We start from the raw sequence: 141629 nt of genomic DNA, 5'->3' as shown, positions 1-141629 counted from the left end.
GAAGGAATCAAACTCTTCTGCAATCAACATCCGATTGAAGTTGCTGCATATCCTATTGGGTTATTTCCTACCATAGACCCGAGTAATTCGGACTGGGATGTTCGGACAGACCATTTTGGTCATTTGTTAGGAGATGTAGCTGAAGAAACCGTCCGTATTGTTACCAGGTTTATGGATGTGCAATACCGTTACCAAAAGCTACTGCGTCATGGGGTAAATCAGATAACCGGTGTGGCTCAAGGCCACTATCGGAATGCTGATCACCGAATGACCCAAATAGAAGAGTTACAAGCTTTGGTAACCCAGAAGGATGAAGTTATTGCAGCAAGAGATGAGACAATCCTCCATCGTGAAGATCAGATCAATGAGAGTGATCATACTATCACTCAGCGTGACACTGTTATTGAGTTTCTACAGGCACAAATTCATGATCTGATACTTGTGGCTGATGATGCCCAAGCTCACATTGAGGAATTGCAGCAGCAACCGATACTTCCCGCTATACCCATAGTACCTGAAGAGGAGGAAGAAGAAGACCCAGAGGAAATTGAGGGTATTTCAGAGATTGATTCTGAGCATGGGGATCCTGTTCTTAGTCCCCATCACTCCCTATCTGGTAGTCAGTCTTCTGTAGGAAATTTCGACGATTTTTAGTAAATCGTCAACTTTCAAAATGTAATCTAAGGGAATGTAATAGTTTAAGTAGTCAAACCCCGCGCCATTTGATGTAACATAGATGGCCTATGTAGTGAACTTCCATGCGAAGTGGAAACTATCTGAGTCAGCAATGTAGTATAATTTCCGGTTTTATCATCTTGTTCATTATCTTTAATTCTGAGATGAGATGATTGTGCGGAATATATGCATTGTTTATGTCTTCTGAAATTGGGAGTAAGGATATATGGTTAATAATGGACATCTCCTTTATTTCAGATGGTCGGTGCTACACGAGGAAACCCGGAGGGTTTTAGGGCTGACCAGGCCAGTGGTTCTCAGCAACCACCACCACCTCCTCCCAACCTTGCCGAAGTCATGGCTCGGCAAACAGAATTGCTTAATTTGCTGGTTCAAGCACAGCAGAATCAGCAGCATCAATTCCGAGGAGGCCGGGATGATCGTAATCCTCCTGTGGCTAGTTACCAGGATTTCCTCAGTACCCAACCGCCTTTCTTCAGTAAGGCCGAGGAACCATTGGATGCTGATGCCTGGCTCCACATCATTGAATCGAAGTTCGCTCTCCTGACCATACCATGTGCAGATTCTAGCAAGGCTTCTTTTGCTGCTCAACAACTTCGTGGTGCTGCTAGAATCTGGTGGGACAATTTTTATGCCATGCAACCTGCAGGGCATGTCATCACATGGGATGAATTCCGGGTCGCTTTCAGAGCGCACTATATTCCCGCAGGATTGTTGGAGCGAAAGCTTAATGAGTTCCTGGCTCTTACCCAAGGTGCCAATACAGTTCTGCAGTACGCACAGAATTTCAATCATCTGTGCCAGTATGCAGGGTATCACGCAGATAATGATACCAAGAAACAAGACCGTTTTCGCCGAGGCCTGAACACCAAACTCAAGGAACGCCTGAACCTTGTGAGGCCTACTACTTTCAGTGAGTTGGTTAACATGGCCTTAACTCAAGAAGACTGCATTGTGGCGCATTCTGCCGAGAAGAAGCGGAAGAACCCTGCTGGGACCTCGAGTGCACAACCACCGAGGTATCGGGTTGTTCCCAATACGCCGCCCAGAGCACCACAACGCAATGCCCCTACGGGAAGATTGGTTTTTAGGACGACTCAGCAGCAAGGAAGGTTCAGACCTCCTATGCCCCCGCAACAAGCACAACAATCTGGCCCACGGCCAAATATTCAGCAAGTGCCACAGAAAGGCAGCAACTATCGCTGCTACAATTGCGGAAGTGCGGACCATTTCATCCGAGATTGCCCGCGGCCTAAGAAACCTAATCAAGGGCAGAGCTCCACCCAGGGAAATCAGAACAAGGGCAAGAAGCCGGTGATGCAGGTCCGACAAGGACGAATTAACTTCACCACTCTTGCGGAACTTCCAGATGGAGCTCCTGTAATGTCGGGTACATTTTCTATTCACCACCAACCAGTTGTTACTTTATTTGACTCTGGAGCAACACATAGTTTTATTAGTAACAACTGTGGAACCCGACTAGGATTTGAATCTTGTCCTACCCAGGGGTCATATATGATTTCTACCCCTGGAGGAAAAATCACCTCCAATGAAATAATTAAAAGTGTACCAATTCAGTTAGGAAGCATTGAAATTAAAACTGATTTGGTTTTAGTACAATTGGAGGGTATTGATATTATACTTGGGACCGACTGGATGACTAAGCATCAAGTCCGGTTAGATATCTGTTTCCGAGTGGTTGAAATCAATTCACCATACTATGGGATTACCACTCTTTATCTGCCCCAGCCAGAGTATCTGCACCCCTGCACATATGCTATCACAGATATCAAAATTAAGGATATTCCGATAGTATGTGAATTTTTAGATGTCTTTCCAGACGATTTGCCTGGAATGCCACCAGATAGAGACATCGAGTTCATTATTGAACTTCAACCTGGCACTGCCCCAATTTCAAAAAGGGCGTATCGTATGCCTCCAAACGAATTGGCAGAACTGAAAATTCAGTTGCAAGATCTTCTTGATAAAGGTTATATCCGCCCCAGTGCTTCACCTTGGGGTTGTTCTGCTCTCTTTGTCAAGAAGAAAGACGATAGTCTAAGGCTATGTGTCGACTACCGTCCACTCAATGCGGTTACTATCAAAAATAAGTATCCTCTTCCCCGCATTGATATCTTGTTTGATCAACTAGCTGGAGCAAGAGTCTTTTCTAAGATTGATTTACGCTCTGGTTATCATCAAATCAAGATCAGGCCTTGTGATATTCCAAAAACGGCTTTCTCAACCAGATATGGACTTTATGAATATCTGGTTATGTCATTTGGACTTACTAATGCACCGGCATATTTCATGTATCTTATGAATTCCGTATTTATGCCGGAGCTCGATAAATTTGTTGTGGTCTTCATCGATGATATTCTGATCTACTCCAGAACCAAAGAAGACCATGCTAATCATTTACGTGTCGTTCTTCAACGATTACGGGATCATCGCCTTTATGCCAAATTTTCCAAATGTGAATTCTGGCTAGATAGTGTGAAATTTTTGGGACATACTATTTCTAGTCAAGGCATATCGGTTGATCCAACCAAAGTTCAAGAAGTTATGGACTGGAACCCTCCCACTTCAGTCCATCAAATACGGAGTTTTCTTGGATTGGCAGGATATTATCGCCGATTCATTCCAGATTTCTCCAAGATAGCTAAACCCATGACCGAGCTACTCAAGAAAGAAGTTAAATTCCATTGGGATGCTAGGTGTGAGGAAGCATTTCACGCCTTGAGAAAACTTCTGACGACTGCTCCAGTACTAGCTCAGCCAGATAGTAATCAGCCTTTTGATGTCTACTGCGACGCTTCCGGAATTGGCCTTGGTTGTGTTCTTATGCAAAACAACCGGGTTATTGCTTATGCATCCCGAGCGCTTCGGACTCATGAGCAAAATTATCCAACACATGATCTTGAATTGGCAGCAGTCATTCATGCTCTCAAGATCTGGAGACATCATCTTATGGGCGCTAAGTGTAACATTTACACTGACCATAAGAGCCTCAAGTATATTTTCACTCAGACGGATTTAAATATGAGGCAAAGGCGTTGGCTAGAGTTAATCAAGGATTATGACCTTGAAGTACACTATCATCCAGGCAAAGCTAATGTGGTTGCGGATGCACTTAGCCGCAAGTCACATTGTCACTGTTTAACCATATCCACCTTTGATGACACTCTTTGCCATCAAATGCGGAGCCTCAATCTTGAGATCATTCCCCAAGGTAGTTTAAACTTGATCTCCGTTGAGTCTACTTTGCGGGATGAAATCGTCATGTCGCAGCTACATGATGAGGGTGTCAAAATAATTAAATCCAAGCTATCCCAGGGAGAAGTTAAGTATCGGTGTTTTCACACTGATCGTCAAGAAGTTCTATGGTTCAACAATCGACTTGTTGTGCCTAAGGATCATCAACTTCGTAAGCAAATCCTCGACGAAGCACATTTGTCCAAATTCTCTATTCATCCTGGTAGCACCAAGATGTATCACGATCTTCGGCAACATTTTTGGTGGACCAGAATGAAGAGAGAAATTGCCAAATATGTGTCTGAGTGCGATACATGCCAGAGAGTCAAAGCCAGTCATCTCAAGGCTTCTGGTACACTTCAGCCATTACCCATTCCGTCATGGAAATGGGAAGACATTAGCATGGATTTCATTGTTGGTCTTCCCAACACATCCCAAAAACATGACTCCATATGGGTAATCATCGATAGACTCACAAAAACAGCTCATTTTCTTCCGGTACATACCACTTACTCTGCTAAGAAGTATGCTGAAGTCTATCTGGAACAAATCGTTCGATTGCATGGGGTTCCGAAAACTATCATATCTGATCGTGGACCCCAATTTATTGCACGGTTCTGGGAGCAGCTACAATCAGCTCTAGGAACCAAATTGATTCGAAGCTCTGCATATCACCCCCAGACTGATGGGCAAACTGAGCGAGTTAACCAGATTCTTGAAGACATGCTTCGAGCTTGTATTATTCATTATGGTACAAGTTGGGACAAGTGTCTTGGTCTAGCTGAATTTGCTTACAACAACAGTTACCAAGCTAGTCTTCAAATGGCTCCTTTCGAAGCGTTATACGGTCGCAGATGCCGAACTCCTTTAAGTTGGTCTGAGACCGGTGAACGCAAAATCTTTGGACCAGACCTAGTTGTTGAAGCCGAAGATAAGGTTAAGGTTATTCAATCTAATCTTAAAACCGCTCAGTCTAGACAAAAGAGTTATGCAGATAAGAGAAGAAAACCTCTGCAATTCCAGATAGGAGATTTTGTCTATCTCCGAGTATCACCTACCAAAGGCGTCCAACGCTTTGGCATAAAGGGGAAGTTAGCACCTCGGTATGTCGGACCCTTTGAAATTCTTGATGTTTGTGGCCCAGTGGCTTACAAACTTCGTCTTCCATCTCAATGGGCAGCTATTCACGATGTCTTTCACATCTCTCAACTTAAGAAGTGTGTCAAAGTACCCACAGAAATCGTTGAGACAAGTACCCTTGAGATAGAACCTGATTTGTCGTACATTGAACAACCTCTTCGAATTCTGGATACTAAGGAAAGGTTCACCAGAAGAAGGGCAGTTAAGATGTACAAGATCTTGTGGGATCATCACACCGAAGAAGAAGCGACTTGGGAGACTGAGTCTTATCTTCAACGGAATTTTCCAGACTTCCTTCAAGCCAATCCCCAAATCTAATCATTCAATTCTGTTCAGCTTCGGAATCTCGGGACGAGATTCTTTTTAAGCGGGGAAGGCTGTGATATCCAGGTAGTTAGACAACTAGATACTAAATTTGGGTATATTATATGTAAGTAGAATAATGTATACAAGTTGTACAAAGCATAAGAGTATATTTGTAAATTATAAGTTTTATAAAGTCTCATGTGCAAGTATGTGAAAATGTTCTTAAATGTCAAATTTCAGATGGTTATAGTAAAGAAAAGAGCAAAGGTTAAATAAAAACAAAGGGAAATAGGCTTTATATAAAATTAAGGACCTTTATGTAATTAATACAAACATATAAGGACTTACATGTGAAATGGTAAAAAGATAAAAGTAAAACTTAGTTTTACCTAAGGACTAAAGTGTAAGAAGAGCTAGTAATGATGACTGCAGGAAAACTTGCAAAAAGACCCTAAGCATTAAAGCAAATTGTTTGAATTACAAGACAAAGTGTATAATTTGAATGGTGCTCTAAAGTTTAAAATGAAACTTTATTCTTTGAGATTTTGAACTTGAACCTTAAAGCAATCTTGTAGGGTTTAAAATTCTCTACAACTTTCATGTAGAGCACTTTTTCATTTGACCTTTGTGGCAGTGGGAAAACTTTAGTTTACAGAGGGGTCCCTGAATTTTTAGAAATTATGAACAGGTCCTCCTGACATCTCTCTGCTTCTTCCTCCTCTGGCCGCGCCGCTTCCCCCTTCTGCGCCGCTCCTGCCACCGCCGCTCGCCGTCGATCCCGCGCCCCGAGCGCCACCTCCAGCTGCAGAACTCATCCACGCGTCCTCCCCTCCCGGTCTCGACTTCTTTCCTCTCCCCTGGTGGCTTCTCCCACGCGCGCCACGACGTGCCCGAGCCATCTCCGGCCGCCACCTCCTCGCCGTCGTGGACAGCTCGCTGCAGTGCCTTAACTCCCTCTCTCTCGCGCGCAGCAGCACCACACCCACACTCATTTGCTGTTTTGCTAACCCCAGCGCCCAATTCCCAGTGACCGAGCTGCATTCCGTCGCCGTCGTCCTCTTCTTCTCCGGCCGTGCACCACCCGCCCGTGGACAGCCCACACCGGACCACCTCCGCCCCAGCCAGCACTTGCACAAGTTTACCCGTAGTCCATTGGTGCTCCCCGACCACTCGTGGTCCTCCAATTTCTGTTGAAACCTCGTCGCCGACGATCGCCATCCGCCGCCGCCCTCGGCCTCACCGTGGGTAGCTCGTTGCAGGTACTCCCGAGCCACCACATCACCCTTAACAGAACCACATCATCCCCCTGAAGCTATCCGACCCATCCCTTGACCCTCTGGTGCACCACAGCGCCTCCCCGACGCTCGCCGGCGTTCATCCTCGCCGCCGCCGCCTCGGTCTCCGTCGAACTCCCTCGATCCAGCATGAATTCATCCAATTGATGACACGTGCACGTTCCCCACGACTCACTGGTTCTCGTGCGCAGGTTGTTGGCCGACGTTCATCGCCGGAGCACCCTCGTCGCCGTTGGCCCCTCCGCCGTCACCTCGGGCTCAAGTCGAACTTCACTGTTCCGGCCGTCCTCGTCCACGACACGTAGCTCAACACGACCGCAGTAAGCCCCTGACCCGATTCCTGCCCTTGGACCTCGCCGCCGGCGACCACCGTCGCCGGAACACGGCCGTCACTGCTCTGCTCTGCTCGGTTCCCAGCCCAGGGACCTCGGGTTAGAAGGAAAAGAAACCCAGGGGGTTTCTTGCAAAGCCCTAGACTCAGTGGAATAGTAGCCAAGGACCTCCTTATGTAATTTTTGCTGTTAACTTAGAAATACCATATCTCTTTAAGGAAAAATCATAAAATGGTAAACTAAATTTTGTTGGAATCTTTAGACAAAGATCTGTAACTTTGTTTTAAGGGTCTACTTCAGTTTTTGAATAATTAATGACTTAATTTAAATATCAAAGTTGATTGCTTGTAGACTTAAGAATTACATAGTAATTCATAGAAAAATGATAAATTAGTAAAACCAGTGCCAATAATTTTCTCTTAACATGTAGAAATGAAGAAAAATAATTAATCTTGTACTCCAGTAATATTTTCTTATTGTATAGATTTTGGTAGAAATAATGTGTAGTTTACATAATATAATCAATAAACACACTTTCATATATTCAAAAATCATGAAAAATATATTAATATTCTGTTTTGTATTAATGCAACATATTATTAAATTTTCAACTAAGAATTAGATGTTAACTCATAAAGATAATATGTTTGGTTTATAAGGTAATGGTAGCTTAAAATTCAAATAAATTGTGAAATCAATATATAAAGCTCTTTAGTATAAGTGTAAATAGGAACTACACCACCTGTTGCCCCATGGTACTAATTGAATACTTAATCTAGCTAAATTTGTTGTTTAATGAATCTAAGTAAACTTATTAATGCTCAATAAATGACTGCCCAGTACAGGGTAATTAGGAAATACATCAAAATAAAATGTTATTTATATTGGATTGCAACTTTATCGGGAAGTAAAGTAAAAGTAAAGGCATTCCATAACTTGTAATTTGCATCTCATGTAGACTCGACCACTCTCGCTGACGGGGATTATCAGCTGATCCCAGAACAAGAAGAAGTTTGTTTGGAAGACCCCGGAACTCTTGTTACGGATTTCTCTGAAGCCCCGAACCAAGGATCGGAAGAAAATATTTTGACTAACCCCAACCCCACCAGCGAAGGCAAGCCCCGGACATAACCCCTATCTTATTACACTGCAACCTATATTATTTATATATATCTCTTTATGCATTAGGTTCTTAGGAGTTGTTTGAAAACTTAGTTGCATCACTCTAGGAACCAATGTAATGAATACTAGAACTGGAGTCCGACTAGCTGCTCTGCTTATAGGACCGGTAGAAGTCGAGTGATTTCCTGTCACTCGCGCGATATAGGAATTGTAATGTTTACATTCCTGCTATCACTATAAGGATGCCGGACGGGAGTTTTATGAGGTATCATAGTTGAGATGATACCCCGTCTGTGTTGTGGAATTGATAAGGTCGCAGTGTGTGGTAGCGGTGGCTAAGCGTTTGAAAGTACTAGCCACATGCCGTGAAATATGGTAAGCGGTAAGCCTAGTAACCAATCGGCCCGAGGAGTGGACATACCCCCCACCACTCGTATTTTGGTTTTTCCTGTTACTCGATTCGACGTGTAGGCATACGTGTTGCTGGGCAACCAGGAGTACGGGGATTGTAGTCGCGCTACAGACGTACGTCCTGCACTTTTGATGTGCGTATGACCTGCAGTCGCTTGTGGTGGATCTGATCCACGAGTCGGAATGAAAGGCAAACGGTTGCTTCGGAATTACCCTGTGGTGTTCCAAGCGTGTGTGTTAGGTTTACCTTGCAAGGGTTGAATCTCGATTCAGAATCGTCCGCCTCTCACGATGTATGAGACTGCTTATCCCCTTTATCACATAGAGTAACAAGAGTAATCATGTGATTATTAAAGATGATGTTTGAGAAAAGATTCTACCATGTTTGGATAGTTATAGGTACTTACTTAGAATGGTTAATTCAACTAGAACCTGAAAGCTAAAAATTGAAAATAAGGATCTACTCTTTGTTGCTTTTCAGCTGAAAACCCTACCCAAAGCTAAAAGCCAGCATGAGTCTAGTTATGGGCTAAGATATACCCAATTCCGGGTAAGTCTTGCTGAGTATTAGTATACTCAGCCTTGCTTTCATTTATTTACTCCAGGTAATCCTTCTGAGGAGCCCGCGTTCATTACCCCGTGGCCTTACCCTTTGCCTGATGGTTGGTCCGTGGAATGGGATCCGTCCCCGGCCAACACAGACCCCGCCGAGTGATATTATGCCAGGGCTAGCATAATATCTGTAATGACGCCATGTATAATAACTCCGCTTTTCAAATTCCGCTGCTTTAATCAGAAACTCGAACTTGTGATGTAATAAACTCTCTTCTGTAAGAACAAATGTTATTTTGTATATTTTTGTAATATAACTGCCTGTGGTGTAAATTATTTTGGGCATTGTATCTCTGGACTCACCTTCGTGTGAGGTACCTTGTTAGATCCTGCGTTCGGTGGTTCATCGGGACGTTACCCGACAGACCAATAGTTTTATACCGTTTGAAGTGCGAGGTAGCCCTGCATTAAGGACTCGCGCACTTGAGTCGGTATAATTCAGGTTGGTTCTGCCACAATAAATTTATGTAAACGGAACCATGTAAAAACTTTTGGAAACACAAATTCGGCCAGAAAAATTAGGCTCAAAGAATTTGGAAGCCCAATTTTTTAATAAAATTTCAAGAACCAAACTTATCCATAAAATTTATGAACATGCACGAACAAGTTTTTGAAACAAAATACGAGAAAAGAAAACTAAATACAAAATTCGAAGCACAAGAATTGGAAAAGCAAAAGTAAGTGGGAAAAAAGAAAACGTTATTTCTCGGAGAGAACACGAGGAGGGGGGAACGTGAAAGAGAACGGAATCTGGGGAGGGCGTGTAAGGGGCGCGGAGCACTGTTTGGTGGGGCCCGCATACATGTGTGTCGCGAATAGGTACTATTCTGAAACATACCCAGAAATACCTTGCTGCTTCTAAATGCATTGAGGGTTGGGATATGCATTTTTTTTATTAACAAGCCATGAGATGGAAATAAACGGATCAATTCAGAAAAATTCACTCCAGAAAGAACGGGTCACAAAAGCTCGGTAGCATCCCTTGCCTGCTGACATCAATTTACCCTTCTGATAGCTATATGCTGAGAATATTCAAGGGCATAGTAGATTTTTTCGAGATCTATCAAAAAACAAAATGCAAGGCGCCTCTCCGAGAGTAGGTTGCGGCGATACACATCCTTCAATAGCTTTTTCTTTTCTTTTTCCTCACTAGCAAAGTGTACGTACGGCATGCACGTGCCAAAAAGATTTAACGATCTAAAAACATTATAACTATGATACTCTCGAACGAATCGGCGTGGCACGGGTCCATTCGTCGATGGCCTCGCCGGCAGCGACGGGGAGCCAGGCGGGCCAACCAGCGACAACTTGCTCCCCTCACGTCCTGTTCGTGAAGCTCCGCCAGAGTCGGCGCGCGACGAGCGGGAGTGCCTCTCCGGCCACGCCGGCTTTTCCACGGGTGCCGCCGGCTACTCCGGCTTCCCGGCAGCGGCGGCCTCCTGCGGTGGTCCAGGCATTTCGTGCTGGGCGCGGAGGGGTGGCCATGGATGCAATCCAGACGCGGGGCGGCGAGGATGGTCCGATGGGCAGGAGCTGGCGGCAGCGGCTTTCTAATTAGCGTGCGCGCGTCAGGATCCTTCCCAACAATCAATTTCAGACATAAGCCCACTTTCATTTAAGGATTTTTTTTTCTGCCCTTTCCCTTTTTAGGAAACACGTTGTTTTCCCCCGATCCGCCATTCGCCTAACCAGCCCAATGCTTTACGCGTGAGATAGACCGGATTTCATTCCCTTTCTGGATTTTGAATTTATTTGGGAATGAAATTATATAAACAAACTTTTGAAGCAGAAAATTCGTAGAAAAAACTTGTTTAACAAAATTTTGAAGCAAAAGTTTGTGAAGAAAAAAATGTGTAACAAATATTTTGAAGCAAAAGTTTGTACAGAAAAAATATGTCACAAATATTTTGAAGCAAAAATTTCTATAAAATAGTTTGTGTAACAAAATTTATATACAACAAGTTTGTGCAACAAAAATTTGAAAAAACGAGCCATTCCCGAACAAAATTTAAGAGACTGAAATGCAACATTTTTGTAGAACAATGTTTTTTGTAAAAAAGTTTCTATGTAATAAATTAGAGACTAAATGTATCAAATTTGTACGGCAAAACTTGGATAACAAATTTGTACGCAATTAAGTTGTACAACAAAAAATTGACACGAAACAAAATGAAAAATAAAGCCACCACTCACGATGGGTCTCCATGCGACAACTGTTGCATAGGATGTGTTTGGTTATTCAACTAAAGTCTAGCCTGGTTAGGATCGTAGGCCTGGCTAGACTTAGCCTGAATTCACATATAAGCATCTCCGATATCTTTAAGAAACTCTTTATATGTTTAGAAATAGAGATTTTGATTAAAAATTGAGCTCTAACAGTCTCTTCAATTGGATATCTAATATAGACTTTCTCTATTTCGGATTTCTCACTGGCTAAAGATGGAGAGCAAGAATTACTCTCTAGACTATGCACAAAATATAGAAAAACTATTGGAGAGTATAAAGATATAGAAACCGATTTTTACTTAAATGATTCTTTAAATGATGATTTGAAGAGTAGATTTTAAAAAGATTTTTGGAGATGCTCTAAACAGCCTATATTTGGTTGTTTGACTTATATAAGCCTAGCTGATATAGTACTGTGTTTGGTTTAAGGACTGGCATTCTATACGGTTACCTCTCCTACACTGGTGATTTTACCTCACCTCCGCCTCTCCTAACCCCTTTCTTTCCTCTCTACCTCCGGGAGGTACCTAGCCTGCCGACGGCCGTCAGGGTCGCCATGTGCGGCGATAAGAGGTTCCAAGGCTGTTAGAAGAGAACTCTTTATCACCTCTCATATCCTTCTCTATTTCCTCTCTCTATTGGCAAGTGACACTATTAAAAAAAGATTTATAGCAACGTCCTGACTTTTTCAAGGGCATATCAAAATAGAATCTATTGCTACAAATAAAGCGGGGTTACTGTAGTAACCGACCCACTCCTAAAAATACTATTTGTAGGGCAGGTCACCCCCTCACCGCCCCTAAAAGATAGGTCTATTTTCAGGGATGGGTGAGAGCGTGACCCGCCCCTACGACAAATGGCATTTGTAGGGGCGGGTGACCCACCCCTACAAATGATTTTTAAATTTATTTTAGAAATTCTTTTAATTCAGAAAAATAGCAAAACGTATCAAAAATTGAAATTTGTACCATAAGCCTATTGTGATCTATAGAACTAGAAAAAAATTTAAAAAGCATATTTCATGATTATGAGTGTGGAAACCATAAAGAGAGCCTTGATTTGTATGAGATAGTAGTGAGGGTGAGTTATACATTATGGTTTCACACTCTTAACCATTATATACGCTGAAATATGGTTTTGATATTTTTTTAAGTTCTACATGTTATAATAGGCTTATGGTAAAAATTTCACTTTTTTATATGTTTTGCTATATGTTTTCATTTAAACAAATTTCAGAAAAAAAAATTATTCGTAGGGGCGGGTAGGGGCGTCATCCGCTCCTAGAAATCCATTTGTAAGGGCGGGTGGGGACGTCACCCGCCCCTAAAAATAAAATTTGTAGGAGCCTTGAAAATGGAGGCTTGGACGGTGTCCTCTCAAGCAGGAGGTGGTGATCCGCGTGCTGGGCAAAGTTGCGAGGCCATTGGGCAAGTCAGGCGAGGATCACCGGGCCCAACACCGCCATGCCCGCCGCTTCCATCTCCTCCCCATCTTTCTCTGTTCCTTATCTCTTCCTTGGCCCCCATCTTCTCCCTGCCTCTCTCTCTCTTTCTTATCTCTGCCGCCTCCTGCCCGCTCTGCCGCGCCACCATCCCCTGCTGCTTCTCCGCCCGCCCCTGCTTGCCGCGCGCGACGGCCTGCCTAGCCGCCGTCAGGTCCCGCGCCTTGCGCACGCTAGCTCCACCGCTTCGCCATCCAGGGATGGCTCCAGGACACGTAGGCGCAGGCGGCTCAGGAGAAGGCGCCAGGGGTGAGGCCGATGCACAGCTTGAGGAGGCCACAGCGGAGAGGGCGTGGTCTCCGACGCTGCTTCGGGTGAAGGAGGCAGAGAGGGCGCGGGGGAGCAGTAGTGGCCGGCATGTGGCGCGGCAGCGGCACGTGCACCACCGCGGGGAGCAGTAGCGGCTCGGAGTAGCAACGGCCGGCACGGGGCTGCGGCAGGGCAACGCGGTGCGGCGACGGCACGTGTATCGCGCTCGCCTCTAAAAATACGTTTTTACCCTGAAAACTGTTTTCGTAGTAGTGCGTGAAACACCGTGTACTCAAATCATCTCTCAATTTTGTTTCCCCAAACTGGAGCACCCCTTGCCGTCTCATCACCACCACACGGCAAAACCGCAAAAGCTAACCGTGTTGACACGAAAGGAAAGAAAAAAATAAAAGAAGAAGAGGATTGATTCCTTCACGCTCCTCTCGATCTTTTCCTGGTTCAATTCCAGCTCAGATTTTTTTTTCGTGGGAGCTCGATTTGAAGCGGAAAGGACCAGCTAGCGGGGAAGAATGGCAGCACCACTCACCGCGGTCCGTGCCTTCTCGCTTGGCGTGCTCGGCGCTGATGAGATTTGGACAAGGATACGCAGGTCGATTTCTTCCTCCCTGCTCCCTGTGATTATCTCTTCTCCGAGCAGGTCCGCGCGTGGGTCCCTCCCAGACGCCGCTTATTAGCTACCTGACTGTCCGCCCCACATGGCATTCTTGCACAGGCTCCTCAAGTACCGGCGCAATGGCGCCGCCACCGTCGCGAGCGCGTCTTCCTGGTGCTCGTCTTCTCCGTCCTCCTGGCCGCCACGCAGCACGACGATTCTCCCGCGATCACGGCGCCTTCCTTGCTGGGCGAAGAGGAGCCGGGGGCGAGCTGCAAGATGGCGCTGCGGCCGCTGCCGGACCACGACGCGCGGTGCCGGTACCTGTCGTCGCCGCGGCACCCGGCGTGTTCGCCGGCCGGTTACGTCGACTACCTGCGCCTGTTCTACATTCTACTGCGGCTTCGGGCGTGCGCCGTGGATGGGCGGCGCGGCGCTGGCGCTGTGGCTGCTCGTGGTCTTCTACCTCCTGGGCGACACGGCGTCGCAGTACTTCTGTGCGTCGCTGGAGGGGCTCTCGGAGGCGCTGCGGCTGCCGCCGGCCATCGCGGGCGTCACGCTCCTGTCGGCTGTCGCTCGGCAACGGCACGCCCGACGTTCTCTCCAGCGTCGTCGCGTTCGCGTTCGGCGGCGGCGGCGCCGAGGGCGACGCCAGGGACGTCGTGCTCCGCAGCGTGCTCGGCGGCGTGCTGTTCTTGTCCACGGTCGTGGCCGGCGTGGTCGCCATCGTCGCCGCGGCGTGCGCAGCGGCGGTTCTGCGACAAAAAAAATGAAAGAACGGGAACGGGATCGTGGGGAGACGAGAGGAGGAAAAGAAAAAATAGTTACCGCGGGTACGGCCGGCGGGTACAACCGCAGACGGTGCGAAAAAAAAAGTTTTGGGCAGAAACACTCTCCCACACGCGATTTTTATGGATCTACTCTTCAACCCACCTGTCTCGATCCTGATAGGTCCAGCATGAGGAGTACAAAGAATCAAATATGGATGAAAAACATTTTCAATTATTTTTAATTTTTATAGTATAGATTAGTTTACCTTGGCTTGCGTCCTCCATCGAAGTCCAGTTCTGGCCTTCGCTGGTCGCTGAATTCGGGAGTCCTCTCGTCGCCTGGTCTTTTGCTTGCTAACTGAGGCATAAAGGCTCATGTCTGCTCCACCTTCACAGTTTGTCCTGCCGACTCTGGTCCTCGTACTCAGCTTCCTGCGCTCTACGTCATGGTAAGAGCCCCATCACGAAAAAAAGAGGGGATAGTGTCTTAGTGATTGTCGTTTCTCCAAAATGATCTGGCTTGTCCATCATCACCATCTCCCCTTCCGTTAAGATTGGGGGATGGGTAGCTTTATTCTGAATTTGAAGGGTGGCTCCCTATCCTTCCGTTAAATTTCTTTTAGAAGAGTCTTCTCATATTACAATGTATTGGCGCATATCTGGTAGTTAGGATGTTGTAATCATTTACTACCTTATCCATCATCATCAAGCTACATTTCCCAAGTTACAGTACTATATTTATGCTGCCCAAGAGGCTCAATGCTACACATGGGCCACACTAAACTAATTCTTTTTTTCTACAATTTGATCCCAGAGCAAAAGAAAAAGCAAAATAAGTTCAAAGTTTCTAGGATGTGACCGAGGTTTTGAATTAGCGCATTTGCAGTTATCTAATTATTCAGTTATTTATTTCATAGTGACTTACCAGTTTTGTAGGTCCATCATGTTCATATGATTTGTTTGAACAAAGAAAGGTGATAGATTATTATCTGATTCATGTATCCAATATGGAACAGAACTTCTACTCCTCTAGCTCATGGACAATGTTGAAATAGGCAACTACTACGTAGAGCTTTTACATTTGAATCTTATTTATTAAAAAATAATATGCATAATTGTAAACATAAAAATACTAAAAATAGAAATAACTTGGATCAAAATAACTAACAAGTAGAGTACCAATAGATATGTTTTATTTTTAGAAAAATATTGGTACCAGTTTCATATTTTTATAATTTATAAATTTTATAAATTAAATTTGTTTTTTAATTTTTATAAAATAGAAAACCATCTTTGAAACTACCTAAGGTGCTAAATTTGCCCAGTTTCAGCAGTTAGATGGCTACCATTATCAGGCTTTGTAGTTGAAGGATGAAAAATAGAGTTTTGTGAAAGTTGAAGGCTGTAAACTAGATTTCTTTTTATTTTATTAATTCAACCCTTTCGAGCATAGGTAGGTGCAGGGGCAAAGCAAGAGGACGGTCCCTGTGGGCCATGGCCCATCCTAGAAATCCAATCAAGGCCCACTAATGACATTTTGATTTTAGAATTTTATATCAGTATTGAAGTGGTAGATTGAAATATTGCATAATTTTCTTACAAAGAGTAGAGGTATTAAATTATCAAAAAATTTAAGTTAAGTTGGACCGCCCTAGTCTAAAATCCTAGCTCCGCCACTAGGTACGTGGGTAGGTAGCATACAATTTAACAGTTTAGCTTGAAGACCCTCACCTGTCCCTAGCTAGGACACATTTCTTCTCTCGGTACGGATTTCACTGCCCTTGTGGCAAGATGGTAAACGTACATGCAACAACCAAAGTGGCTAGATTTTCCAGCAAACATGCTTAGGCAAAAAATTACGCAAGAACGTCCAGTTAGTTTAGTTGGCTAGGTGACGTTTCTCAGCTCGGTAGTTTTTTATGCCACTTGCTCGTCAAGATGCAACAAAAGGTTTTATTCTTGATTCCTCTCTCATATTTAGCCCAACGAACTAGATACAATGTTGCATGGATTTTTTTATACCTCAACCCAACCAGGACAAAACAACATTCTTTCCTCAAAAATTAGCTTTCACCTTTCTGAGCTTCCCATGTAGTCCTTCCTCCAGGATGGCTGAATTTATTTTACTGCCGTGGTTGCATAGTCATGACGCAATGGACATGCATCTATAAGAATTGATGCTATCCCGCGAGTTATAAATTGTACAGAAAGATATACTTTAACTCAATCACTACATCTTTTATCGTATAAAAACACTGATGTATATAATATATGCATGAAGGTAATACGTCAGTAACTATTGTTATTTATCCGTCAATTGGGACCGCAACTCTTATGTGTAAACTCAGCACAGAGAATATTTGAAACTCAGCAGCACTATTCAGATTAAGAACTTAAACCACACTATATTTTCAGTTCATCACACAAACTACTGATCTTCATTTAGTCATCAACCCCGTTGCCTAGGGCACAAGTGAATTCTTTTCTTTCGAAAACGTGTCTGAGCACGTATTTTATTAAGAAGAAGAGAATTACAATGAAGCAACTTCAAGAGATCCCAAGTTACAAGAGTCACGGAGAGACCACACATGGTGGAGAGTGACTCAAACACAAGAGCAGCATAGAAGAGATCCACATCACCACCACACACCAAAATAACCTAAAATGACTAGAAACCTGCAAGGACAGAGAAAAACACTATGGAAACCCATACAAATTGCCTAACTAATGAAACCAGCGAGACAAAAGATGTGGAGATCCTGCAAAACGATGCCTTGAAGAAGAACGTGGCGCCAAGGATGCCACCATCGTTCGTCCATCCTCAGAGGAGTATACCGAATCTTCACCTGGCAAGAAACAACTGGGTTTGGCGGCCACAACAAAACAACGCCCCCAGCAAGGTGAGCTACATCCACGGACGCAGCCGTTGTCGGCGCCGGCGAATGCCAGGCAAAGCTTTCACCCATGACCCCAAAGCCCAACACCACACAATCTACCGCGAAGGTCCAGAAGTGAGGCAACACCATGGCGGGCACTCCACAACGACGATAAGGCACACCTGCAGGCCGCAAACGAGCAGAAGAAGACCCTCCCTGGAGAGATGACGAGCAGTAACCGTGGAGATGACTTGCTGGCAAGGATGAGCGACTTTGGGGAGAGCTAGAGCACGACTAGGGTGGTGTGGGGTGAGAGGAGCAAGGAAAGGGGGGGGGGGAGGGGGGCGACCAAGGCTGCTGTGGCAGAACCAATCTGAATTACACCGGCTGAAGTGCGCGAGTCCACTCTTGAGGGCTCCAACGTACTTCAAACGGTATAATCCCTTGGCCTGTCGGGTAACGTCCCGATAAACCACCGATGCAGGATCAAACAAGGTACCTCGCACGAAGGCGAGTCCAGAGATACAATCACCGTCATATTTTACATCACAGGCATTTTGTAAGCATCTAGGCCCTTAAGGTATGTTTCGGTGATTAATGACAACCATTATTGTGACTAATGAGTTTGTGCAGCTTTATAGATCATTATTGCTCATTTGGTTATATGTCAAAAGAGGCCCCTAATTTTCATTATTCAAAAAGGCGATCTCGGCATTCAACTCTATAATGTGTCAAGACTAAGGATCTTTCTAGTCCTAAGTGTCATAAGGTTGAGAAGGACACTTAGGTTAGTATAGGGTTTATAGTTTTGTAGTGATCGCACTATTAAGAGGGGTTTAGGCTTAGTAACTTGAGCATGGACATGGTCATTTGAAAATGGATGCACACAATGGTCACTCAGGTTTCTAGAAGCTCAAATAAGTGGTTCTCAACTTATATCTCAAGAATATTTGGATTTCATTCAAGACTCAAGTCAGAAACGGCAAAATCAGAAAAATCCTATTCACCGGTTTAACCGACGCGTCAAGTTTTATATACGTCGGTTAAACGAGGTCAGCAGGACTGGACAAGTCAATACACCGGTTAAACCGGCGTTATTTGAATTTTGACGTCGGTACAGTTGTCCAGAGACTCGGTTTTCAGTTGATCAGTGGACAACTACACTCACCGGTTAAACCGACGCTATTTGAAATTGGACGTCGGTGCAGTTGTCCAGTGACTTGGTATTTCTGTTGATCAATGGATGATTACACTCACCGGTTAAACCGATGCAACGACGGTTAATCTGCCCAAGCTGTAACGGCTAGTTTTCAGAAGTGGCAGTTTACATTCACCGGTTAAACCGACGATGGCTATTGGAGGGACGTCGGATTAACCGGCGCTACGCAGTTTTCTGGCAGCTTTTTCTTCAACGGCTCTATTCGTGTGAGCTGCCCATATATACCCCTCCAATGGGTCATTCTACCACTCTTGGCACCAGGCAACATCCAAACACACATACTTTAGCCAAGAGCCACTTTGAGCTTCAACATTTCATACACTTGTTCATTCAATCATTCAAGAAGCAAGATTAAGGACTTGAGTAGAGAGAAGCTTGTGTGCATTCATTCTTTGTGATTGGTTCTTGCTCAAGTGAAGGCCTTAGCTTGTTACTCTTGGTGATTGGCATCACCTAGGCGATCTTGGTGATCGAGGTGATTCTCGCGTGCTTGCCAAGGATTGTGGAAGCCCGGAGAAGAGACTTGTACGTGGCTTGATCTCCACCACACCGGGATGGTGAACGGAGACTCTTAGTGAGCGCCCTCGTCTTGGTGACTTGGGAGGTGACAATACTCTTTGTGAGTGTCACAACGTGGATTAGGGGTGTGTGCCAACACATCGATACCACGGGAAAAATCCGGTTGTCCCTTGTCCACTTTACTTTTTCAAGCATTATCTTTCATGCAATTCATTCATGTGCTTGATTTAGGGATCACTAGTTAGCTCTACCTTGCTAGGCTTTATCTCTTTTCATCTTAACTAGCTTGTGTAGGTTGTTTAGTTATCCGGTTGGTGAATTGGAGCCTTTCTAGTTTTTGCATAGGTTAAGGTTGTTTTATCTTGTTTTAGAAATTGAAAAAGGCCCAATTCACCCCCCCTCTTGGTCCATCGATCCTTTCAATTGGTATCAGAGCCTCGTTGCTCATTTGGATCATTAGGCTTCACCGCCTAGAGCTATGGCCAAGATGGGTGGTTCGCCGCCTCACTTCGAGGGCAAGAACTTTGCCTATTGGAAAGTTCGCATGGCCGCATACCTTGATGCGATTGCCCCCGAAGTATGGTTGGCAACTAAAGTCGGATTCACCGGAGAACCCACCCCCGACCAATTAAAATGGAATGCTAGAGCTAGAAATGCAATTTTCGAAGCTATTAGTGAGGAGGTCTTTGCTAGAGTTAATGGCATGGACCTAGCAAGTGATATTTGGAAGGAGCTCATTGAAATACATGAAGGTTCCACCAAAGTTCGTGAACAAAAATATCACTTGTTTAGAGCTAAGTATGATTCCTTCAAAATGCTAGCTCATGAAAATTGCAATGATATGTATTCTCGCTTGAATGTCATTGTCAAGGACATTAATGCACTTGAAATATCCAAAATTGACAGTGCATCCATCAACTGCAAGATCCTCATGCTCCTCCCGAAGCCCAAGTATAACATTATCAATGCTATGCTTCAAAAGGAGGATCTCGCCACAATGGAAGTAGGAGAACTTGTGGGGGAAATTCGCGCTCATGAAATGAGCATTCTTGGTATGACCGAAGAGCCAACTTCAAGCAAGTCAATTGCTCTAAAGACCAAGACAAACAAATCCCGCAAGCTCAAGATGGTCAAACAAGACTCAAGTTCAAGCAATGAAGAAGATGATCATCATGAGAGCTCATCCGATGTTGAAGATGATGGAGAGCTTGCTCTCATGATGAGAAAGTTCACACGCTTGAATGAGAAGATCAATAAGAAGGGCTTCAACTTTGACTCCAAGAAGGGAATGTTCCGGCCAATGGATGTCAAGAACAAGATTTGCTACAATTGTGGCGAAAAAGGACACATCCGTCCAAATTGCCCCAAGCCGGACAAAAGAAGCAAGGACAACAAGAGTAAGCATCGCCATGATTCAAGCGATGAGGAAGAAGAGGAGAGGAAGAACAAAAACAAGAGATTTGGGAAGAAGAAGACCCATGACAAGAAGACCAAGCTCTTCCCAAAGAAGAAAGGGCACACCAAGAAAAGTTTCTTGGTGGAGAAACAAGAATGGGTGACCGATGTCTCATCAAGCGAAGACTCAAGTGATGAAGAAGACATTGTCACCATCGCCCTCACCAACGAAGAACCATCTCTACCTCCGGCTCCTATGTGCCTCATGGCAAAAGGTAACACCAAGGTATGTGAGGTAGATAGTGAAGATGATAGTGATGAAGAGCTTGATCCAAATGAATTTACTAACCTCATCAATGAGTATACATCCGTCATCAAGAGGGAAAAGGGCAAAGTTAAAGTTCTTGAGAGCACTCATGCCAAGTTAGAGCTTGCCCACTCCGACTTACTTAGTAAGTACAATGACTTGCTCAAAAAGCACAATGAGTCACTTGTACTTGCTAAGCAAGTTGAAGAGAGCCACAAAAAGCTCAAACAAGAGCATAGGGAGTTGGCTCACAAGTATCAAGAACTTGAATTTGCTTATGAAGTAATTGACCCAAGTCTTGAGAAAGTTGTTCTTGAAAAGGTCAATGCTTCTACTTCATGTGATGACCTACTCATTGATGCATATGTCACTAATGTTGTGCCCAAGCTTGCCTCTTCTAGGGAAAAGGAATTGATGGATCAAGTGGCAAGCCTCAAGAGTAGTGTGGAGAAACTCTCAAAGGGAGAATACATCCACAAGGAGATTCTCTTTAACAATGCCCGTGACTATGGTAAGAGAGGTCTTGGTTCATTTCCGGAGCCAAACATGGCTACAATTCCTTCTCCGGAGATCAAGACAAGCTTCATCAAGAAAGTTGGGTCATATTGTCAACATTGCCAAGTCACCGGGCACCACACTAGAGAGTGCACTTTACCATCACGTCCTCTTCCTAAATTACCCAAGAATTACTCATCAATGTTTCAAAATAATCATTTTCTCTTGAGTAAAGTGAAGGGCAAGGTGAAGGCCAAGTTCATTGGCAAAATTGCTAAGGAGTCGAAGAAGAAGCTCCCCAAGCAACTTTGGGTCCCAAAAGCTCTTGTCACACATGTGCAAGGCCCAAAGCTTGTTTGGGTTCCGAAAACTCAAAAATAAATTCTCATGTGTGTAGGTGAACTACAAAGCCGGTGGAAAACATTGGGTACTTGATAGCGGTTGCTCTCAACATATGACCGGCAATGATAGCATGTTCACCTCACTTGAAGACCCCGGCGATCATGAACATGTCACCTATGGTGATAACTCAAAGGGGAAAGTCTTAGGTTTGGGTAGAATTGCAATCTCAAAAGATTTATCCATTTCAAATGTTTTGTTTGTAGAAGCACTTAGTTTTAACCTCATTTCTATTGCACAATTGTGTGATCTTGGACTAACGTGTGCCTTTGACAAGAATGGTGTTGTAGTGACTTATGAAAAAGACAAGTCATTGGTATTCACGGGGTTTAGGCATGGCAATATCTATTTGGTGGATTTCTCTTCAAAGCAAACAAGCACCATGACTTGCCTCTTCACCAAGTCGTCTCTTGGGTGGCTATGGCATAGAAGAATTGCTCATATTGGCATGAGCAATCTCAAGAAAGCCCACAAGAGAGGGATGATCACCGGCATAAAGGACGTCACTTTTGACAAGAACAAGCTATGCAAAGCATGTCAAGCCGGGAAGCAAGTTGCAACTCATCATCCTATCAAGACGATGTTGTCTACCTCCAAGCCGCTCGAGCTACTACACATGGATCTCTTTGGTCCAACTTCATACAAGAGCATTGGCGGTAACCTCTATTGCCTAGTAATTGTTGATGATTTTTCACGTTACACTTGGGTCATGTTTCTAGGCGATAAGGGTGAAACTCCGGAAATCTTCAAGTCATTTGCAAGAAAAGCTCAAAGGGAATACAATTCCCCAATTGTGAAGATCCGGAGTGACAACGGCACCGAGTTCAAAAATATGAAGATTGAAGAATGGTGCGATGAAGAAGGAGTCAAACATGAGTTTTCCGCCACCTACACGCCTCAACAAAATGGTGTGGTGGAAAGAAAGAACAAGACACTCATCACCCTAGCAAGAGCAATGTTGGATGATTATGGCACGTCCGAGAAGTTTTGGGCGGAAGCAATCAACACGGCGTGTCATGCATCCAACCGTGTGTATCCTCACCGACTCCTCAAGAAAACTCCATATGAGCTTATCACCGGGAAGAAACCAAATATATCATACTTTCGAGTCTTTGGTTGCAAATGCTTCATTTATAAGAAGAAAAGGCTCGGTAAGTTTGAAAGTAGATGTGATGAAGGTTTCTTTCTTGGTTATGCATCAAACTCCAAAGCATATAGAGTATTCAATCAAACCTCCGGGTTAGTTGAAGAAACATGTGATGTGGAGTTTGATGAATCTAATGGCTCCCAAGAGGAGGTTGTTGGCTATGAAAATGTAGGGGATGAAGAGATTGAAGAAGCCTTAAAGAAGATGTCCATTGGGGATATCAAGCCGGAGGAGGTGCATGAAGACAATGATCAAGGGGGAGGAACTTCCTCATCTTACCAAACACCTCCACAGCACCCCAAGTGAATGAAGACCAAGATAAAGTTAATCCACTACCCAAGAAAGTGTGTCAATGCCAACACCCCAAGTCCAAGAACAAGAAGAGCAAAATGTTCCACCACAAGCACAAGTCACTCATGATCCACCCCAACAAGCATCCACGCAAATACCGCTAGTGAAGCATGGTCGCATCTCCAAGGATCATCCAATTGGTCAAATCATTGGTAGTCCTTCCAAAGGAGTAAGAACTCGTTCTAAGCATGCTTCATTTTGCGAACATCACTCGTTTGTTTCTTGTATTGAACCCACTAGCATAGAGGAAGCACTTGAGGACTCGGATTGGGTGATGGCCATGCAAGAAGAGTTGAATAATTTCACCCGCAATGAAGTATGGGTCCTCGAAGCTCCTCCGAAAGACAAGAACATCATCGGCACAAAGTGGGTCTTTCGAAACAAGCAAGATGAACATGGGGTGGTGGTACGCAACAAAGCAAGACTTGTGGCAAAAGGGTTTTCTCAAGTCGAAGGTTTGGATTTTGGTGAAACTTTTGCTCCGGTCGCAAGACTTGAAGCTATCCGCATCCTTCTTGCTTACTCTTCACATCATAATATTAAGTTATATCAAATGGATGTGAAAAGTGCGTTCTTAAATGGCTTTATTAACGAACTGTTTATGTTGAGCAACCTCCCGGGTTTGAAGATCCGAGGAATCCTAATCATGTTTATAGGTTGCACAAGGCACTCTATGGGCTCAAACAAGCTCCAAGGGCTTGGTATGAGAGGCTTCGTGACTTCCTAATCATGCAAGGCTTCAAGATCGGGAGGGTGGACACCACCTTGTTCACAAAAGACGTCAACGGGGATCTTTTCATTTGTCAAATTTATGTTGACGATATTATCTTTGGCTCAACTAATGATTTACTAAGCCATGAGTTTGCTACCATGATGTCTAGGGAATTCGAGATGTCCATGATTGGCGAATTGACCTTCTTCCTTGGTTTTCAAGTCAAACAAATGAAGGAAGGGACATTCATTTATCAAGAAAAATATACTAAAGATATCTTGAAGAAGTTCAAGATGGATGAATGTAAGCCAATCAAGACACCCATGGCAACCAATGGGCATCTCGACTTGGATGTGGACGGTAAACCGGTTGACCAATCCCTCTATCGCTCCATGATAGGGTCTTTGCTTTACCTTACCGCATCTAGGCCCGATATAATGTTTAGCGTGTGCTTGTGTGCCCGTTTTCAAGCTAACCCTAAGGAATCACATCTTTCTGCTGTGAATAGGATCTTCGGTATCTCAAGCACACTCCTAGCATAGGCTTGTGGTACCCCAAAGGCGCTAGCTTAGATCTCTTGGGATACTCGGATTCGGATTTTGCCGGAAGCCGTGTCGATCGCAAGAGTACCTCCGGGGGTTGCCACTTGCTTGGGCGTTCTCTAGTTTCTTGGTCGAGTAAGAAGCAAAATTCCGTGGCTTTGTCCACCGCGGAAGCGGAATATATAGCTGCCGGTGCATGTTGTGCCCAAATCCTATATATGAAGCAAACCCTTTTGGACTTTGGTGTGAAACTAGGAAGAATCCACTCCTTTGTGACAATGAAAGTGCCGTAAAAATTGCCAAGAATCCGGTTCAACACTCTCGCACAAAGCACATTGATATTCGCCATCACTTCTTGCGTGATCACGAAGCCAAGGGGGACATTTCCCTTCAAGGTGTGAGATCCGAGGAGCAATTGGCGGATATTTTCACAAAACCTTTAGACGAGAGTACCTTTGTTAGGCTAAGAAATGAGCTAAATGTGTTAGATGCGGCAAACGTCATGTAAGTTGCCATGTCATATAGAAAAATGCATACATATAGGACACTTGTCTAACCGTGGCAAGATAGTGATGAGTAAGGGTTTAGCTAGAGGTGGTGGTCCACTTGTTTTCCTCTAGGCTTGTAGAAAGGCTCATCATGATGAAGCTTTCCGTGGGATCAAACTTGACAAGTAGATCTTAAATTCTCGCTATGCATTTCTTGTCATGTAGCTGTGCATCCATGTTTACCTTTCTTTCGCATGTGTTTGTAATTTGCATTATCATTGCATGCGTAAAAGTCACAAAGGAGATCACTTGATGAAGATGAGACTTGTTTTACATGCAAGATCTTAATTCATGAGAAGTGAAGAAGTAAAGTGTTAGGTGCGTTATTGCCTAGTGAGCAATGTCATTGTGAGTTTGAAGCTTTCCTCTTCAATATTCCTATGACATGGCTCATACATTTTAAATTGGCGCTTTGTCTCTCTTGCGACTTATCCTTGATTTTGAAAAGAAAAACTATTTAAGTTATTAAGCTATCCTATTTTGAGGGGTAAAGTCGCCTATGCAAGTCCATTAACTTGAGTTTAGTTGAATCTTATAAGTTCATTGGACTTAGCATAGAAAAGTGAGCTGAGAGAGGGTTTTTGGGTTCACCGGTTAAACCGACGTTCAATGGATCTATACCCATCGGTTTAACCGGCGTTACTAAGTGTCAGCCACAGCTCAGTCATTTCAGGCGTTCAACCGGCGTATATAAATTTGCAGCATCGGATCAACCGATGAACAGAACACAATTTGACCTGAAAATCAACTGTCATTTGCATCATTCAACCGACGAGTTCACTTTTCAGATCATCGGTTCAACCGGCGTACAGATACAGATTTGGCAGGGTTTCTGGTAAACTACACCGACGCAATCAACCGGGTGCAAAACCTAAGCGTCGGATCAACCGGCGATAAGAAAAATTGCGGGGTCCACATGTCATATTTCTCTCTTGACCCGCCTCGACCCCTCACTCGCTTTCGTTTCCCGCTCGACCCCTCGCCTTCGCCCTCGCACCTGTCACCGCCGCCGCCGTCCGCCGCCTTGCGCCACCCGCACGCACCGCCGTCCGCCGCCTTGCGCCACCCGCACGCGCCGCCGTACGCCGCCCGCGCCGCCTCGCTCCACCGCTCGTTGCGCCGCCGCCCGTGCATTCCCTCGCACCGCCGTCACACCGCCGCCCTCGCGCCGCCGCCGCTTCCACCGCGCCCCAGCCGCGCCCGTGCCCACCAGCACTGCCTCCGCGCCGACACACCGCCGCCGCCCACGCGCACCAGTCCACGCTGCGCCCGAGCGCCGCCCACGCCGGTCACCACCACTGCCGCTTTCCACGCTGTGCCACCCGCGCATCACCGCGTCGCCCGCTTGCCACCGCATCGTCGCGTCCGTGTTACTCACTGTGTCGAGATGGGTCGTGACAAAAGGAAGGGTAAGGAGATCGTGGTTGAGGAGCCCGCTCGCAAGCGGACTCGCGCAGCCAGGGAGGCCGAGAGGGCCGAGATGGTGGCTAAGGCCGCCGAGGAGCAGGCGTCTGGCCGTGCTCGTCCGTTCGCGATCAGAGATCCGGCAGCTAGAGGCAGAGGCAGAGGCAGAGGGATGGGCCGAGTCAGAGGTGCCAGGGCCACCAGAGCCACAGCCGCAGCAGCAGCAGAGTCAGGGCAGTCACTTCAGCGGCAGAGTCCGATTCAGATACAGAGACAGCGCAGTCCGAGCAGTCTCAGGGGCAGGACACTCAGTCACCAGCTCTACGACGTTCTGGCCGCACCCGGCAGACGTCCCCCGCAGAGCAGACTTCACCAGCGACCGAGCGTCGCACTGGACCGAGGACGCGAGGAGGTCACCAGCCACAGGAGCCTCGCAGGTCCACCGCAGCAGCAGCAGCAGCTCGTCGAGCCGAGGCCCTAGCGGCCGAGCGCGCAGTGTTCCGCATGGACACTGTCGTGCGTCTGGAGCCAGGTGTACTGCTCCAGAACTTGACCAAGGCCAATGCGGCGAAGGTCAAGAGGCTCAGGTGGAGTGTACAGGAGGAGGAGTGGTTTCCCGTGACACGAGACAGCAGGGTCGATCGTAGGCTCTGGACGCTTCTTCAGGCCAGTTTCTACGAGACCTACCAGAGGCGGGGCCACAGGATTTTCCCTCACAGAGTTCTCGACTGGGTTTCACTGAGGACAGCTGCAGGGGGAGCAGATGTCAGGGAGCATTTTGATCACTTCAGAGGTCTGCCCAGGTTGCTCTCGATTGAGAGGAACAGATACATTGAGGACTGGGTCAGAGTTTTCTATGCCACTGCTTGGATAGCCCCAGAGCGCAGAGCAGTTCACTTCATGTTTGGGGGGCAGGTGTTTGGTTTGTCCAGAGCGACACTCGCAGGGATTCTTGGAGTTGACCTAGTTGACGTCTCTTTGCACGAGATGGTATATGGTGATGCAGATCCACCGCGCAGAGCCATGATTGGCGGAATAGCACCTTCTCACGAGGCGATCTCTCAGTGCTTCCGCCAGCCCTTCCCGGCCTCCTACGCCAGAGTTCCGAGCTTGCTGACCCCAGAGGCCTACGCTGTCCACATGGCACTCCGGAGGACGTTGCTCCCGAGGAGTGCCTACCCTGAGGGGTTCACTGGTCTGCAGCAGCTGCTACTACTTCACATACTCACTCATGAGCCATTTGACATAGTTGACTTTATCTGACTGAGATTGAGGATGTCATCACTGATGGGATGGGGGTCGTGCGTCAGTTTCCTTATGCTCACTGGATTAGTTTCATTTGCTCTATGATAGTGCCAGCTGAGTCACCCATCAGTGCAGTCTTCAGACAGGATGAGACTCCCTGGTTCCCAGTTTACCGTCCTACAGCTCCTTCGGACCGGAGGAGAGGCAGGCAGGCTGATAGAGCTGCCATGGCACGATTGTCACCGGAGGTACAGGCCCGAGTGGCCCAGGAGGATGAGGCACTGCTCGCCGCTGAGGCACAGCTTCCCGGGGGAGATGATGAGATTCATTGGTCAGACCTAGAGTCAGACTCCTCCGAGGACGAGGAATACTTCCCTGCACCTGCTCCAGCGAGTCATGATCACGAGGCAGGGGGTTCAGGAGAGCCAGCTCCAGTGACAGCTGCTGCTACTACAGTTTCAGAGTCTCAGGTGTCTCAGCCGTCTGAGCTCACCGCACTTCTACAGCAGCTGGTCACACAGCAGAGAGAGGATCGCCGTGCTCAGGAGGAGGCCAGGAGAGCCCATGAGGCCCAGCTTGCACAGATTCAGAGGGAGGCCGCCCGAGAGCGAGCTGCCACAGAGGAGCGTTTCGTCGGCCTTATTGACAGAGTCTCTCAGAGGACGGACGCTCAGTTTCAGCAGATGCAGCAGGGCATGATGGCGATGTTCGGGATGATTTCACAGTTATATTCTTACACCGGACTCGCCCCTCAGCAGCCAGGACAGTCAGGCCTTCAGGGCACCGGAGCACCACCACTTGCAGTTACACCTGCTCCGGCCTCCACTGCTCCAGCTTCTTCTGCGACCCCGGAGATCATGTTCTCACTGTCAGCATTACTTGGGTCTGCGAGTCGTCCCCTCTTCTCTCCACTGCCTACGACCTCACTCTTCCAGGAGTCACTTTCAGCAGTGCAGTCCGTTGGCCTCCCCGTCGTACCACAGCCATTACCTTCAGGGGGAGGCGGAGAGGTGTCCCTACTTCAGCAGTCGTCACAGCCGGCAGCATCAGCACTCACTACTTCAGATGTTGACACATCTTCTGCTGAGCCGGCTACTACTTCCACGGACCCTCTCCCAGGCAGTGCTAGCACCAGGGCCTCGACGACAGCCTCGACGACAGCTACACCTCCGGTCAGCTCAGCACCTACCGGCACTTCAGATCAGCAGCTTCCGTCTGTCACCGAGGATCCACCGTCTGACGATGATGATGATGATGACCCGGATCGCTTCCTCGCCGTCCCGCGGCACCCGGATCAGTAGCTAGCCTTTTTGTGCTTTGATGCCAAAGGGGGAGAGGGAGTCAGGGGGAGGGTAGCACTAGAGAGAGCTCGATCAGGACTTTGTTGTTTCTTATTGTATTATACATTGTCTTATATTTGGTTTTAGTTCATGGATATGTACATTTGTCATTTGAGCATGCTGAGCTTTTGAGACATATCTATGGATTTCGTTTGAGCCTTTGAGCTCTTTGGTTCCCTTCTTTCGAGTTTGCCTGTGTTTATTCTTGCCATATCTTTCTCGCTCTCTCGTTATTTATGTCTGTGTTGTCATCAATCACCAAAAAGAGGGAGATTGTAAGCATCTAGGCCCTTAAGGTATGTTTCGGTGATTAATGACAACCATTATTGTGACTAATGAGTTTGTGCAGCTTTATAGATCATTATTGCTCATTTGGTTATATGTCAAAAGAGGCCCCTAATTTTCATTATTCAAAAAGGCGATCTCGGCATTCAACTCTATAATGTGTCAAGACTAAGGATCTTTCTAGTCCTAAGTGTCATAAGGTTGAGAAGGACACTTAGGTTAGTATAGGTTTTATAGTTTTGAAGTGATCGCACTATTAAGAGGGGTTTAGGCTTAGTAACTTGAGCATGGACATGGTCATTTGAAAATGGATGCACACAATGGTCACTCAGGTTTCTACAAGCTCAAATAAGTGGTTCTCAACTTATATCTCAAGAATATTTGGATTTCATTCAAGACTCAAGTCAGAAAAGGCAAATTAAGAAAAATCCTTATCACCGGATTAACCGACGTCTAAAGTTTTCTATACGTCGGTTAAACGAGGTCAGCAGGACTGGACGAGTCAATACACCGGTTAAACCGACGTTATTTGAAATTTGACGTCGGTGCAGTTGTCCAGAGACTCGGTTTTCAGTTGATCAGTGGACAACTACACTCACCGGTTAAACCGACGCTATTTGAAATTGGACGTCGGTGCAGTTGTCCAGTGACTTGGTATTTCTGTTGATCAATGGATGATTACACTCACCGGTTAAACCGATGCGACGACGGTTAATCTGCCCAAGCTGTAACGGCTAGTTTTCAGAAGTGGCAGTTTAGATTCACCGGTTAAACCGACGATGAATATTGGAGCGACGTCGGATTAACCGGCGCTACGCAGTTTTCTGGCAGCTTTTTCTCCAACGGCTCTATTCGTGTGAGCTGCCTATATATACCCCTCCAATGGGTCATTCTACTACTCTTGACACCAGGCAACATCCAAACACACATACTATAGTCAAGAGCCACCTTGAGCTTCAACATTTCATACACTTGTTCATTCAATCATTCAAGAAGCAAGATTAAGGACTTGAGTAGAGAGAAGCTTGTGTGCATCCATTCTTTGTGATTGGTTCTTGCTCAAGTGAAGGCCTTAGCTTGTTACTCTTGGTGATTGGCATCACCTAGGCGATCTTGGTGATCGAGGTGATTCTCGCGGAGCTTGCCAAGGATTGTGGAAGCCCGGAGAAGAGATTTGTACGTGGCTTGATCTCCACCACACCGGGATGGTGAACGGAGACTCTTAGTGAGCGCCCTCGTCTTGGTGACTTGGGAGGTGACAATACTCTTTGTGAGTGTCACAACGTGGATTAGGGGTGTGTGCCAACACATCGATACCACGGGAAAAAATCCGGTTGTCCCTTGTCCACTTTACTTTTTCAAGCATTATCTTTCATGCAATTCATTCATGTGCTTGATTTAGGAATCACTAGTTAGCTCTACCTTGCTAGGCTTTATCTCTTTTCATCTTATCTAGCTTGTGTAGGTAGTCTAGTTATCCGGTTGGTGAATTGGAGCCTTTCTAGTTCTTGCATAGGTTAAGCTTGTTTTATCTTGTTTTAGAAATTGAAAAAGGCCCAATTCACCCCTCCTCTTAGTCCATCGATCCTTTCAGCTTGTCACCTGCTGTTGATGTCTGTCGGAGGAAATCTCTAGCCGGGTGGCGGTAAGCACCCGCCTAATTCTAGTTAAGGATGGGTTTGGAGGAGACTTAGGAGCGCTCGATCGATGTGCGGATGACCACAGGAAGGACGCAAGGAATTAGAGTGGTTCGGGCCGCCGGAGCGTAATACCCTACGTCCACTTTAGTGTTGTACTGACTATGCAAGTCTGAACGGAGAGCATCGTGAACGCGTGTGTGTAAGAACCTGTCCTCTAACGAGTGCACACTCCCTTTTATAGTTCAAGGGAGGTGCTTACACTGTGCGGGACCCCGACAGATGGGCCCGGCCAACAGAGGCCTACTCTATGTGATATGGAGATCTCCTTCTCCAGCCCCTTGTCGCTGCCTTCACGGTTGGGAAGATAACGTGCGTATCTACAACCCGGATGCGGTCGTGAGCTGTCCTGTAGGCACAGTGACCGCTGTCAGTGTTACCCAACAGTGGTGCTGTGCTGCCACTGTTGGGTGCGATTCTGACAGGCGCGGGGGCAGAGCTGACCCGCCGCGTCGTTGCCTCCGCGCGCACTGTAGTAGCGCACGCCTGGGCTCTCTTGTTACAGCCCATCATTACGCCGCGCGCGGCGCCGTGACGGGACTGCACGCCGCCGGTGCACAGTACACGGTGACACGACGCGCCGCCTTGGAAACAGGCGGGCTTACCGTGGTGTCAGCCTACCTGCCCCGTGTGTTAGTGGAAGATCATTCTTTTTGACTTGGGGGCGTCCGGCTCAGCTACCGCATTAAATGCTGGTTGGTGGGCTGGAGACCCGCGAAGGGCCTCTTGCCACACGCACGTAGCAGGGCCAGCCCCGCTCCCTCCGCAGGGGCGGCACGTGGCGTCACCGGACCCCTCACCGGGGGGAGGGGGTCCGGGCCCCCAAGGCCGGTTGGAGCGGTCAGACCCGTGATGGTCCGGCCATCACACGCGGCGGCCCCGGACCTCCCTGGGGAGTCCGGATGCGCGGGAGCTACCCGAGAGCTCCCCTGCCTTCCGTGGCATGCGAAGGTCCCGGACCTCAGGGACATCGGGGAGGGTCCGGAGACCTCGGTCCCAGCTGTCAGGCCGGGGCCGTACGCCACGTCACCCAGAAGGCAAGGGGGAGATCACGTATGGTGATACGCTAAGGGTTTGGACACCCTAGCAGGAGGTACCACTGTCTGTATGTACCGACAATGTCCTTTATACAGAAAAATTATAAACCATAAGCTATAGATTTTCCCTCCAAAAGCCCCCCTCCTACCGGTGCCGTCGAAGTGAATCTAAACCTAATGGTGGCTTTGAAGTCACAGAATTCCGAACCGTAAGTTCCCGGTTAGAGTATCCAATGTAAATATAGGCATGATAGGAGAAGATTTGATAAGGAAGATGTATTTTTTTGTTGAGGTGGACGTCATGGAAGCTCTATAGAATATATTTTATTCATAAGCATATCCTTCAGGAGTCGATGTAGAGCAAGCCACTGGCTTCAAAACACCCCAAGCCGACCCGCTTAGTTTGGACTATCCGATTGGCTTGGGTTGGATGAAGGCCCCAAGACCCAATTTCTTTGTCCATCCTCTTTCATCCTCCATGACTCCATAAGTCCAATACTCTTTGACCATCCTCTTTCATCCTCCATAACTCCATAAGTTCATACCTGAGAGAGGAACGAAAACTTTCATGCAGGTTCTATTCAGAGAAACGTATTTGCTCCGGTACTTGATGCAATTCCAGCGTAGTGAGGATCAAAATAAAATTATGATGCAAGTATGCCGGTCACCGGAGATGTTGGCTCTTCACTTCCTCACCTCCCATGCATAGATGGCCTTTTAGTTCACGGAATGATTTTAATAATTTTGTTGCTTCCTTAAAATTTAGTTTTGTGACCGTGTGGCATTTGGTTATTACGTGTAATAATCGTCTAGACTGATTCGCCCTCGATGAGGTAGTTGAAGCTGGATACTATTTCCATTATAAAAAAAACTCTGAGAGAGTACCTTTTCAAGAGTAGTCTTTTTATGGCATATTTTCGGTAGTTTAATAATATGCCAAAGTTAGTACATCTATTTTTACATGTCACATTTGGTTTGCTTTAAGTTAAACTTGTCTAACTTTGATCAAATTCATAGAAAAATAAAACAACATCAATACTACCAAATATATAAACTATCAACATATATTCCATGGTGTATTAAATGGAAGAAATTTGGTATTGTGGATGTTGTTATATTTTTCTATAAATTTGATCAAAGTTGAACAAATTTAACTAAGAGCAAAATAAATGTGACCTGTAAAAAAAATATTGGGAGTAATATATAACTATGATCAAAATTGCTACTAGAACAGATAGTAAATGTGTGCATAGCGTGAGCACTGACCCCTGCTCATCAAGTAGATATACCAGTGCACTCTGGTCTAACCATTCTTTTTTCCTTGAGAAATGAGGTATAGATAATTAAGACGCTCACGCACACATGCCGTGCGATGCCACAATTGAATAATATTTCAATTGAGCGCTAATCTTAAAGCCATTCAGGTGGCAATGCTACTGAAACCTAGTTTAGTCATTTTATTCACGAGAGATACCCTTATTGTTTGCTGTTTTCCTTTTAGTTTTTTGTACGATGCTATTTTCTTTCTTGCAAGTAGGAGTGTATCATATGTACTTTGTTTCTCTACACTCTTCCTACCCTTATTTCAGAACGCAAGCCGCATGCTTCACTTGCTCCGTTTTCATCACTCGCATATATATCTATCTACCAACACATGCCACCAACGAACAATGATAGTAATCTTGCTCTTTCTTCCATCTTTGCGTGTGCCACAACTGTGAACTCGATCACAAGAAAACATCGAGCAGCTAGTAAATCTGCCCCAATATGCACGAGGCCGGAGCGTCGTTGGCCAGCTAGCTTGAATAGGTTTCAACGCAAGAAACCCAAGCCGACCGGCGCGCTTAAACAAACACTCCACGCTCTCCCCCCGCGCGCCACGCCCTTGGCGCGCCACCCCTACCCGTCCGCGTCATCGGCCACCCGTCGCCGCCGTGTCCAGCGCCGCCTATATATACTTGCACCGAGCACCCCCCGTCTCCGGAAGCAACTGATTGCACACACGCACAAGTCAAACGTGCAGCTAGATAACCGAGCGATCGTGCTGGTACCTGAGGTGTGCGTGTGTCCAAAGCTAGTAGCAGTAGTCGCGAGCTAGCTAGCCGGCCGGCGGCGACGATGGGTTCACCGGCATCGACGGCCGTCGCCGCGGTGGTGGTGGTCCTGCTGTGCGGCGCGTCCGCGCGCGCGCAGGACATGGACAAGGAGTGGGCGCGGCCGCCGTACCGCGGGTTCTTCGGCGCCCCCGGCTCGATGCTGCCGCAGTCGGACGTGGACCTGCTGGAGTTCCCGCTGAACCTCGAGTACCTGGAGACGGAGTTCTTCTGCTGGTCCGCGCTGGGGTACGGCCTCGACGCCATCGACGCCAACCTCACCGGCGGCGGGCCGCCCTCCATAGGCGGCCAGTCCGCCTCCCTCACCCCCTTCGTCCGCGACGTCGCCACCCAGTTCTGCTACCAGGAAGTCGGGCACCTCAGGTAAATTACTTTTGATCGCTGAGCTCCTGAACAATCTCTCGTGTGGCACGCAGAAGCAGTCAGCAGAGAATTGATGAGTAGCGATCCATCAACTAACCCGGCGCGTGTGAACTGAATTGAAGGGCGATCAAGCAGACGGTGCGGGGCTTCCCGCGGCCGCTGCTGGACATCAGCGCCGCCAACTTCGGCAAGATCATCGAGCAGGCGCTGAACGCGACGCTGGACCCGCCCTTCAACCCCTACGAGAACAGCGTCAACTTCCTCATCGCCTCCTACATCATCCCCTACGTCGGCCTCACCGGCTACGTCGGCGCCAACCCCAAGCTCCTCACCCCTCAGGCCAGGAAGGTGCGTGCATGCATATCGCGTGACCACTCTCCTCCTCATCACCTTGCAACAGCCATCGACATCGATGGCACGGCACCGCACGGCACGCGTGCGCCATGCTTAAGCCACCATGTTCAGGTGCCCGGATGACGTGTTGATTGATCTAAATGGATGTGCAGCTGCTGGCGGGGCTGCTGGGGGTGGAGTCGGCGCAGGACGCGGTGATCCGGACGCTGCTGTACGAGCGCGGGATGACGCGCATGGCGAGCTACGGCGTCGGGGTGGCGGAGGTCACGGCGCACATCTCGGACCTGCGGAACGCGCTGGGGCGGAGGGGCGTCAAGGACGAGGGGCTGGTGGTGGCGCCGGGGCAGGGGCCGGAGGGGGTCACCGTGGGGAACGTCATCGCCGGCGACCACCTCTCGCTCGCCTACGACCGCACGCCAGAGGAGATCCTCGGCATCGTGTACGGCACCGGCAACCCCACCCAGCACGGCGGGTTCTTCCCCCAGGGCGCCGACGGCCGCATCGCCAGGGGGTTCCTCGTGTAGCGCGCGGGCGAGCGGTGACGGGGAGCACAAGGGTGGGACGTGTATCTGCGTGTGAAAGGTCAAAGATGAGCCTGCAAGCTGTAGACTACACATGTTTGTGTGTTGGCATCATGTAGTTGTTGTGTGATCTTGTGGTGCGTGGGCAAACTGGATATATGTACACATCTGGATGGAAATAAACTGAATAAAAGGATGCAGTACATTATTGTGCGCAAAGACGACATATGTATTTGTTGGTTCGCAACTTATTTTTCAAGAAATGGTAAGAAAATTGCTAAAAAATTTATTAGAAGAGAAAGCAACTAAAGTTCCTTCAAGGATTCCTAACACAGAGAAAGTTTAGGCTCCGTGGTAGAATAGCTACTGCGCGGATTCCCACGACCCTAATAACCAGAGGGAGCAACCATATGAAACCATCATAACTCAATAATCCCTGAGTAGCCGGATTAATGCTGAGATCATCTACACAACTGTAAGGCTTATGTTGTACATCCCGAAAAGAAGGTCATGGTGCTCATTCCTACTGGCTTCATTTTTCTCCCCGCTGATGTGAACGTAGGATTTGTTCCCGATCTTTCGATGAGAGGTATAGGATAACTCGATTTGAGGATGGAGACGACGTTCACGGCCCGACTACGGCCTTCCAAGGATGCTGCGCCTTAGCAACCGATACACCACATCCAATGGCTGCCACGATCTTGTGGAGCGCAATATCCGGCCACTATGGCACTCGTCCTGCAAGCAATCGAAGAACAACCGAAAACAAGTAGAACAAGCAACTCAATTGCAAATATGGAGATAACATCCAATCTGAAATCACAAAGGTGGGTTTCTGAATCGAGCAGAACGGATGGTATAGCCGACACACGCGTCTACAAGCAAGTAGCAATGGCTAAACTTTCAACAAAACAAAACCCAATCTATTTATGGTGGCTATGGAGGTATATAAGAGAGTAGAGCACGGCCAGGACGTGATGAAGGTCATCCCTATACCCTACGACCCTGTTGGGCTCCACTTGATACACACCCCATCGGACCAAAATCAGGTGACGCAGCACTATGGACAGAAAAGGTCTTTGTAGTAAATCAACGATTGCGGCCGCCTCGGAGAAGATATGTATATGAGTCTGGATCCATATGAAAGTACACTTTATAAGCTTTCCGTGAAGTTCAAGAATCCTCTAATCGGAGTCCGTATGAAGTCATGGCAGCTGTTAGAACTTGGTTCTGTCCTGCAGTCCGAATTCAACATCCAAAATATGTTGGATTTGGACTATTTCTTTCCTTGCACCAAAAGTGACGTGATGGCCTGGTGGAGAACATTGAAAAGATTTGGGCTTGGTCCCCAATTAATTTCTTTGGTCCTCCATATTTTCCATATAATTTTTACACACGGTTTTATCCAGTCAAGTAATTCTGAAAATGAGAATGCACAGAAATTATAGTGCAGCATTAATTGTTCAAATATATCGAATTTAATCTTGATACAGGGTCGATTCACCTTTGGGAAAGAAGGCATTAATATGGTCGAATCCATGCCAGTGATGTTCTCATCAGTCTAGACCAGGATTAGCACACTATCACCGTTGAACGATTACTTAGCTTTAGCTTTCTTTTGTGCCTAATGTGGTGCTAGGATTTTCTTGTGCTTATTTTTTTTAGCCGACCTACAGCTCCACATATCCGACCATGGCTTGATAAGTGTTGTTGCTGCAGCACCGATACACTTCTTTCCAGATAATTGACTTGTTGGTCGCCGACCCGTCCTATTTTGGCATGATAAGAACTTGATGTGAACCCACTAAAGTTTGTTCCCGATCTTTCGGTGAGAGGGGATGAATAACTTGATTAGCGGATGAAGACAACATTCACGGCCCGACTACAGCATTCCAAGGATGCTGCGCCTTAGCAACCGATACACCACCTTCAATGGCTGCCGCAATCTTGTGGAGCGCAACACCCGACCACTAGGGCACTCGTCCTGCAAGCAATTGAAGAACAAGCAACTCGGTTTGGCGTTATGAGTGTTGTTCAGTAATGGAGTCTTTTCAAGTTCTTTCAAATATAATCCTGAAACTCCCAATAAAATACAAGGCAGCAAGATTTGCTCCCCTTTTATAAAATTGGCCTGCAACATCTCGATATGGTATAATTAGTTTCAATGCAACTCATTTGCTGATCGCTTTAAGACACTCTTAAATAAGGTTTCAAATCTGAATAAATATATACCCGACGCACCATGTACTCTCCACGAGTGTTATATTTTCCAATTTTATAAAACCAACAATGATCAAAATATGGTGAAATGCAATTCTGAAATAATTTCTTCTCTAAATAATTTAGATTGCAAAGAATATCAAACTCAGTGTACCCTAAAGTATTCAAAGATGATATGAGTTTCTCCTCTTCGTTCTCATTATTAACCCAACGAACATGAGGAAAAGCAACATATTCATCATTCAAATCAGATTGCACCTATCCATGTAATAATTGTGCGGTAGATTTGAGTGAAGTAGGATCACACAACTCCTATTTATCACAAGAATCAACAAGTAAATCACGGTAATAATTTCCACTATTTGTTACTCTCTAGTAGCATGATAAGTAGACAATTGCGTTTGATCTTGATGGCACTCACCTCGAGTATCTGAAGCATTCCATATGTTATCTACATGAGCCTCCTTAGGGAAGGTTGGCAGAAGAAGCTTGTCTTATGATTATCCATCGATGCACATAGCAGCTTATCTTCCGAGTTGGAGATGGGCCCAATTTCCTGTGAATTATTAGAACCATACACAGGAACAGAAGCAATCTCCTCTGCTAAAAGAACTTCTTATGCAAGGCTAAGAAAATCTCATTTTCAGCAGTGCTAACTAGTTTTAACAATTGAGGCAAGAAAGTATACGTTTTATGAACTAGAATATCATAGATTTCTTTGTTGAGCCCTCTTAAAAAATTCTTTGTTTTCAATTGCATCTTCTTATTCTGTCAAAGCATATTGCAACATAAGAATCTGGAGATCTAGGCAGTATGTTTCAACGGTGTTATTACCTTGTTTCAAACTTTGTAGCTTAGCAAGCAAATGATCAACATAACATTCAGGAACAAAGTACTCTCTCAAAACAGTTTTCAACGCATTCCATATTTTAGGTACATTATTATATCTACACAAGCGATTCCAAAAAGCCAAAGTATAAACAATAAGAACTCCAGCAGCAGCTAGAATTTTTTGCTCTTCTGATGAATTATGTTTGCAAAATTCTAAATATACTGCTAATTCCTATTTAATATATCCTTTAGGATCAAACTTAATATCATACAACGGCAAGTGTTGAATGACATCTTGAATCTGAAGGTATAGTTTCATTAGCTCAAAAATCTCCGTATTACCTGCCATAATTAGTAGAAAATAAGAAACATAAAAATAGTATGTATTCTCCTTGTTTAAAATAAGCTCTTACCAAGGCAAAACAGGACGGGTCGGCAACCAACAAGACAAGCACCTGGGAAGAAGTATATCAGTGCTGCAGCAACAACACCTACGAAGCCGTAGTCAGATATGTGGAGCTGTAAGTGGGCTAAAAAAGAAGCATAAGAAAATACAAGCAGCACATTAGTCATAAAAGCAAACTGAGTAATCATTCAACAGTGGTAGTGTGCTGGTTCTAGCCTAGACCGTGCTAGAGGCGCGAGTCTGGACACAAAGGAAATCGCAAAACACCACCAGAATAGAAACACAAAGAACAACCCCTTTCTTTTTTTCTGTTCTCTTCTTCTTTTTTTCTTTTCTTTTCTTTTTTTCTTTTGTTTTTTTCTCTTCACTTTTCCAGGAACTAAAATCTTTTGTTTGACAACCAAAATAAAAGGATTACTTCATACAACCTCTGCCAACTCAGAATGATAAATTTTGTTTCAGACAGCCAGACGCACAAATCTTCAAGTCAATTCTGGAGTGCTCAGATGGAGTTTGTGACCACGGTTAGATCCGTTCGAAAGAATCACGAGTTAAGATTTCTAAATTATCTTAAAACCTCCCAATCGGAGACCGAACACAGAAACTACAGCAAATTTCTTCCCGGGCTGAATTGAAACTTCGAAACAAAATTTGATGACAAGAACTCGAAACTCTAAAGGACTAAGCTAAGACCAGCAACTCAACGCAACCGATGCAACCGAAGACTCAACAAGCCCTAACTAAGCAGTAAAAGGCTCAAAAGGTCTATACGATTGCAGGCAAACTAATCTACTAAAATTCTTTTTAGCTTTTCTGGACAATAGAAAATTAAAAACAACGAAGGATTGGAAGTCTCTCACCGAACAATGTTGCTCTGATTACCAACTGATGTGAACCCGCTAGATTTTGTTCCCGATCTTTCGGTGAGAGGGAATGGATAACTCGATCGGTGGATGGAGACGACGTTCACGGTCCGACTACAGCCTTCAACGATTGCGGCCGTCTCGGAGAAGATATAGATATGAGTCCGGATCCATATGAAAGTAGACTTTATAAGCTTTCTGTGAAGTCCAAGAACCCCCCAATCGAAGTCCGTATGAAGTCGTGGCAGCTGTTACAACTTGATTCTATCCTGCAGTCCGAATCCAACATCCAAAATGTGTTGGATTTGGACTCTTTCTTTGCTTGCACCAAAAGTGACGTGGTAGCCTGTTAGAGAACATTGGGAAGACTTGGGCTTGGTCCCCAATCAATTTCTTTAGTCCTCCATGTTTTTCATGTAATTTCACACACGACTTTATCCAGTCAAGTAATTCTAAAAACGAGAATGCACAGAAATCATAGTGCAGCATTAATTGTTCAAATGTATCGAATTTAATATTGATATAGGGTTGATTCTCCTTTGGGCAAGAAGGCACTAATATGGTCCTATCCATGCTAGTGATATCCTCGTCACCTCCGTCCTGAAATATGAGGTATTAGAGGGTTCAAAATTTGCATTCTAAAATATTTTAAAAATTAATTAATCCTATTCGACCATGAAATCAGCAAAATGACAACCAAACAAGATATTAAATAGCAGTACATGCGTTATTTTCTCATCTTCTTAATCTATCATGAAAATGTTAGGATGCTATACATTATAGGATGGAGGGAGTATATGATATTGTTGTATACATATCTTTTACTCTTCTTTAATTAGGAAGGCTCTTTTTTTAGAAAATTTTTTTAGAAACAGGAGGATACTCCGCTACTAATTATATTATTAAAAAGAAAGAAAATGATTATCCGGGTTCAAGTACAAGACTCACGAAACAAAGAACAACAAGAAAAATAAATAAAAAGTTATAATAGGGTTTCTAGTCATTCAGACATTCCAGATTGCTTCAACAAATTCAAGGACTCAATCTTATGTGTTACTGAACTCCTCGATAACACAAATATATATACTACTAGCCCATAGTCCATTTACATAGAGACTAGCAAAATGCCTGTGCATTGCCACGGGGGTTGAAATTTTTTGGCAAAATAGCCAATTTGATCTCTTAATTTTTACCTCAGGCTCAAAATCTTCTCTTAACTATAAAATTGATCAATTTCATTCACAAACTTTCTATTTGAGCTTAATTTCATCCCGATCCTATGTGGCATGCCATGTTGGAATGCCTAGTCAACAATGGATGACGTAAAAATGAGTCAATAGGTATAAATAGACTATTTTACCTTTGTTTTTTCCTCTCATTCGATATCTTGTAAAAAATATGGTTCAACAAACAATGAGAATGTACGAATAGATAAAAGTGTAAACTTTTTTATTCATAGATACAAGTTCATCAATAACTTATTTTAGCTATGTTAGTGAATTTATGGGTTAGTATACCACTTGAATTGATAGTGTTGTTGAACTTGGTAACACGTCCAGAACTTTACATACACTGGTATTACTTGGCATGCCACGTAAGCATGCCACATCACTCTAGAGATTAAATTAAGCCTAAATAAAAAGTCTGAGAACTAAATTGGTCCATTTAATAGTTTAAGGATAAATTTGAGCATTGGAAGGAAGTTGAGGGATAAAACTAGCTATTTTGCCAAAAAATTTCAAACACAATATACGGAGCATGAAAAAAGTATGGTTTTAATTTGGACGACATTGAGATTTACATTTCACAAGTACTAATTCAGCCATAGTGATTTAGCATTCATCTACTCATCAATTCAGCACCACCTAACACTTTAACCCAGGAGCACATGTATGCACAACACATGAGGAGTAGCCCTAGATCATGCAAGAACAGTCGAACGTACTACCACACGAAATCTCTACTATTTGGATTTTCGGAATACTACCGTTCTATTAGTAATGTACCCTTTCTCAGTACATGCATTGAAGCACATAACAAAGAAGACAAAAATAATCATAATTAACGTGTCTTTTATTGATAAAAAATGACACGTACATGATTAAGAGACGCATGCAAGATTCACAGACCACATACTTAGGGTTAGAGACACAGTCAAACATACTACCATACTGTTAGTAATGTGCCCTTCCCAAAAAATATGCTTTGCAGTTCATATCATATAAAGAAAAAAAAAGTATGTTGACTTATTTTAACTATTCCACTTGACATCGCATTACATTCAGACTATTATATTTGATATTAAAAAAATTGGCATCATATTACATTTAGAGACACACATATGATTAGAGGCTATAAGAAATCTTTCCCTATTTCTAAAAAGCGGATCGATTCTGCGGTAGTTTGACTTTGGTACGTCATTAGTCACTGATAGGTGAACCCCATCATTCCGCCACGCAAACAACCACGCGCCGAGACCCCGCGCGCGACCCTGGGCCTCGCACGGCTTAGTTCCCCCTCCCGTCCTCGTGCTCACACGCGCAGATCCCTCGGCCTCTCGCGGCTTCGTTCCCTCTCCTCCCATCCTCCTGCTTGTAAGCGCAGATCGCCGCCTGCCGGCCTCGTGCGTCTTCTGCGGCATTGGCAATCAGCTGCGACGGCCATGGTTTCGGCTTCCCCTTCCTACCGGCGGCGGCAGCAGGTGCAGCCCCTGCTCGTCCTCCCAGCGCCTCCCCTCACCCTTACATCTTGTGCGGCGGCAGCAAGTAGCGTTGGCGGTGCTACATGGTCTCCTATTAAATTGGAAGCGAATTGCTAGTGTGTCGGGATCAAAATTCCGTTTACCTTAAAAGTAATGAAATCTTTCTTTTCGTTGCTGCAATGCGTGGTGGCTGTACTCGCCAGTGACTAATAATGACGTACTAAAGTTAAAGTCAAAGTACCGTAGATCGGTCCGATTTTTGAAAATAGGATTCCTAAAAACTGTTTATCCGGTATTACAACAGTCGATCAGACAGCTTTCTCCATGCAAATTATTTTAGTGGTAGTCGTTGACAACGAAACACCTATAGATACAACACAGCAACTTCTGCTGAGATGATCCATTTCAAGCACCTCAGAGTCTGACGGTTTGGGAGGGGTTTGCTCTATTTTTTCTTTTGCCGGAATCAGCTCAACATCGTTACCAAAAGGGCCAAAATGCGTAGATGAGCGTCTCTTTTTGGAAAAAGAGAGAAGAAATTCTCGCTCCCCTACCTTCCCCGGTTCCCCCACCAGACCACGCCGCCGTTCCCTTCGAGGCGCCGCGCCGCCGTCCCCCGCAACCAAATCTACTCTCCACGCCGCGCTGTCGTCCTCTCGCCACCTCCTCGATCGCCCTCGGTTTCTCCGCGAGCAAACCCCCAAAATGGCGGCGGCACCTCAGCGTCCAAGGATGAGCACCGTGGCCGGCCTTCTGGCGTAACACACCGACGCTGTTTACCACCATGGACACGAGTAAGGACCGTGGCTTGGACTTATTCAAGTTCATTAGCACAAGCGATATGGAAGCCTCTGGGCACATACACGATGACCGCGTTGTGATCGAGTGCGACGTTACTGCTATCAAGGAACCACAGGTAGCCGAGGCGGCCGTGATCTCTGAGCTTCTGGTGGTGCCTCCTTCAGACTTGTCGGTTAACTTTGGAAAATTGTTGGGGTCAGAGGAAGGAGCAGATGTGAAATTCATTGTTCAAGGGGAGATTTTCCCTGCGCACAAGATTATTGTCGCGACACGATCACCGGTCTTCAAGGCGCAGCTCTACGGGCCTGTAGGGGAGGGAAACAGAGAGTGCATAACAATTGAAGACATGCAGGCTCCTGTTTTCAAGGCATTGCTTCACTTCATCTACACAGACTCATTGCCCCCAATGGAGGATATTGACAGCAATGAAAAGGAAATGATGAAGCACCTGCTTGTGGCTGCAGATAGATATGCCATGGAGAGGCTCAAGCTGATTTGTGAGGGATTCCTTTGTGTAAGTCTTGATGTTGAAACTGTTGCAACCACTCTATGTCTAGCAGACCAGCATAACTGCAGAAGGCTCAAAGATGCTTGCATTGACTATATCAACTCTTCTGATAGAATAAATGAGGTGGTGGCAAGCCAAGGGTATCTGCACCTTAAAAGGGCATGTCCTTCTGTCTTTGTGAATATGTGGGAGAAGGAGAAAGTGTCCAAATCTCAAAAAAATTAGTATCCACGTTATTGATTTAACTTTTAAGTATTAAGTTTAGTTTGTGCCAACTAGAGATGAGATGCCTTATCCTTTTGTTAACAGAAGATATTTTGGCGAAGAGTAGGTTATGTGAAATGTACCTCTGTGCTAGGCTGCTAGCTCAATTGTATTATCTTGAGACCTTTTTATGTACTAAGTTAGCAATGTATTACTTTTATAACATTTGTTTTGTGTGCTCAAACCGCCGAGTCGTCAGTTAGCCGAACAATACTAGCATCTTGTGAAATTGTGATGAATGATTGGCCAATAGTGCAAATTGTTTGGCAGCATAACCATTCAGTAAAACTGGTATGATTTTACTGCTACTTGTATGGTACTTAAAGTGGGCACATTTTTTTTATTGTTACAGTATCATAATCTTCCTAGTATCGTTGTTTAAATATGAACATGTTTACAGTTCTTTACCATTTGTTTTGAATCTTTGGTATGCACTTTTGGGAAAACTCTTGGGAGAGGATTGTGTAGTTTCTTCAACCATTTGGTCCAGTTTGCTAAGATAAGTGCTTCAGTTCTTGCCCTTTGTCTACACACTACCTGCAAGCTTCAGTGACCAAGAGAGCTGAACTAATCCTGCTGTTTACAAAGAAATATTTTATTGTATCTAATTGGTACATGGACCTTGAACCCACATATATGTTTAGTTCTTCATTTTGAAAAGGATATACATGGTACAGACTTTACTACTAATTACATAATGCTGTGGAGGCAACTCTTTTTTTAATCTATTTATCCTGGTTCATGCTTTGTTTTCCACAGGACCCTTTGGTGGCTGGGAAGGCCCTGCATTTCAATTACAGAGCGTCCAGGATGTCGAATCAGTAACCAATCAAGTTATTTTACCACTTGAAGGTCACATGCTGTGGAGATATATGCTTGTAGAACTTAATATGCTGTAAGTTTTCTTTCCCACTGTCATAGAAGTTGTTAAGGGAAGAAGATGAGGTCTAGGTATTTATATGATTTCAAGTAACGTTCATAAAGTGATTAAATCTGGCTATATCAGTTCATCATGTGCCCAGCTCACATATTTCAACAATGCCTTGACTGAAGTAGTTTCAAAATATCAATCAAGACTGTAGTTTCCAGATAATGTTGGACAGCTTATGGTTTTTGTATAATAGAGGAGAGGCCGATGCCTCAGATGAATTACACTACAAAGGCCTCTATCTTTAGAGTTAAAGGGACAAAGCCCCTGTCCATATGCATTGCAACAAGACAAGGTTAAAGCATTTGCAGTTCCAAGTTTCACGATACCCTTCGCCAGAATTACAGAGCTAAGTCTCCTAAACACACACTCCAGACTAACAACAGACGATTACCAAACAGAAGCGTTGGTTCAACAGACGATCAACAAAGCAACATCAGGGACACACTAAAAAAACACACTTTTCAGTTGAGCCAACGCTCAGCTTGGTGTCCATTGTCTGTGATTCTGCCTTGCCACTGAGCTTCTTCAGAACAGGTACCTCTTGTCAATGAACCATTCCTCAACCGAGCTTCTTGAGAACAGGTAGTCAGCAGGGGCGGAGCTACAGGGTGGTCCTTGTGGGCCAAGGACCACCCTGAGTTTTGGCCCAGAAGCCCAGTACCAATTCTCTGCAAAGGCCGAACTGCCGAAGCCCAACTGATGAAGCGCTGATCGGTTTCATGTAGATGATACTACTTCTTCATCACTTAAGGAAGCAATTCAGTCATTACTAGTTAATAATGGTTTGACTATGACTCAAATCCGTGGGCAAGGCTATGATGGGGCTAGTAACATGAAAGGAGAGATTAAAGGTTTGAAAACATTGATCATGAAAGAATCACCCTCTGCTTATTATGTTCACTGTTTTACACATCAACTCCAATCGGTTCTTGTTGCTGTTGCTAAAGACAATGATGATTGTGTGTGGTTTTTTGATCGAGTATCCCTCTTGCTAAATATTGTTGGCATTTCTTGTAAGCGTCACCGAATGATTCGAGATCACCAATATGACAATGTCATGAAAGCACTTCAGTGTGGCATACTAGAATCTGGAAGTGGGTTAAATCAAGAGATGGGGCTGCCTAGACCTGGTGAAACCCGATGGGGCTCTCATTATAAAACTGTAGTCAACTTGATTGCTATGTATCCCACAATTCGTGATGTGCTCATAGCTCTAGGACGTGATACTTCTGCAAGGGGTGACTGGCCAAAAATACATACTATGGTTGGAGTGCTTGAGTCATTTGATTTCATTTTCAATGCTCATTTGATGCTTGACATTCTTGGACACACAAATGAATTGTTTGAGTGTTTGCAAAGGAAAGACCAAGATATTCTTAATGCAATGTCACTTGTCCATTTGGCAAAGAGTAAAATTCAACAAATGAGGTCTGATGGTTGGGTTTCATTTCTTCGAAGGGTTACAATATTTTGCAACAAATATGGTATTCAAGTTCCCGAAATGAAACATAATTATGTGCCATATGGAAGATCAGCACGTTTTGCTCCAGACCAAACAAATGACGATCACTTTAGAAGGGAAGTTTACATTGGAGCCATAGATAAAATTAGTCAAGAGCTTGATAGTCGATTTGATGAGGTAAATATGGAGTTGCTTACTTGTATGGCTGCTTTGAATCCAGCAGATTCCTTCGCTTCTTTTGATGCAAACAAGGTACATAGACTTGCTGAATTTTACCCTAATGAATTTTCAAGCCCTGACTTGCTAAGACTCGATTTGCAACTTGAAACCTTTATTGATGACATGAGAAAAGATGAGTTGTTCAAAGGCATAAACAATCTTGTTGACCTGTCAGTAAAACTTGTTGAAACAAAGAGAGATAAAGTTTATCATTGGGTCTATTTACTTATCAAGTTAGTATTGCTTCTACCCGTGGCTACCGCAAGTGTTGAAAGAATATTTTCTGCAATGACCTTTATCAAGAATAAGTTGAGAAATAAGATGGGTGATAGCCTTCTGGATCATTGTCTAATAACTTTTATTGAGCGGGATATCTTCTTAAAGTTGAGTGAAGAAGAAATTATCAACACTTTCATGGCTATTAAAAGGCGTAGGCCAGACAAGAAGAAGAAGTGACATTTTTGTTCTTCAACTATTATGGGGTATGTAATATTTTCATTATATGTTAAACAAAGTTATACTCATCTATTATGAAATCTAAGCGTTCTATTTTTCTTAATGTGTTTGTAATTTATATGTGCATGGACACGTTAAATTTGTAGCGGTAAAAAAAAATTTAGACCATGGACCACCCTAGTGAGAAACCCTAGCTCCGCTACTGGTAGTCAGGTACCTCTTTAGGCTCTTTTCATTGAGCCATTGCTCCCCAAGCCCTCAGAGCTCACTGGGTAGGAGACACAGCGACAGATCCTGCATCACCAAGCACCAGACATCCATTTTATTGTCCCGGTCCTCAAAACTGTGACTCTAGCTTTGTCGGTTCCTGAATTTGTACAACCAATGAAGAAATGGAGCAGGAAAACTGGCCGTCAGTTGGCATACTCCGAGTTGTGTTCTACCATTTCCAATCAGTGTCAAATCTGCATAATCAATGCATGCCAAATTTTTCAATGTATGCGACTCTGAATGAGCACATTTTCGTAACAGCATCAAGATTTCACCTTATCTTTTGTTTGCATAGGAATACCTATACCTGATGTTTCTTCTTTTACTTGTGCGCATCTATGCTTGAACCTAGTATTAACCTTTTTGAAGGCAGAACTATGCAGTTCCACAACCATTTTGCACAGTGTTCCACATGGTTCCGTTGACTGATGTGCGCTTGCCGGTATGTCAGAATTTCAGTTCTTGATCTCTTTCCTACATCATCCTACCTTTTCAGCTTGAGTAGACCTTGAATCCACATGTTGTTCAGATGCTTGGTTCTTCATTTAATAGAAATATATACTTGGCCTTGTTTTGTTGCTTCTTTATATAATACTATGAAGACTCTTTCATGTATGCTATTTCTTTTGGTCCAGGTTTTGTATTCACACAGGGCCCTTTGCAATTCTGCATTCCTATGGGTGTAATACAAAAGAAGATTTAGAAACTCTTGGTATGACCATATGGAAATGTCATTACGAAATGGACTAGTAAAAGGAAGAGCAAACCAAATTGACAAAAGGAAGAGCAAAAGTTCTCTCTGAACTTTGTTGGTCTGGGACAGAAAAGAAAGGGCATAGCAGCATCTGGTTGGGCCGTGCACGGCCAGTTAGCCGGCACCGGGCGGTGGACCCGGGAGCCGCCGAAGATGGGAAGATGACCGTCAGCGGGGGCGAGCGGCGTAAGCTCCTTCAGCGATGGCTCAGCATGCACAGCTTGCACTTGCGCGAGGAATAGATGTCCCCGAAAAAGTCCGATTTACATGTTCGAACTATTGTAAAAATCTAATTTTCAATTTTCAACTACAAAACCGGATAATACAAAATTGGATAACAGAGGCCATCCAATTGTCAAAATCGGACAAATTTGGCCCTTCGAGTGGCTTTAAGGTGGTTTTTCATTTTGTGAAAATTAAAATATTTAAATTTAAATTAAAAAATTCATAAGTAATTTATTTTAAATCAAAAAATTTATAAGTAATTCATTTTAAATCAAAAAATTCATAAGTAATTCATTTTAAATAAAAAAATTCATAAGAAATTCATTTTAAATAAAAAAGTATGAGATAGGTATCAAAAGTTTTCTAAAAATATAACCTATCTATTGGCACTGTATTTGTCAATTATTCGAATTTAATTTTGTTGCTTGTAGTTATGCCTATTATTTTTTAATAAATAAGATTCAAATAGAGCAATAATAGATAGGTTATATTTTAAGAAAAATTTTGGTACTAGTTTCACATTTTTATTTCTCTAGTTTAAAATAAATTAGTTTTAATTTTTTAATCTAATTAGAATTTTTATTTTAAAAATAATTAAAACAACCTTCGAAACTATCTAAAAGGGCTAAACTTATCTGATTTGAACAGTTGAATGATGGTTGTTATCCAATTTTATAGTGGAAGGTTGAAAGTGGAAGCCTTCCCTATGTTCCCACCCCACCAAGTCACGGACCGTGGCTCTTACGTCTGAGCAGTCCCAGTGCACACGGCCGAAAAGTGGAACGGCTCCCGGTCGCACAAGCAGGTCGATGTTTTTTTTTCCCTTCAAACCCTGGAGAACTTTTTCAACGGGAGGCAGCGAGGCACCGGAGAGAGCGACGAGAACCAGACAGCTTCAGAAACCACAAAGCGTGCATCTCTGGGTCCAAGAACTAGGAGCATGATGGAATCGAGGATTTCTTTTTTCTTTTGAATTTCGAAACCTGCGTCAGCGTGCCAACCGTGCAATCAGTGGACCTTGAATTACAATAGCTACTCCATTACGGATATCCTGACACTGCGCACATTCATGAGGCGTGGCGTGCATACAGCGACAGTTCTTAACAACGGTACGCGGTAACCTAAACAAGCTCAAATCAGTAAACGTCCTCAGCCAATCCAAAGATTGGAAGTGCAACCCATCTCTGACCTCATGTGTGCCTATAGCAATGAGATGTATATTTGCACAAATATCGATGGACCAACCCTACCCTTGAAAATCTTCGGCTTGGATTATGTAAGCAATTAACCCCCTCTAACTTCGTGAAAGTGTCCTTCAGTTTAGGCTGACTTCGTTTATTTTTAGGACACTCTTATCCAGATGCGTGCACCTGCTGCGGGCTCGGAGGGAGACAAGGCTCACCAATAACCTAACCCTACGGCTGCTTCGGGAACCAGTGCAAAGAGACCTCACTTGGAATATGGGGGAAATTCGGGGAAATCCATTCATCGCGTATGCGGCTGCGATGCCGCGCCGCCGGCTAGTTAGGGTCAACGGCGAACTAGAGAGGGCCACGGCACCCCCCAACATCCTAAAAAAAAATTTAACCCTCCTCTTCTTTGCAGCAGACTGGTAACTCTGCAGCAAGCCAAATGGCCAGCAGCCGATGTTGCATTTCCCAGTTAGAGCCTAGTAGATAGCCCAGTAGCAACAAGCAACATTCTGAATGTCTTCAATGGTATACCAATCGAGCGGACAGGTAGGTTGTGCGGACTGCAGAAGCACGGCAACATCGCTGCTGGCTATCGGCTCGCCCTCCCCGGCGACAAGTGCAATTGCGAGTCTCGACGCCGGACCAAATTTGATGTCAAGTACATCTAGTCGTTGTATTATACACTATATTCTACATACATGTCGACCCTGGCTTCTTGGCCCCTTGAGATATTTCCTGGTTCCGCCGCTAGTTATGGTGGTTAGGATTTAGGGTTGCCGAGTTCCATGGGCACGGACCTATTGAGGGTCGTCAGTAGGTTGCCGGACCGACGGTGGGGTGGTTGAGAAAGCGGCGAGGCAGGGCGGTGGGGGCGCCGCCCGCCGAGGCAGCGGGAGATGGCGGCCGAGCGGGGTCGGTGGCGGGGGAGCTCGGGTCGGAGGTGAAATCACGACGAGATTAGCGATGGCGGTGGTGGAGGGCGGCGGCAGAGGCGCCGGAGCCGGGAGAGGCGGTGGATGGCAGGGAGCAGCAGCAGGGTGGCCTTCTGCGACACCATCGCAGCCGGCCGTGCACGCTGGAAATAAAAGACCCCCGGAAATTCTCCTCAATCCTACTGTCCCTTTCATTTTTCAACTTTTACTATGTTCTTGCCAAGATACTGCACTAGCTTTCCCACGTACTGCACTGTCTCTCCTCTGGTCTAATATATGTTCCCACGTAGAAATACTGCTCCAAAGCTCTTGCTACTGCTCTATGCGTGCTGACGCCTTAGTGCAGTAGTCTGGAAGAGATTTGGTCTATCAGATCCATGGTCGCGGTCTGTTGCTTTCGTTCGTTTCCTGCCAAGATCGGCGCCTTTCCCAAGGAAAAGATCCTGATCATGATAAGGTTATCTCATGAAGCTCCCGCACTGGTCAGATTATTCCCTCAGATGTTCACATCTCCCGCCAAATTCCTTCCACCGGTGCAGTATTCTATAGCTAGTGCCTGCCCTCGAGACTTTTGCGAAGCTGACGAACGGTGCCGCTACCCTCCTGATTTCCTATTAAAAGTAGCCTCTAAACGCGTGAATTGATCACACGATCCTCTGCTGCCCTCTCGCAAATCAGTCGCCGTCTCAACGACGACGAACCGGGTTCAGCACGACTCTGCGAGGAGCCGAGGAGTATCTACACCAGACGGCCGCGGCTGTGACGACACGACGCGTCCGAAAGCGATAGATGAATGAGCAAAGAGGATCATTTTTCTGTTTAACGGTTTAACCTGATCGGCTGTCAAGAAGACAAACGAAATGGCGACAGGGATTCAGATTCAGACCAGGGAGCGAGCGAGCGAGAGAGAGAGAGAGAGAGAGAGAGAGAGAGAGAGAGAGAGAGAGAGGCGCGTGGACATGGAGTTTGCTCTGCTAGCAAGTTGGTAAACCGGTCGCTGCGGTGCGGCATGTCGACATGGGTGAGGGCGAGAGCACCGGCGACTATTCCAGTATTCCGACGGAGACTCACCGGCGCATCGTCTTGCTGCTTTCCGATGCTGCGGAGGACGACGAGACCGGGACGGGGCCAATAATGCAGGCCGGCCGGCCGGGCGGTGCGGACGAGATAGGGTTCGGTCGCGGTGGGGTTGGGGGTGTTGACACCACCTTTGCCTTTGGACGAAAAGGGAGCGTTGCCTAAAAGGAATGGACGCTGCTCTCAGTGGTCGGAACGGAAGGCGAAGGATGGCTTCAGCTCTGAGACCCCTTTATCGAAATTAAAAGAAGAGAAAGCCGGCCATTTCCTGATTTCTGCTAGTCTCTGTGGACACAAGGATTCAGATTCAGGAATCGTCCGTCCCGACGTGCCGCCGATGTGGCGCGGCGTGCGCTGCGTAGATAGTTCTCTGTGGTTTAGCGGTAGCAGTAGCAGTATAGTTCTCTGTGCGTGGGATGCTCCGATCACTGATGGCCACTGTTCTTCCGCGTGCCTTGTCCGTCTCTTGATCCCCGGTACTCATGTGTCGTCATGGCACGTGAGATCCCCTATCGGCGGGTCGGCCGCATGATCCGCCCAAGGGTGCCGCCTGCCGGTGGCAGACCAGAGACGGATACGGCAAGGGACGCCAATATTGCGACCACGTATCAAGGTATGGACCGGATGAGCTTGCACGCGACGTCGGGACACAGGTGTCGACGGCGAGCGTGCGTGTTCCGACGCTGGAGTCTATCTACGTTGGCGCAGCGATCGCTGAGACTTCCACGGGCCGGACGCCGTGCCGTGCCGTGCCGCCGGTGGTGGAGAGGAGAAAGACGAATTCCTATCCCGGCGCGCGTCCACAGGCTTCGCTGTCCCGCGCGGATCGTCTCGTCGTCGCCGGGATCCATCGCGTGGCGGGGAGAGCTCGGCCGCCGCGCGCCACGTTCCGGTGCCGCGGTGCGCGCGCGCGCCACGCCGTGCGGCTGGCGAGACGCAAACGGAGTCCGTGGGCGTCCTCCAGCGCCTTCGAGCCTGGATGGCTGGACTGGACCCGGCCCCGGCCCCGGCGCCACGCCGCCACTCCACAACCGTGGGCGCTCTCTGCCTCCGCTGCCCACGGGTCGGGAAACAAGGCAGATCCATTTTTTTTAAAAAAAGAAAATCGTTCAGGATAGAGGCAGATCCACTCGTTCTAGAACCGTCCGCGCGCGCGCGATCGCGTGAGGATTTTGTCCCGTTCCCGCCGCCTCCAACCCCGAGGCCGGCGGCAGGCGGACCCCGTTGGCGCTTGCCCGCAACCGACGCGATCGGCCGCCGCCGCCGGGCCAGGCGGCGAGCCAGCTGCGCAACCCGCCAAAGCTCCCCCTCCCAGCCAGAGCCAGCCCATCGTTTCCCGCCACCTCAAAGAAACCGTCGCCAAACCAAAAAAAAAATCACCCACCGGATTGACCGCTTTGCCGTGGCTCTGCCGGGGCCGTGCCGTGCCGGGACGAGGGCACGGGCGTCACATCCCGCGGCGCACAGTGACACAGGGCTAGCTAATCCGTTGGCGCCTTGCTTTGCTTGCGGGATTAGTTTCAAAACCAGTGGAACCGGCGTAACGTACCAGCCGAGATGGCGGGTGGGGCCGGGGAGCCAGTGGGCGGGGCCCATGGTATGGGGGCGCGGCCGGGGAGGAATCCTGGGCAGCGGGCCGGTCCTGCCCGCGGGCAGGCGAGCCCGGTATAAAGCGAGGGGGTGCCCCGCTGGGCTGCCGCAGTTTGCCGCTCTCGGCGCCTCGCCGGCTCGCCGTCTCCCTCTGCTTCGATTCCTGCCTGTCGGCGTCCAGTTTCTCTGTTCCGGTAAGCTCCTTGCAAGCCTTCCTCCTCCGATTCTTCTATACTCCTACCTAGGAGAAGCACGGTGCTGTTCTGGATCCTGAGGATCCCGTGCTTTTTTATGATATTTTTTTTATTTAAGTACGCGCTGTTTGTGGAGCGAGAAAAAAGAAGTTAGTTTCGTGCTAAGCGAACATGGAACGGATCACCACCAGCCGGGCTCGTTGGGTTGTTGGTAGTAATTTGGTGTAGGCAGATCAAAGGTTGATCCTTGATATGATGAAGTGTCTGTTTTTAACTGCTTATTAAGTTAGCTTTACACATCCGCGAAAAACTTGCGTGCCGTTGATTTTTAAGAGAGCCCTTGTGTTAATGATTGCCGGCGATGCAGGGGCAGGAAAGCGAGGCGGGCGGGGTCTCATGGCGTCCAACTACGTGGACACGGCGGCGGAGGAGGGCAGGTTCCACGGCCACGGCCACCACAGCACCACGCCCACCGGCGCGGCGGCGGCGTCGCCGAAGCACATGCGGAGGAGCTGGTCGTCCGCGTCCTCCGCCCACGGCCACGCCCACGGCGCCGCCCCCAAGTGCGTCTGCGCCCCTGCCACGCACGCGGGGTCGTTCAAGTGCCGCCTCCACCGCGCCAGCTCCCACGGCCACCCGGCGTCCCCTCCCTCCCCGGCCGCCGCCGCCACCACCTCCGCCGCGCCGCCGCCGGCCGTGCCGCCGCCGTCCTCCCGCACCGTCGCGGCGCAGTGACGGCGCCCACCCGTCTCTCTGAAGCCTGAAACCAAGAACCGCCGCCCGGCAGCAAGAAGAGGAGAGAAGAGAGAAAAGGGGGAGAGAAGAGAGCATAGCCTCTCTCTGTCATGTGACGCAAGAAAGGGAGCTTATTTGTTCCTCCCTTCGCCTTGATGCCATTGGCAAAAAAATTCTCATTTCCTTTTCTGATTTTCGCCTCGTCTTCTTGTCGGGATGGATCCCATCTCCCTCGTCTGGCATTTCCCCCTCGTCAGAGGAAAATCCCCCGCTCTTTCTGCTATGCATCCCGCTCGCCTGCTTTCAGTCCACCCTCCACTGAAATGGAACAAGTCCGGTTGGTAGAGTATGTGTGATGGCGTTCTCGTGTGTAATCACCATTTCAGTAACATCCATGCTTCCTGCAAGAACTGTCATCGTGGTGGGTCTGCTGGTTATTCTTTTAACGGTCTTGGAGATCTTGGAAGCGGACATCGATCACTGTTGCAACAAATGGGCCTATCAAGGATGACTAGAAAACATGTTTAGTGGACTGATACCCTTGATTTTTTTGGATGGTGGAAGGTATCAATCACATTAGTTTAGTGCCAAAATTGAAAATTCTGTAAGGATTCTGTGTGAGTTCAGTTCATCTCACCTAAAATTCTGCTGTGTCAGTCAATCTCTGTTTGAGCATGGATTGGCTATCCCGTGATTCTTAATGCTCATGCCGTCATGTGATACTTCTGCACAGAACTCTGACGAAGCCTGCACGGATCCATCCCGTCCCCATGTGTAGGCGCTTGTTTGGTCCCTCCTAGCTAAACTTTAAACTTTAGCCCCATCGTATAGCACATTAAAAATATTAAATATAATCTAATTAGAAAACTAATTGTATAAATAATTGTATAAATAAAAGCTGATTGGCGAGATGAATCTAATGTATGATTTGAACATGTTGTGCTACAGTAAACATGTGCTAATGATGAATTAATTAGACTAATATATTCATCTCTTGAATTAGCACCGGCTTATAAAATTAATTTTATAATTAATTTATATTTAATCATACTATTTAGCATCTAAACATCCGATATTTTAGTGTCTGGATCAAACACCCTCACCAATGTTTGACAGCTCCCCGACCTCAGTGCCTTTGTCCAAGATCGTATCAGTCTGTAACTTGCACGGTTGCACCTGCAGGCTGCAGCTGCACCAATCTGTTCTCTTAGATTAAGGAAAAAAAGCCCGGCCTTTACATTCACAGGTGAAAACTTACACTGCATCAATCTGATGGTAACAAAAGCATGTGCCAATAGCTGAACAGCAACAGTACAACCAAGGCTATTGCGATGCGGCGCCGGTCGCTGTAGATTTTGTACGATCATGTTCCTCTACACCAGCTCTACAGAAGTTAGTTGGCAGGAGAGAGAGGAGGCGGTTGGCATGTCAAGATCCGTAGCTCATCAAGGCATTGTTATTAGCCCTATCTTGCTTTAAGCAGCATGCAGGTCCTACCGTGCCATCATGGTATGCACTGTTGATTTGTTTTGTTTGTGTCAAGCTGGATGATATGTTGTTGGTTGGGTGCTGGACTGCTGGTCCTTGGTTGTTACAATTCGGTCTCGGTGGCTGCTAAGCAGAAGCATGTGCCGATGCAATCAGGCATTAGCTTAGTATCTGACATCGAGATATCATTTCGACGAAGTGTTACGGACTTGCAAGAACAATGGGTACAGACCAGAGTTTCAGTAGCACCACTTCGTACGAGGGCTTCAGGCTGTCAGAACAGATCAGTTTATACCCCGTGTCTTGCAAGTTTCTACGTTCTTCCTGTGTTCAGGTTTCAGAGATTGTGACTGTCCAAAGGCATGTGAAGCCAAAGTTGCATTGCAAAAGCACGATAGAGGATGGTCATCCATTCATCTTGTACGTGGTACAACGCAGAACATTGAGGGAAGGTAGGCACTCCTTGGCTTCCCCGAACGAGGATCATCGATGTTCTTCAGTTTCTTCTGCTAGGCCCAGACTGGTTTTGAACAGGTGAACAAATCATTGTTACCATGACTTCTTCTAGTCGGGCCAACCCAACCAGCAATTTCTGGCAGATCTTTCTGCTTGGAGCAGGAATACAGAATAGCAGCATTCACTATAGAAATAACGGACGTACCCACCTGGTACATACAGTATGTTCAGGTCGATAGCGGCATGCTGATGCTTTACCAAAAGTAGTAAGTATATCAATTAGGCAAAGGCTTCCCACCCCGTAAACGCAAAAAAACTGTAAACGCAAAATTTTCGAAGGAATCTTGCTAATTTGAAGTACTAAATGAAGTCTATTTACAAAACTTTTTGCATGGATGGGCTGCAAATCGCGAGACGAATCTAATGAACCTACTTAATCCATGTTTTGCAACATTGATGCTATAGTAACCATCCGCTAATTATTGCTTAATCATAGATTAATTAGCATCATTAGATTCGTCTCGCGATTTACAACCCATCCATGCAAAAAGTTTTGTAAATAGACTTCATTTAGTACTTCAAATTGGTAAGATTCCTTTGCGCAAATTTTTTTTGCGTTTACACCTGCCGAACTAAACAGGGCCAAAATAAGTATATTAGCCCCTCAACTTTGATCTGAGGTCAACTTCATCCCTTAACTTTCAAATTGCCTAATATAAGTTCCTCAACTTTTATTTTTGTCAAACTCGTCCTTATATTAATATTATACTCCATAATAATATGAGATTTATAAAAGAATCCTTTTTACCCTTGGCTCCTTCTCCTTTAAATTCTACAACATTTTATTTTTTACTAAAAAATATTTAACAAATGACAGTCACACAGTGTGGTGGCATCTCTATATTTAGAAACTGAATATCACAAGTGTTTAATTTGGAACATAGAAGTTTACTTACCCATGCATCGCATTTTATTGCGGATAAATAGAGAGTAAACTTAGATCTACTTATTGCATAACTGTACCATCATATAAAATATTTATCCATACATTGTATTGTATTGCGTATGCATATACTTGTTGCATAACTGTACTATCATATAAAATATTTTGAAAAGTTGAGCGAACGTGATATAAATATTGGGAAATGAAGAGGGGGAGAATAAACCAAGGGTAAAATAGACCTTTTATATTTATCTCATGTTATCATGGAGTATAATATCAGTATAAGACGAGTTTGACCTAAAAACAAAATTTAAGAGATTATATTGGCTAACTTTTAAGTTGATGGACAAAGTTGATTCTCGTATCAAGGGACCAACATGCCTATTTTGCCTATCAATTGCAACAGAAAGTTTGGTGATTGCCCGGTTGGCGCATCTATCGTTATCTTCCACATGAAATCAATGAGTTTTTGGTTGAGCGGTTCGTGGCCCGGACTGAAAACAGCAGCAGCATGTGTTTGTTTTTGTTAGGCTTGTTAGGGTGTTTCGTGATCTGGGGGATATCTGATCACTGTCCGAACTAAGGCCACGATCAGACGAGCTGCTGGGGAATCCACAGAGTAGTTGCCGTGGAGACTGGAGTTGGAAGTGTGAGAAGAGATTCAATCCGATATCCGTTCTGAAACTGGCAGTGATGGCACTTTAAGCTGCTCTTGGTCTAACCGGTGATGGAAGCCATTGGGGCAATTTCTCTAAGCGCCTCCTGAATGATCAATGCCCTCTTGGTTTATGATTACGTTGCCAACTGTGCTGGCTGCAGGTAGTCAAAACTGGTTACAGATCAAGCAGCTTCGTTCTCGCATGTTCAAGTTTACATCTGCCCCCACAGAGCACCGGACCGGAGCCGCGAGGATCGCGAGGTGCACCGATTCCTGATCAGCAGAGCAACCAGAGCAGCGAAAGAGTACGCGGGCCATGTGTTTCCGCGCAACAGGTTGTATTCGGGCTCGGAATGGGCTTAGCCCAAACGCAGGCGTGCGTTGCGTGTCATGCGTTAGAGAGAAGTGAGATGGCGAGAGGCAATAGGAAAACAAGATACCAACTTTCCCCCCAACTCTCTTCCAAATCCACCCCAATTACTCCGCTTGCTAACAAACCTGTAGTGCGACACAGCAGGACGAATCGCCCGTATCTGCAGGGGCGCAGGCTAACAAGCCAGCGCGTCCAGGCTGGTGCGATTGATCTCTCTGCCATTTCAGTAGATCTCTCTCCATCTGCATCGCTCTGCAACAGAAGTACTCCCTCCATTCCAAATCAGCAAATATAGTACATCGCAAAATCGGTTCAGAATACGCATTGCACGTCTACGATGCAGGCTTCGGTGCGCTTCGTTTTGAGTTGGCTCCAAAACGAAGCGTTTCTTTCTTGCCAACCTATGGAGCCTCAGCTGTCCCCGGGAACTGAAGGAACAACTATGGCAGCTGATGCCGGAGCATATAGTGATCTGCTGACCCATCCATGTGTTGCGGCGCAGAAACGATACGGCGCCGCCGACACAGGGACGACCGGCGCCCCCGCTGGAACCAAATCCGGTGCCCTCGTGCCGATCATGCCTGAAATCATCTCCACCTCCCAACCAAAAAGGCGAAATGAGAGGAGATGTAGGGGTGTGCTGCGGCACCTTGGAGATTTGATTCTGTGCCAGTATCCTGTTCAGGTCCCGTATGGGCATCAGGTGGGGTGCGTAGGACTGAAGATGAGCTTGTGCCTGCTCCTATCTTTTTTCCGTCATGAAACGTGTGATCTTTTTTTTTTTGAGGAATTGAAACGTGCGATCTCGTGTCGCCGGATCGTATCCTCTCATTCGCCGGAAAGTTTCGGTTGTTTATTGTTGGTGACAGCTAGGCGAATCCGGCCTCCTGTAACCAAAACGTGGGAGACGAGACGATCATCGTCTCCTTTCTCTGAAACAAAACACGTACCCTGGGAATTCAGTTTCTTATTGTGCGGTAACCAATCGATGGATGATGCACAGCTTCAGGGAGTTCCAAAACATTCAGACTTCTCAGCTTGCAAACGCGGTTCTGAAGTTAGTATAGCCTGACCACTGCTGAAAGTAATGCGGCCTGCTAGTAGTTTAGGTGGATTCAGGCTTCAGAGATCATGCAGGTGCCGGAGTTGGGCCTTGGCCCTTCCTTCCTCAGCAGTGTATCAGTTCACATGCCGCTACCAGAGCCTTTTCTGTCCGATCATATCACAATGGCAGTGCCAACCAACAGATCCGTCTACTCCGACAACATGCTCTGCTCTCATTGGGGACATTACAGTTCTGAAACAAGCCCCGTGAGGCCTCGTGGTGCCATGGCGGATGGTGCGCGGCCACATGCCTGGACAGACAAGCGCACCCACAAGCTAGGCAAAGCTGGCCGTGGCTGCGGATCTCATCATTGGCGAGGCTGCATGCAAGATGACCAGAACGGAAAAGATGCGCGCATTATACGTGTTTGTATACTTTAAACAAACATGGTAAAGGTCACAGACGGAGCGGTTTTTTCCACATGCGGCAGGGATAAGTTTCTTTTGTTCTCGTCCTCACACAACTCATGCCCGTCCTTAGTGACAATGCTCGAATAAGTTCTCGAACTCATTCCTCCCGGCCGGACTAGCAGTCTCAAACAATGTGGCGATGCAGTGATGCAGAATTCAGAAACGCCTGGCCTTGCTGGCCTTAGTGAACTCTTGCATTGCAATTTTTTTCGTTCTGGGATTAGATCTTCGATGCACACAATACGCTATGGAAAATTTGGATCCTGAGCCTTCTTCTGTGAGCTTTCTTCTGTACGAACTTTCGGAAGTCTTGTTGGAAATATTGGAAGTTGTCTGCTACGGTCAAATCTTTGTCTTGTTGGAGACATTAGAAGTTGTCTTCTACCGCCGAGTCATCCCTCTTGAAATCTTGGAAGTCTCTTTGTCTTGTTGGAGACATTAGAAGTTGTCTTCTACCGCCGAGTCATCCCTCTTGAAATCTTGGAAGTCTTGCCTTAGCTTGTTCTTGAGATGTTCCAACTTTTAATGGATCTTGGTGGTAGGTAAGAATACCAATTTGCAACTGGGCCTTCGCAATGCCACGATGAATGACTTAGCTATGAGAGGATCATCCTCTATTGCGGATGCGATTGTGACTTCGTATGTCATAAGAAATTAGGTTGGGTCTATGGAGCTGTTGTATTTTGGAAGTTGCACAGGCTTGTAACCCTGTGGCTAGCGTGATTGCTGCAGTATCATTGGCAGGGGGGAGTTGGGATCAACCAGCGGTGTAGCCAGTGGCGGAGCCAGGATTTTTGTATAGAGTATGCCGGAACAAAATTTTCATATGCAATTTAGTAGAATGCATATATAGTTTTATAAATAATTCGGTAAAAATTCGGTAAATAGCATATAAAGTCTTGCATTCAACAATACGTGCGAAAGTTGCATACATTAGAATAAAATATGGTCTAGGAAAGTGCGAAAGATGCATAAACAAGCTTACACATACCAAAAGACTATGTCTTCTTATTTGGCCTACGCTTCCTCAAGTCCATGAAAGTTTGAATTATGTCTTCTTCATCCACTTCAAAGAAAAAGTCCTTCTCAATGTATGTGACAAGACAATCATCCAAAAGACTATCACCCATCTTGTTTCTCAATTTAGATTTCACAAAAATCAATGCAGAGAATGCCCTTTCAACACTTGCTGTTGCCACCGGTAAAAGCAATACCAATTTGAGAAGCAAGTACACAACATCATACACCTTATGTCTTTTTTTTTCAACAAGCTTAACTGAGAGATCAACAAGATTGTGTAGGTCTTTGAAGTCATCATCTTCTCTTAGGACGTCAATAAAATTGTCAAGTTGGAAGTCCAATTTTAGCAAGTCAGTGCTTGATATGTCATTAGGATAGAACTCAGCTAGTCTACGTACCTTCTGTGCATCAAATGAAGCAAATGAGTTGGAAGGATCAAAGGCTGCCATACAAGAAAGCAACTCCATATTAACTTCATCAAACCGACTAGCAAGCTCTATGCTAATTTGATCAATGACCCCAATATATATTGCTCTTCTAAAGTGGTCATCATTATTTTGGTCATGAACAAACCGAACAGATCTTCCAAAAGGCACATAATTACCCTCCATAGCAGGAACTTGGACACCATGCTTGTTGCAAAATAAAATGACCCTATCAAGAAATTGATCCCAACCATGATTCCTTAAATGTTCCATTCTTTTCTTTGCCGCTTTAACAAGTGTGATTGCATTAAGAATATCTTACTCCCTTCTTTGCAAACACTCTGACAAATCATTTGTGTATCCAAGAATAGTAAACATTAAGTGTAAACAAAAAATAAAGTCAAATGACTCAAATGCACCAAGCATGGTATGTATCTTTGTCCAATCAGCTCTAACAGTAGTATCCTCTCCAAGAGTGAAAAGAACTTCACGGATTATAGGATACATAGCAATGATGTTGCATACAGCTTTGTAATGAGAGCTCCACCGAGTGTCACCGGGCCTAGCCAACCCCATCTCTTGATTTAATCCACTTCCAGTTTCAAGTTCACCACAATCAAGTGCTCTCATGAGATTCTCAATCCTAGCATCTCGAAGCATGCCGTGATGCTTACAATAGACTCCAACAATATTCAGCAAGAGAGACACTTGATCAAAAAACCAAACACAGTCACTATTTTCCTTGGCAACAGCAACAAGAACTAGTTGGAGTTGATGTGCAAAGCAATGGATATAATAAGCAGAAGGTGACTCTTGCATAATCAATGTTTTCAGCCCTTTAATATCTCCTCTCATGTTGCTAGCCCCATCATAACCTTGACCACGAATTCGTGTCAAAGTCAAGCCATGACTAACAAGTAAAGCTTCAATTGCATCTTTAAGTGACAAAGAGGTAGTATCATCTATATGAACAACTCCAAGAAAATGCTCACATGGCCTTCCCGAAGCATCAACATAACGCAAGCAAAGAGCTAGTTGTTCTTTATGTGATATGTCACTACACTCATCTGCTAAAATTGCAAAGGGCTCTTCACCAAGTTCTCCAATTATTTTCTTTCTAGTTTCTATGGCACAACACTGAATAATCTGCTTTTATATCATTGGGCTAGTCAAAGTGCAATTACTTGGAGCATTGTTTAGAACATACTTGTTCACCTCTTCACTATGTGCAGCAACAAATTTTAAAAGTTCAATGAAGTTACGTCTATTGCTAGACTCTGCACTTTCATCATGTCCACGGAATGCTAATTCTTGATGCAAAAGAAACTTCAAACATTGAACTGAATAAGTCAGCCTTTTCTTATACAGATAACGATCCTCATCACTCCACTTCTCAATTTTATCATCAATTGCTGCATCAGGATTCAGAAAACCAAAGTATTTCTCTTGGGCTGCCTTATGTGCCTTAGAACGTGCATGTTTCAAAAGTGCATTCTCTCCTATATTCCAATTTTTTCAACCTTTCACAGTAAATGCATCAGTTCCCTTTCCCTTACTTTCTTTGTTTTTGAACAAGTAGCATACAAAGCAAAACACAGCATCTTTCTTGATACTATATTCAACCCAAGGAAAATTGTGAAACCACACAAAATTGAAATGACGTTCTCTATCTCCAATCCACCTTTTTGGGAACTCATGTGCATATGGCTGAAATGGACCTCTAAGAATATATGCTCTTCGAATTGCATCATGATCATTAGCATGGAAACTTGCAATGGGTTGTCTTTTACCTGGATCATTTGGAAGACGACTCACGTCATAAGTTGGTGGAGCCGATGGTGGTAGCGGTGGTGGCGGTGGAGGTGGCGTAGGATTCACAATTTCTTCAATTACTCTCTCTTCCTCTTGCTCTTGAGTTGCCTCCGGATGTGGTGGCAGTGGAGATGGCATAGGATTCACATTTTCTTCAATTACTCTCTCTTGTTCTTGAGTTGCTTCCGGAGGTGGCATAGGATTCACATTTTGCCTCTTTGCTGCATGCTTTCGAAAAAGAGATGCAATATCTCCATCCCTCTTCATAATTCAATCACTCTACAATCAAATGTCAAAATTCATAGTGCATCAGCCATCAAGCCGTTATACTAATTAAAAAAGGCCACATCATGTTACAAATTAAGCAATCAAACTATTGGAATCGAAGTTAGGGTTTAGCACATTTGTACTGCATAACTAAAATATTATCTTTTGCTAGCTGTTTTCATGAATATGATGATTTCCATAGGCTAGCTGTATCATGCACAACAATTTCATATGCTTGTTGATTATCACATCCATACCCAAACAGCCAAACTGGTCCAAGAATGTAGCTGCTAGAGTGCTAGTAGTTCAACCCATACTAGACGCCAGATCGAAATGTGCCTCCTTGCAAGCATTTATACAAACATGCGACCTTCGTGGGGTGAAAAATCCTAACTCAAATTGACTACCAGCAGACCAAATTGACGAAACAGAGAGAAAGAATGGCATTCCATTTCCTGTTCGCATGCGCGATTGCGCGGGGGCCGGGGGGGCGCGCTTACCGGCGAAGGTGGGGACGACGTGGACGCCGGTCGCCGGGGCCGCGGGACGCCGGGACAGGAGGACGGCCTTGATCTGCTCGCCTGCTCGGCCGACGGCCGGACGGCCGGTGCTGCCAGCTGCCGTGCTGGAGCCTGGAGCAGTGGAGAGTGGAGACTGGAGTGCTGGGGTGGGCAGTACTGGTGCTGGGCGTCTGGCGGCTGGAGTGGAGTCTCATAGTCTGGACTGGTTCTTCACGAGTGCCTCAGTGCTGTCTGCTGTGCCCTACTACCCTTGCCTCCTTGGTGGGCTCTGGGCTGGCCGGCTGGGCCAGGGTCCTTGGTGGGCTGGGCCTTAGGGTATGCCGCGGCCCACCTGGACCACCCTGTAGCTCCGCCACTAGGAGGTGGTGGTCGATGAATGTTTCTTTGGAGCTGACCTTCGGTGCGTTGGTGGCCCTCATGGTAGAGGTTGTGATTTTCTGTGAGTTCCTCCGGAGTGACGGTTGTTTGTTTAGTTGGAGGGAATTGTTTCATCTTATTCATCGTTCCAGCCGCTGTCATACTCTTCTTCTTGTGCCCTTTGAAGATCATCAAGTTCGGCTTGCATTTCCACCAGTTTGCGCTTGGCATCTGCCAGCTGCTTGGCTTGCTAGGTTGCTTTTTGCTTGGGCGCTACTTGAGCGTTGATTTTGCCCTTTACTTTCTCGAGGGTTTTGAGCTTTGTCAGGACCTTCGCTAGAGTCTGCGAAGTGTCCTCTACTCTCTTCTATTGTCATGCTGCTACAGCTTTTCTTTTGCTGGCGGATCTAAGGTTGTGCTCTTGATCATTTCTTGGAGTAATGAAGGTTCTTTCTCGATGTTTGCTTCGGAGCTCGTGTTTTTCTTCTTTGGTGCCATCATAGGTTGTTGGTCGAGCTAAAACCACGATGGCGTCTCTGTTGGGGTCCAAAAGATTTGTTCCCAACAGAAAAGTGTATGGAATTTTTGCTCAACAAAACAACTCAATATAACTCAATATGTACTTTTCAAATCTTAAAAAATCATCCCGATTACAGTAAAAGAAGGGATATTTATATTCCCCTACTCCCGTGATAAGATTTCAATACTGTCTCTACTTGCTCGGAATATTAAAAAATATCCCAACTTTACAAATATAAGTATACAAATTGCCTATTCCTATCGGATCACGTTTCTCTTGTGACCCTGAAGGTAACCTCCGATCCACTTGTTCTCCCGCTCCCGTCACCATCGAAGGTCTTTACTCTGAGGTTGGCCTTCTTCTTGAAGCGCCAAGGACCTTCGGATAAGGATCGGAGGTTATTGTCTTCAGGTTTGCTCATGGTTGAGCCCTTGAAGACCTTCGACAAATCCTAGCCGTCGCCTCCTGCAACAACCAGAAATAAGAAAAAGGATCGGAGGTCACCATCGTGATCCCCTCCATTAGCTCGGGGCTCGCCCAAGACCTTCGACCTCGGAGGTGGCAGATCCTCAACAAAACAAACATGGTAAAGGTACAGACGGAGCGGATTTTTTCACATGCGGCAGGGATAAGATTCTTTTGTTCTCCCTACTCACACGTACAATTCATGCCCGTACTAGCTAGCTCGAACATCATGTTCTCGAACTCATTCCTCCCGGCGGACTAGCTAGTCTCAAACAATGTGGCGATGCAGTGATGCAGAATTCAGAAACGCCTGGCCTTGCTGGCCTTAGTGACCTCTTGCATTGCTCCCTGAGTCGCTAGAACTCCAGAAGCATCACGCACAGCGAAGGTTTAACGGCCCCTAGCTAGCTAGAACTAGGATCTGGTAGTGAGCTGCCCCTTGGATGCCCCCAACGGACAAGTGTCGGGGCGACATGGACGAGCTGGTGAAACAAAGCAAGATTATCGTAAACCCCACTCGCCCCACTTGACACTATTCTGGCGCAGTGGTAGCAATGTAGCATGCATGGCGTCAGCGGCTGCATTATTGATCATTGAAAAAACACTATCTGGTAAATGTCTGGGCGGGTTCTTTTTGTTATCATCTTCCATTACCAATAGTGGCTAGTCTGCCATGACGTTGCTTGTATGAATCTTTAACCTCACAGCAAGTTGAAAAGAAGTGGGTCCGGCGGCTGACATCGCATGGCGTATGCGTTTACTTTGCTGTAACCGTTTCTCATGTTAGTTTCATCATGTTCAGACAAAGTTTCGGGTAACAGATCCAAATAACACTCGCAACTTTAAATACTTTTTTTTTGCGAGACACAGTATAAACGCAGACTGTCACGTAAACAAAGCATGTCGCATGTAACTTTGCCGACCGTTATGGTTCGGAGATCTCATGTTTCAGAGTCTCAAGATTTTTCCCCCGCCACTGAACATTCAAGCTTCAGCTGCAGCCTGCATACAAGATCCTAGCTAGTCGTAGCGCAGCAGCTTCCGAAACCTCCAAAAAAGCATTCATGTGAAGCTCGCGGGAGCCGCGTGTGCGGATGCGCAGCACACGTCCCCGCGATCCACGAGATCCCCTCCAAGCGTCAGAGAGAGCAGCGAACAAAGAGACAGAGGCGGCGGACAGGCAGAAAGATGCTAGCTGCTCGCCCGGACACCACAACCACTAGCTGAAAGCCCATATCTTTTTGCGCCGCTCCGTCCGTTCCTTGTTCCCCCCCTTCCTTTCACCTCGATTCGCCGCTCGGGTCACCGCCTGGCGTCGTCGTCTTCCTCGCTCCGGCCCCCCGCCCGCGGCGCGGCGGCTCCATCGATCGCCCTGTTGACCTTTGGCGGAACGGGTAGCCGCGCGCAGGTAATCTGATTATCCGAGTCCCGCGCGGTCCCTGTCGCGGCTGGCATCACCACCGCCCGGCGCGCGATCCAATGCGGGCGTTCGGGGCCCCAACGGAGCCGAAAGCGACGCGGCGATTTGAGGATGGGGGCCGGGTCGCCGTCGCTCCCGCGCGTCGCGGCTCGGAAACGCGGCGTCCCTGTCTCGAGCTCGCGTCCGGCCTGCCGGTGCTCCGCCCTGCTGGCCAATGGCTGCCCACAATTCCTCTTGAGAAAATCTAGCGCCGAGGATCGGAGGAGCAGGAGCTAGTCCGGGTCGCTGAAAAGGTGCCGGGAGACGAAGGCGATCGGTGCATGAGATCTGCAGGATCGATCGATCGATCAAAAGGCCGAAAGGATCCGCAGCTCCGCGTGCACGACGTCCGGCCGGATGGAGACGAGCGCACACGTGGCGGCAGCGGTCGAGCCGGGCGCCGCGCCGCCGGCCGGTGGGGGTGCACTGGACCTGGTGCTGGGAATTTTGTGCCGCATCGTCGTCTGGATTGGGATTTATCCGCGGGGGATCACATGCTGATGCATCAGCGTCACCAACCGGCCGGCCGGCCGGCGTGTGCTGAGCACGGCGTGCTGCGATGTCTCTTGCTGGCTGGCTGGCCGGCCGGCTTATCTCGGCGGCGTTGTCAGAAACAGCGTCTCCCACTGACAGCAAGCAGTCAAGTGGTACTACGGACTACCCGTGCCTCACGCCATGGAGCCGTGCTGTGCATGTGCCGGCTTCAGGGACTTTGGAGTCCAATTATTGTGGCCTGATCAGCAGGCTGATTATGGAATAAGTCATAACCCAGCGGGCAAATGCAATGGCACAACTTCCGTTTCAGGTTCTTCGAAGATTTTTTTTTTCTTTTGCTGAAATCGTTACGAAAGAAAGACGACAGAGTTCTGCAACAGTACGTTTTTGAGCAAGGGTGTGCAGCTGCTGCAACCCCAGCATCAAAAAGGAACCAACTGGATTAAGACCAATTTTGAAGTGGTCTAGCTCAGTCCGCTTGATCCAGACAAGCCCGGCCTCTTACCATTAGAGTATCCCAGAGCATGCTGCAATCTTTCGTATCTGAATTCTCTTTCTGTTTGTCTATACTTAGTCATCATTCATGCCGTCGATTCCAGCCGTGTTTATCTTTATTCTTCCCTTAACAATGGTTAAGATCGAGTATGCATGCGCTGTGCTGAGGCTGACAGCACCAAGGAAAACAAGTGTGTTTAGTGCAAGTACAGAGATAGAGCGTTGCTGTCCTTGTACGATGGCGTAGGCAGGGGAGGAAAAAGTTGAGCAGACGCAGACATGCTTGCAGTATACAGGAACGTTAGGCACTTAAGCTATGGCATGAACGATTCAAAAGCGTTAATTGTTTGAACAACGCCAAGAAATAATTAGCGGGCTTAATCCAAGCCCCACATGTCACTTTCACGCCGATCACTAGGCTCATCAATAATTCGTGACACACGTTATTGTTTATGATCAGCTTAGAGGTCAACTGGAGGAGCAAATTGTTTTTTAGGCGTGCGTGCGATGCGGTTGAGAGTTTTCAGGCATGTTATTCTGTGACAGTTGAGTTCGTAACTGCTGGATTCTACCATTACCAATGTTTTAAATAGCGGGCTGTAGAATTTAGCGGCATAGTCAAAAAAACGCTATTAGCACCGCTACAGCCCGCTATAGCGTGCTTTTTATATTGCAGTGGGCATACAACCGCTATAGCCCCCTATTTTAAACATTGGCCATTACCAAAGCTAGCTTGCAGTGTTAAATGATGTGGCTGCGGAGGAAACGTTGAGATTGGTACCGCTCCCTAGCAACGATTTGGTAAAACCTTCAAATGGCCGGTCATGCAACAGTAGAACCAGAACCTATGCAGGTTAGTGGGTAAGTGCTAGCTGATGCTTTTGGCGTAGTCTAGTCGCACTAGAAAGCTTATTAGTAGCGCTACCTTTTACCTTTTACCTATTTCAGCATGAACTTTTGTAAGCCCTGGAGATCAAGATATTCTCAATTTTTAAATCTCTATGCCTGAAAAATAGAAAGCTGGCTATGCCCTCTGTATCTTTGGAGTCTCGGTCCTTTAGGAGTATATCCAGAGCAACAAGGAGTATTGGTATAAGAAAAATGTCTTTATCCCAGGCCGTCCGATCCCAACGGTCCAACCCCGTGCCAATCCACGCACGCGCACGGCCACACGCTTTTCCGCCCGGCCGCAGGAAAGGGTAGACCGGTAAAGCACAGCAGCATCTTCCCGGGTGGCATGGTTGGATTTGGCGTATCCAATCAGATCGCGGGAAGCGGTCAGATCTCATAGCTAAACCCAAAAAAAAACAAACAGGAACAAAGGAAAAAAGAAACAGGTGAGTCCGTTGCTTCCCTCCTCCTCCCTCTTCCCCTCCTCTCCGTCCCGTCCCCCACCAGCCACCGCCCCGATATATTCGCCGCGGCCCGCACCTCCCACCAAATTCCCGTCCCACATCTCCCCCGCGCCGCAGCCGCAGCCGCAGCCGTCCCCTCCTTGCTCTCCCAGCCGTCGTCCTCCTGCCACTCCCTCCGCTCCGCCCTCAGCTTGCTCGGCGCTTCTCGGATTGGCGGCGCGGGGTCGGTCATTGGCAGAGAGGTGAGCCGGCGAATCATCCATCCCCTCCTCCCCCCTCGCCCCGTGTTCCGCTCCGTAGATGCTTGCGTAGCTGTGCACGCAGCCGCAATCTCTCGCTTGCGCTCCTTTTTTTTTTCTCCCTCCGGTGTGCTGATTCTCGATTCGTTTCCTGTTCTCTTCTGCTCTGCCGCGATAGGGCCGGGTCTTCAAGAACGGGCGGCGCTTTTTTTTTTCCCCTGAGGCGGATTTGGCCTGGTCCCTCGCCCTGCTGCGCGTTGGAGGGGGTGAGCTCGGGAATGGGGGGAGAGCAGGGGCTGCGTCGCCTGGCCCGGTTCCCATCTGTCTGAACTTAGATGGATGCATCTGTAAGTACTATCAGTCATGATTTTTTTTTATATGTGTGTCGATTCCTTTCAGGCTGCTCTCGTAGTTAGTTTGATCGTTCTTCCCGTGCGGTGGTGCGCAGGTGAACGCCAAGAAGAAGGTTAGTTCCTGCGGGGGTACTGGTCACAGCCGCTGTGGTGAAGTCCATCGAGCCACCGTGCGCTCCGGTCGTATGCGAAGCAACCCCTTCTCACTTCAGGTTGTTGTTCTGTGCTCGCCTTCCTCCTCTTAGGTAGTGTTTGCTCAAGACTCGAGAGCATTTACCCTCATGCTCCTCTCTCTTGAGTCCTGGGCTCCTGAGGGTGTTCTTGATTGCCTTCTTGGATTTTTTTTCCTTTTTTATTTTTTTAAATTAGATCTTGCGGAATCCGTAGTGTTTCTTCACAAGCTGTCCAATTATGTCTGGTAGCTTAACAGCAAGGGCGGGTGAGTATCATTGCTGCATTTTTTTTTCATTAGAACAGTTGTACAATTCGAGATGGAGGAGGCCGCAGTACAGACACTCAAGTATGGAGCAGTTAAACGGCTCAACCACAACCGTTTGAATTATTCCCTCGAGCATGAAGAGAACTATGTGTCCTTGTATAAAAGATGTCAAAAGAAAGTTTTCAGTGCACAATCCTATGTGCCTTTGTTCACATGCCATCAGTAACGATCTTACTACTATTGCAGGTTTGGTTCGCGTTTCCATTCAAGTATAAAGGAAGCAATATTGGGCATGGCATTTGAATAGCATCAGAACATTTAAAACAAAGCTTTGCAGCAATATTACATCATATTGGTGTTACACTTCTTTACAAAAACATGGTGGACGAAGAACTGTTTTATAAGGACACTAGTGATCACAGCATCAGCTCTGAGGAAGAAGATATGCTTGTGAGGAGTTGTAGCAATCTCAATGTCAGCTTTGGGTACCATTGTGATTCTTATACAAGCTTTCCTTCTGAAAATGATCATGAGAATGGCATCTCTCCTAGGAACATATTTGGGACTAATACCATGATGGGCTCACGAAATGGCTCATTTACTTGTTTATCTGGTGCTGCAATAAGTGCAAATTTCACACTGGCAAATACCAATATCTGCAAGGGTCTTATTGGTGAAGAAATTTTACCAGAACTAGATTCTCCAAATTCCTTTAGAAAAATTGTTTCTTCTCCATCAATGTCAAGATTGGACTCGTTCTCCAACTCACAAGGCAGCCCTGAGAGCTCTATATTTGAAATCAGTAAAAATACTTGGAGATCCAGTGCTCCAACAGCTGTATCATCCAATTTTCTGACTAATACAGAGGTGAAAATGGCTGGCGGAGCTGCTGGGGAGGATAGAGTCCAAGCTGTGTGCTCAGAGAAAAATGGATGGCTGATTTGTGGAATATATGATGGATTTAACGGGAGAGATGCTGCTGATTTTCTAGCAGTAACTCTATATGATAACATAGTATATTACTTGTACTTGTTGGAGAATCGGATCAAGCAACAAAATGGTCTATATGATTCAGCAGAAAGCTCTCTTAGTGATGTTAAAAGTGAGCTAACACTAGCCATGAGAATGGCAGAAAATGAAGACATAAAATTTTCTGAAACATTTCGAGCTGGTGTGCTGAACTGCCTTTCCACTGCTGTTGAGCAAGCTGAGAATGATTTTCTATGCATGGTTGAACAAGAGATGGATGATAGACCAGATTTAGTTTCAGTAGGATCTTGTGTTCTGGTTGTGCTTCTTCATGGAAAAGATTTGTGCATCTTGAATCTGGGAGACAGTAGAGCTGTGCTTGCTTCCATGCCATATGCAGAAAAGGGCACCTTAAAGGCTACTCAATTAACGGAGACCCACTCACTTGAAAATCCATTGGAGTACCAAAAACTTATAGCTGATCATCCCAACGATTCTTCAGTTGTAAGGGGTAACAAAATAAAAGGAAAGCTGAAGGTTACTCGTGCTTTTGGAGTTGGCTATCTAAAGCAGGTAACATTTGATCCTTATATAAGTGAATAAAATCCATATCATCCTTACAATTGTAAGTAATACCTCTTTCTTTTTTCAATTTGCAGAAAAAGTTAAATGATGCACTCATGGGCATTCTCCGTGTTCGTGATTTGAGCAGCCCACCTTACGTTTATACAAATCCACACACATTGAGTCACAAAGTTACAGATGATGATTTGTTTGTCGTGCTTGGTAGTGATGGCTTATTTGATTTCTTCAGTAACAATGAAGTTGTTCAGTTGGTTTATCAGTTCATGCATGATAGTCCAATGGGAGATCCTGCAAAATACCTCATTGAGCAACTTATACTCAAAGCAGCCAGGGAAGCAGGTATGCTCCAAAATATGTTATGAACTTTATGATTAAAATATCGAATAGTGAGTGGGTGTTTGTGTGCAGATCGGTAATCCTATAGCCCGATGCGCATATGTGTTAACCATATTATGTTAGAAATAATGGAGTTTATTTCATAGTATTCTGTATCCTTCTTCCCATGTAATCAGCATCTTTGAAATCATTCCAGAATCATACAACCGACATGCATCAAGGCTAACTCCTAATAATCCTTCCTTCCCCTTTTTCCAGCTTTAACAGCTGAAGAATTGATGAGGATACCTGTTGGGAGTAGGAGGAAATACCACGATGATGTGACCGTCATTGTTATCATCCTTGGAAATGCACAGAGGACGATGACTGCATCAACTTCCTTGTGAGAGAATGGAGAGCAAGACAGAGGAGCTATCAGCTGGTAAAATTTTGTGGGTGTTCGCATACAACTATTTCGAATAATATGTTTTTGATTAGTCTGGTGTGGTAGTCAATAAACCAAAAATCTGTATATATCCTTTTGGAATTTTGGTTGTGAATCCATTTCAGTTTTCATCTGCTAATCTTTCTCTGCTAAGCGTTGTTGCTTGTCAATCCTAAAATACGACTCAATGGTGCAAACTTGCTTGATTTGAAGTCTCTGGATTTTCTAATCCGAAGATATCATCAAATTGTAGTTTATCTCCTAAAATAAAAAGGGGAAACATATGGACTGGAATTTGGATCCATGCAAAACCAGTCCAGTGTGGAGGATTTGCTGATATCACTCCCTGGCCACTAATCCTAAGAAGATATTATGAGGTGGGTGATGAATCTTGGCACACATACCACACACCCACATCTCCCGACTCTAGCTCTTTGTGCTTTCTGATCCACGATTCCATGCCGCGGCAAGCAGGCAACCACCTCCCCATTCTCTGCATTGAAAATTCCCCATGGACAGGGACAGCATACGGCCGGCTCCGGGTCTAACCTGGAGGGCTGGAGCACATCATTGTCCTGCTCGTCGGCCAACGTACACCACGAGTTCTTGTGTTCTTGGCACGTCAAGCATGACAGCAACATCCTGATTAAAATGCCATCGCAGGACCAGAAGAGAGAGAGAGAGAGAGAGAGAGAGAGAGAGAGAGAGAGAGAGAGAGCAAGCCAGGCTCCTAGTAGATGTGACCAAGGAGCAGCGATGGGAAATGGCACTGGAAACTAGAAGGACCTCACGCTTTCGTGGTCGTAGCGAGGTGGCACTGTACCTTTCGGTAATGGCATTAAACCGGGGCGTTTCTTTTTGTGCCGTTGTGGACTGCACACTTGGCACGGACTAATGGCAGCTGCGGCCTGCAGCTGCCTTGTGGAATTGGTTAAAGGTAACAGCGACTGACAGTGACCTCCGCGCTTAACAATACCAGGATGGAGCACTCTATAGCCTATATACTAGTAGTGCATTTCTCCACTCCAACACTCCCTCTCCAGCTCCAAGTGTCATTTTTCGTTAGGATCTTAGGAATTCTGATGAGCGTTTAGGAGTAGTAGTTGTTCATACATCTAATAGCTAGTGAGATCGAGGAGAGGATGGAGGTGTTCATCCACGAGGACTACGTGAACAAGCGCAAAGAGGTGAGGCGGGAGCAGAGGCGGCGGCAGCTGCAGATGCTACAGGTGGGCGGCAACCCCGGCGCGTCCCGGGAGGCGCTGGCGAGCCGGGAGAGCCCGAGGGTGCCGGATCAGTGCCTGACGCCGACCGGCGCGTCGCCGTCCGGCGTCAGGTCCCCGACCGCGAGCGCGCTGTCGCCGGCCGGGGAGGCCGCGGGATGGCCGTCGGAGCACCGCCGCCTCTTCGACTGCCTCAAGCCGTACTAGAGGCAAAGAGTGGCCACATGCTGGCTTGTCGTCCGGTCCAACTGAATAAGCGTGGAGTTCGTGGTGGTGGAGTGACCTCTGCTCCTGTAAATTTCAGCTTGTTTTCGTGTTCGTTTCGGGCCGTGTATGTGCACCAGGTTTGAAATGATGAAATGTTTCAGAGTCGCATGCGTGTGCTGGCGCCTTTAGCTGCTAACTGTTGGCATGAACATGTACTAGCGTGAGGCCGTTCTGGTCTGTTCCAGGGTCTGGTGATGCTTGAATTCAGTGACTGAATTGAGCAATCTCCTGCTGGTCCAGAGCTGTCCAGTGGTTCATGTTCATTTGCCCCATGTTGCGTGATAAGATGTGTACTTGTAGTGTGTTCCAAGTTATGGATCAGCGGTTAGCCCAAGAAAAGTGTAAGGAAACAGACAGTGCTTGTGTCAAATTCCTGCTTACACCAGGCTTTTCGCGCTCAGATTGGAAGGCTGTGTGTAACTTTATAGCTAGGTAGTTGATCCCTGCCCTCGATCTCCTAGGGCCTTCTTTTTTAAAAAAAAAGAAGAAGAAGAAGCAGCTCCACCTTCTCCTAAGTTCCAATGGGCAACCGACAGATCTAGCGAAACTCCGATTTTACCAATGAGAGTTTTTTTCTACCCAGCCGAAAATTCACTCCCACAGCAAATCGCATCGTGGACGGTGGAGTTGCTACTAAAGCATTTTAAGCACTATGGCTGCAACCCTGCAGACCTGCTCGCCGAGAGATGATCTCTTTCAAGGTTTTCCTGCGGTGGTTGGGTCTCCTTGGGCTGATTGCCACCACGGTTGCCTGAGCCGCTGAGCCACACAAGTTGAGTCGCACATTTGACCTAGTGCTCTCGCCCAACCTACTGAGCCGCTGAGCCACAAAGTTAAGCTTTATGGCTGCAACCGTCCTCTTTGTCGTCGCCCCACCCCGTTCGTCTCCGAGTCGCTGCGGTGGCAGGAGCGAAGCCACGTTCGCGGTGCCTGGTGCACTGGCACCAAAGTTGAAGCGATTTTTTCCACTGTTCGTGCTGGAATTCACCGGTGCTTAAAGTACAGTGCTATTGTGCATCAAGGTTGTTTGGGCTCTAGCTTCGCCCCTGGTCGGTGGTACTCGCTCGTGGGCGGGTCAACGTCTAGACGACGCCAAGCGCGTGTTGCGCGGCTGCCAACAGCAGGCACCTCCCCGGCGGAGTCGCACTCGAGCTCGACGACGAGGACGAGGAACGCAAGAGCGTCGAGGAGTCAGTGGCGGCCGCCTCCATCATAATAACCTATTGGACCGACACGATAAATTCTTTGACCCAAGGTACAGTTCGTTCTGTTAGCTCCAGAGGGAGTGCAAAATTCCAGCATAAACAAAAGGACTATGTTGCACTGAATTTTGAACTATCGACTATGGTCAAAGATTCAGGGGGGAATGATCCACAGGGATCATTTGAATTACTGCTGAATTTAGAAACTTTCCATCTACAACACCTTCGGAGACAGCGAAACAAGGCTCCAGGTTCACACTCTTACATTGGCAGCGGCTTCCTTGATTTGCTCGATCGTGAACACCCCAAAGAAGCTGTCATCTACAACCGCGTTGATTGCAGCATAGGCGACATCATCCACGCTCACAGGGGGTGCAAGGACTAGGTCAGAAGCAGGCAGTGAGCTCAACGGTTTGGTGAAGTTTTCAACCGAGGAAAGCAGCTTCTCTAATGGTTCTCCCACAGCGTCGAGCGGTATCTCAAAGCCGTTTACTTTCCTTTTACCGTAAATGAAGCCTGGCCTCAACACAACACCTGTAAAAGGTAAAGAAAAGTAGGTTGGACAGATGACAAGAATGTATGAATTTTGAGAGATAATCTGAGGATAAATAGTGTGAAGTGTTTCTAACCTGAGGCTGGGTATTTGGAGAGGACTTCAGACTCGGCCTTTCGCTTACCAGTGAAGTAACCCGAGGTTAGAAGAAAGGATGGAAGATTATAGTCATGAACAGAGATTAAAATGAACTTTGGGACTCCTGTAGAATAACACATGAAGATGCTTATTATATGCTCTTTTATTAGTAACAATCCAAAAGGAAAGGGTAAGGTTGAGAAGATTAAATCAAGAAAGCAATCTCTAACCCAATACTATAACTTAAACTTTGACATTAGAAGTTATAGATTACCAGATCCCTGTAGTTTGAATTCTGATGAAATTGAAGGTCGATGTGTTGGCCGCACTAAATAGACATAACTTTTTTAAGAAAAAAAAAGCAGGTAGGTTTGTTACCATCTACCTTTAGGTTCCTATAATTATTTTATGACAGTTAGGTTTCACATTGGTGCCAAATGCATAGCCCCATAAAAGAAAAACAAAGTGTCTTTCTATGTAGCTGTTTGAACAATCTTAGTTAACTCACATCAATCTCCTAAATTGCCAATATAGAAGGTAGTAGCATACAAATTGGCATATCATTGTCATAGGGCATTAAATAATACTTACCATTTTCTTTTGCAGCATTTACTGCTATGACATTTGCCTCACCATTTATCCTTTTCATTTGTTCTTCATTGCCAAATCCTCCAAGGGTGGACACAACAGCAGTAGCTCCAACCAATACTTCATACCATCTTGCATAGAAAACATCTCCTACAGCACATCAAGATGCTTAACTGAATACTAGAGTGCCACACAACATTTAAATCACGATCTCTTGAAAGTCGAATATCGGACCATGTGGGTCTGCCACATATTTGCAGGATCAAGGTTGTAACAGGAAATTCAGTCTCAGTTCCACTTTGTTAAACCATTTTTTTCAATAAATAAAGAGACTTGTAATAAGCCAGTGAGCAAGGCCAAAATAAAGACATAGTCTTGTATAACTATGTCTACATTATTTTGCAATAGCCAATATATGTCCAAAACAAGCATGACAGAGTGACATCAATACATAATGTATTTCTTACAGAGCAGCTATTACTCCAGATGAGGAATTTTATTATTTAATTATTACCATTCTCCATTCATTTGTATCCCCCAATTACTTGATAAAGGTATAATTTGGGAGACATAACAAGTAAGCGAGTTAAGTTAACAAACATGAGGGAGCTAAAGCTAATCACCAAACTTGCCACAATAGAAAATGGTCTTCCTGAGTTTAGTACCTGCTAGCCAATTTACTTGATCAACCCAGGGATCAGAGTAAGATGGTCGTCCTGACCTGCCCATCAACGCAAAATGAAGCAGAAAGTGTAAATGTTACCACATTACAATTGATTTCCATATCAGTTAGTTGCTTCTCATACAAGAGGAAAAGAGGTACCTGCTCAAGCTCACAACCTCAATGCCTTTAGAAACAGCAGCTTTGCAAATCGCAGAGCCAACGAATCCACTTCCGCCCAACACCACAATCTGCAACCGTCGATAAACAGTTCAGAACGGCGGGGGAAACCGGCTTAACCTGACAAATACTGAAATGGTAGAGAACTTCAGCAGCTCAAATCCATGCCTTCTCCGTCTTCACGTCAGCGACAATATCGATCGGGGTGGAGGAGTACTCCTCCCTGACATCCGACGCGGCGAACCTGCACCTGGTACGGAGCCTGCGGGATCATGAGAAACCATGTCACCACGAAAACTTTGCAGAAAACGAGGAGAGCATGCGCCGGGTGAGAGGGAGGGAGGGAGGGGGGACAAGATAACCTAGAGAATGGGGACGCGGCGGTGGGGGCAGGAGCCGAACGGACCGACGCCGCCGCGGCCACCGCGGGCGGGCACCGGCGGGGGGAGAGGGGCGGGCTCGCCAGCGCCGGCGACCGGAAGTGTAGCGGCGAGGGTGCCATAGGCTCCTCTGCTCGGCGGACCTGGGCTGGCGCAGGCGGCGACGGCGACCTCGGGAAGCGCTGGTAGGTGGTGGCGCTGGGCACGGCCGCGTGGGGGGCGGTGGGCCGCCTCGTTACCGGTGGCTGTGGGGCTGCTGCCTGCTGGAGTTGGAGTGAGGAGTCCCGCTGCCACGTCGCTCGCTCCTTTTCCTGTGGATTTTTCGTGCTCGAGAAAAGGCGAAACGAAACGGGAAAAGCGTGACGTACTGTCCAGATCCGATTGGACGGCTCGGATGTTTCGATGCTGTTTACGTATTTGCAACGAACTCGGCGTCCGGGCATGCCGACAAGAGATTGACAAGCCGGGAAATGAAGAAGCGTGAATCTTCAGTTTCGGTATTGTAACTATTCAGCAAACCATGTGCACTAAACAATCAATATTTTTCATACAGGAAAGAATGACAGGATATCTGCACAGCATAAAAATCCAATCAGACAAATCAATAAAAGATGGAATCAGCTTCATCTGTTTCAGTAATAAGGTAGAATCAGGGGCTAAGGCCGCCTTTCTAGTCGTCAGATTGTGCCTGCCTGCCCTTGAAATCAGACTTCAAATCTTCAATACAACAACTTGCTCTCCTTCAGGAAGTTCAATTCGCTTGAAATATATGCGAACCTGAAGCTTCCAAGAACAGCTTTTCTTCAACATGTCTGTCGCATCAACCTTCTGTACTGTACTCTCCTTATGACCCCCTCTCCAGTTAACTCCCACAACGAACTGAATCTGTAATACTGCACAAAGAACTGAACTCCAACTTCACGAATCCTTTTCCTGGCTCTGAGAAGAATCTACCTGCCCCCATAGCATCTCTGCGTAAATCTTCTCCTCTTCCTTCTCTTGTTGAGAACAATCAGATAGCTCAACTTCCTGCTCATCATCTTCATCTGGCACATCTTCATCAGTATCATCTGACAAGTTTACAACATCGTAACTCTGCAGAACACAAGCTTCAGCCGCAGCCTCTCGCATGGCCAACCGAGTCGCTGGCCTATCACTCCCCTTATATCGCAGCGGAGGCACCACAAATGGTAGGGCGATGCTCTCGATCCTGTGCCTACTTTCACTTGCTTGCTTTGACTTGCCTGGTGGTGGAGAAATGAGTATGATGCCGAGCTCATAGTTGCAAATGTGCAGCCTTGGACCGGAAGGTGCTGATCTGGCTTCAGTAGGATTTGCTTTGGAGGGAGGAGAAAGGATCTGCCCCCATGCTGCCGGACTGAAATTGTGAGACCCACAGTAAGTCCAGCCGAATGAGTGTCCCCCAGAACGAGACTCAAAGCGTCTTTGAGCAACCTGACATAGAGAATAGTGTCACAGTCGTAGCTGAAGTTTATGTAAGAAAATTGAACTTTTCACTTTTTCGGGCAGTATCATTATTATGCAACAATGACTCAAGGTAAACAGCAGCAAGGAAGTTACATAGGATGCTTATATCCAAGTTGACGGTAGACAGCTTATCCAGAAAGGATGAAAATCAAGAGCATTAGCCATTCATTGGTTGAAGACTTAGTAGGAAAGCCATAACTGGACCATTTCTCTAACATACTGTCAATGCCTTCAACCATAATAGTCTGAAAGAACTGTTGTTGAGTTTGTCATTTCTTTGCCATTGTTTACCTTGGACAACCTTTCCTATATATTCCCAATAACTAAAGAAGGCCAAGAATATTTAATTCTATGTCATTCCCCAAACACATCGTACCTTAACATGCATAGGATGCCCTATCCTGGCATATGGTTGAGGGATTGCATCATGAAATATGCCGGTAGATCTCAATCTTTGCCATGTTTTCTGCAAAAAGGAAGCATGTGAGATTGGCATGAGAATAAAATCATATGCCTTAGAGCTTCTATGCAGGGGGCAATCTCTAATTTTACTGTATTTTAGCACTTGCTTCTCTAACTAGAAATATACGACTTCTATTTCAATGTGCAGACTTTCCAGATTGAATGTAGTGCAAATATATCATGTGTTCTTATAGGTAAGTTGATCAAAAGATCAGAGTTGTCAAAAGAGAATCCACCTCAGGTAGAGAAAGCAAACTCCGGCACAACTGGATTCCACAAGCCCCTTTTTTCACCCTGTCAATTGTTGGAAACAACAGAGTGATTGATGGCTTCTTCAGTTCATGCTTTGCTGTCCAGCAACCCCACTAGAAAAATTCAGGAACGCTTAAGTGATCATGTCCATCAAGATAAAATATTGCAGTAATTAGCTAGAATACAGTAAGCTTCCAGAAACAGTTAAGAATTACCTCTGGATCAGACTCTTGAGAGTCAAAATCCTGATGGGGTCGTTTACCAGTGGCAGAAGCAAAGCTTGCAATGAACTGTGGATTAATTGAAGTCCCAATGGATGAAGCACCTATTATATAATTTATTTGAAGTAAGAAACCTTAATACGATAACTAATTACAGTAATGGAACATCGATTGTTTTCTGACCATAGATAAAATCAGTCTCGAGTGCTTCAGGCCACTTGATGTTTGACAATACCTGCTTGAAATCAATGTAATTAGAATTAGAAAACGTAAGTTAATATCTGTAAACAGGACAGGTAGTATGAACAAGAAACATAAGCAACTAAATGGTTATGAAGCGATTTATAAAGTGTAAACCAAGAAACCAAATTGATCAATCGAGAGGAAATAAGTGTAAAGACAATCTGATTCCAATGAATTTACATTTCATTTTCTGTTTTAGGCCCCAATTGAAGGCACCTTTGGAAATTGAAGTATTTCCTGTGAAATTCTTTCACTCCATACTATTGGCACCAAATTGCATCAAGCAGTGAGAAAAACAAAATGAAGACATAATATTTGTTGCTTGACTCTGTGCAGAAAAGTTAAATGCAAAAGGCGGTGCAAAGGTCTTTGAAATCGAGAATTGGAAAACTTGCTCACAGATAGTGACCAAAAAAAGGTTGGGTTATATCAATCAGCTTCATACCACTACTAGTCTTTGAGTAAGTATACCCACTGATTTCAACAAAAATATCAAATCATCTTAACAAACCATAGTTCAGTTTATAAATTATATGCTTTCATCGACATACTTCAATCATATAAAATTGCAAACCTCTTCTAGGCGCCAAAGTCCAAGGCACCGCTTCAAGGATGCTATAAGTGAGCACAGAGGTGGGAAATGCTCGTCGCAGATCAGCCCTGAAATTCTATAAAACTCTGGACCCTGGATTTCATTGAAAGCGTTTAGGATACGCATGGAGAAGTTTCACAGTAGTATCACAAACTTAAGAAAAGGTCTCTTAGAAACTTTCTGATGTACCTTCGATACATACAGAAGCAACTGCACTTTTGTATTATTTACTCCAAATGCAGCCTCCAAGGCTTCTCTGGGGTAGATAAATCCAGAGAAATTGAAGAATCCTGAGTCACTGAGTGGAGCTACCCACTTAGCAACCTCTCTAGGCAAGAAACCAAGTTGGACAGAACCTGCTTGAAGACATTGGTCATTGTTAATTACAAGATATAAAGGTAGCAATATGTTGTTTGCACTGAGAAATGAAACACAACATGCTTTTGGAAGTGGATCCACATTTTGAGCTATGCATACCTTCCTCAGAAAATTTATCCAGATCAGCAACAAGGACACTCACAGCATTTGCATCTGCAGGTATATTTGTGTTCCTCTTCAAGATCACTTCAGTAGTTCCATGCATATTCTCACGGAATTTTCCAAGAAATGCAGACAAGGCTCTCAGTTGAGACCCAACATCTGATGGCATGTGAAACCGATGGGATAGGCCAACTACAGATGTTTGAACACAACCAACATACACTCTATGTGCAGATTTTTTGTGTAAAATATGTTTCTCCTGCAACAAAAAACAATGGATAGTGGCTAGTTACAAAATAGGTCATCACAAATAGGCTAATTCTGTTCTAACTGAAGCAATAGTTAGAATTGAGTTTAGGTTAAGTTCACTTAGGCCAAAGTGTATCTTCCTGAGAAAGTACACAACTTGTAAATAGTATATCTTTTAGTACAAAGCATTCATATGTTTGATATTCTTGCTGAAAGGGCTAAACTAAAAAAAATGCTGTAGTATATTAGTAAGATTAAACTTACTGAAAGGAAATAATTAGACTCCAAATAAGGAGGACTCCGTGCATGTATTCCTGGTACTGAAGCGATGAGGTAGCCACCAGCTCCTTCAAAATCGTACTTAGCAATCTCATTTATCCAATATGCCTGACTAGGGACTTCATTGACCATGGACGCTATGAATGACACTAACTGAGCAGCAAAATCAGAATTTTGGTCCTCAGCTGTACCAAAAAGTGCAGCATAGTCCAGGGATGTCCTACGAGGGAAGTCTTGCCACCACACTGTATTTGTTATGAGATGCCACTGCATAAATTGTCCTTTAGCAAAGACCATGGGTCCATGGCAACACAAACTAACAAGAGAAAACATGTTTCTGGGCAAAACAGAAGGATGCATAGAGTTCAAGCTAAGCATTTGAAAGAAGAAAAACACTGACCTGCCTTGGAACTAAGTTAGCTGAAGTAACAACAACACGCATACTGTCTTCCCTTTGTAACACTATGAGCTTTGGATGGTGGCATGCAACCCCTTGCTTCTTCCTATCCTTTCCAAATGCTATCTCTTCAGGGAATCGGGGGTAACTTGAAAAAAAAATGACAACATTAGTGTTCACTGTTCCTCCTCAAGAAAATTAAAACACCCATTTTGGCCTACCATAGAGTTCAGCAAATGCAAAACTATGTGACAGTGGCTAAATGGCCTGCGCCTTATAGGTTCGCAAATTGAAAGCACAAGACGTTTGGTAAAACAGTAACTAAACAGTACCCAAGATGGCTACTTACACTAGTAGCAGGTTAGGGTGGCTTTCAAAGGGGGCTGCCATTCTATTTTCACTGCTTGCACTCCAGCATCGTTCCTTGTTGTGGCATGCTATTGTCACAGGCAGATGCTGGGGAATCTTGCAATAGTCAAGAAACCTGAGAACCATACAAACATTAGCATTCCAATGAAGAACTCAATCACATGCTAGAATGCTAGAAGTAAAGGGAAAAAGGACAGCAGAGAGAAGGCACACCAGGAAATATCTGAGGTGAATGTTGCGGTAAATACTCGCACCAAACTCTCCACGGGATGAAGAAGTTGCGGAAGTGTAACTCCACTGTGTGGTTCAGCTCGCGTGTCAGACAGAGATCCAATACGCGCAAGGCGATTCAAGAAGAATGTGCTCCCATCTGAATAGCAGCCCTCACTGTGATGCTGCTCTTCATTGCCATTGCTGCATCCTGTTTGCTCTTCGTTGTCATCACCGCATCCCTTACTCCCTTGACACAACTCAGCATCAGTATCACCGCCTTTTACAACATCAGGGTGGTATTCCAACTTGTCCTGGTCAAGATTGCAATCATCTTGCGGCAAATTCTCCTCAGAAACGGGATTGGTTGGATTGTCCAGGCACAATTCACCAGCGTCATCCTGCCTCAATTCTTCCACTCCAGCATCTGCGCTGCCATTTCCTGAACAACTCGAATCCCTCAAGAACGAAAGGGGATCTTCGCTCTCGGAGATCGCCCTGAGCCGCTTCCGCAGCGACTCGGCCCTAAACACAAGCCCCTCCTGGCAGGACCCCGGCGCCTTAGCCGCAACACCCCCACCCCCTCCGCATGAAACGAACCTCTCCACCACGAGCCCGTATCTGGCGCCGCGCCATAGCACCGAGACCTCGTCGCCGACGGCCAGCTCGGCGGGGGTCCTCGCGCGGATGGGCCGGCCGTTGACGCTCGGAGCTCCGGCGCCAGAGAAGCGGTGTGTGAGGCGAAGGGCGCCGCCGGATGTGCAGAGCAGGAGGTCGCGGGCGCGCGGACGACGGGGGCGGGCGAGGAGTAGGCGGAGGCGGTGGCCCCGGCGGCGGGAGGGGGAGAGGGAGTACAGGCGGTCGGAGCGCAGGAGGAGCAGGGCTGAGGCGGGGCCCACGAGGCGGAGGTGGAAGTAGCCCAGGCCGCCGGAGGTGTAGGTGTGGTCGGGCTGCTGCGGTGGCGGCGCCGCCATCGGAGGTGAGGCGTCAGTGGGCGGGAAGGAGGGGCCCGCCAGCCCGGGACTGGTTGTATCTGATCCCGCCATTTATTTTGAAGGAGTGGGTGATATTTACGTCTCTGCCCCAGAAAAATAAAGAATTCTGCAGCAGTACGTGCTCGAGAAGAGGAGGGGATTTGATCGTAAAGAAAAACAGTGGAGAAGGATCACGGATAAGGGAGGTACTGGATTGCAATAATGCCCTCCTCCTTGCGAGGGGAGGAGGCAGCTTATCTTGTCGATTTGATACCTTTCGATCCAATATTTCAGTTCTTCCTTCCCTTGCAAGATTGTCAGGCTCTGTGAACATTTCTTCAAGTTGCACATTTCGATCCGATTTTTTACTACTGTAAAAGCTCGTCAGGATTAAGCACTCTGTGTAAACAGATTTAAATCTCAAGGCCTCTTCTCTGACAATAATTCAAATTTCTAGTTCTAGAATCAAATAATCCACAGACAATATGCACCCTACGTATATATTCTTATACAGGTAATCCCACTAGCAGCAATTCACTTATGATAGCCGCATCATCTCAATTATTTCTAATTTACAGTAGACGTTTGCCATCTACCATGACAAACACGTGCGCCACTGTGTTTCTGAGCAGGTTAATCTACAAGTCTTCATTTTAGACATGTTTCCCGTGGTGTTCTTCAGTTAACAGGGTGATTACTCCTGTTTAGGAGAGCGTATCGATGCCACCAGAATGCTTTACTTGTGCCACACAGCATATCTGTCTCCAGAGGCCGCCAGCCTCCACTCTGGCTCGCTTGGGCACCATGACCCATCTCCGATCTTCATGCACAACTTCTCATCGATGATTGCAGAGTACAGGTCTGACTTCGCCTCCAATATTTTGACTGACGAACGGCTATGTATGTCTTGGCATTTTCTGATTTGCATCTGGATAAAGAGCATTTGAGACTTAGTACATACACCATATTTGGGATTCGTCATTAGTTGTGTGGTGCCCCTTCCTTTTTGAAATGTTAGCAATTTCTTATTTCCTCTGTTCTTCGTAAAATATTTTCTCCTATTAATGAATAGCAGAGCTCCTGCAGGTTTTCTTTAAAGAAAAGGCATCTAGGGAAAGGAAGGGTCTGATACAGAGGTACAACAAGCAGCTTACCAGTTTGGCAATTTCGTCATGGAGAGATGATCCCTGGTCATAGAAGTGATCATAGAACACCGCAGGGATGCCAGGGTGGGTGAGTATATAGGCATATCCCTAAATGACCACCAGATTATACATGTGTCAATCAGCAAGTAGAGTACTAAAAATAACAGAAAGCTGATATAAAACAAATGATTCGGTGAGCGACTATGTTGATAAAAAAAAATCAAATTTCAGAAGTGTCATAAGCTGTTAAATTTGTTACATAAGAAATAAACTTTATGAGATCATAATAGTCAGGGGCAGAGCCAGAAACTCTTTTTTTTTCTTTGTTAGGGGCCCAATAGTCAAAACGAAGAATTAAAAGAGTCTATACTATACCTCCATGATATGATCAGATGGAAAAGGCCAATGACCCTGAAATTGTGAGCATTTCTATTAGCACATCTGAATACTTGCAGGCACATGTTAACACAGCTAAGCTGGTGCAGACCAAAGAAGGATGACAGAATGACTATTCTACCTGAGTTGACCCTGTGTCATGATTTTCAATAAATGTAACTGATCTTGAAGGCCACCATCCCATCACACCAGGTGGCTTTCCTTCCGGATCTCGCAACCGCCACAACTCTCCTTTGACAGCTTCCTGGTTGAAACAGCATTAATACTCAGATGGTTCGCTAAAGAGTAAAGACAAATGTTTGCTCCTGCAGTGGAATTTCATTCCTGACCTGAAGAATACCCTTTGTTGTGAAATCAAATGCAGCACAAAGTCCTCCAGTGCTATCTATCCAATTAATGATCCTCTGTCTGTGGTTATCTGCCAGGAAAAAGAAACTTGAGTATACCATGCTAAACAAGCAAACATTCACTATCAAAACAAGGCTACGAAACATGCTTCAAATTTGAGGAAGAAGTTTGACACTTCATTTGGTTCATATTCAGAAAGACAATAATATTACTTCTTTGAATTTACAATTGTAAATTAGCCACAGAATGTCAGACATAGCTTCTAGAGTCAGCGGCCAGGAGTAAAGAAGTTGAAGACACAACCATGACCGCAGATAATAATATACAAAGGCAAAATCTTTTATTGAAGAAAATGTTTTAGATTGCAGCAATAGTCATAATTCAATGCAGTCACTATTCACAACTGCATGCTTAGGCCAGAGCTACATCAACTAAAGTAAGCAGTAAGAATGTTATTAGAAATATCTTACCCTGATTGTAGTTCAATCGGTAATCAGGGGGGCTATATTCACAGCTATCCCAGTATTCTCCAACTGCAAAAAGAGGTTTTGATTCCTCAATGTATTCTTTCACAAACTTTGCTGCATAACTGCAGTAAACAAAAAAGGTTGACGAATCAGCATGTTAGCAATGCCAAGTATTAGGTTGGCAGTTAGTTTATTTCTTTCATAGTGGATACTAATCTAGCCAGTAGACTATTTACCCTTTCGTGAAATCAAAGCGAAAATCTTGAAAACCAACAGATCTCCGGAGCCAGATCAGCCATTCAATAATATCTTTCCGTACAAATGTCTGTGTATGATCTATGTTGGGAACCCCATCAAAGTTATCCCCAGTGCTCTTGTTTCCCTGATAGCGAAGTTGCATCAAAGTTATGTACAGCTTAATAGTAGAAAATATACATCAAGACACTGTGCTAAGTAAAAGGTCAAAACAAGAACAACTCAGTTAAATTACCTTCCCACCAGAACAAGATGTAACAGCATGTTCATCCCATGATATTGGGATGCCATCATAGCGATTATACATGCCATTGGATCCTTGAGTAGTCCCAATTCGGTGGTTGATAACAACATCTGCCATAGCCCTTAGATTATGCTCATGCATTTTATGAAGCAATGATTTCAGCTCTGACAGAGAACCATAACAAGAGTCAAGGCAGTACAGGTTCTGTGGTAGATAGCCTGCAAAAGAACATGTCAGGCCTCATATCTCTGAACTATGCTTCATGTAAGAGAAGATGTTGACTAGCTTACCTTCTCGAGATAATGACTGAGTTGGTGGAGGAAGCCATGCTGATGTAAACCCAGATTCTGCCAGATCAGTTGCTTTATCCTCTAACTTACTCCACCAGTTTTGCTTATTGGATTCCCAGTTAAAAGCCTAAAACATAGCCGATGGGGATTATGTAAGAAAACATAGCTCGTTTGTTCAATCTGCATTTCAGCTGTTACAAAGGGCATAGTCATGTTGCTTGCTGGAGTAATGCAGGAAATGCTGACATCTACATTCAACCGCAATCGATGTTCGAGAAGAAAAAATTCAACTATTATCCCAGTAGGTGACCAAAGATAAGCATTGCTTATGACACGGCATAAATGAGAAGTAAGAAATAGTAGAATCATCCTTCATTCCATGGCCAATTAGTATCTAACTATATTGGAGTGGCTTCTTTATGTGCTTGCGCTACTGAACACATATTTACTCAATATGAAGAAGCAATCCAGTATTCCAGTACCATTTCTAGGCATGGAACTCTGATCCTTAGCTTGACAGCAAGAGACAGGCTTGAGAATTATTCTCACCTGGAATAAGATTTCCCTTCCATTCTTGATGATCCCACCTGCCAACAATATCCACAAGACAGCAACGAAATTTTGTGAAAAGCTCGATTAAACAGCCGAAAAACCAAACAGAACGTAGGAAGCAATTCGCTGAACGCCGCAAACTTAACAACAAGAACATGAAAACAGACAAGGAAAGGTGCAAAGGTCCGGGAATGTACACCATTGCGAGCAGCCTCTTCTTCGAATTTATCATCCGAAACCTGCACAGTTTCACCATTTCAGCACATCGTCAGAACTAGCAGACCGATCAGTGCGTCAAGCCGTCAAGAACAGCATCACGACACGGTACGGTACGATACGGGACGGCAGGTGGTCGTGGACTCACCATCTGGCCCATCCAAACTCAGACCGAACTCAAGCAGCCGGCGCACTCAGCGAGAGACTCCAACGCGAACCGCAACCGACGACGGACGACTTCAGCAAGCCGCTAGATATGTAGCCGCGCGGATGCCGGGAGGCGTGGCGCGGACCTGCGTGCGGGGCACGCGCGACGAGGCGCCGCGCTGCCACTTGCGCAGACGGCGTGCCCCCGGAATCCGCAGCACCAAACCCGGCGGCGGCCGCGCCCGCCCAAGTGGTGGCGGGGGGACCGCCCGCGCCGATCGGATAGGCTCGGCGGCGGGCGGCTGGCTGGGTCTGGAGGCCGGCGAGAATCCGAGAACTACTGACGATTTGCGGGCTGCGAGCTCCGAATTTGTTCGCGCCGTTGCTGATCTGGTGGGGAAAGAAGAGTAGCTTTGCTTGCACCACTCGGCTTCAATTTGGTTCTGCACTCCTCCTGATTGATGATTGAGTGTGGCAGAATCTGCGATTGCCGGCCTTGCGGGTGCGGATGGCCGGATGGGAATTTGGGGACGATTAGTCAAAAAGGAAAAAGGAAAAGGTCAAAGGGATTGAGGAAGATGATGCCCATCATCTGGCCAGCAGTTTAGCTTCGTGGATGGGCCAAATCGAGCGCGTCTGCGTTAGGATGTCATCAAACCCAACCCGGTTTAGCCCACACCGCACTTCAACAACATGCAAGGCCCCCAATGTAATATGTAAAGTGCTGGTCGGGCCTAATATGCCCATACTGCACGTGATGGATCGGTCCGCGAAGAAATCGTGAAGCATCGAGCAACCTTTCTGTCAGTGAACAGGCACGCAAGTTGTGCTCGCAATTCCGAAAACCAAAACACTCCTCCACTAGCGGCAAGTTTGACGGCGATGGGGAACAACCGAGAAGCTATCGTTTCAGCGAAGAAGAAATCGTTACATTTTACTGTAAACTTTTTCTGGCAGGGTCATTTCTATACGGAGTTCCGATTTCTTCGGGGCCCTGTCTGGATCCTTTTAACGAATTAGAATCTACTTAATAATATTATTAGCAGATTATTTGTCTTAGTATAGCATTCCACTACTTTCCAAAATATATATATAAAAGCTTATCTTAAATTTATTAGGTGGGAGACAGGGGCGAAGCCAGAACAAAATGCCACCAAGATAACCTAGGTTCTTATCGAAGTTTAACCGGGGTCCAATATGATGAAAAATTGTTGGACATAAGAGATTTCGCGGAAATTGTCGGGGTCAGCCGACCCCTATGACACCACGCAGCTCCGCCCCTGGTGGGAGATGGAAATTAATTCCATAGATTCTTATATTATGTTTCTAATGTACAACTTATACCACACTCTTCAATTCGCTTCCCTACGGCAGAAGTACGGTGCATAAGTATCTCTCCCATATAGCTAACAATAATATACAAATTGTCGGTGTTTCGGACCGTCAACTAGTGAATTTGTGCTTGCACGTCTGGCTCGGACGGTGTGCAAAGAAGACATAAGGATTTATACTGGTTCGGGCGTAATGTCCCTACATCCAGTTCGGGCTGCTCGTGTTCTTGCACTGGTTTGCAGTAGGGGTTACAAACGGTTGAGAGAGGGAACGGGCTCCCAAGCCTCTGGTAGCAAACTGTCGTGCGAGTGCATGAGTATGTGAGAGTTTGGTCCCCTCTACGGGGGTCCTCCCTTTCTCTTTTATAAGCCAAGGGGCAGAGGTCGGATACACGAGAGAGAGTAGAAAGAGGAGGGTCGCCGAGATCCCGCTGCTCTCCTTCCCTTTACGTGGGCCCCATGGACCCTGTGGATGACGCCGGGGGTGTCCCTGCGCCGCTCCCTGGCGCGACGTGCGACGTGCACCTTAACAGGATAGGCGGTGCGGGCTCCCGGTGCGCATGATGGGCGACGTGCGTTCTGAGAAGACGGACAGCGTGAGCCCCCGGCGCGTTTTGCGGCTTAACCCCCGGCGTGGCTGGCGACGGGGGCTCGCCGTGATGGCCTGTCACGTTCGGAGGTTAGAGGCTTGACCTCCGACGTGCGCCTTTACTCCCATGGGGCTTTGAGGGTCCCACATCGCTGAGACGGGCATGGTCGCATCCGTACACTCGGGGTCGGGCGAGGTCGAGCTCTTGCCTCGGGGTCGGACGAGGCGGAGACCTCTCCTATAGGGGTTGGATTCGGATGAGGCCAAGCCCGCTCCCCTGTGGTCGGGCGTGGCGGAGCCCGTGCCCTTGGGATCAGGTGAGGCGGATCACTCCCCGTGTCCGGGCCTGATGTTGGACTGTTGTCGTTTCTTCAGCCGATAACCGTCTGCTGTCCTCGGCCACGTGGCTGCCCGGTTAGGCCGTGCTGCACAGTTTGGGAGGACTAATCCGTGATTAGCTCTCTAAAGACCGTACTTTAGTGGATCCATGATGCTTACCCCCATCACAAATATATGACACATACAACTATTTTAGTTTAATTAATTTATATCTAAATTATGATTATTAGAATGGAATTCAATTCCAATGATCCAAACGGGTCCTAATGCAGATCAGGAATGAATAAGACGCCCAATAATAGAGTCTTTTTTTGAAAAAAGAAATAAAAATTACTCCTAGGAAATGGGGCACGCCACTGATTTTGCATTTCCAGAAGAAAGCTCGGTTTTTTTTAAAAAAAAACAACGGCATAGGCCAGAGCTTCATAACTTTATGATTGTGCACTGCACTCGCAAGGGGAAGGATAAAGGATAACAGTGCCGGCAAACAGCAAGTCAGCAACAGTGCGTCAGGCGGAAGGTGTGATGGTGATCCAGACCAACCATGGCGGCACGCGTGCACGCACACTTCGCTTTGCATCTGTCCCCGCGCGCCAGGGAGCTCGATCACGCTGTCTGGCCGGCGTATGATGGCCGGTCGAGACGCTACCGGGAACACAGCAACAGCGTGCGAGGAAGAAGATACCAGGAAGGCATCATCATCACCATTGCCACTTAGGCAAAGGCACTCATCGATCAATGGCTCCTCGTCATGGGCCGCTCGAGTGGTCTCCAGCAGCAACGCCATCCATCCATCCATCCACATCCACGGGGCCCGGGCGGGAGATGCACGCACCTGCAGCAAACGCTTTTGGAATTTGGGACCCTACTTGGGCGCAGCAGAGCTAGCTTAGCTTCACCACCACTCTCCACGCGACTCCATCATGCACAGCAAAGAGATAAAAGCAGCAACGGAATTGAGTTCCCTCCCTGTGCCGTGATCTCCAAAGTGGGGTGCCGGGGATCAATGCATGCACCAGCGCCACCATTGTTGTGGCAAGCCGGCCAACCGAAGGCGGCGATCCGACCACTCAGTCCGCCAAGCATCATTGGCTATCTTACCTAGCTAGCTCCGTATCTAGATAGAGACAGTACAGCACTACAGCAGATGGATAAAAAGATTCCGAAATGTGTAACCACCGGCATCGATCTATCTGAGGCGAGGGATCATGGATGAGCAGAGGTGAGGTGCGTGTGCTCACGCGATCGATGTGGGTGCGGTGGTGACTGGTCAGGCACGATCGATCTATCGAGGGTGCGTCTCTCATCTTTCGCCGGGTAGCATCAAGCCTGCTAGCTAGGGGGGCCATGCATGCTGCGCACATCGCCATCTTTTTTTTTTTGAAAGAATGCTATGGCCACATTGTACGCTGTCCTTTCTTTAAGTGGGTCATGCAGGCACAAGGCCACAAGCTTGGAAAAAGGAAGCGACGCAGCTGTGCAAGTGGTCGTATAGAACCCGGATCCGTCTCGCTCCATGATCGCCACAATGTCCCAGTCACACCTTACCTATTCACATGTCACTTTTAGCAGCAACTTTGGGCCCCGAACAAGATTTGTTTGTTCGTTTCAGTCAGAGCTAGCTCGCAGGAGAAAGCATGGAAGTGCTCCACCAGGTGTGTGTTATGAGTGAGTGCCCTTTTTCCACTTTGGCTATAGCAGCCCTGTTTCTCTTCTCATTCCATAGGCTGAAGATCGCCGAGACCTAAATAGCGATCACATCTCTCACTGAGCTTCGTCTCGTCGCATCTCTCCCTTTGATTTGCACCGTCATCTCTGGCCACCTCTCCGTCCGACTCCCATCAGCCGGCCCCCAGGCCAGGATCTTATTCGTTCCACGCACCATGTGTTCCACTCCGGCCTCCTCTTCCCCGGTGGTGAGCCATCATGTCGAGGCGCGGCAAGCAGGACGCCGCCGCCCGGCCGTCGCCGTCGCCCCCAGCCGCATGCGGACGCGGCACGATTCCGTCCGGATAACTATTCGGCCCCATCCACCCGCGCCCGTCGACCGACCGATCGAACTCGCCGATGGATTATTCTTCTTCTCAGCTTTGCACCGAACCTGCACTTGTCTGGAGACATCTCGCGTTCGATCTTCTCATTCTCGCCTCTCGAGTCCCCATCACCACGTACACATGATCGACGTCCAGCTAGCATCTACGTATACATCCAAGCAATTATTAATGGAAGCTAGGCGAGACGAATCATGGAGTACGGTCAGGTAGCGACCGGAGCTAAGCTATAGCTTAGAATAAAAATCTCTCTTTTGATCGTGCTTATGTGTGCCTAAACCGGAAGTAAAGCGCGATGCAAAGTTTACGGGGGCTACGGACGAGAGGATCGGATCGCTGCCAGGCATCCCAAGGGTGCAACCATATCGATGCATGGTGCCGCAAGCAAATAAGCATAATTCCATGGACAGAGGATAGCTTTGTTTGCTTCCTGTGCGAAAAGGCAGCAAAATATGACCATGGAACAAGAACAACCTTTGGCATGGGAGCGGGACCAGAGCAAAGCACCAAAGCGAGCGGCTTGGTCACGGGTTCTTATTCTTTCTCTTCTTCTCCTTTTTTTTTCCTTCTTTCAGCGCGAGAGAAGAACGAGAAGCAGTCACGGGTGCCGGATGGGCAGCGAACCGACCGTTTAAGAGCCCAGTCCCGCGCCGTGGCGTGAGGCCCACGCTCCGGCCTTTTTCTCCTTTTCCGGGGAAAAGCGCGCGCTTTTCCAGGCGCTGCACTGGCTGCGTCGCGGGGATTCGGTCCCGGGCCAGATAGGAGGTGCTGGCCACGAGCCAGCGTTGCCGCCATTGGCTGGGGCACCACCTAGGCCGAATGCGAAAAGACAAGGGGACATATAATTGCACAGCACGCACGTCCATTTCAACACTACAGTTGCTCCATCGGCCATCTTTTTAGGCTCTCAAACCCTAATCTAAGCCTCTGATCTTATTCCCAACTTCCTAGGGGTTATGCTAGGCTTTTGTATTCCATTCTCAATCCGAACTATTCCTCCTTGCTAGCGAAGTGCTGGTACCACCATCTTTTGTCACATCAACATATTTGATTGCGTTACAAAGATTGCTCACCTCAGCAGGTTTTCAAAGACCGCTGGCCACTAGCTAGCGCTGCGGAAAAATGCGAAAACAAAGGTGGCGTGTAATTGCGCAACACGCACGGCACGTCCGTTCCTAGCACTATGCTACTCCATCTTTCTGGGTCATCGAACCCTAATCTAAGCCTCCGATCTGAGAAAGCACCGGCAGCCCCTGATCTTATTCTAAACTTCCCTAGTTGGTTCTGCTAGGCTTTTGTTTAGTCCATGTGTACTCCAACAATGTCCAACTTCCAGAGAGCAACCCTTTGAACCCTATGATAGAATAAATAAGAGTTTTAATTTTAAATTAATCCGAAGATAAAATATGACCATGACGAAAAGTGCGTACAGAAAACGAACATATGTAAACATGCTGATCAAGCGGTTCAAGATAAAATATTGTAGCAGCAAGATCAAGCCTAACCAGATCATACTAGGCATGAAAGACGTAGTTAAGGACATAAAACCGTACGTCTCTAGGTTGACCGGAATAACCGGGTAAAGAAGATGACGGCGACGTTCAGCACCTCCGCGCGCTTGACGACGCCGAGTCGCGCCCCACTGACGAGGCGGAAGACGAGGTGTGGCGACGAGGACGTAGAGGACGGCGATGTGGAAGCGTTCGAGCAGTCGCGCAGAGCGCTTCCCAAAAATCTTATTCGCCCTCTCCCTGATGCTGTCACCACCCAGAGGAGCTACAGTCTGTTTTCAGACCTCTCCATCTCGGTCCCTGCCGATCTTGTCTTTACTTCTTCGACTGTTGACTTCGAGGGGTGGTGGTCAATGTGGAAAACTCATGTTTTCCGAATAGCTTTGGGGCCGATGCTGCAACAGATTCATTCTGAATATGAAATCCCTAACGGAGAGGTATTGCTTCTTATCCAATGTCCCTCTTTTTGACTTTACTGAACCCTTTCTGATTTCATTTTGTTTCTGCAGCAGGAGGATGGCTCAGAGCCGACGAATGATGATGGATCACCCTTCTGTTTCTTGCCAATTGCCCCTGTGGTTCTTTTCGGCAAAAACGCGACTCCTCCTTCGAAGAGCATCATGCAGATCTAGCCCAGTACCGCAAAGCTGACCCCCAAGCAGAAGCAATCTTCTGAGGCTGTTGCCCCCCGAGCTCGTGCCAAAACGAGAAAAATCCTTGTCAGAAAGATCCGGAAAGAAGTTGCGCCATCTTCCCCTGGCCCAGAAATTCTAGTCGTCAACCATGTATGGATCGCCTTCCCTCTTTCATAATTGGTCCTCTGTTCATGCCCATTTTCTTTAATCATGCTCTCTCCCCCTGCAGCCCATCGTCGTGGACGTCTCCAGTGGGGAGGAACCCCCACGCCAGAAGGATTCTTCAGAAGTTCCAGAGGATGTGGACGCTCCTGTTAGAGCTCTGATCACTCTTCGTGATCCTGACGCGACGGTCCTAGAGAGCCCCTCTACGCTGGTTGATGTCCCAGTCACTTCGTCAGATTCGCGAGAGCCGATCGTGACCACGTCAAATACCAGTTCCCCTCTGGAGGGACCATCTACTGTCTTGACCACTACCGATCTTTCTGCACGGGAGACACACCTACCAGAGCCGACTGTTGTCTCATCGGCTGTCGCCCCCTCTTCTAAAGAAGTGACTCCTCCGGACTCTTCTCCTATTGTTAACGTTCCACCTTCAGAAGGGACGCGCCTTCAGGAGCCGACTACCTCTTCATCGGCTATTGCCGCCTCTCTCTCAAGACAGGTATGCTTCACCCCTTAGTTACTTTTGGTCTCTCTTCTGCTCTACCTTACTTACTCGCCTTTCCTCCAGAGTCTGAATCTTTCAGAACTCCTTGCGTTTGATCCTGCATCAATTGGGTCGGCCATACTAGAAGCCGATGACCCTCAACCGGACTCGACCAGCACTGCCAGTCGGCTTCTCCACATGAAGAATCTTCTGTTGGGTCCGATTGACGCCTTGATCCAGGATTCCAGCACGGTGAAACAGATCCTTGATGAGGTCAACTCCCAGCTTCCCGTGAGTCTTCAGGTGAAGCTTTTGCCAGCCGGGCACCTCCCTTCTTTTCGGGCGAAGGTAGCAGAAGCTCGCCATAGGATTGAGATCCGGCGCTCTCAATCGCTTTTGAGAACTATCATCGCCGAGAGGTGTCAGTCGGTCAACCAGAAGAAAGTTGCTCTCGACGCCAAGGCTGACACGTCTGTCTCTGCCCGACGGCTTCATCTCCTGGAGAAGGAACTAGAGGATCTCGAGGCCAAGGTCCGGGCCACCAAACAGCATATTCAAGAAGAAAAAGATCTTATCGCAGGCTCCAAGCGGGAGGCGGAAGTCCAGACTGCTGAACTGAAGGTGGACCTGACCGAGCTGAGCCGCTTGAGCAAACAAGTGATGCCGGGAGCGGACGAAGAGGATGAAGCGGTAATTGCTGAAGTTGATCGCGTCCGTCTCGATGCCATTGCTGCTATCGATGATTTTCTCCAGAAAACCTGTTTAAGATAAACTTTGTATTCACATATCGTGACTTTAAAGTCGATGGTCATGCATCGGCTGTTTAGTAACCCATTGTGTTAATTGCTCCAACAAAACTTCTAAAGTCGATGGTCTTACATCGGCTATTCTAATGATTTCTGAAATGCCTCTTTTTTAACGTATGGGCCGATCACACGTATCGGCCTCTTTTTCGTTCTTATTTTGCCAGAACGTCATCGGCTTCGTAGACCTGGGTCCCCGAGTTCCGTTGGTTCGCATCCTTGCGCTTAACTCCAGCGTCGCCTTGTTTAAGCTCTCTGGTCATATCGTCTTATTGTTGATGGATGACTCACTGGTCATATCGGCTTATAGCCTGATGGATGTCATCGGCTTTATTGCTCGTCGGCCCACATGCTTGGGAAGTATCTCTTAAGATGTTGACTGTTGACTGCCACTTGAAACTTGACGCCATCCAATTCTTCAAGCATGTATGCATTCCCAGGTAGGACCTGGTTAACCCTGTACGGCCCATGCCAATTTGGGGACCACTTGCCATATACCGCGTCCTTAGTTCCCAATGGTAGTACTGCTTCCCAGACCAAGTCTCCTACTTGAAATTCCTTTGGTTTGACCTTCTTATTATACGCACGGGCTACTTTAGCCTTATTCTTCTTAATTTTCTCTAGTGACCAAAGCCTGAGTTCCGTGAGGTCCTCAACATTATCACTCATCAGAGTAGCATATTCTTCAGCTGTTAAATCATTCTGGAACTCTACGCGCCTTGACCCGGCCGTAATTTCCCATAGTAACACAGCTTCCTGCCTGTAGACCAAGTGATAAGGGGAAATTTTCGTCGCCCCATGACAAGATATACGGTATGCCCACAATGCCTCTGACAAGACCTCGTGCCAGCGTCTAGGGTACTCATCAATCTTCCTCTTAATCAACTTGGTAAGGCTATGATTGGACGCTTCAGCTTGTCCATTTGCCTGAGCATAATATGGAGATGATCTGATCAGCTTGATACCCATATCAGCGGCAAACGTATTGAATTCCTCTAAAATAAAAACCGAACCACCATCTGTTATAATGGTCTGAGGGATCCCGAATCTATGAATGACGTGTTCCTTGACAAACTGAATAACATCTCTAGATGCCACCGATTTCATCGGAACTGCTTCTACCCATTTGGTGAAGTAATCTGTGATAGACAAAATGAACTGATGACCTTTGCTAGATGGAGGATTAATTTTTCCGATCATATCCATGCCCCAGCCTCTGAACGGCCATGGTTTAATAATGGGGTTCATCACGGATGCTGGTACCATCTGGATCTTCCCGAACCTCTGACATGCTTGACACCCTTTATAATACTTAAAACAATCCTCAAGCATGGTGGGCCAATAGTACCCTGATCGCCTAATCAGCCATTTCATTTTGTGAGCCGATTGATGAGTCCCGCATGTTCCTTCATGGACTTTATGTAAGAGCCGACTGGACTCAACCGGCTCCAAGCATTTAAGCAACAACCACTCCAAGATCCTATAAAACATGTCGTCCCCTATAAGGACATACCTCGTGGCCTTATATCGTATCCTCTTGGGTGCCCCCCGAGCCGAATCCTTCAAGTAATTGAAGATATCGGCTCTCCAATCCCCCTGGTCCAGTAGGTGTACCTGGTGATTAGATCCATCGGTTTTGTACCCTTAAACCGGTTGTGCCAAATCATTGGCCTCTGTATTCCGAGTCCTAGGTATCCAATAAAAATTTATGTACCTGAACTGGGCTAGTAGTTCCTGGCACTACACCCACAATGGAAATAGTAGCTCGCTTTCACACCTGTATTCCTCCGTGAGTTGAGAGATTACCAATTTTGAATCCCTGAAGACTTCTACCACTTCGGCTCCGGCCTCAAGAAGCAACTCCATGCCTTTATGCACCGCTTCATACTCTGCAAGATTGTTGGTGCAAGTAGTAGGCAATCTGATTGAGAAAGAATATGTTGCCCCCCGAGGCGATACCAGTAGGGTACCGATGCCATATCCGTCCGCACACACTGATCCATCAAAGTACATAGCCCAAGCTCGTACAGAAAGCGTCGCTATGCTGGTATTGAGCCGCTCGGCAATAAGATCCGCTAACGCTTGCCCTTTGACTGACTTTGCGGGTTGATATCGGATATCGAATTCTGATAATGCAAACATCAAATTTTCCCAATCGGCCTTTCAACACAGGAGCCGATAGCATGTGCTTTATAACATCCGATTTGCAGATGATGATTATCTCAGCCGATAACAGGATGTGACGAAGCTTAGTGCACGTAAAAAATAAACAAAGGGATGGCTTCTCCTTATCAGGATACCTTGTTTCTGCGTCCAGCATCCTTCTGCTGAGGTAAAATACCACCCTCTCTTTGTTGTCATATAATTGTACTACCACTGATGCAATGGAAGCGTCACCAACTGACAAATATATGTAAAATGGCCTAGCTTGTCGTGGTGGAACCAACACAGGCGGTCTCGATAAATATTCTTTAATCCCTTCAAATGCCCGTTGCTGTTCTGCCCCCCCAGCGGAATTCTTCATTGGTTTTGATTTTCACCAATTCCATAAAAGTTTCAATCCGTCCAGAAAGATTGGAAATAAACCTCCTGACGAAGTTAATCTTGCCGATAAGTTGCTGAAGCTCGTTCTTGGTAGTGGGTGGCACCATGGTGCGCACAGCTTCCTGACTCTTTTGGCCATTCTTGATTCCTCTTTCATGAACCAGAAAGCCCAAAAACTGCCCAGCCGACACGCCAAAAGCGCATTTCTTTGGGTTCATCCTGAGCCCAAACCTTCTAGTTCGTTCCAGAACCTGTCGTAAATCACCTAGATGTCCTTCGACCGATGCTGACTTTACTACGACATCGTCAATGTAAATTTCCACCAAATTGCCGATCAGATCATGGAAAATGTGATTCATGGCACGCTGATATGTAGCACCAGCATTTTTCAGACCGAAGGTCATAACCACGTACTCGAACAGGCCTACCGCTCCAGGCACTCTGAATGCAGTTTTGTGTATATCTTCAGGGGCCATGAAAATTTGATTGTAACCAGCATTGCTATCCATGAAACTCAAAATTTTATGACCGGCGGCCGCATTGATCAACGTCTCTGCAACATGCATTGGGTATTCATCCTTCGGAGTGGCCCTATTGAGGTCTCTGAAATCTACGCAAACCCGCCATCGGCCATCCTTCTTCTGTACGGGTACAACACTTGAGATTCATTCGGCATACCTGCTAGTCCTGATGAATCCAACTTCTAACATCTTCTCCACTTCTTTTTTCACTTCAACCAGGACATCGGCTTTCATCTGACGGGCTCGCTGTTGGAACGGTCGAAATCCACTTTTGAGAGGGAGCCGATGTTCAACTATGTGCCTATCCAGCCCAGACATCTCTGTATAATCCCAGGCGAAGCAATCGGCACATTCCTTTAACAAAGTTATCTTCGGCTCTCGCAGGGATGAATGTAACTTCTTAAAGACGAACATTGGTCATGGCTTATCCCCAGGACCAATATCTACTTCTTCGAGTTCGTCAGCCGACGTGAAATCATATCCTAGTTTTTCATCCTCCGTTAGATCGATGCTGTAAATGGAAAAAGAAGAGGGTAAAAAGAACTTTGGTCGATCGTCGAGATCGGCCGCTCCATGTATCCCATTATCTCTCAAGTTTTTACAAAAAGAATAAGACTGGCTGTCAGCGCAGGCTATTCCATAATGACTATGACTATGTAAAACACTTGACATCAAAAATCTATATTTCATTTTTTGGGGCCGATTGCAGGAATCGGCCTCCATAGGTACGCCGTGATGACTTGTTTCATGTGACTCTTCTACTCTGTAAGGCCGGTGGATAAGACCAGCCTCAACCCGTTTTTTGTAGCCTCGATGCGATCACACCCTTCTAAACTCATACCAGAAATTGGCTCTTGATCTTCCGCATCCCAGATGCTCATGGCAGCATGCGAAATTTCAATTGAATCATCTGCCTGGACCACCTCCACCTCGTCTCCGTCCCACTGGATTAAACACCGATGCATTATGGAAGGAATGCAACAGTTAGTGTGAATCCAATCTCTGCCAAGTAGGACATTGTAGGTACTTTTGCTGTTAACGACGAAGAAGGAGGTCAGGACAGTCTTATTTCCAATAGTGAGATCCACACTGAGGACGCCCTGAGCTTCTGAAGTCTGCCCATTAAAGTCACTTAGCGTGACATTAGTCTTGATCAGGTCTCCTGTGGACCGCCCCAAACGGCGTAAAACCGAGTACGGCATGATGTTGACTGCTGCCCCTGTATCCACCAACATCTTATTAACAGGCTGGCCGTTTATGTACCCTTTAAGATACAAGGCCTTCAGATGCTTGTAATTCTTGGCTTGCGGCTTCTCAAATATCACCGGCCGGGGTCCTAAATCAAGCTGGGCTACTGATGACTCCTGATGGGCCCGAGCGTGAAATTCTGCAGGGAGCACAAAGACCATGTGCGTATCAGCCGATATCTTCTTATCGGCTCTTGCTGACTTGTGTTGCCACTCCTTTCTAGAAGGGCGTGACTCCTTTTTCTGCACATGATTAACCTGTTCTGCCAGATCCGATCGTGCTTTACTTAATGACTCGATATATTTAGCCTCGGCTTCCTCTAGGCTGCGCAGTCGCTGAACTCTGCGCTTCTGAGAACGATTGAGTCCATCAGGGCACCATTGTGGACGATGATACCTATCCTCCTCTTCATCAAAGTTCTCTCCCTTTGGTGATCGAACTCATTCTTGTCGGGTTGGAACACGCCCTAACCGTCGGAAAACCGAGACTCCCTTTGCATCTGGCTTCACAGGTTCGCACTCTGGGCAATCTCTAGTAGTAGGCAGCCGACTCATACCGGAATCCCAACAATACCTGAAGAACGGGCAGTGCCAATGATCACGAGCATCTTCATGCTTCCTCATGCGCTTCCCAGTGCGACGCTCATATTCTTCCTCCTCGGATTCCCGCTAAAGACGCTGCTGGTACTAGTATTCTTACTTCCTGAGAAGATCAGAAGAAGTTGGCCATTGATTCCTCACATACCTTACTTGTTCTTCTGTGACATACCCTTTTCCTTCTTTTTGGGGCTGATCGCTGGGATCAGCCTCTTTGTTCTTGACTTGGTGGCGTGATATTACTCCCGCCATGTTGATGCCGAGCGCAAAATCCAGCTGTCGCCTTGCAGACCGGTCGAACTTTCTACCATGTTTACACCAGGGAAAGGCTGAGTGTCGACCTTCATGGCGGTCTGGCCTAAGATCAATCGGCCTTGCTCAATAGCCGATTGGATTTGCCGACGGAGCTCCTTGCAGTCGCTTGTGCTATGGGTAAAGGAGTCATGCCATTTACAATATGATCTCCCCTTCAACTCCTGCGCCGTGGGAGGTTTGCATCCTTCCGGAAACTTCAACTGATTTTCTTTTAATAATAGGTCAAAAATTTGTTCGACTTTACTCATATCAAAGTCAAACCCCTTTGCAGGCCCAGTTTGCTTCACCCACTTACAGGGCACGGGATTTGCGCCCCGAGTCCACTCTGCGACTGATACTTCTTGCTCGTCCCCGGGGTCTTCGGGCTCCTCTGCATCAACAACCGCCACTTGACGCTTGAATTTTTCTTGATACAGCTCAGGATGACGTTGCTCATGCGTGGTCAGCTTCTGGACCAAATGCGCCAAAGAGGTGAATTCCAATTGAAAAGCCAGATCTCTGACCGGCTTCAATAATCCCAATGATGCCTATTCGACTACTTTTTTCTCTGAAATCCGTGTTGAGTAGCATCTATTCTTCACCTCCCTGAAGCGTCGGACGAATTCCGCCACGGTCTCTCCATGCTTCTGTTGTACCTGCGCCAAATCGGCAATTCCTGCTTCTGCAGCTTCTGAATGATACTGAATGTGGAATTGTTCTTCCAGCTGCTTCCAGGTACGTATAGAGTCAGGACCTAATGACGTATACCATCCAAAGGCTAGTCCTGTGAGCGATTGCGAGAAAAACCTTACTCGCAACGGATCCGATACTGAGATCATCCCCAACTGTGTCAGGTATCGGCTCACCTGTTCAATAGAACTGGAACCTTCCGCCCCACTGAATTTGGTAAACTCAGGAAGCCGATACTTAGGCAGCAATGGGATTAGATCGTAACCGCTTGGATACGGCTTGGTATAGCCGATCGCTCTCCTTTTTGGTAATATGCCAAACTGATCCCTCAGAATAGCGTAGATTTGCTCCGCTGTTTGTAATCCTGGGGCCGAGTGTGTACTATCGTGGCTCGGCCCGGTAGCGTAAGTTGCTAGCCATGCTTGTTTATCTGCATCCGCTCCGGGAGTCCCTCCAACTGCTCTCTGTACCAGATTATTGCTATCCGGTATATAGGCGCATATATAGCCATGTGGGATCTCTCTTGGTGGCTCGCTGAAGAACTGGTGATCCATAGGATCACCACCCACTTTATAAACAACATAAGCCGGAGAGCCATGTGACTCTGCAGCTGCGAGCGCATAAGGCAATAGTGGCCTAGTTTGGAACGGCAATTCCCCTTTATGACTTCCCAAGGTAGGCCCAGTTGGAGAGTGCTGATGCTTCATAATTTCTTGGACCACACGTAAAGCCACACGCTCGAAAGCGTTGACCAAACTCTCAGAATGTCGGTGCAACGAGTGAGCCACCGCATAATTTACTTCTACCGCAGAGCTCTGGTATGGTCTTTAGATGGGACAGACAGATCTACTCCATCAAGAGCACCTTCGAGTGAAAACCCTTTCCACCTAACACCATGCTTGCGAGTCCTTTCAAAAGAGCCGATGAGATCGGCTTCGAATTGAGTCTTGATTTCATCATATCTCTGCTTATGCTCAGCAGAGAGCTCCTCGTAGGTGATCGGATCATCCCTTGCCATCCCGTTGACCGCAACTGACGAAGTTGACGAAGATGACGAAGTCGTCGAAGATGATGAAGATGGTGATGACGATGATGATGAAGATGGTGATGACGATGATGATGACGATTGTCCCACCGGGCGTGCCAGAATGTGTTGTCGGTCAAAACCCGCCTGCGAGCAGTGACAGGCAACACGAGGAGCCGGGAGGCTCCCGGGACTGCTAGTGGGCCCCGGACCCTCGGTCAACAGCCCAGTAATCCGGCGCACACCCTGACTTGGAGTCGCTAGGTGTGCCACCTGACCCTGCACCTGATCAGGAAGGTGTGATGTATTAAATTCCTGTATGCACAGACACGTGTAAAGGTTAGTCCGAGCCGTGATCAGCTCATCACTTCCTCCCCGGTATCGGCTGTGAAGAGCCGATTGCATCAATACCGGATCGGATCTATAAATAAGCAACAGATGTACTTAATGGCAATATAAATCCTGCTTCATAAATATTAATTTAATCCAATCTACGATAACTAAGCCCTCACTGCATGATCGGAACATCTTACACGTGATTGAGCCTAACAGATACCGATAGCATCGGAACTATCAACCTAATCAGAGGCCTAAAAACCAGTCGAAGAGCCGATTCCCGGAACAATCTCTTTTCAAGCTACGATCCGATGCTAATCATACTGCCGGAACTTTCAACTCGTTTGCAAGGCCTAATCATGCACATATCAAACTAAATCTCTGATAAACAGAAACTAATAACAACAGATTGGATCTATTAATAAAGATAAAGCAAGACATGACCATTGTATCCAAAATCGGACACGATGACCACCAAGCACTCACGAGCAACGAGCAAGGCACGATCGAATATGAAGAAAACAACGTTACTCTATGTGTGCTAAGATAACTAGTGCTACTCGCCATCTACAAAGCTTCAGAATCAGAAACAAATAAAGCAAACGGGCATGGGTGATGCTACCCCGATCACGCAGAGCGTGATTGGGGCCGCATGGCACTTACCCGAGAAAACCCTAAAACAGGGGTGGCGATGCGCCGAGAGTTGTTGATGAATAATTCTGATTCTTGTTTATTCATGGTACATATTTATAGTCCGTAGACTTGTCTTTCTTAACCAACCCTAACCAAACATGACACGAATCTTAACTACCTATATCTATATCTATACGGCCTCTCTGGCCCCAAGGCATCCGCACAAGGTCCAATTCGCAGGCCCATCATAGTTATCGTCTAAGCCCATCTTGCTCCGTGGCCCACTTCCAGCCCATCCAGATTATGGTGATAACACACAGTTTATCATTATTTCCGGCAATGGTTTCTCGACAATAGGCAAGTCCATCAAGAGCTCACGAAGCCAATCGGCTTCCACTGTAGCTGTATCTAGTGCTGTGAGTTCTGCCTCCATATTAGACCTCATCAGTATCGTCTGTTTGCATGATCTTCATAAAACCGCAGCACCACCAAGAGTGAAAACGTATCCACTAGTGGCATACAGCTCATCTCGATCCGATATCCAATTAGCATCACTGTATCCTTCCAGTACTGTAGGAAAAGCGGAATAGTGAATCCCATACTCCATAGTACCCACCAAGTAGTGCATTACGCGCTCAAGCGCATGCCAATGATCATCTCCCAGATTACTAGTAAACCGGCTCAACTTGCTAACAGCAAAAGAGATGTCAGGCCTCGTTGCACTCGCAAGATACATGAGTGAGCCAATCATCTGTGAATATCTTAATTAGTCTCTACCAATTCTTCTGTTCTTTCGAATGATCGAGCTCGGGTCATAGGGAGTTGGACTAGATTTTCTATCCTTATAGCCAAACCGATTCAACATTTTCTCCACATAATGGGATTGCGAAAGAGTAATCCCATTCTCTCCCTTGATCAACTTGATGTTGAGAATAACATCAGCCTCACCAAGATCTTTCATATCAAAACTTTGCCACAAGAATATCTTGAGCTCATTGATTACATCAAGACTAGTGCTAAAGATCAGTATATTGCGGACATACAAACACAATGTAACTCCTTGGCCCCCACCATAGCGGTAATACACACATCGATCAGTCTCATTGACACTAAAGCCTGCTGATACGAGTGTCGAGTTGAATTTTTCATACCATTGCTTAGGTGCTACTTCAGGCCATACAAAGATTTATACAACTTGCACACCTTGTCCTAATGACCCTCTACTACAAAACCATCAGGCTGTGTCATGTAGATTTCCTCTTCCAGCTCTCCGTTGAGGAAAGCTGTCTTAACATCCATTTGATGGATGAGAAGACCATGCGAGGCAGCTAGGGAGAGTAGAACACGAATAGTAGTCAATCTCGCAACAGGTGAGTAAGGATCAAAGAAATCTTCGCCTTCTTTCTGGGTGTATCCCATAGCCACAAGACGAGCCCTGTACTTGTCAATAGTACCATCAAGATAAAGCTTTTTCTTGAACACCCACTTGCAACCCACAGGTTTGCAACCATACGGTCTTTCGACCAGCTCCCAAGTTCCATTGGAGAGAATGGAGTCCATCTCGCTACGAACAGCTTCTTTCCAATCATCCGCATCGGGAGATGAGAATGCCTCAGTGATTGTTTTGGGAGAATTATCTATGAGATAAACAGTGAAATCATCACCAAAAGACTTTGCAGTCTTTTGCCTCTTGCTCCTCCTAGGAGCATCGCTGTGAATCTCCTCATGATTTGATTCAAGTGTGTGTTCATCATGCTTAGAAAATTCAACAGATTTAGGAGTTGTCTTCACTGTTTCATTCAGAGGTAATGAAGATATAACATGCGAGTCTTTCATAGGAAAAATATTCTCAAAAAAGTAGCATCACGAGACTCAAGCAGTGAATTTATATGCATATTAGGCACCTCAGATTTAACTACTAGAAATCTATAAGCAATGCTATGATGTGCATAACCTAAAAAGATACAATCCACAGTTTTAGATCCCAACTTGCGTTTCTTGTTGATTGGCATTCACCTTGGCCAAACAACCCCATGTGCGCAAGTAAGAGAGTGAATGTCTTCTTCCAATCCACTCCTCGTAAGGAGTCTTTTCCTTATTCTTCATGGGAACTCTATTTAGGACATGACATGTAGTCAATACTGCCTCCCCCACCATGCCTTAGATAATCCAGCGGTGTCTAACATAGCGTTAACCAAGTCAGACAACGAGCGATTCTTCCTTTCGGCAACCCCGTTTGATTCGGGTGAATAGGGAGGCGTCCTCTCATGAATAATGCCGTGTTCTGCACAGAATAAGTTAAAATCGTTACAGAAATATTCACCTCCTCTATCGGACCTAAGTCGTTTGATATTTTTCTCAAGTTGGATTTCTACTTCACCCTTATAGATTTTAAAGCAGTTAAGAGCCTCATCTTTCGTTTTTAACGAGTACACATAGCAAAATCTAGTTGCATCGTCAATCAAGATCATCAAATATCTTTTTCCACCTTCTATTAGCACGCCATTCATCTCACAGATATCTGAATGGACGAGTTCTAGAGGTGCCAAATGTCTCTTCTCTGCCACCTTATGAGGTTTTTGAGGTTGGTTAGATTGCACACAACTATGGCACTTAGAACCTTTGACTATGGAAAAATTCGGAATTAAACTCATGGTGGAAAATCGAAACACAGAGCCAAAATTCAGATGACATAAACGCGAGTGCCAAACAGATGCAGCGCTCTCATTTATACCATTAGAAATTAAGTTCATGGACTTATTACAATAATCTAAAATTGAAAAATGGAACAAGCCTCCGCACTCATAGCCTTTACCGATAAATTGTCCACACTTAGATACGACAAATTTATTGGACTCAATCACTAATTTAAAACCATCCTACACAAAAGGGAGCCACTAACTAGATTCTTGCCGATAGTAGGGACATGCTGCACATTCTTCAGTTGCACGATCTTTCCCGAAATAAGTTTCAGATCGACCATGCCAACACCACGAACAGTAGCATACGACCCCTTGCCCATCATCACTGTAGAATCCCGAGCGGTCTGGTAAGAAGAAAACAAGGTGGCATCAGAACACACATGAACATTTGCACCAGTATCAAGTCACCAACTAGTAGATTGAAATACTAAAAAAACCGAAGGTAAAGAATTATACCCACTGGTTTTCACACCAGCCATGGTGACCGTGTTCGCAGTCTTTTGCTCAGTTGAAGGCTTCCTGTGATATTCAGGTATTTAGGATTAAAACACACTAGATTCTAGTATATAAAGTGTGTATGTTTGATCTTTTGTATGTGTGCTAAAACTTTAATTCAAAGGCAAAAGGATATTTTTGTAATTCTGGAAAATTTAAGTCCTTTGGTGTAAAATGGGTGAGAATGGGAGGTAAAATCAAAACATGTGAAGGTTGTTTTGCAAAAAGGTAAGAACTTACTTTTAAACCACAAATAGAAGTGAAACTATCCTAAGGATTCAAGTGGAGTGTAGAATTTAAATAGGATTTATCCGAAGTTTAAAACTTTACAAAGTTTTAAAATAGATTCAAATCCTTAACTCTTTTGAAACTGGATCTTAAAGCAAAGTTGTAGATCTTGCTAAGCTCTACACGTTTTCTTTTAGGCATATTTTTATTTGAGCTATGGTTTGAAAGTCAACTTAGCTTCACAGCGGAGTCCCTGCACTTCTTATAAATTGCAGAGTAGTCCTCCTTCGTCTACCTCCGGTCCCCCTGCTCTGCTTCTCTCTGCGCCGACCCCGCCGCCCTCGTCGGCCAATTTCCCGAGCTCCAGCTGCCCCGCGCCGCTCTTCTCTGCGCCACGTGCCGCTCCAGCACCGCGCCCGCCGCTCCCCACCCGGCGTTGGCCCTCTCCCTGCTCCTCCATGTCGCGCCGCCGCCCGAGCCGCCACGCGTGCCATCGAGCTTGCTAGCACCTGCTCTCGCTCGCCATGCCTCCTCCTCGACTTGAAGCACGTCCCTGAGCTCCCAGTGCACTCCCTCTTGCATTCACGCACCCACATTTGCACTGCCTTTCTACTTCCCGAGCGCGACGCCTTGCCGGAGCTGCTGCTCGTCGTCGACAGCCGCCTCCGCCGCCTCCCACCCTCGATCCAGTGCTCCAGTAGCGCCGCCGCCACCCACTGATGCTCACAGACCTGCCCAATTTCGCTCTCCCGCACTAGATCGACCGGACCACCACGCTAGTGAGCTACAGTTCCGCCGCCGTCCCGACACCTCGCCGCCCCTTAGCCCCGGCCAAGCGTACCATCAGCACCACATCATCGCGAGGAAGCTTCCTAGCTACTTCCCCGCCACTCTCCGGCACTCTGGCCACCGGAACTCCATCGCCGCCCCTCGAAGCCCCGCCGCCCGCCCCTGTTCACCGTCGACTCACCGCCTCGGTCCCTCTCTTCCCCAACACCGGCCACCCCCGTGACCGCCGTAAGCTCCTGAACCTTTTACCCCACTTGCCCCTCGCTGGAATTCGGTCGTCATCGATCGGGTTCTCTGTGTAGCCCGGTCAAGGATCCAATTGCAAGAATTCAAAACTTTCTATGGGCCTTTCTGTGGAAAAAGCAGTACCCCCCCATTTCAAATCAGCCAACTTTGAAAATCCATAGGAATTCGTATAAAAATCCAAAAATTATTAAACTAGTTTTGTTGTACTCTAGGAGTTTAGCGCGACTACTTTTGTTACTAGAGATTGGTTTGAAACCAAATACTTTTTGAGTTATTTTAAAGTTTATCAAAAGGGTAACTTGAGTATAATTTTTGCAAGCTAGCTCTATTGTTTGTGATTTTTGGTATGTAGGCTGTTTAGGGTATGAGTAATCTTGTGTGCAAATCTCACTTATATTACTGAAATCTAGCTTGAATTAATTTAAACTTATGCAAATCAAGCTTAAAATGGTTTAAATTTGTTCAAACATGTTACTCAGGTTTTCATGCTTAGATCTTTTTACCATGTGATGGTCTGTAAGTAAGTAGTTCATAGTAAATCTTTCAAGAATTTAGGTCACTGTTTTGCCTATGGTTTGAATTTAAACTTAAAATTTTAACTTAAATCAAATGCTTTAGTTTCTGTTTTCAGAAAATTATGAAAAATTCATAGTAAGCTCATCCACTAGAAGTAAGATTACCCACAAAAATTCAAAGCCATAGTCTTTGTGGATTTCAAAATAAAAATCAAACTTGTTAACTTAATTCAATTAATTCAACTAATTATGATAATTGAATTAAGATACCCATAGTAGGGTTAAATTCAAATTGCTTGTGTTATGAAGTTGTGTTTATCCATTGTTAGATCCTGCATATCATGTAGAGTCAACGACACTCGACGACGGAGACTACGAACTAGTCCCGGAGCCCGAGCAAGGGTTTTCTGAAGATCCTACGAACGTCGCCGAGGATATAACTGAAGCCCCGAACCAAAATTCGGAAGTCTTGGACATCCCTGACCCTAGCCCCGCTTAAGAAGGCAAGCCCCGGTGCATAACCCGGTATTTTAAATTATTACACTTATACGGTTTCTACTTATATATCTATATTATGCATTAAGTTTAGGAGTTGAAATGGAACCCTAGATGCATGAATCTTAGGAACCTATATATTGTGCCCAAGTCCTTATCGAATAGATGTTCTGGTAATAGGACCGGCAGAAGTCGAGTGATTTCCTATCACTCGCGCGATATAGGAATTGAATGTTTACTATTCTGAATCACTATACGGATGATGGACGGGGTCTTGTGCAGTATCATGACTTGGAAGGTTATCCCGTCTATATTGATAAAAGTTGATAAGGTCGCAGTGTGTGGTAGCTGTGGTAAAGCGTTTGAAAGTACTGGCCGCATGCCGCGAAATATGGAAAGCGGTAAATCTAGTAACCAATCGGCCCGAGGAGTCGACATACCTCCCACCACTCGTAATTTAGTTTCTCGCACACGCACCGACGTGCGGGAATATGTTCCGCAGCGGATGAGAGTACGTCCTACAGTCATGCACACTGTAGGAATACGTTTCGCACAGGCGGACAGGAGTATGGTCATGTAATCGCACTATAGTCATACGTCCTGCATATTGGATGTGCGTATGGTCCTACAGTCGCTTGTGGTGGCCGTGATCCACAAGTCGGAATGAAAGGCAAACGGTTGCTTTGGAATGATCATTGAATGTTCCAAGCATGTGAGTTAGGTTTACACTTGCAAGGTTACGAAACTCGATTCAGAATCGTCCGTTTCTCGCGGAGACTGATACTGCTGATTCGTTCTGCCACATAAAGTAAGAACAGTAACTATTGTTGGAATAATCTTGATGGATGTTAATCTCTACCTTGCTTGTCTAGTATAGATGCTTACCTAGAATGGTTAATGCAACTAGAAGCTGAAAGCTAAAACATGAAAGTTAGATCATCCTCTTTGTTGCTTTTCAGCTGAAATTAAATCCAAAACCATTACAAGTCTTCATAAGTCTAGTTACATGGCAAAGTATACTATGAAACGGTTAAGTCTTGCTGAGTATTAGCATACTCAGTCTTGATAGTCTGCTTTTCAGGTATGGCCGGTGAAAACCAAACAGATAGTCCAGCCTGGCTGTTCTCTGTTCCGTTTAGCTGGTCCGTGGAGTGGGATCCGTCCCCGGCTGGCAATGACCCTCCGGAATGACGCCATATTTCGGGCTGAACGTGGTGTCAACTTTCATGACGTGTGTAGTCACGTGTGAATTTCTTCCGCTGTGACTCTGAACAAGCTGTTTTGCTTGTTGTGTTAAACAATGTTTGTATAAGTTTACATTAAGCTTGAAATAGTTTGTAATAATGTTTATTATCTCTGTAAATGAAAAGTTGCTGAGTGGTGGTGTGATTGTAAACTCGCTTTCGTGCGAGGTAAAACTACTTCGATCCTGTTGAACCGTGGTTGTATCGGGCGGTGACCCGACAGACCAATGGGTTGTTCCATTTGAAGTGCGTTGAGTTAGTATCGCCTGTATAGCGATGACTAGCGCACTTGAGCCGGAATAATTCAGCCGGTTCTGCCACACTTCCTTCCTTTGCGATGTCGGCACTTCTTTGCCCAATGATCGGTATATCCACACACAAAACAGCCTTGACCTTCCTTGAACTTTTTCTTCTTGAAAGTAGTGGTAGGCTGCGGCTTGATCTTTTTTTCTCCTGCCCTTGCCTTTGCCATGAGACTTCTGCACCATGTTGGCACTAGTCTGGCCCTCAACAGCCTTAGATCACCCATCCTTGGCCCGAGCTTTTCCTCAACATCAAGAATGCTATTAGATCAGACACTGATATCTCCATCCTCTTATGTTTGAGAGTAGTGACGAAATCCCTCCATGAAGGAGGCAACTTGGCAATGATGCCACCAGCCACAAACTTGTTGGGTAGGTTGATCTTGAGGTGCTCAAGCTCCTTGGCCATGCACTGTATCTCATGAGCCTACTCGACTACAGATTTCCCATCGGTCATCTTGTAGTCATGGTACTGCTCCATAATGTACAGCTCAGCGCCAGCATCTGTACCGCCATAGTCGGCCTCCAGGACATCCCACAACTTTTTAGCGTCTGTATGATGAAGGTACACATCCTGTAGACGATCTACAACTGTACCGATCACAGCGCCCACAAAAAGTGTGTTCACCTCGGTAAAGGCCTTCTCCTACTCAGGGGTAAGAGGCCCCTCAGGTTTGCCCTTGGACACCCACAGCACGTTCATGGCAGAGAGCCACATAATCACTCTCGTTTGCCACTCTTAAAGTGCTCACCAGAGAACTTCTCGGGTCTCAGAGCATCAACAAATCCAGCCATGAAACTGAAATTCCTATAATAAAGTTTTTTATTGATGGAATAAATAAGAGTTTCAGTTTTAAATTAATCCGAAGATAAATATGACCATGATGAAAAGTGCGTACAGAAAACGAAAAATTTCGCGCGTGATATCCGTAACAGATTCGAAGTGGTTCTTGCTTCTTCCTCTCACCCACACTTGCAAGAGCATGGAGAGCATCCAACTATTTAAGTTTGTCGGGTTTTATCCGGCTGCCCACCGAGGGGTATACCCAAGGTGGTAGGTTTTAGGTTGGGATGCGCCGAGATCAGGAACTCGACGGTGCTAACAACACAAGATTTAGATAGGTTCAGGCCGCAATATGCGTAATACCCTACGTCCTGTATGATGGTTTGTATTGCCTTGATGTTGATCTGGTGATCTCCTGTTTTGAGGGGGTCCCTGCCCGCCCTTATATATCCGGGGGGACGGGGTTACATGAATCCTAGCCAGATACTAGCTTAGGAATCATACTCAAGTACAACTCGAGTTGTTTCCTTCTATATCGACTAGTTCTACTCCGCATGCGGGTAGAATACAATATAAACAAGGTACAGTACACGTCCTATCCCCTAGCCCAATACGGACTCCTTGATGTGCACAGCCCCGTAGCCCCGGGTCTGACAAGCCCCCGAGCTCTTCGTAGCTGAGCACTGCAGACTCTTCGAGTACTTCTGAAGCAATCTTCGACTTCTTTCGAAGCTCCGTCTTGAAATTTCTCTTCAAATACTCTTCTGACTGCATCGAAACTATGAGGTGCTCATGCCCCGAATTCTTTCTTTTATATGGGGTGCGATGAATTTCCATATGGAGTAGCCCCCGAGCCTTAGGTTGAATCAAAGAATCAAGCTGAGGGTCAAACTAGTCTTGAATCTTTCTTCTTATCCTTCAAGTACTTTCGAAAAATAAATGGTCGATGTCACATGTCTCACAGCCCCCGAGCCTTGAATCCAAATTTTTTGGAAAAAAGGATCCCAAAGGTCGTGGCAAAAATGCTCCCTTTTGATAAAATATAGTCTAAGAGGAGGTAATTAGCAGAAATTGAACTTGAAACTCAAAAAACCTCTTTTTTCGGGACAATTAACCCTAAAAAAATGGTTAGTCAAGTAACGGCCCAAAAAATCCACCAAAAAACTGCCCGTGGTCCAATTATTCCCCTTGCGCGACGCTTCACCTTTCGCACAGTAAACCACTGCCTGAGCACTGATTATTTAACCTCGCAGTCAGTTAGGATTTTTCCTGTGCCTTCAGATCTGACGCCGCTGCCAGAGATAAAACAAAACCCCAACTAGAGCTTATCCTGCCATCGCCCTTCCGCCGCCCTGCATAGTCGAAAATCTTCGAGCCTGCCACTGTAGCCCCCGAGCGTTGTGCGAACAACTCGTGGCTTAACAGATTTGAAATGCCGCCGAAGAAGACCGACCAGAAGGACTTGAAAGAAGCGCAAGCAGCAACTGGCGAATGGTCGATTAGTAAGTGTTCTCGCCACAATCTCGCAAATTTGGTGTTGGGAGGTCTGCTTCAGGAGAGAGATCTTGTCAATTGGCGCCTTCCCTTTCGTGATCCGTTCCCCATGAAAAGCGTCGACGAAATCGTTTCTTTCTGTTCTTTTGCTGAACGATGATTTGCCCTCCCCACTTGTTCGTTCTTCCGTGGCCTTCTCTACTTCTACGGGATTGAGCTGCAACACCTTAACCCCAACTCGATCTGCCATATCTCCATTTTCATCCACTTCTGTGAAGCCTTCCTCGGAATTGAGCCCCATTGGGCTCTTTTCCGCTATCTTTTCCGCGTGAAGCCCCAGCCCACCTCAAAAAATACTTCTGCGATAGGGGGCGCTGGTATCCAGCTTAGGCAACACGATAGTGAAAAATACATATCTTACAAATTTCCTTCCAATATCCCCGGGTGGAAACAGCAATGGTTCTACATTGCGAACCACGCCCCCCAACTCCCTGTGCGGTCAGGCAGGCCCCCTGTTCAGCGCGGCGAATGGTCATTGCAACCCGGTGAAGCCGAGATGGACCAAGTAAAAGAGCTGCTCGAGTTGATTGCCGCACACAAAGAGATGGGGGTAACCGGAACATCTGTGATGTTATCATTCTTCAAACGCCGAATTCAACCCATCCAACAGCGCCATACCTTCGGATTCGAGTACATGGGTACTGAAGACCCATCCCGTATGTGCGCAGAAGAGCTTGGAGACGATGCTGCGCTTGTTCGCGTCAAGCGAATTCTGCTGGATGTGGATGCCGTCCCTTATGTTCCAGCGGGATTTACAGCCCAGAATCGACCACCATCGGTGAGTGTTTGACTTCTTGACTTCTCCCTTGATCTGTAGAGTTAAGACTAACTGATTATCTTATCATAGGATTCAACGGCGCTGTATCGGAGTTACCTGCCGCAACCCGATCTGCCTCGACCTTATCACACATTGCCCAGCGCTGCAGCCAAGGCACAGAAAGAAAGAATTGCTGGCAGCGAGTCGGCCGCGGGCAGCCGGGCAACCGGGGAGAGGGTGCAAACAAACAACTCCTCCGGATCATCCGTGGAATTATCTGACGACGCACCTCTAATTCCCCAGCGGCGCCGAGAGATGCGAAAACGCAAGGCCAAGACCGCTGACCTCGCCGGGTAAGTGTTTGTCAAACTATAAAGGTGTTTTGCTGAATACTGATAACAACTCTGTTTTGCAGTCCTTCATCTTCCATGCCCAGCCCCCAGCGCCAGAGAGTAGCCGAAATGGCCCCCACCGGGAAAGATGCGCCAGAAGCCAGAGCCATAGAAGTCGATAGGGCGGACCCGTTACCTTCTCTTGCAGATGATGTGACGATCGCCGTGGCGGGCACTGTATCGGGGCAGCTCACGCCCTCGATTGAAACAGCTCCGCCGCCCGCAGTAGGCGTCGCGGCCATCGCCACACCAGTGCTGTCAGCCCCCTCGCCTTGCACACCGTCACCTCCGGCCACGAGTACTGTGGTGAGGAAGCCATTGAAGCTGGTGTGGAGGAAGCCAACAATGATCCGATCCCAAGTGTAAGTAACGCTTTGGACCCTGCCCTTAGCCATGTGTGGAAATCACAGTAAAAGTGTTGTGCTGTTGTCTTAAGCAGATCAACAGCTGCGGTGACGCCAGAACTCGAGTTGGCTCCACCAGCCCCCGAGCCTTCGCCCGGGCAAGCCAACGCGCCGGAGCCAGCAGAGAGGGCAGATGTGGCCATGCCTGACTCGCCACTGCCCGAGCTCCAGCACGCGGAACTCGAAACCCCTGGCGATGAGCAAGTCAAGGCCGCCGTTGCCGTAGCCGTCGAAGTTGCAGGTAAATGATCCCGCTGCCTTCTGCCGTAATCATCGCTACGTTAAACACTCGTCCTTTGCAGAGACCCCGCAGCCGTCAGCCTTGGAGGGTGCGGGTGCTTCTAGCGAAGCAACCGTGCTGCCAACCCCTGGAGGAGAGAACGATGATACACTCCAAGAGATGCACCTCCCAAGGGACGACCTGAGCCGCCTGTGTCAGATGATCAAGGCGATCGACCCGTTTGCTCTAGTAAAACTTGTCTAAATCGCTGGTAACTATATGCTCAAGTCGTCTGTCTCTGGTGCCCGAGAACGCGCAGGATATGAACCAAAAAACTGCAGTGAAGCTGGAAGAATCCACCAAGCGTATCGACGAGCTGATGCAGGAGCGAGCCGGCTTCGTGCAAACCATCACCGAGCTCCAAGGCCGACTCAAGGAGCAGCGAAAAACCCATCAAGGTACGTTGAATTCGATTCTCGAAGCCGTACCCGTAGCTGATAACTCCATGGTCTGAAACCTGCTTATCATCGCAGAACTTAAAGAACTCTTAAATTATAAAGAGGGATTGCTTACTGATTTGAAGAACATGCTGAATCACCGCGCAGATGAAGTCGAGGGTCTGCGGAAAGTGATGGCCGACATGGAGAAGCAGTTCGTCGACTATCTCCAGCGGATCAAGACTTTGGGCGAGGAGAAAGAGCAGCGCCAGAAGGAACTCGATGATTTGAAGACGGCGGCCCAGGAACTCGTAGAGATGGTGGACCCTCAGGAAGACTTTGCTGAAAATGGGCCACCACTACTGGATCGACTTCGCGGAGCGCCGCAAAAGATCATCAACTTTGTCACCGAGGCGGCCACATCATACGTGGGTCATGCTCTGGGCCTTGTGAAGTCCTTATGTCCAAACGCTCGGCTAGAAGTACTCGCGGAGGGTGCAGCTGCTGATTGTACTGATGAAAACTTCCATGAGTATTTGCTAGAGGTCCGGCCAATAGCTGAAAAAATTGTGGGAAACATGGTCCAGGATTGAACCGTTAGTGTTTATGACTTTTGTAATATAATAAACCACCTTTGTTCTCTTGTAGCCTTATGTGAAGTCTAAGAGTCCCATCTGCTCTGTAGTGGGGACATGCTACCTCTGAGTGCAACGACTCAGAGAGTAGTCGATTTAGCTCTGCATGTGAGCTCATCGGGTGAGCTAGATAAGATCCAACCGAAGGGATCCAATCGTACCCGGAACGCGCGGTTTGTGGCGCGACGACTAGGATGCCCATGGAAAACAGTCGAAAACTACCCTGAAGTGTAACAATCGCAGGAGTAGCCTATCATGCGGACATGTCAAACAAGTTAGATAGAACCCGAGCCAGACGGGCCTAACCAGTTTGAAAAAACACGATTATCATCGCGACGACCCATGTGCCACTAGCAAGTAGTCGATTTGTATAAAACTTGAGCGTGGCCAAAGCCGCCGCGTTTGTATTCAAGAATTTACATTTCGGGTCATGTGGCACAAAGCCGCCAGATCGACCCAGAAAAGAAAAACTTGCCCTTGACGCATACAGAAATTGGAAACGAATCTGCTTAGGGGTAGAACCGTCGCAGGTGCTGGATATTCCATGAATTGGGTACATCCTGACCATCGGGGTGTTGAAGTCGGTAAGATCCTGGTCTTGTAACCCTCTTGACGATGAACGGTCCCTCCCATCTTGAGTTAAGCTTGTGCAAACCCGACTCATCCTGAACGCGACGAAGGACGAGATCGCCTATGCTAAACGACCGTTCCTTAATGTGGCGATCATGATATCGGCGGATTCCCTGTAGGTAACGGGCTGACTGAACGAGAGCGGAGCTGCGAGCCTCTTCGACAGAGTCCAACTCCAGCTGTCGTGCTTCGTCCGCCTCGCCTTCTTTATACATCTCGACCCTTGGGGAGTTCCACATGATATCTGCTGGGAGAATTGTCTCGGAGCCGTAGACAAGAAAGAACGGGGTCTGCCCTGTGGCCTTGGAAGGTTGAGTCCTGAGCCCCCAGATGACGTGTGGCAACTCGTGAATCCACTTCCCGCCCTTTTTGCTATTGGCATCGTAGAGTCTCTTCTTGAGGCCGTCAATGATCAAGCCATTTGCCCGCTCGACTTGCCTATTTGCCCTTGGGTGTGCCACCGAAACATACTTGACCTCGATGGATGAGTTTTCACAGAATTCCGAGAATTGGTTGGCCGTGAAATTTGAACCCAAATCGGTGATAATAGTATTGGGGAAGCCGAACCGATGCAAGATGTCGGAGATGAAGTCGACCACCCACCCTGTCTGGAGTAAGCTTGGCGATCGGCTTGAACTCGATCCACTTGGTGAACTTGTCGATAGCCACCAAAAGATGAGTAAAACCTCCTGGCGCCGTTGCGAAGGGCCCAATCATGTCGAGGCTCCAGCAAGTGAACGGCCAGGAAGGCGGTATAGTGATGAGGGTGTGGGCCGGGACATGAGTTTGCTTGCCAAAGAACTGGCAGTTCTGACATCTTCGCACCAGATCCTCGGCATTAGACACGGCGGTGGGCCACCAGAAGCCAGCTCGAAACGCTTTGCCTACTAGCGTGCGTGACGCTGCATGGTTACCGCACACGCCCTCGTGTATCTCTCGCGAAATGTCCAGACCTTCTTCTGTTGTGACGCACTTCATGAGTACTCCAGATCGTGCGTCGCGCCGATAAAGTTTGTCTTCGACAACAACAAACCCCTTGCTCCGTCGCATGACGCGGGTGGCAGCAGCGCTCTTAGGGTCCATCCCCGCCGGTAATACAAGAACTCGGATGAAGTCGATAAAAGGTCCTCTCCAGTCCTCGCCGACCAGCATAACCTCCCGCTCTGGCTGTACAGAGCCAGTAGCGGTGGAGACCTGCGGTGAAGGGATGATGGACGAGTGCTTCAACTCCTGAACGAATACCCCCGCTGGGACTTGTGCTCGGGTTGATCCCAGCTTAGATAAGGCATCGGCAGCGACATTGTGCTCCCGCAGCACATGATGAACTTCTAGGCCAGAAAATTTGTTTTCTAGCTTGCGTACCTCCTGTACAAAGGCTTCCATGGTCTCCTTGTTGCAGTCCCACTCCTTGTTGACTTGCTGAACGACCAAAAGTGAATCGCCGTATACAAGTAGCCGCTTGATCCCTAGTGATATCGCCAAACAAAGCCCGTGAAGCAAGGCTTCATACTCGGCTTCATTGTTAGATACCTCCCAGAGGATTTGGAGGACGTACTTGAGTTGTTCGCCTCTTGGGGAAATGAATAAAACTCCAGCGCCGCCGCCATCGAGCTTGAGAGAACCATCGAAGTACATGGTCCAATGCTCTGGCTTGTCGACTGGATTTGGAACTTGATTTTCCCTCCACTCTGCCATGAAATCGACTAGAGCTTGGGACTTGATTGCAGTGCGTGGCTTGAAGTCGATCGACAAAGCCCCCAGTTCTACTGCCCATTTTGAAATACGACCCGTGGCGTCCTGGTTGTATAGGATATCCGCCAGCGGGTAGTCTGTGATCACGGTGATCTGGTACTCTTCAAAGTAGTGGCGTAATTTCCTTGAGGTGATCAATATGCCGTAGAGAAGCTTTTGGACCGCCGGGTACCGCACCTTAGACTCCGAGAGTACCTCACTGACAAAGTACACGGGCCTCTGTACGCCAAAAGCATGGCCCTCCTCGGAGCGTTCGACAACAATAGCGCTGCTAATAACATGGGTAGTTGCCGCAATGTAAAGTAAAAGGGTCTCATCCGGCAATGGAGCTGTGAGGATCAGCGGCGACTGTAGGTGTTGCTTGAGATCCTGCAGAGCCCGCTCGGCTTACTCTGTCCAGTGAAACTTTTCCTGGCGCTTTAAGAGTCTGAAAAAAGGTAGTCCTCTCTCCCCGAGCCGGGAGATGAATCTGTTGAGAGCTGCCATGCACCCTGTAAGTTTCTGCACATCTTTGATTGTGGCAGGTGCCTCTATATCAGTGATGGCGGTAATCTTTTCAGGGTTGGCCTCGATGCCCCGGTTACTGACTATGAACCCGAGCAATTTACCCGATGGGACGCCGAAAACATACTTGGTCGGATTGAGCTTCCATCGGTATTTCCTTAGACTAGCGAAAGTTTCCTCCAGATCCGTGATCAGGCCCTCGGGACTCCTGGTTTTCACGACTACGTCGTCCACATAGGCCTCCACGTTCTGGTGTAACTGATCAGCAAAGCACATCTGAATTGCCCGCTGATAGATAGCGCCAGCGTTCTTCAACCCGAAGGACATCGTCTTGTAGGCATAAGTCCCAAACGCGGTGATGAACGCGGTCTTGATCTGGTCTTCCTCCTTGAGAGCAATCTGTTGGTACCCTGAATAACAATCAAGGAAACATAGCAATACGCAACCTGCGGTTGAGTCGACTACCTGATCGATGCGAGGGCGCCCAAAGTGATCCTTTGGGCAATGCTTGTTAAGATCGGTATAATCGACACACATTCTCCATTCTTTATTCTTTTTCAATACAAGAACCGGGTTAGCTACCCACTCTGGGTGGATTACTTCTTTAATGAATCCAGCCGCGAGGAGTTTAGCTATTTCCCGCTTGATAGCCTCCCGTTTATCAGGGGCAAAACGACGAAGTCGTTGCTTCTTTGGTACAGCTTGTGGGTACACATTTAGACTATGCTCGATCAGTTCCTTGGGCACCCCTGGCATATCCGATGGTTTCCATGCGAATATGTCTCGGTTAGCCCGCAGGAAACTGATGAGCGCGAGTTCCTATTTGTCGCCCAAGCCAGCGCCGATAATGGCTGTCTTGGAGGAGTCGCCTTCTTGGAGCTGGATCGTCTTGAGAGCTAGATCACCCGATTGGCTTGCCTTCTTCGTCGGGATGTCCAGCTTAGCTTGAGAGAGTTGCTATGCGGCCGCGAGTACTTCTGCGGAAGCATCTGGCACGCGGGAAGTCGATGCATACTAGATGGCCTCTTGGTTTCAATCATAGGACTTCTTCAAGTCGCCTCGGAGCGTGAGCACACCGCTGCGTCCTGGCATCTTGAGAAGTAAGTAGACATAATGCGGCACCGCCATGAACTTGGCGAGCGCCGGCCTCCCCAGTATAGCTTGGTAGGAAGATTCGAAGCTAGCCACCTCGAACTTGATGAACTCGATTCGGTAATTCTCCCTCGTCCCGAAAGTGACTGGGAGAACGACTGTTCCAAGCGGGTGCGCGGCATTGCCGGGGACAATACCGTAAAAAGAAGCTTTGCTCGGAGTAAGCTTGTTGGTAAGGTCCAAACCCATCTTCTTCAGCATGCTGGCGAAGATAAGATTAAGTCCGCTCCCACCATCGATAAGAACCCGAGTAAGCTTGACTTCTGCGACCACGGGATCCAGCACCAGTGGGAACTTCCCAGGCTCGGAAAAGCTGGTCCATTGGTCATCACGGGAAAATGATATGGGGACCTCCGACCATCGGGGTGGTCGTGGTACCGCCGGTTCAACGGATACAATTTCCCATAGCAGCAACTTCTGTTCCCGCTTGGAACAAAAATCTTCATCACCACCAAAGATGACATTGACGGTTTTGGAGGCGTCCTGAAACTTGGACGTCTCAGATTTGTCTTCCTGTTCCTCATCTTCGGGCTCTTTGCCCGTCGACTTGTTCTTCTTGCCGTTTTCAGGAGAGCCAAAGGTGCGCTTGAGCTGAAAGCAGTCGATCGCTGCGTGTTTGGAGTTGACGCACCACGGGCACTTCTTCTGCAGGAGTTTTTCAAACTGCTCCTGCGTGGTCGACTTCTTGCCCCGCGAAGGACGTTCCACAGCCGCGACGAGATCGTCTGGATTACATTTTCGGGAGGAACCCGAAAAGTCCCGCTGGCCTTTGTCAGCCCGGTTGTCGTTGTTGCGCTTCTGGTTGAGGTCGGTGCGTCTTGGAACCTCTCGCGCATCTTTTCTTCTTGTTCAGACCAGTCGTGCATCATGTCGCGTAGTCCTGCAACCGTTTTCGGCCTGTTACGCCCAAAATCACGATATATACCTGGGTCTGTTAGGCCGTTGTAGAAGCAGTCGATGATGTCCTCCTCCGAGATGTTGGCGATGGCGGCCCGCACATCGAAGAAACGGCGGGTGTAGGATCGGAGGAGTTCATTGCGCTCTTGCTTGCATTGGGCGAGGTCGTGCCGGGTTCCTGCTCGGGATATCGCCCCCTGGAAGTTGTCGATAAAAACCTTCTTGAGGCCTTCCCAGGAGTCGATGGAGTCGTTGGGGAGGCTTTCCAGCCAAGTCAGCGGTGCAGGCTCCAAAGCCATCGGAAAGTAGACGACTTTGGTAGTGTTGGAGCCGCCAGCCACCTCAATGGCAGTGGAGTAACAGCGAAGCCATTGTTGGGGGGCCTGCTTACCGTTATACTTGGTAATACCAATCGGCTTGAAACTCTCCGGGTACTTATAGCTGCTGAATCTCGCAATGAACGTAGGAAAACGATCGCTGCAGTCAACATCGTCTTACTCGGCTACCTCGCGTTCCCGTCGCCTCGAGTCGAGGACTGACCGGGCATCGCGCCCCTCATTGATCTTCTGGCGAAGGTCTGGTTGTTGACGTGGAAGGTTGGGCTGCCTCGGGTTGTTTGCCGGAGGTGGCTGCCGCCTCCCACCGGTGAACTGACTCCCACCCACATCATCATTGTTATTGCTGCGTTGGGGTCGCGGGCGATTACTTGTTGTTCGAGTTGGGGCCTGGCTTCGGCTGTCTCCGACGTGCTCATCCCTGACGAGTGATGCCGAAGCCTGCTAGTCCAGCTGAACCCACGCCCGTTGGGCGTAGAGGAGCGCTTGTCGAACGTTGGGGTCATTGCTTCGCTCGAGTAGTGCTGTTACCCGAGCAATGTTGGCCACAAAAGTCCTGAAGCCTCGTTCATCTGCCGCAGCGAATTCAGCGTCGAGTTCACGCTGTGCAGAACGTATGCGCTCGTTGGCTCGCCTTCTACGAACCGCACGAGCTCTGTTCCTTGCACGTCGTGCGTCGCGCTCGGCGTCGTTCTCGTCTGCAGCCTCGGCAGTGTCTTCGTCTTCTGATATCCCGTCAAGCGCGCCGATGGGGACGAGGGCATTATCGTCTCCTTCCTCCGCCATCAGCACCTGGCGGGTTGCGAGTTCTTCAGAGGGGGCTTCGACTAGTTCCGTCGAGCCCTCGGTGATGGTAGCCAACACCCTGCCCTCCTGAAAAGGCAAGGGTTCAAGGTGGGCTATCAAGCGGTCTTCATGCCCGAGTAGATCGGACAGATTTATCCCCCTCCAATGAACAATTCGTCCTTCGGAAGTGGTGGTGATCATCAGCCCACAAGTGGCCAGGTGATCCTCAGCCCCCCGACATGCGGTGGCCTTGGAATCTCCAGCCTGGAGCAAAGAGTCCAAGTCCTTTTCCAACGCGGAAAAAGGAACAGCAGTGACAGACTCTGCCTCGGTTTCCCTGGCAGAATCAAAGAACGGCAACTCGTCGATACTATCGATAAAGTCATCGAGCCTTGAGGCGAGTGTTTTTAGCTTGATGGTGTTGTCGACGATGTGCCGACGGAAACCACCTGCGCCGTTGGCAACGCAGACCCACGAGCCAAAAACAAAGGTTGTGCCCTCAGGGAGCACGGGACTGGGGAACTTGAAAATTGCCATCGAGTTCTCCAGCGGATCTCTCATGCGCCCCCCTACCTGGCGCGCCAGCTGTCGGGTTTTATCCGGCTGCCCACCGAGGGGTATACCCAAGGTGGTAGGTTTTAGGTTGGGATGCGCCGAGATCAGGAACTCGAAGGTGCTGACAACATAAGATTTAGACAGGTTCAGGCCGCAATATGCGTAATGACCTACGTCCTGTATGATGGTTTGTATTGCCTTGATGTTGATCTGGTGATCTCCTGTTTTGAGGGGGTCCCTGCCCGCCCTTATATATCCGGAGGAACAGGGTTACATGAATCCTAGCCTGATACTAGCTTAGGAATCGTACTCAAGTACAACTCGAGTTGTTTCCTTCTATATCGACTAGTTCTACTCCGCATGCGGGTAGAATACAACATAAACAAGGTACAGGACACGTCCTATCCCCTAGCCCAATACGGACTCCTTGATGTGCACAGCCCCGTAGCCCCGGGTCTGACAAAGTTAGATTTCCTCCACCTCCACTAGCAAGGTGGGATTAAATTGTTGCCATGCACCTTTGCACTAGTGGGTCTTTGAGATTTTATTGGAATTATTTGGATTTACATGGTGGGCCTTTGCACTAACTCAAATATTCCAACACCCACTAGAGATTTTCTTCACTCCTAATAATAATAGTTGAAGTTTCCATTTCCACTCTAAATTATTTCCCCTTGTAGCGAAGTAATCTTTTGCCAAATCAACAATATTTATTAACTTGTTAACCTTAGCTGGTTTTGCGGATGGCGCATGGCACAAAATGGTACGGTATCGCATTGCAAGGCAGGTTGCCTGCGGACGAATCTGATGTAGATTTACTCCTAAGAAAAACAAGCCTTTTAAAATACGCACCGACAGTGGCGGAATTAGAGAGAAAAATTAAAGGAGGACGGACAACCTATAAAATAAAATAGAATATTTAATTTCATCCTCAAATTCTCAGCCGAACTTTAACTTCATCCCTAAACTTCCAAACGACTATTTCAGTGCTCAAATTTCTCCATCAGGCTCAATTGAATCCTTTTATCCTATATGGCATACCATGTTGGCACGTCTTGTCACGTCTGGTCAGCTATGGTTCATAAAAAAATAAAATTTCTATAAATTTGATCACTATAAAAATTTTATCTTGATGAAACTAAAATAATGTACTGTTTTTAAGGAATGAGTTTTGATCTGAATATATTTATTATACACGTACAAAAGTTCCTTAAGTATGTATGAACCAATATATATTGCTGCTAAACAAATAGGAACACTTTGTTGCTGATATGGTATGCTTAGGTGGGCAGATACATAGAACGAAGGATTAGATAAAACCGCATGCTGAAATAGTTATTTGGAAAGTTTAGAAATGAAGTTGATCTTTGACTAAAAGTTCTATTCTGCCAAAGAAAAACCAATCTTTCCTTTAGTTTTAGTTTTACGCTAATTTTTTTATAGAAATTTAATCTAATATCATCAACTAATTATATACTATACATTAATTAATTTTTTACTTTTTAGGAAGGGCCATGGCCCGTACCAGCCCCCTCACTTCCGCCGCTGCGCACGATACCTTTCGTAATGGAAGGGCTTGCTCTATACAGATGCAGGCAACAGGCGTACAGCTAGCTCTGCGAGCGGAATCTCATCTCGAGACGGATGGAATCGTCGGTCACGTGTCGATCCCGTGCAACAAGGAAAGTGGCAGCAGCAGACAGAAAGCGGCGAAAGCAACGCATATACAAAACTCGACCGTACGAAGTGATGGCTCATACTCGCAAGGCAAAGTACCGATGCTAGTGCACGCATGTAGAGATCCCATTAGCCTGACGCTTTTGCACGGAGATCAATTGGACCACTAATTAAGTAGAGCAGACGCCCTTAGCAGTCTATCCCGTCGAATCCTCAGGGTGAGCTTGAGCCGAGGCCAAAAGGCGCCCCGGAATGGTTGGTTTGGTTACTTGGTTAATGGTTTACTAATCACCACGCCCAAGCACGGGGAGAGGCGACAGCACGGACACGCTCTGTGCGTGAAAAGTACTCGGGCGGCAGTGCAGTGGCGCCATCTGCACAAGGATCCAAAGGCACCGCCGCTGCGAGATCCTTATCTCATCCCACACGCTTGGTGACTGGTGCTACTCCTGCTCCCTGGTCTACGGTCGCAGTGCACGGAGAACGACGTGCGGATAGGGAAAGAAAAAGGGGGAAAGGTCTCCGGCACGGCGGCGAGAACCGAGGTGCCGGCTAGAGGCAGTAGCTCTGCAGAGTGCAGGTCGCACAGGACTACAAAAGCTAGGCTGGGTTGTGAGGTTGTCGACGCCTCGATGGACCGGTCCGTCGGTGTCGTGCGCCCGCTGCCTTCGACATGTCACGACGCGAGACGGGCGAGGGAGAGGGACGCAGTAGGCAGTCACGCTCACGCAGAGATGGTCAGGTGGAAAAGAAAAGCAAGCAGAGGGCAAAGGGCAAAGGGCAGAGCGAGCCCGGTGATGGATGGGGCTCCCGGGGGCGGGAGATCCGCGTCCTCGAAGTGCTCGACTCGCTTTCCCCTTTTCCTTTGTTCTCATTTCCACCGCTTTTTATCTGCAGTAGGATAGGAGTAGTGCGCTACCCCCTAGTGCCCCCCGCCGCCTCCTGCCAGCGCCCAGCATGAGTGCAGAGTCTCCCGGCCCTCCAAAAAGACCAATGCTGTCAGGACAAAAGGAGCGAGGCCGCGTCGTCATCAACGGACCAAAGGTGGGGGTAATCGCTGCGTAAAAGTACTCGAAAGAAGTCTATCCTGCCTGCCTGCCACCACACGCGAGGCCCACCCAACCCAACTTCGCAGCACCCCGCCAGGTCTGCACGCAGGCACGCACGAAAGGAATCGGCACTGCCGCGCGACGCTGCCAGCCCAGCCATTGCGCGAGCCGCCGCCTGGCATGGGGAGACGCGTGGGTGCGCGCGTTCGCCATCGCGTCGGCTTGGCTTGCGCCCCCCCCCCCCACCCCGCCCCCCCCCCCCCCCCGACCTCCCCGGTGCGCTTGTTCCTTCCCGATAACCTCCCCCCTCCCCTCCTCCCAGCCCGCATCGGGTGGGGGTGCGACTTTGACCGGACGTCCGCTCACGTGATCGCAGGCCTCCACTTTTCCGACCTGCCGCGTGCTACCGTTTCCGGGGGGTTGATGCAGCCATGGACTGTCGATTGGACCGAGGGATCGCGCGCCGATGCCGCAGCAGCACGGGCTTCGGGCTGCACGGCGGCGATCTGGCTTCTGCAGACCCCCCTCCTCTGCCGAAGCGAGGAACTCACCGCGCCCTCGCGGTAAAAACTGACGCCCCATTTACGGCGTACTGGTGCGTGGCAGAGGGACAAGGAGAGCGCAACGTGCTCGGCTCTACCACACCGTTTTTCACCCAGCAGTAGGATGCACATTCTTGAGCACCCATTCAGTAAAATGCTTCGAACCAGAGCAGCCATTCACGGAAGTGAGACGATAATGTCAATGTCCAGCGAAACTTGGTCTATTTCCTCATTAACACAACCCAACCCTACTTAAAAAGGAGGGGAACGCGGAAAAGCCATATGAGCAGTAAACAAAAGTTAGCAGCACTGTCGAGACCATTAGCAGTCACAAAGTCAGATTAGCCTAATCTGCAGCTTGGAGCATTACTACATGATGCATCCCCCCCACAAAAGCTTCGCGCATCACAGGGTCACGTGACTCGCGTGCCGTGACATGCTGGCGACACCGGGCTCGTCACGACGCAGGGAACGGCACCGCCGGGTGAGCCTCCTCAGGAGAGCAGGACGTGGAGGGAAGCGTTCTTGGTGGCGGCGCAGACGGGGCACACCTCGGCGGCGGGCTCGCACGCGCGGCACAGGCACAGGTGCCGGCACGGGAGCAGCAGCACGCACGCGCCGCCGCCGCCGCAAGACCTGCAGGTCGGCGCCGTGCCGCGGGACGCCGCGTCGTCGGCGACGAGGGCCTGCGGGGAGGTCTCGAAGCAGCAGGACTGCGCGTCCTCCGCGTCGCCATCGTCGGCGCCGCAGGCGGGCTGCTGCAGGAACTGGTCGAGCGTGGCGCGGAGCCCCGCGGCGACGGCCTCGTGGCCCCGGGCGACGCCCAGCCACGCCTGGCCCTCGGCGGTCAGCTGCCGCAGCCGCTCCTCCAGCTCGGCGTTACGGCAGCGGGCGCGGTCCAGCTCGGTCTCGGCCGCGCGGAGCCGACCCGCCGCGGCGCGCTCCACGGCGGCGACCACCGCGCGCGCGTGCCGGCGCCTCGCCTCCTGGAGCCCCACCCGCATCCTCTCAGTCTGCAGCGCAACCACGGGAGCGAGAGTCAGACGCCGTGTCCACGACGACGAATCAGAGGTTGACTCCAGATCGATCGCCGGATCGATCGCGAGGAGGGCATGGGACGATGAAGAACGGGCCCGTACCTCGAGTCGGACGAGCGCGTCGATCTCCACGCCCTGGTGGAAGAGCTGCGACAGGACGCCACTGGCCGCCGCCCGGCCGCTGGTGGACGCCGGGCCGCACCCGACGGCTCGGGTCCGCGCGTCGCCGGCGAACGCCTGGCCTTGCGGCGGAGGCGCCGCCAGGGGCAGGACCAGGCCACCCTGCTGGCCGCCGCACTCCACGAGCCCAGCCGCCAGGCGCGCGCGCTTCCTCGGGAGTAGCCCGTCGTCGTACTCGCCGCCGCCGCCGCTGCCGCCGTTGCAGGTGAGCTCGCTGCGGGCCGCACCGCCGAACACGGCGTCGCCGGCCCCCGCCGCCGGAGCGCAGCCGGCGATGCCGAGCTCGTCCAGGAACACGCCGCCGGCTCCGCCGACCGCCGCGCCCTCGAGCGCCCGGAACGGGTGGCCGAGGACGTCGTGGTGGGGGAGGAAGGCGTGGGAGAGGAGGTGCTGCGCCTGGACGGCCATCGCCACCGCCCTCGTGCTGGCGAGGAGAGGCCGGGAAGAGAGAGAGAGAGGGGCAGGGACGCAGCAGGGTCACCGGGAGGGAGACGGGGGCGTGGGGAGTGGGAACTGGAAAGGGAACGGGTGGGGAGGGAAGCTTTATATATACGGCGATGTCCGGGGGCGTTGCGGGTGCGGGCGCGGGCGCGGCCTGCAAGGGGACAAAAGCTGCCGGTTTTTTGTTTATCCTGACGAGGAGGAGGGGGCAGCGCCGAGCCAGGCGGGCAGGCACCAAGGCACCAGGCAGCCGGGGGAGCAGGCGGGCGACCTCTCTTTCTTCCCGCCTTTAATAATGGCGATCGCTGACGCTGGAACCGATTCTTTTCTTTTATCCCCGCGCTCGCCTTTGTCCGCGCGACGCTTTCTTTTTCTTCTTTCTCTGCCACGGGTGTTTCTCTCTCTCTCTTCCAATGATCTTGTTGATTCGCTGGGTGGCGTGACGGTGATGCGAGGCGTGGAGTAGAGTGCGGGGCCTGGTGGGAGGAGGAGGAGGAGGAGGAGGTGGCGGTGCGTCGCGTGGGCCAGCATGCAAAGGGTGGCCTACCGGCCTCCAGGAGCTTGACGTGCTTTGTCTCTTCCTCTGTTCTTGTCCTTGCCTTCGGCTACGGTTTCCTGTCATTTCCGCGAAGGAAAAAAAAAACAGAGTACTCGGATCCACGCCAACATGAGCATTCGCAGCATGCAGGAGTATTTTTAGGCGCCGTGCCTGTTCAACGCCACAATGCACGGACGCCGTGCCTAGATAGCCGGCGCGAACCTACCCCTCGCAGGGAGGTGGAACCAAAGAGTCGGGCGCCATTGAATGGGCCGCGCCATCCGGTGCTCGGCTGACCGGGGGGTTCGGTTTTGAATACGCCCCCCGGAACGCCAAGTGCGTGACCATGATGCCCTGCAGACCCGGATCTGCTCGGTCTGCTTTCCCTGCCCCGCGTGCTGCTGGTGCCGCACGATCTGCACGCCCTAGTCGGGGAGTTACACGGAAAGAGTAATAATTAATTAACTTAAGCTAACGGTGCTCAGTTGGAGCAGTACGAGACAGACCGGCCGCAGTTGGATGCGTGGGTCGGGTAGCCACCTCCGTTTACCGCTCCCCTGCGGCGGCGACCACCGCCGTTTATCTATTTATTTTTTAACTCGCGGCCGTGGCGTCGCTGCGTCGATACGAGACGGCGAGCGGTGGCGCGCCATCTATCGCGCCGCGCAGCCAGGGTCAAGCCGTACGTGCCCCGTCCCCACGGCAGACGCCGGCGCGCTTGTCCTCGCGCCCTTGAAGGCGCGCCCCCCGGCGGACGGGGCCGGCTGGACCACCTGCCGCGGCGCGACACGGGTCGGACTAGCTACCACCCACCACGGTCCACGCAGGTAATGCCGGTGCTCTTGCGCAGTCGGCAACCGCGCGCGCGCGCCTGCGTACGTACGCGTCCGTATACCGTCCCCGCGGTCCGGCCACCTGCCACCGCCGGGCGCGGGCGCGCAGTTGGCGGTGGAGCCGCGGCATGCGGCCGCGCGCGCAGCGCAGTGAACCCGGGTCACGCGCGCATTAACCTCTCGCAAACGGGAAGAGCGTGACTACCCTGACTAACCGGCAGTAATGGCCGGCCTACCGCGCGCGCGCGCGTGCCGCCACCGCCCGGCCGCTGCCGCAGCACCGGCCCCGCGCTGCCGGCCGTGCCCCGCCGCGCGCGCTCGGCGCTCCCGGCCATCCGGGGGGTCAGGACCACGGTCCACGGACAGACATGGGTAGTAAAACTGCTCCCAACAGGCATCCCGTCGCGTCGCCGCGAGTTAAGGCGCGTACGCGCACATATTTCCAACCTCCCTGCCCCCCATTGGCCCTTGTTCGTCTCGGCATCTCAATTACCACCGCGCACGACGGCCGCCATTGCCATGTGCTCGTACCCTGTCGAGGGTCCCCGGCCGGGCCGGTCGCGATCCCGCCCATAACGCGGAGCGTGATCGTCAGCTACGGTGCGCCGGGGCCAGCAGCTACGGTGCCGGCGTCGTCGTCACCCGCCGGCCAGCCTACCGCGCCAATCGGCAACAGTAGCGCGCACGACGACGGATCCGTGGCACAGTGCGCGCGCTCAGACAGGCGTGGTACGGGTACTGCCACCGCCATCGATCATGCTCGCATGCATGCATGGAGCCAGCGCAGTGCCCCCGACAACGGTGCCGTCCAGCACGAATCGGACGCGGCGCGCCATCATGGAGCTGGAGCTGGAGCCGGGCCGGCCGATCGTCGACGGGCCGGACGCGCGCGCCCATGCCGTGGCCATGCATGCACGCGCCGCGGGACACGCGCCACTGGCGCGCGTACGGCTCGCGGTGGGTGGCACGAGCAGGGCGTGGCCATCGGATGCTGTAGGCTACGAAGACGGCCTGACATGGCTGACCTCCCAATCTCCCCATCCCGTGCACAGTCCGCTGGCGGGTGTCACATGGGTGCGTTGCGTTGTGTGTGCATGCCTGGGCGATGCACGGTGGCGCCGATCCGACGCGTACGAGCACCTAGAGCCAGCTATAGGAAAGGTGCGAGCTAGATTAGGTGTTTGGGTACAGTGCCTTGACACGGGCCTATTGATGTCCCTGCTCTGTCCCGGTGCGCGCACAGCGCCCGCACGTACGTGCTGGCCCTGTGGCGCGCGGCAGTGGCCGTGACATGGACGATGATGGACCGCGCCGTGGGATGGGGATCAGAACAGGAACAGCTAGCTAGCTCTGCGGACGCGACGGCCGCGCTACGGTCCAGCGGCAACGGGCGGTGGGGGGACCAGAGCCAACACAGGGACACGGCAATGCGCGCCGTGAGCAGGGTAGCCACCGCTGGCCAGCCAGCGTTGCTCTCGGCCTCGGCAGCGCGCGCGCAGGGGCATGCACGGCTCTGGCCGGCCGTGGTCAGGGGCCCCGGCGGCCCCGTGGTAGGACCGCATCGCCGCGCATCCGTCGTCCCTCCCGAACGGACGGCGCCGGGCCTGCTCGAGTAAAGGCGCGTGCAGTGCAGTCCACGGAATACCATGCCGCGGTGCTGCTGCGAGGCCGAGGGCGAGGCAGTTGCGACTGCTGCTGGCATCGAGCGGGCGGTGCGTCTCGACGTCGCGCACGGAGAGCAGGGTCCAGGGGCATTGAAATGGCTGGTGGTACCAAATTACGAACACACAGTGGGCTGATTTCTACACGAGCACGTGAAATAAGCTGCTCTCGCCGAGCATCCTTACTCCGAGTAAGCTTTTCAGTCAGCTGCAGGGTAAGATTTATGTGCTTTTAAGGGCCTGATTTTGTACGACAATGTTGAGTTTGTCAGACACTACCGTCTCTATAAATATATGAGATTTAAGACTAATTAATTTGTTTAATTTGAAACTAATTAGCTTGTTGTAAACGTTATACTTTAATCAGACAGACACGGACTGGATCACATTGTGTAATAACTCGTGAAAGTTACAGGAGAATCTCAAACGGAAGTCTTCAGTTAAGTAGAAGATCTAGTGTGAGTTGTGACCGTTGTTCCACTTCTTCGCCCCCTATTATACGTCTAATAAGTGTATAAAGTAGTCTTGATATACTTGTGAAAGCAATAAACAGCCAACACGGTCGAACGCAGTCATAACACCAAATATCACCAAATATGAAAATACCTGGCCGTGTTCTAAACTGGCAACCACGGTTGTATAAGACCAGTTCCAGTGCACAGTTTCATACTATAATTATCGAGATTGTGCCGACTGATTCTCTCATTCTATAAAACTTTCTCATTCTCTCTCCTCAGCATGTCAACAAAATTGATAATATAATATAGAATTTAATATCATAAAATTTTGTATGAAATCGTGAAACTTTTATTGGGACTGGCTTAATGCTGCTTCCCTTTATGGCTCGGTAACAGCTGGCAACATAGAGTAGTAGCTCCTCTGCATCCACATTCCTGCAACTCTCTTATTCCGCGTATAAAGATAATGAATTCTTTAACCCGTGCGCCTGAGTTAGCATTTGGCAGCATCAGAACTTACCAATATGTTAAGCAGATTGATTTATTATTTTTTACCAAATCAAAGTCTTGTGCTTTTTTTTGGTTTTGGTATATTAACGATATTCTTTATGTAATTCAAACCGACCATAGCATATTGCTTCTTTCTTTTTCCTTTTGCTCGGTTTCTCTTTGAACTTCACCATGAAGCTTAAAGATATGGACTTGAATTGTTGCCTCATTAGTCATCAGTGATGGCCAACTTGGTTTTTATTGGTCCACGTGGCAGTCCTCGCTAGGGCACTAACTAATGGTACAAATGCGGTTGACTCCTTTGCTTTGCTCTCGCTCAAATTTTCACTGGTGGGGTCCACATAGAGTGGTTTTTTTGTTTTTTCTCTCGTATTACTCAGGGTGTGTTCGTTTGCTATTAGAGCCCTCTAAAATTTTTAAAGTACTCCCCCCCTCTAAAGAATCGCAGTCTTATTAGAGGCTGAATTAGAGGGCTGTTCGGTACCGGATCTTTAAAGTTTAGATGTTTCGAGTTTTAGAGGGCTGTTCGGTTGCTCCGTGATACAGTACAAGCTAGCATGGCGTGGCAATGCAAGCTATCCTGTACATATCCTTCGGGTGGCTAACCGAGCATGACGTGACGTGGGTTTCCAGTGGTAGCTCAGTAGATGCTACGTGTCTGACCTGACGTGGCGTCCAGCGATGCAGGTGGGGCCAGGATCGCGGGACGGCAACCATGAAAGCTCACAGACGGTGGGGCCACACGGCGGCTGCCCGCCATCGCCAGTCGTCCTCCTCAGCTCTCTCTCTCTCGTAGGCCTGCCTTTTTGGAGTGATTATCCGTACCCCGCCCAGCACCTTTCGAGGTGCCCTGGCGTCGCAGCAGGGGCGGAGAGCGACCGCGCATATGGCACGGCAGGCAACTGGGCAAGGCAGCCAGCCAGCTACTGCAGATCCCTGCCACCCCCGCGCACAGTCCCGTCCCACGGATCGTGCTGCCGCTGCCGACCGCCCTGCATCGACGCCCATCCATCAATCCACCCACTACTGGCTCGGTCAGCCTGGTCCCTCGCTGCGGCTGCCTGCCGCTGGTTGTACTCCTCTTTTCACTTTTTCTGCGCCCTGCAGCTGCAGGTGCGCGCAGCAGGCCCAGGATTGTGGGGAGCAGTCAGGCTTGCCTCTGCCTCACCCGCCCTATCGCGCTACGGGCTAGCCTGGCGATGCGGCAGGGGGTGTCGCTGCTTCTGATGCTCCCTGCCACTGTGCGCCATCATCATGCGGCCGGCTAGCTGCTGCTGGGATTGATGGCCGCACGGACTGGCCCCACCGGCTCCACGGCAGGGTTGAGGTTAGGGGTTGTGCAGTAGTGCACTGTGCTGCGGGGCCAGCAAGCCAGCGGAGAACCGGGAAGCGATCTCAAGGGAAGGAGACACACCCAGCTACAGTGGGCGCGCCGCTTGCAAGCACGGGTCGGTCGATCCGATCGGCTGATGCGCTTGCACTGTGCTGGCGGCAGGTCCGGTTAGCCCGCCGGCCGCACAGTGGTCGACGTGCGAAGCGGCCACGACGCACGCCGGCAGCGGATTCACCGAAATGGAGAGGGTGGGTGGGGGGCAACAACTCATGTGCATGCATCATGCATCTTCCGTCCAGCGGCAGCGTGGCCACTGGTGGCAGCAGTGAAAGTCGTGGCGCATTGGCCAGGCAGCATCCCCGAGCCTGAAAAGCCACTTCCTGCAGGCTGCTGCCGGACCTACGTAGTACGGCATTAACGTCTGTTGGGAACTGTTTTTTTTTCTCTCGCACAATTTTCTGGGTGAGAGAGACAGCAGACAGATAAAGTGAAAGTGAGGTGGCTGGTGACGGTGTGCATGGCTGTGCGTCTTTGCACGTCGGATACCACCACTGCCCCGGGAAATTACCGTGTGGGAACGGGATCTCGTTGCCCCCTCTGGCAAAGTTGATGAATCTTGGCTTGCATCAACTGTTCTCGCGATCGATCCGCCGGTTAGGTGCAGTTACTGACCCAGAAATGACCGGGACCTCTTCTCCTGCCTCCTGTACTCGGTACTCCTATTCCTATAGGGAACGAGTGGCGCGTCGCACGACAGGTCAGCGCACTTCAGGTAGCGCCCCTATCAGCCCATCCTCATCGATCTATCCCCGTCTCGTAGCGCTCGCCGCATTAAGCGAGACAACCGGCGCGTCGCGGCCAGCCGGCCACCGGCGGCAAGTGGCGCGCGCCAGGTCGGATCGCCGGCGAAAGCAACACGGACATCCGCGGCGCGCTTTGCTCGTTCTCCTTTTCAGCCAGTGCAAAAAGGCGAAAGCAACACGGATGTCCGCGGCGCGCATGAATGCTCTCATCCGGCCATCCCGTCGGCGTCGTCTACCGGCCGCCGACGAGGACGCGCGCGCGGGATCCGGGCCGAGCCGCGCCCGGTGGCGTGCCCCGGCCTCCAGCGCCGCCGAGTCAGGCTCGCCGCGCTAGCTGTCGCGACACGGACACGACCGTGACCGGCGATAAATCCCATGGTGCGTGCGGCGTCTCGGCTCATTGAACGGCTCGCCCACGGCCTTCCCCTGTTCTAATGGTAGCTACTACTATTAGCGTTGTGACTGACCAGTACTGCTATTACATTGACTCGTCACGGTTCGACGTGCGCTCCCAGCTGCTCTGCTAGCTGCCCACTGTCGTGACAGGCGAGATGCAATGGACGCAACCGACACGGGGGGTGCGTGGGATCGGATGCTAGCTAGCTCTTCCTCGAGTCTTTCCAGAGGCCATGTGCGACGTCGACGACGCCGGGACCGGCCGGCTCCGACACGCCGGGCGTGGGCACCCGACGCCGCGCAGCGACCTACGAACAGCCACGCCGCGATACGGGGAGGGGACTGTTCCTTTCCTTCCCCGACCAGTCTCGCTGGACGGAGCCCCGTGCCCCGGCCGGCAAGCAAAGCGAGCAGGGCCAGGGCGCATGGCGGGATCACATGCGTTCCTGTTAGCAGTTACGCGGAAAGGCACGGGGCGGGGCCATGACCCGTCAATGCCGAACTCGATGCTCGGTCGTGTAGTCGGCGTCGAGGCGAATCGATCGGGCAGGATAAGCAGGACGCGCGCTTGGACGGGGGCATCTGCCTGCCTGGACGGATGCGACGATAATTGCTTGCTTGCTGGGTGATGCGACGAGAGGGATCGGCCGGCGAACAAAGGGTGACGGACGCGGCCGGGAGGACGCATCGTGTCGCCGTCGATGGGTACCTGCTGCCGCGCCGCCGGTCGCGGCGTTCTCCTTGCCCGTGCCCTGCACGGCTGCACGTCCGCGTCGACCGTCCCCGTGCGCGGTGGCTCGATTAAAGTCGAAGAGAACAACTGGGGGTCTACCTCAAACGTGACCTGCGTGGATTGATGTTGTTTTCTTTTCAGAGAGCCCTTTTGTCACTGTCTAGATTGCTGAGTTTTTCCCCGGCGTTACAACTGGGAAAGCGAAATGTGTGCCGTCGCCGGCATGATAACCCTAGTCAATCGGAGAAATGGCGAGGATCGGATATGCGTGTGTGGCTGAGTTCAGAGACGGATGTTCATACGAGCTTTTTCCGTGTCAAATACGGTAGCACCATTTTATTTATTGCTGACATCTTTTGCGTTCTTTTCTTCTTCTTCTTTTTCGATCCATGCTTGAGCGGCAACGGATACGGTTTACTTTTCATGAGCCCGGCCCGCCACAAATGACAGAGGCTTTTGTCGGTACGTCCTACCAGTGTGTCCAGCCCGAGGGGTGCGAGCTTATCTGTAACCTCGCCCTAAGCCTTTGGGTGACAGGGCGTACGACCCGGGCCTGACAACTACAGATACGGTCTCCGGACCTCCCCCACGCTCTAGCAGGACCGATGCCTCCACGTGCCTACGAGGACAAGATCCCCAAGAACGGCTACTGCGGGCCCGAACCACCGCGGGGTGGTCTTGGACCCCTACGTGTGGAATCCGGACCCACAGGGGGCCTGGATGCCTGTGCCAGCCATGGCGGCACCGGACCTCCTCCCCAGTGGGAAGGGAGGTCCGGTGCCGCCACGTGCCCCTGGGGAGCGGCCGCTAAACCAGTACCGCCACGTGTTCGGTGGCAGCCAGCTTTCTACGTGAAGCCAGTCCAACTACCATATTTAATGCGAGTAGTTGGGGTGTGCGTGCCCGAGATAGGGTATGAGCTGCCCACTAACACGTTGGGCAGGTATGCTGACACCACGGTAAGTCCGCCAGTTACCGAGGCGGCGCGTCGCATCACCGCACCGCGCAGGCGAAGAGCGTGCAGTCACATCACAGCGCCGCGCGCGTGAGCGAAGGGTTATTATGACCTGCTGCAGGAGGGCTGCGGCGTGCGCTGCTACAGTGCGCGGAGGCTACATCACGGCAGGTCGACATATCCCCTTCGCCTGTCAACGGGAACTGATCCTACTACGCATGTCACTGACAGCAGACCCTATGCTAGCGAGATGGCACATGACCATACCCTGGTAGAGGATACGCACTGGGTCCGAAGAGGAAGATTTCCGAATCTGTGGCATTTAAGGCTCCGATGTGTACGTTATTTAATATGTCTCCGGGTCCACCTGTCGGGACGCCGCTCAGTGTACGCGCTCCTCTTGAGCCTATAAAAGGGAGAGCGCGCACGATGGAACACAAGATCTCAAGCTTCCCAAGCTCTCAAGTTCCACGAACACACAAGTTTCGCAAGCTCAGGCAATACATCTCACAGTGGAAGTAGGGTTTTACGCTCCGGCGGCCTGAACCACTCTAAACCCTTGTGTGCTTTCCGTGTTTATATGCCTTTTGATCTAGCATTCCTTGATTTTCCTCCAAACTCATACTTAACTAGGATTAGACGGGTGCACTCCGCCACCCGGTTGGAGAAATCCTCCAACAGCTTTGGGCCCCACGGGGCTCCTGTTGAGCGGCGACTTCCCGAAAGCCCCTGCATACGCGTGTTGCCAATCCTATACATCTTTCGAAAGGTAGAAAAACCATCCACCTTCTAATATTTGAGATTCGTGCGGTCCATGGGGGCCGCACGATCTCTTTCCTCTAGCCGCCGCCGCTCGCGCCTATCTCCTTCCTTCGTCCTGTCTTCTTCCTCCAGCCTCCGCTACGCGTGCACCGGCAAGGTAGGGGGGTGGACCAGCCGCAGGCGAGGGGTGGGAGGTAGGGGGAGCGGCCGATGTCGCCGCCGGCCGAGCTGGTGGTTGAGGCCGGCGGCGAGGTTAGGGTTTCAGGGTTGCCGGTGCATAGGAGCTCCAATTGTCGCCGGCTTTAGAAGAGAAGGTCGGGGGGGGGGGGAGGAATCGACAAGAGGTGGGTGTCGGTGTTTTACCGCCATGCCCACCGAGGTATACCCCTGAGGTGTTGAGTTTGTAGGTAAGGTGTCGCCGAGATCAGGAACTTGAATGTGCAAAAGATACAAAGTTTAGACAGATTCGACCGCCGAGAGTGTAATACCCTACGTCCTGTGTAATTTGTATTGCCTTAGGTGGTGATCGGGTGATCTTCTGTTTGGAGGGGGTCCCTGTCCACCTTATATAGTCTGGTGGAACAGGGTTACGTGGAAGTCCTAGTCGGATACAAGTTCAGGAGTCCTACCCGAGTATTTTTCGGATAGTTTCCTACTATCTCCGATTAGTTTTATAAGTTATGGGTATTTGCAACAGATGTATGGCGTGGGCCATGTTCCATCTCTTATCTTATAAAATATATGCTATGTGCACAGTCCCGTAGAACCGGGTGGATGGTGGTGTGTGGGCGGGCGTCGAAGCGACGGAGCGTCGCCGGCAGGGGTGGTGGTTGCCGGCGGCCGGGCTAGGTCCCGGGCGGGGGCGTGGTGACGAAGAGGTTAGGGAGGGCGGGGATGCGTCGGCGGCGGGTGGACGGAGGGTGCGGTCTAGAAGGCGGCGGTGGTGGCGGGGCGAACGGCGGAGGGGAGGAGGAGGAAGGAGGGAGGGCGAGCCTCGCCGGTGGCAGCGAGACGAAGGGCGGTGGTGGCGCGTGGAGCAGAGAAAGATGGTGTAGTGGGTCTAATAGGCTGGAAGATGGATTGCTTATCCATCATGTGGAAGCCGTATAGGGACCCCACGCGGGTACGCGCCGCCGTCTCTTCCTCTTTCGGTCTTCCTCTTTCGGTCTCTTTCAGTCGTTCTCATGGGAACAAGGAACGGAAAAAAGAAGGGAGAAGGGCCAGGCGGCGGGGGCCGACGCGGAACCGGCGGGAAGACGTCTGGCGAGAAGGGACCCACGCCCACGCCAGCCCGGATTCGTTCTCCGCCTGGCCGCCTGGTCGCAGACCGACGCAGTGCCGTGTGCATCGCCGCCCTGTTGTTTTCGCGGCGAGGGAGATCGACGAGCTCGTTCGTGATAAGCTTGGGCAACTGCGGGGGCATGCACCGTGAGGCATCGTGCGACACGCGAGTTGAGCTGCCCGTGCTGCGGCCCCGCCGCCCCGACGCGGCAGCCGGGATGGTGCTGCGGGTTTTGCTTGGCGCGACGCGCGGCCGGCACTGCGTGCGGCGTCGTAGGGCGGGCGACGCCGATCCACATGTGGCTGGTCCTCGGATCAAGCAATGCGTTGGCGGATCGGCACCCGCCTGCGACCCTGCAGTGTAATTTAGCTGCTGGAAGATTTGTTCATCGGGCTGTGGGCTCGATCGGAATCTAGCGTCAAAGGTTGAGGTGTTAGACGAACAGGATGCAGATCCACGCATCCACTGCATGGACATGGAACCCCACGGTCACATGTGCTCGCCCGGCCGCACGGGGGCCGACGGCGACTGGGCTGCGCATCGCGTGCACACGAGCGAATCGCGGCGCGGTGCGGTGCACAGCGCGGTGACCAGGGCACCGTGTTCCGCTCTGTCACCGTTCAGAGACGACGACGCAAGTGCTTCCACGAGGGGCAGGTGAGGTGAACTGAGCGTGCTGTACGTACACATTTCCACCATTGCGGCCGGAAGATGCGTGCCGCGTTCGTTGTCGACTCGAGATCGAATAGCGGCATTGTTTTCACCAAGTCCAAACGGTGAGCTGTGGAAGGGGAAGGTGCCTGGAAGGTTTTCTGGAACGGTTCCGTCGGTCCTCTCTGCCTTGCCGCCACGGCACCGCAACAGCTCCCTCAAGTCCTCAACCTCACTGCTATGCAGCATGCACATGCAGTGTGTTTTTATGCCACAGCCGTCACTTCGTCAGGTCCTCATCGCAATTCAAAGCTCACGAGTTCGATGGCACATGCACGATGGATACCACGGTCTGGCCGTCACATTGATCGAGCCTGGGGATCGGTCCACGTGTCGTGTCGTCAGTTCTCTTCTCTCTTCTTTTTTTTTCTTTTGCCCAAAGGTCTGGTCTGGTCTCATCAACAGCAGTTACCACTTTCCTTTTTTCTTTTTTTCCTGCCGAGTTAATAATGCATAATTAAATCGTTTGCCAAACATGTTCCTGCAGGTCTCATGATCATGAGCAGGCGTACGGTTGCGAATCGATACTGCTGTTAGCCTGCTACGTACACAACTTTTTGCAAATTTAGGATCTGTCTAGTTTGCGTGCTGTAAAGGCAAAAAAATCTTTTTGCAAAAGAATTTTACGAACTTGTTGCGAATCTAGGACCTGTCTAGTTTGCGTGCTGTAAAGGCAAAAAAAACTTTTTGCAAAAGAATTTTACGAATTTGAAATACTAAATGAAGTCTATTTACAAAACTTTTTGTATGGATGGGTTGTAAATCACGAGACGAATCTAATGATGCTAATTAATCCATGATTAAGCAATAATTAGCGGATGGTACTGTAGCATCACTGTTGCAAATCATGGATTAAGTAGGCTCATTAGATTCGTCTCGCGATTTACAGCCCATCCATGCAAAAACTTTTGTAAATAGACTTCATTTAGTACTTCAAATTAGCAAGATTCTTTAAAAATTTTGCGTTTACGGCTTTTTTACGTTTACGGACTCAAAACTAAACAGGCCCTATCCATTTTCTGTAGTGTGGTCAATTTGCAGTTTTTGAATCAGGAAAAGTCAACTCACACACGATCTACACTACCTGTTCAACGATGGTGGATGAGGCATGTCATCAATAGCTAGCCCACTATGCCAATCAATTTTTTCTATTTTGGAGATGCGTGCCGATCGTATGGTGCCATGCGTAGCGGCAGTAGGCATTCATCTGTGCCCATATATAGGTGCCAACTGCCAAGACACTGATCAGGCTGTATGTAGGTGCGTGGGGCCTAACTTGCCTGTGGATCTACTGCATGGCAACAATTATTGGTTTTTTAATAAAGCAACAATTATGGTTGCACCTGTACAATCTTCAACCGGTTCCGACAGGTTTTCTAGCGACAGCAAGTTCACATCTCGCCTAGCTTGCATTGCTTGGACCATGTAACAATATCCGTATAACCCCATATAGCTTTGCAAGATGTTGCACGAAGTATTTAACGTACATGTTCCAGAAGAACCATTGATTTTTTGAAGGCTTGTTCGAAATGCAGCACTCTCAGGGTGACTAGTTCGGTGCGATAAGGATTTGAAAAACTTAAGCTATTTAAACTGAAACAAACCGAAGAACCACCTCCTCTCCATCAGGTAGTGTAGCACCGTTTTCAAGGAAAGCCTAAATCTTGCACGGTTATCTGCTCCTCCTCCCACATTTTGGTTATTCTTATCGGCTTAATTGCCCGTACATGGTGTAGTTCACGCTTGGCAGCCTTTATTTTCGTTGATTTTGGGATTATTGGTTAGAGCTAAGAGTGTGTACAGTGAAAGCCACGCACGGTGTCTACAGTTGGTCGGCACGGCGTCCACTGCTCGCCAAAAAGCTTCCGCAGCAAAAGGAGCCAACAAGGCAACAAGCCACTCGAATACTCGATCAACCAACACGCGCCCTGCAAGGATCCGGCCAATCTTTCCTGCCATCGAATCCAGACGCCCAAATCCATTCAACATTCTTGGCCCCATGCTCGTACGCTCGGCGCCCAAAGCGCAGCCCTCCTCTCGGTCCCTGCTGGTTAGTGATTACTACCTTATTAGGTGCCCCATGTCCCCCTGTCAGTACCGCATCAACTTGCATGCATGCACCCGGTGCCCAGCCACGCTAGGAGGCTGCTAACCAAACGGCGCATGATCCAGACAAGCCCAGCCAGAGCCCACCCATGTGTGTGTGTGCTCTCTAGGCATACACCAGCCGCGCTACCCGTTGCGAGCTTTGCGATCCGTACGGCGCGATGTGAAGCCACAGCGAACAAAATCATTTGTCGCACATGTGCCTGCCTGCTTGAATCTTGATTGCTGACGCTAACCGTACTGACAGTGGACTAAACTATGAGCTGCCTCGTAAACTATTCCTGCCACTGGGTGTCCTCATGGAGCCAGGCGACCACTGCACAGCGCCATGAATCGTGCATGCATGCGGTGGCCTCGTGCCGGCATCCATATAGTAATCGGAAAGGAAAGTCTTGCGTGCTGGTCATGACATTGTCGACGGCTCCAAAACACATGCCTGCCTGCACAACACAACTACATTTGCACGGCGCAAGTTAAACTCGCGTGGTCGATGCGGATCGGAGTATAGATTTAGAAATGCATGCAGTTTTATTTATGGGATGCATAAAAAATGCGGAAACAGACAGCAGCACCAACTAAGCCAGAATCCACATGGCGGTGGTGTTTTCTTAAGGGTTTGATTGGTGGAGCTTTACCTGATTCTTATTCTCTATGGGAACTGATTCTCTGAAAGAGGTAATTCTCTGGCTGAAAGTAATTCTCTTTGATTCTCTAGCATAAACTTTCAAAATCAGGATGGTTCACGTAATCAGGAGAGCTACTTTTTCTAGCTTCTAACCTCTTAGTTCATTCCAGAGTATCACTTCACAGAATCAGCAGATAATCATTTCCTTTTAAAAGACTGCTTAGCAGCTCCGGCTGAATGGATTCAGCCGACAATCAGCTCTGGAAGCTTTGCCAAACCCACCGTAATACGGTAGCAGCAAATACAGGAGCGGGCGCGTGCAGTAGGAGCAGATTGGATTGGGGACCGGCAGCTCACGGGGTTGCTGTGATAGAATAATAGCTAGCTAGGCAAATAAAGGACGAAACTGATTGTCTGTTTCAAGTGCACGCCACATGCGTGCATGCATGCTAACAGCAGAGTAACCATCCACTAGTCAAGTGAGGTCATCCGGATTGAGGATCTACGTACGTGGGCAGGGGAAAGCACACCGGGGAAAGTATTAAAAAAATACATAATTTTTATATTCAAATTGCTCCTCAGGTCGACTTGGAAATGGCACCTTCCGTCCTTGAAAATTTATATGCTACGCACGCTACCTCAAATCAAAGTCCATAACACGCAGATTATTCGACGTGGCACCGGGTTCGTTGACCAAAAGGAGGTTGGACTTTGCTACATAAAATAAAGGATTGCATCTCGAGCATTTTCTCTCGGATTCTAGTAGGAAAGGAAGGAAAAAAAAAAGATAGAGTGTATACTGTGCACCCCAAGGCCGGGTTGGATTGTGCACCATCATTAATTGATCATCCTGCACATTAGCAGTGGGCCATGAGCTAAAGACAACGCCGTCTACACTGTGTCGTCCTGCTACAAGGACAGATCAATGAAACGCCGGGTAGCACAGGTACGCGACGCACGACACAGTGGCCGGATCATCACGCTGA

The 141629-nt window shown here is 48.2% G+C and overlaps 9 protein-coding genes, 1 long non-coding RNA gene and 1 pseudogene across 10 annotated transcripts; 6 read left to right on the top strand and 5 right to left on the bottom strand.

The window, feature by feature from the left end:
- Nucleotides 1–13675: 13675 nt before the first annotated feature.
- Nucleotides 13676–14531, top strand: LOC112900681 (annotated as a pseudogene).
- A 19510-nt stretch (nt 14532–34041) lies between these two features.
- On the top strand, nt 34042–35617 carry LOC112901021 (desiccation-related protein PCC13-62-like). Its single transcript, XM_025969833.1, has 3 exons — nt 34042–34523; nt 34646–34871; nt 35030–35617. The coding sequence occupies exons 1-3, from the start codon at nt 34165–34167 to the stop codon at nt 35399–35401; spliced, it is 957 nt and encodes a 318-aa protein (XP_025825618.1). The 5' UTR covers nt 34042–34164; the 3' UTR covers nt 35402–35617.
- Nucleotides 35618–43203: 7586 nt separating this feature from the next.
- LOC112900680 (BTB/POZ and MATH domain-containing protein 1-like) lies at nt 43204–43953 on the top strand. The gene has a single exon (XM_025969512.1). It carries the CDS (start codon nt 43204–43206, stop codon nt 43951–43953), a length of 750 nt encoding a protein of 249 aa, XP_025825297.1.
- Nucleotides 43954–53090: 9137 nt separating this feature from the next.
- LOC112898923 lies at nt 53091–54661 on the top strand. Its single transcript, XM_025967237.1, has 2 exons — nt 53091–53295; nt 53663–54661. Exons 1-2 carry the CDS (start codon nt 53106–53108, stop codon nt 54028–54030), a joined length of 558 nt encoding a protein of 185 aa, XP_025823022.1. The 5' UTR covers nt 53091–53105; the 3' UTR covers nt 54031–54661.
- A 7631-nt stretch (nt 54662–62292) lies between these two features.
- Nucleotides 62293–63634, bottom strand: LOC112901149. Its single transcript, XR_003230254.1, has 3 exons — nt 63488–63634; nt 62699–62999; nt 62293–62320 (listed from the first exon to the last, which is right to left on the bottom strand). It is a non-coding gene; the product is annotated as an uncharacterized LOC112901149 (long non-coding RNA).
- Nucleotides 63635–68636: 5002 nt separating this feature from the next.
- LOC112899556 (probable protein phosphatase 2C 39) lies at nt 68637–72152 on the top strand. The gene is made up of 6 exons (XM_025968062.1): nt 68637–68896; nt 69072–69240; nt 69342–69458; nt 69932–71227; nt 71314–71578; nt 71834–72152. Exons 4-6 carry the CDS (start codon nt 70064–70066, stop codon nt 71959–71961), a joined length of 1557 nt encoding a protein of 518 aa, XP_025823847.1. The 5' UTR covers nt 68637–68896; nt 69072–69240; nt 69342–69458; nt 69932–70063; the 3' UTR covers nt 71962–72152.
- An 854-nt stretch (nt 72153–73006) lies between these two features.
- On the top strand, nt 73007–73828 carry LOC112899557. Its single transcript, XM_025968063.1, has one exon. The coding sequence runs from the start codon at nt 73142–73144 to the stop codon at nt 73427–73429; it is 288 nt and encodes a 95-aa protein (XP_025823848.1). The 5' UTR covers nt 73007–73141; the 3' UTR covers nt 73430–73828.
- A 954-nt stretch (nt 73829–74782) lies between these two features.
- On the bottom strand, nt 74783–77431 carry LOC112901333 (uncharacterized protein At1g32220, chloroplastic). The gene is made up of 7 exons (XM_025970228.1): nt 77114–77431; nt 76920–77013; nt 76734–76822; nt 76576–76631; nt 75914–76060; nt 75321–75446; nt 74783–75225 (listed from the first exon to the last, which is right to left on the bottom strand). The coding sequence occupies exons 1-7, from the start codon at nt 77251–77253 to the stop codon at nt 74945–74947; spliced, it is 933 nt and encodes a 310-aa protein (XP_025826013.1). The 5' UTR covers nt 77254–77431; the 3' UTR covers nt 74783–74944.
- Nucleotides 77432–77736: 305 nt separating this feature from the next.
- On the bottom strand, nt 77737–83644 carry LOC112901332. The gene is made up of 12 exons (XM_025970227.1): nt 82377–83644; nt 82144–82278; nt 81798–81942; nt 81383–81664; nt 80867–81128; nt 80579–80745; nt 80372–80482; nt 79738–79789; nt 79549–79658; nt 79318–79446; nt 78996–79085; nt 77737–78586 (listed from the first exon to the last, which is right to left on the bottom strand). Exons 1-12 carry the CDS (start codon nt 83417–83419, stop codon nt 78050–78052), a joined length of 3063 nt encoding a protein of 1020 aa, XP_025826012.1. The 5' UTR covers nt 83420–83644; the 3' UTR covers nt 77737–78049.
- Nucleotides 83645–83777: 133 nt separating this feature from the next.
- Nucleotides 83778–87420, bottom strand: LOC112901334 (probable alpha-amylase 2). Its single transcript, XM_025970229.1, has 12 exons — nt 87409–87420; nt 87244–87283; nt 87042–87079; nt 86493–86619; nt 86194–86420; nt 85940–86085; nt 85707–85825; nt 85218–85306; nt 85010–85132; nt 84868–84903; nt 84502–84600; nt 83778–84275 (listed from the first exon to the last, which is right to left on the bottom strand). Exons 1-12 carry the CDS (start codon nt 87418–87420, stop codon nt 84084–84086), a joined length of 1248 nt encoding a protein of 415 aa, XP_025826014.1. The 3' UTR covers nt 83778–84083.
- A 38053-nt stretch (nt 87421–125473) lies between these two features.
- On the bottom strand, nt 125474–127158 carry LOC112900206 (BOI-related E3 ubiquitin-protein ligase 1-like). The gene is made up of 2 exons (XM_025968987.1): nt 126419–127158; nt 125474–126292 (listed from the first exon to the last, which is right to left on the bottom strand). The coding sequence occupies exons 1-2, from the start codon at nt 126902–126904 to the stop codon at nt 125774–125776; spliced, it is 1005 nt and encodes a 334-aa protein (XP_025824772.1). The 5' UTR covers nt 126905–127158; the 3' UTR covers nt 125474–125773.
- Between the last annotated feature and the right edge of the window lie 14471 nt (nt 127159–141629).

This window comes from Panicum hallii, chromosome 7 (genome assembly GCF_002211085.1).
Source record: "Panicum hallii strain FIL2 chromosome 7, PHallii_v3.1, whole genome shotgun sequence".
Classification (NCBI taxonomy): domain Eukaryota; kingdom Viridiplantae; phylum Streptophyta; class Magnoliopsida; order Poales; family Poaceae; genus Panicum; species Panicum hallii.
Note: the sequence above shows the minus strand (reverse complement) of the source record. Positions and strands in the feature narration are given on the sequence as shown.

Bases quoted from the DNA above. Each gene is read 5' to 3' on its own strand.
- LOC112901021 (XM_025969833.1), top strand. From the start codon at position 34,165: ATGGGTTCACCGGCATCGACGGCCGTCGCCGCGGTGGTGGTGGTCCTG. The intron at 34,524-34,645 runs GTAAATTACTTT...ACTGAATTGAAG, and splicing joins CAGGAAGTCGGGCACCTCAG to GGCGATCAAGCAGACGGTGC. The intron at 34,872-35,029 runs GTGCGTGCATGC...ATGGATGTGCAG, and splicing joins TCACCCCTCAGGCCAGGAAG to CTGCTGGCGGGGCTGCTGGG.
- LOC112900680 (XM_025969512.1), top strand. From the start codon at position 43,204: ATGGACACGAGTAAGGACCGTGGCTTGGACTTATTCAAGTTCATTAGC.
- LOC112898923 (XM_025967237.1), top strand. From the start codon at position 53,106: ATGGTATGGGGGCGCGGCCGGGGAGGAATCCTGGGCAGCGGGCCGGTC. The intron at 53,296-53,662 runs GTAAGCTCCTTG...CCGGCGATGCAG, and splicing joins CGTCCAGTTTCTCTGTTCCG to GGGCAGGAAAGCGAGGCGGG.
- LOC112899556 (XM_025968062.1), top strand. From the start codon at position 70,064: ATGGTGGACGAAGAACTGTTTTATAAGGACACTAGTGATCACAGCATC. The intron at 71,228-71,313 runs GTAACATTTGAT...TTCAATTTGCAG, and splicing joins GAGTTGGCTATCTAAAGCAG to AAAAAGTTAAATGATGCACT. The intron at 71,579-71,833 runs GTATGCTCCAAA...CCCTTTTTCCAG, and splicing joins CAAAGCAGCCAGGGAAGCAG to CTTTAACAGCTGAAGAATTG.
- LOC112899557 (XM_025968063.1), top strand. From the start codon at position 73,142: ATGGAGGTGTTCATCCACGAGGACTACGTGAACAAGCGCAAAGAGGTG.
- LOC112901333 (XM_025970228.1), bottom strand. From the start codon at position 77,253: ATGGCACCCTCGCCGCTACACTTCCGGTCGCCGGCGCTGGCGAGCCCG. The intron at 75,447-75,913 runs GTAAGTATTATT...GTTATTCTACAG, and splicing joins AAATGCTGCAAAAGAAAATG to GAGTCCCAAAGTTCATTTTA. The intron at 75,226-75,320 runs GTTAGAAACACT...TACCTTTTACAG, and splicing joins CTCCAAATACCCAGCCTCAG to GTGTTGTGTTGAGGCCAGGC.
- LOC112901332 (XM_025970227.1), bottom strand. From the start codon at position 83,419: ATGGCGGGATCAGATACAACCAGTCCCGGGCTGGCGGGCCCCTCCTTC. The intron at 81,943-82,143 runs GTAAGTAGCCAT...TTTTTTTTCAAG, and splicing joins CACCCTAACCTGCTACTAGT to TTACCCCCGATTCCCTGAAG. The intron at 79,447-79,548 runs GTAATTCTTAAC...GAATTTTTCTAG, and splicing joins CTCAAGAGTCTGATCCAGAG to TGGGGTTGCTGGACAGCAAA.
- LOC112901334 (XM_025970229.1), bottom strand. The intron at 87,080-87,243 runs GTGTACATTCCC...TATTGTTGGCAG, and splicing joins AGAAGAGGCTGCTCGCAATG to GTGGGATCATCAAGAATGGA. The intron at 84,276-84,501 runs GTAAGCTGCTTG...CTCTTTATCCAG, and splicing joins ATGACGAAATTGCCAAACTG to ATGCAAATCAGAAAATGCCA.
- LOC112900206 (XM_025968987.1), bottom strand. From the start codon at position 126,904: ATGGCCGTCCAGGCGCAGCACCTCCTCTCCCACGCCTTCCTCCCCCAC. The intron at 126,293-126,418 runs GTACGGGCCCGT...GTTGCGCTGCAG, and splicing joins ACGCGCTCGTCCGACTCGAG to ACTGAGAGGATGCGGGTGGG.